This window comes from Mesoplodon densirostris, unplaced genomic scaffold, assembly GCF_025265405.1.
Source record: "Mesoplodon densirostris isolate mMesDen1 unplaced genomic scaffold, mMesDen1 primary haplotype scaffold_41, whole genome shotgun sequence".
NCBI classification, from domain to species: domain Eukaryota; kingdom Metazoa; phylum Chordata; class Mammalia; order Artiodactyla; family Ziphiidae; genus Mesoplodon; species Mesoplodon densirostris.
Window position 1 is genome coordinate 6,924,707 of NW_026778197.1, and position 144,179 is coordinate 7,068,885.

Here is a 144,179-nt window from a genome sequence, read left to right on the forward strand (position 1 = left end):
TATGGAGCATTGTGATGACAAGATTGTGGAGCATTGTAATGACAAGCGCATGGTGCATTGTGATGACAAGGGTCATAGAGCATTGTGCTGAGAAAGGCATAGAGTATTGTGATGACAAGGGTCAAGGACCATTGTGATGAAAAGTTCATGGAGCATTGTGGTTAAAAAGGTCACAGAGACTGTTGATGACGAGGGTATGAACCATTGTGGTGACTGGAATGATGGAGCATTGTGATGACAGAGGTCATGGAGCATTGTGTTAACAAGGGCATGGAGCATTTTGATGACAAGTGCATGGAACATTGGTCTAATAAGTTTCATGGATTATTGCGATGAGAGTTGGAATGGCGCATTGTGATGACAAGGGCATCGAACATCGTGATGAGCAGATCATGCAGTATTGTGAAGACAGGTGTCAGGGAGCATTGTGATGACATATATAATGGCCCATTATGATGACGATGGCTTGGAGCATTGTGATGCCAAGTGTCATGGAGGATTCTGATGACAAAAGTAATGGAGCATTGTGCTGACAAGTGCATGGAGAATTGTGATGACAAGGGTCATGGAGCATTCTGATGACAAGCTTATTGAGTATTTTGATGACAATGGCATGGAGCATTGTGATGAAAACGGCATGGGGCATTGTGATGAAAAAAGCATGGAGCCTTTTCGTGACAGGGTTCAAGGAACATTGTGATGACAAGTGTCAGGGAGCATTGTGAGGACAAGTGTATTGAGAATTGTGATGAGAAAGGTCATGGAGCTTTGTAATGAAAAGGGCATGGAGTATTGTGATGACAGGCATCATGGAGTGTTGTGATGACAAGTGTTATGGTACATTGTGATCAGAAGGGTTTGGAACATTGTGATGACAGAGGTCATGGATCATTTTGATTTCAAGGAGCATGGTGAATTGTGATGACAAGGGCATGAAGCAATGTGATCCCAAAGTTCATGGAGGATTGTGATGACAATGGAAATGGAGTATTGTGATGACAAGCGCATAGAGCACTGTCATGACAAGGTCATGTAGCATTTTGATGACAAAGGCATGCAGCATTGTGATGACATGTGTCATGGCCACAGTGATGACAATCGTTACCGTCCATTGTGAATACAGGGGTCATGGATCATTGGGATGACAAGGGCATGGACCTATGTGATGACAAGGGTCATGGAGCAGTGGGCTGAAAATGTTCATGGAGTGTTGTGATGACAGGAGTCATGGAGCATTGTGATGAATAGGGAATGGAGCACTGTGATGAAAAGAGTCCCGGATCATTGTGTTGTCAGGTGTCATGGAGTGCTGTGATTACAGTGGTCATGGAGCATTGTGATGATATTGGCCATGGAGCATTGTGATGAGAAAGTAGTGGAACATTGGGCTGAAAATGTTCATGGATTATTGTGATGACAGGGGTCATGGAGCATTGTGATGACAAGGGAATGGAGCATGGTGGTGACAAGGTCTTGGAGCATTGTGAAAAGAAGACCATGGAAAGTTGTGATGACAAGCCTCATGGAGCATTCTGAAGAAAAGGGGACTGGAGCATTGTGTTTACAGGGGTCTTAGAGCATTCTGATGACTAGGGCATGGAGCATTGTGATGAGAAAGCCATGGAGCATTCTGTTGACATGCGTCATGGAGTTTTGTGATGACAAGGGCATGGAGCATTGTGATTACAGGGATCTTGGAGTATTGAGATGAAAAAGTCATGGATCATTGTGATGAAAAAGGCATGGAGCCTTGTCATGACAGGGTTCAAGGAGCATACTGACGACAAGTGTCAGGGAGCATTGTGATGACAAGTGTATTGAGCATTGGGATGACAAAGATCATGGAGCATTGTTATGAGAAGACCATGGAAAATTGTGATGATGAGCATCATGGTGTGTTGTGATGATAAGTGTTATGCAACATTGTGATCACAAGGGTTTGGAGCATTATGATGACAGAGGTCATGGAAAATATTGATTTCATTGTGATGACAATAGCCTGAAGCATTATGATGATGTGCATGGTGCATTGTGATGACAGGGTTCATGGAGCATTGAGATGAAAAGGGGCATGGAGCATTGTAATTACAAGGGTTTTGGAGCATTGTGATGACAAGGACATGGAGCATTGTGATGAGGAGGCCATGGAACATTCTGATTACATGCGTCATGGAGCTTTGTGATGACAAGGGCATGGAGCATTGTGATTCCAGGGGTCTTGAGCATTGTGATGAGAATTGTCATGGAACCTTGTGATGACTAGGCCGTGGAACATTGTGATGGCAGCGGTCATGGTGCATTGTTATGACAGGGGTAATGGAGCCTTGTGATGAGAAGGGTATGGAACTTTGGTCTGAAATGTTTCATGGATTATTGTGATGAGAGTGGGCATGGAGCATTGTGATGACAAGGGCACGGAACACTGTGATACATGGGTCATGCAGGACTGTAATGACAAGGGCATGGAGCATTGTGATGAGAAGGGCATCGAGCATTGTGATGACAGGTGTCATGGAGCTTTGTGATGACAAGGGCATTGAGCAATGTTATGAGATTTTTCATGGAGCATTGTGATGACAATGACATTGAGCATTGTGATGCCAAGGGTCATGGAGCTTTGTGATGACAAGTCATGGAGCATTTTAATGACAAGGGCATGGTGCATTGTGATGAGAAGGGCAGGGAGCATTTTGATGACCGGGTCATGCAGCAATTTGATAAAATGTGTAATGGAATATTTTGATGGCAGGGGTTATAGAACATTGTGATGTCAGGGGTCATGGAACATTTTGATGATAAGGGGACGTAGCATTTTGATTACAGGGTCATGGATCATTGTGATTCCAGGGGTGAGGGAGTATTTTGACGACTAGTGATGGAACATTGTGATATCTCTGGTGAGAGAGCATTTTGATGAGAAGTGCATGGACCATTGTTATTACAAGGTTTATGGAGCATTGCAATGAAAACGTTGTGGACCGTTGTGATGAAATGCGTGTGGCACATTGTGATGACAATGGTCATGGAGCATTGTTCTGACAAAGATATGGAGCATTGTGATGACAAGGTTCACAGAGAATTGTGATGAAATGTTCATGGAGCATTGTGGTTACAAAGGTCACAGAGCCTTGTGATGATGCGGGCATGGATCATTGTGATGACAAACGTTATGAAGCATTGTGATGACTGGAGTCACGGAGCATTGTGATGACAGGTGTCTAGGAGCATTGTGATGACAAGGGCATGCAGTATTGTGATGACAGGCATCATGGAACGTTGTGATGACAAGTGTTATGGAACACTGTAATCACAAGGGTTTGGAGCATTGTGATGACAGAGGTCATGGATCATTTTGATTTCAAGGAGCATGGAGCATTGTGATGAAAAGAGCATGAAGCAATGTGATCCCAAAATTCATGGAGGATTGTGATGACAATGGAAATGGAGTATTGTGATGACAACGACATAGAGCATTGTAATGAAAAGGTCATGTAGCATTTTGCTGACAAAGGCATGGAGCATTGTGATGACATGTGTCATGGAGCACTGTGTTGACAAGCGTCACGGAGCATTGTGAATACAGGGTTCATGGAGCATTGGGATGACAAGGTCATGGATCATTGTGATGACAAGGGTCATGGAGCACTGGGATGAAAATATTCATGGATTGTTGTGATGACAGGGGTCATGGAGCATTGTGATGACTAGGGAATGGAGCATTCTGATGACAAGTGTCATGGAGCTTTTAGATGACAAGTGCATGGAGCATTGTGATTACAGGCATCTTGGAGCATTGTGATGAAAAGGGCATGGATTATTATGATGAAGAAGGCATGGAGCCTTGTCATGAAAGGGTTCAAGGAGCATACTGACCACCAGTGTCAGGGAGCATTGTGATGACAAGTGTATTGAGAATTGTGAAGACAAAGATCATGGAGCATTGTGAAGAGAAGACCATGTATAATTGTGATGATGAGCGTCATGGGGTGTTGTGATGATAAGTGTTATGGATTATGGTGATCACAAGGGTATGGAACATTGTTATGACAGAGGTCATGGAGCATTTTGATTTCATTGTGATGACAATAGCATGAAGCATTATGATGATGGGCATGGTGCATTGTGATGACATGGTTCATGGATCATTGAGATGAAAAGGGGCATAGAGAATTGTGATTACAGTGTTCTTAGAGCATTGTGATGAGAACGGTCATGGATTCTTGTGATGACAAGGCCATGGAACATCGTGATGGCAGGGGTCATGGAGCATTGTTATGACAGGGGTAATGGAGCATTGTCATGGCAAGGGCATGGAGCATTGTGATGAGAAGGCCATGGAGCATTCTGATGACATGTGTCATGGAGCTATGTGAAGACAAGGGCATGGAGCAATGTGATGACAATGACATGGAGCATTGTGATGCCAATGGTCATGGATCTTTGTGATGACAAAGGTCATGGAGCATTTTGATGGCAGGGGCGTGGTGCATTGTGATGAGAAGGGCAGGGAGCATTGTGATGACAGGGTCATGGAGCAATGTGATGACAATGACATGGAGCATTGTGATGCCAATGGTCATGGATCTTTGTGATGAGAAAGGTCATGGAGCATTTTGATGGCAGGGGCGTGGTGCATTGTGATGAGAAGGGCAGGGAGCATTGTGATGACAGGGTCATGGAGCAATTTGATGAAAAGTGTCATGGAACATTTTGATGACAGGTGTTATGGAACATTGTGATGTCAGGGGTCATCGATCATTGTGATGATAAGTGCATGTAGCATTGTGATGACAGGAGTCATGTAACATTGTGATGACAGGGGTGAGGGAGTGTTGTGACAAATAGTGATGTAGCATTGTGATATCAGTGCTGAGAGAGCATTTTGATGAGAAGTGCATGGAGCATTGTGATGACAAATTTTATGGAGCATTGTGATGACAAGATTGTGGAGCATTGTAATGACAAGCGCATGGTGCATTGTGATGACAAGGGTCATAGAGCATTGTGCTGAGAAAGGCATAGAGTATTGTTATGACAAGGGTCAAGGACCATTGTGATGAAAAGTTCATGGAGCATTGTGGTTAAAAAGGTCACAGAGACTGTTGATGACGAGGGTATGAACCATTGTGGTGACTGGAATGATGGAGCATTGTGATGACAGAGGTCATGGAGCATTGTGTTAACAAGGGCATGGAGCATTTTGATGACAAGTGCATGGAACATTGGTCTAATAAGTTTCATGGATTATTGCGATGAGAGTTGGAATGGCGCATTGTGATGACAAGGGCATCGAACATCGTGATGAGCAGATCATGCAGTATTGTGAAGACAGGTGTCAGGGAGCATTGTGATGACATATATAATGGCCCATTATGATGACGATGGCTTGGAGCATTGTGATGCCAAGTGTCATGGAGGATTCTGATGACAAAAGTAATGGAGCATTGTGCTGACAAGTGCATGGAGAATTGTGATGACAAGGGTCATGGAGCATTCTGATGACAAGCTTATTGAGTATTTTGATGACAATGGCATGGAGCATTGTGATGAAAACGGCATGGGGCATTGTGATGAAAAAAGCATGGAGCCTTTTCGTGACAGGGTTCAAGGAACATTGTGATGACAAGTGTCAGGGAGCATTGTGAGGACAAGTGTATTGAGAATTGTGATGAGAAAGGTCATGGAGCTTTGTAATGAAAAGGGCATGGAGTATTGTGATGACAGGCATCATGGAGTGTTGTGATGACAAGTGTTATGGTACATTGTGATCAGAAGGGTTTGGAACATTGTGATGACAGAGGTCATGGATCATTTTGATTTCAAGGAGCATGGTGAATTGTGATGACAAGGGCATGAAGCAATGTGATCCCAAAGTTCATGGAGGATTGTGATGACAATGGAAATGGAGTATTGTGATGACAAGCGCATAGAGCACTGTCATGACAAGGTCATGTAGCATTTTGATGACAAAGGCATGCAGCATTGTGATGACATGTGTCATGGCCACAGTGATGACAATCGTTACCGTCCATTGTGAATACAGGGGTCATGGATCATTGGGATGACAAGGGCATGGACCTATGTGATGACAAGGGTCATGGAGCATTGTTCTGACAAAGATATGGAGCATTGTGATGACAAGGTTCACAGAGAATTGTGATGAAATGTTCATGGAGCATTGTGGTTACAAAGGTCACAGAGCCTTGTGATGATGCGGGCATGGATCATTGTGATGACAAACGTCATGAAGCATTGTGATGACTGGAGTCACGGAGCATTGTGATGACAGGTGTCTAGGAGCATTGTGATGACAAGGGCATGGAGTATTGTGATGACAGGCATCATGGAACGTTGTGATGACAAGTGTTATGGAACACTGTAATCACAAGGGTTTGGAGCATTGTGATGACAGAGGTCATGGATCATTTTGATTTCAAGGAGCATGGAGCATTGTGATGAAAAGAGCATGAAGCAATGTGATCCCAAAATTCATGGAGGATTGTGATGACAATGGAAATGGAGTATTGTGATGACAACGACATAGAGCATTGTAATGAAAAGGTCATGTAGCATTTTGCTGACAAAGGCATGGAGCATTGTGATGACATGTGTCATGGAGCACTGTGTTGACAAGCGTCACGGAGCATTGTGAATACAGGGTTCATGGAGCATTGGGATGACAAGGTCATGGATCATTGTGATGACAAGGGTCATGGAGCACTGGGATGAAAATATTCATGGAGTGTTGTGATGACAGGGGTCATGGAGCATTGTGATGACTAGGGAATGGAGCATTCTGATGACAAGTGTCATGGAGCTTTTAGATGACAAGTGCATGGAGCATTGTGATTACAGGCATCTTGGAGCATTGTGATGAAAAGGGCATGGATTATTATGATGAAGAAGGCATGGAGCCTTGTCATGAAAGGGTTCAAGGAGCATACTGACCACCAGTGTCAGGGAGCATTGTGATGACAAGTGTATTGAGAATTGTGAAGACAAAGATCATGGAGCATTGTGAAGAGAAGACCATGTATAATTGTGATGATGAGCGTCATGGGGTGTTGTGATGATAAGTGTTATGGATTATGGTGATCACAAGGGTATGGAACATTGTTATGACAGAGGTCATGGAGCATTTTGATTTCATTGTGATGACAATAGCATGAAGCATTATGATGATGGGCATGGTGCATTGTGATGACATGGTTCATGGATCATTGAGATGAAAAGGGGCATAGAGAATTGTGATTACAGTGTTCTTAGAGCATTGTGATGAGAACGGTCATGGATTCTTGTGATGACAAGGCCATGGAACATCGTGATGGCAGGGGTCATGGAGCATTGTTATGACAGGGGTAATGGAGCATTGTCATGGCAAGGCCATGGAGCATTGTGATGAGAAGGCCATGGAGCATTCTGATGACATGTGTCATGGAGCTATGTGAAGACAAGGGCATGGAGCAATGTGATGACAATGACATGGAGCATTGTGATGCCAATGGTCATGGATCTTTGTGATGACAAAGGTCATGGAGCATTTTGATGGCAGGGGCGTGGTGCATTGTGATGAGAAGGGCAGGGAGCATTGTGATGACAGGGTCATGGAGCAATTTGATGAAAAGTGTCATGGAACATTTTGATGACAGGTGTTATGGAACATTGTGATGTCAGGGGTCATCGATCATTGTGATGATAAGTGCATGTAGCATTGTGATGACAGGAGTCATGTAACATTGTGATGACAGGGGTGAGGGAGTGTTGTGACAAATAGTGATGTAGCATTGTGATATCAGTGGTGAGAGAGCATTTTGATGAGAAGTGCATGGAGCATTGTGATGACAAATTTTATGGAGCATTGTGATGACAAGATTGTGGAGCATTGTAATGACAAGCGCATGGTGCATTGTGATGACAAGGGTCATAGAGCATTGTGCTGAGAAAGGCATAGAGTATTGTGATGACAAGGGTCAAGGACCATTGTGATGAAAAGTTCATGGAGCATTGTGGTTAAAAAGGTCACAGAGACTGTTGATGACGAGGGTATGAACCATTGTGGTGACTGGAATGATGGAGCATTGTGATGACAGAGGTCATGGAGCATTGTGTTAACAAGGGCATGGAGCATTTTGATGACAAGTGCATGGAACATTGGTCTAATAAGTTTCATGGATTATTGCGATGAGAGTTGGAATGGCGCATTGTGATGACAAGGGCATCGAACATCGTGATGAGCAGATCATGCAGTATTGTGAAGACAGGTGTCAGGGAGCATTGTGATGACATATGTAATGGCCCATTGTGATGACAATGGCATGGATTATTGTGATGCCAAGTGTCATGAGGGATTCTGATGACAAAGGTAATGGAGCATTGTGATGACAATGGCTTGGAGCATTTTGAGGAGAAGGGTCAGGGAGCATTGTGCTGACAAGTGCATGGAGAATTGTAATGACAAGGGTCACGGAGCATTGTGATGAAAACGGCATGGGGCATTGAGATGAAAAAGGCATGGAGACTTTTCGTGACAGGTTTCAAGGAGCATTCTGATGACAATTGCCAGGGAGCATTGTGATGACAAGTGTCTTGAGATTTTTGCTGACAAAGGTCATGGAGCATTGTGATGAAAACGGCATGGAGTATTGTGATGACAGGCATCATGGAGCGTTGTGATGACAAGTGTTATGCAACATTGTGATCACAAGGGTTTGGAGCATTGTGATGACAGAGGTCATGGATCATTTTGATTTCAAGGAGCATGGAGCATTGTGATGACAAGGGCATGAAGCAATGTGATCCCAAACTTCATGGAGGATAGTTATGACAATGGAAATGGAGTATTGTGATGAAAAGCGCATAGAGCATTGTCATGACAAGGTCATGGAGCATTTTGCTGAGAAAGACATGGAGCATTGTGATGACATGTGTCATGGAGCACTGTGATGACAAGCGTCACGGAGCTTTGTGAATTCAGGGGTCATGGAGCATTGGGATGACAACGGCATGGATCACTGTGATGACAAGTGTCATGGAGCACTGGGCTGAAAAAGTTCATGGAGTGTTGTGATGACAGGGGTCGTGGAGCATTGTGATGACTAGGGAATGGAGCATTGTGATGACAAGAGTCCCGGATCATTGTGTTGTCAGGTGTCATGGAGTGTTGTGATGACAGTGGTCATGGAGCATTGTGATGATATTGGCCATGGAGCATTGTGATGAGAAGGTCATGGAACATGGGGCTGAAAATGTTCATGGAGTGTTGTGATGACAGGTGTCATGGAGCATTGTGATGACAAGGGAATGGAGCATGGTGAGGACAAGGTCCTGGAGCATTGTGATGAGAAGTCCATAGCGACTTGTGATGACAAGTCTCATGGAGCATTCTGATGAAAAGGAGCATGGAGCATTGTGATTACAGGGGTTTTGGAGCATTGTGATGAAAAGGGCATGGAGCATTGTGATGAGAAGTCCATGGAACATTCTGATGACATGCGTCATTCAGCTTTTTGATGTGAAGGGCATGGAGCATTGTGATTACAGGGATCTTGGAGCATTGTGATGAAAAGGTCATGGATTATTGTGATGAAAAAGGCATTGAGCCTTCTCATGACAGGGTTCAAGGGGTATACTGACGACAAGTGTCAGGGAGCATTGTGATGACAAGTGTATTGAGCATTGTGATGACAAAGATCATGGAGCATTGTGATGAGAAGTCCATGGATAACTGTGATGATGAGCGTCATGGGATGTTGTGATGATAAGTGTTATGGAACATTGTGATCACAAGGTTTTGGAACATTATGATGAAAGAGGTCATGGAGAATATTGATTTCATTGTGATGACAATAGCCTGAAGCATTATGATGATGGGCATGGTGCATTGTGATGACAGGGTTCATGGAGCATTGAGATGAAAAGGGGCGTGGAGCATTATGTTTACAGGGGTCTTGGAGCATTGTGATGACTATGGCAAGGAGAATTGTGATGAGAAGGCCATGGAACTTTCTGATGACATGCGTCATAGAGCTTTGTGATAACAAGGGCATGGAGCATTGTGATTTCAGTGGTCTTCAGCATTGCGATGACAAGTTTCATGGAACATTTTGATGACTAGGCCGTGGAACATTGTGATGGCAGGGGTCATGGTACATTGTTATGACAGAGGTAATGGAGCATTGTGATGACAAGGGCACGGAACACTGTGATACATGGGTCATGCAGGACTGTAATGACAAGGGCATGGAGCATTGTGATGAGAAGGGCATCGAGCATTGTGATGACAAGTATCATGGAGCTTTGTGATGACAATGGCATTGAACAATGTTATGAGAGGGTTCATGGAGCATTGTGATGACAATGACATTGAGCATTGTGATGCCAAGGATCATGGAGATTTGTGATGACAAGTTATGGAGCATTTTGATGACAAGGGCATGGTGCATTGTGATGAGAAGGGCAGGGAGCATTTTGATGACCGGGTCATGCAGCAATTTGATAAAAAGTGTAATGGAACATTTAGATGGCAGGGGTTATAGAACACAGTGATGTCAGGGGTTTGGAGCTTTGGGATGGAAAGGGTCATGGAACATTTTGATGACAGGGGTTATGGAACATTGTGATGGCAGGGGTCATGGAACATTGTGATGATAAGTGGATGTAGCATTGTGATGACAGGGTCATGGATCATTGTGATTCCACGGGTGAGGGAGTATTGTGATGACTAATGATGGAACATTGTGATATCTCTGGTGAGAGAGCATTTTGATGAGAAGTGCATGGACCATTGTGATTACAAGTTTTATGGAGCATTGCAATGACAAGGTTGTGGACAGTTGTGGTGAGATGCGCGTGGCACATTGTGATGACAATGGTCATGGAGCATTGCTCTGAAAAAAACATGGAGCATTGTGATGACAAGTGTCACAGAGAATTGTGATGAAAAGTTCATGGAGCATTGTGGTTACAAAGGTCACAGAGACTTGTGATGACGCGCGCATGGACCATTGTAATGACAAACGTTATGAAGCATTGTGATGACTGGAGTCACAGAGCATTGTGATGACAGGGGTCATGAGCATTGTGATGACAAGGGCATGGTGCATTGTGATGACAGAGGCATGGAGCACTGGTCTGACATGTTTCATAGATTATTATGATGAGAGTGGGCATGGTGCATTGTGATGACAAGGGCATGGAATATTGGTCTAATAAGTTTCATGGATTATTGCGATGACAGTTGGAATGGCGCCTTTTGATGAAAAGGGCATGGAGCATCCTGATGACCAGGTCATGCAGTATTGTGAAGCCAGGTGTCATGGAGCATTGTGATGACATATGTAATGGCCCATTGTGATGACGATGGCATGGAGCATAGCGATGACAAGTGTCATGGAGGAATCTGATGACAAAGGTAATGGAGCATTGTGATGACAATGGCTTGGAGCATTGTGATGACAAGGGTCATGGAACATTCTGATGACAAGCTTGTGGAGTATTTTGATGACAATGGCATGGAGTATTGTGATGAAAATGGAATGGGGCATTGTGATGGTAAAGGCATGAAGCCTTTTCGTGACAGGGTTCAAGGAGCATTCTGATGACAAGTGTCAGGGAGCATTGTGATGACAAGTGTATTGAGAATTGTTATGACAAAGGTCATGGAGCTTTGTAATGAAAAGGGCATGGAGTATTGTGATGACAGGCATCATGGAGCGTTGTGATGACAAGTGTTATAGAACATTGTGATCACAAGTGTTTGGAGCATTGTGATGACAGAGGTTTGGATCATTTTGACTTCAAGGAGCATGGAGCATTGTGATGACAAGGGCATGAAGCAATGTGATCCCAAGGTTGATGGAGGATTGTGATGACAATAGAAATGGAGTATTGTGATGACCAGCGCATAGAGGACTGTAATGACAAGTTCTTGTAACATTTTGCTGACAAAGGCATGGAGCATTGTGATGACATGTGTCATGGAGCACTGTGATGACAAGCTTCACGGAGTATTGTGAATACAGGGGTCATGGAGCATTGGGATGACAAGGGCATGGATCATTGTGATGACAAGGGTCATGGAGCACTGGGCTGAAAATGTTCATGGAGTGTTGTGATGACAGGTGTCATGGAGCATTGTGATGACTAGGGAATGGAGCATTTTGATGAGAAGAGTCCCGGATCATTGTGTTGTCAGGTGTCATGGAGTGTTGTGATGACAGTGGTCATGGAGCATGGTGATGATATTGGCCATGGAGCATTGTGATGAGAAGGTAGTGGAGCATTGGGCTGAAAATATTCATGGATTATTGTGATGACAGGGGTCATGGAGCATTGTGATGACAAGAGAATGGAGCATGGTGATGACAAGGTCCTGGAGCATTGTGATGAGAAGACCATGGAGACTTGTGATGACAAGTCTCATGGAGCATTCTGATGAAAAGGGGCATGGAGCATTGTGATTACAGGGGTCTTGGAGCATTGTGATGACAAGGGCATGGATCATTGTGATGAGAAGGCCATGGAGCATTCTGATGACATGTGTCATGGAGTTTTGTGATGACAAGGGCATGGAGCATTGTGATTACAGGGATCTTGGAGGATTGTGATGAAAAGGTCATGGATCATTGTGATGAAAAAGGCATGGAGCCTTGTCATGACAGGGTGCAAGGAGCATACTGACGACAAGTGTCAGGGAGCACTGTGATGATAAGTGTATTAAGCATTGTGATGACAAAGATCATGGAGCATTGTGATGAGAAGACCATGGATAATTGTGATGATTAGCGTCATGGGGTGTTGTGATGATAAGTGTTATCAAACATTGTGATCACAAGGGTTTGGAGCATTATGATGACAGAGGTCATGGTGAATATTGATTTAATTGTGATGACAATAGCCTGAAGCATTATGATGATGGGCATGGTTCATTATGATGACAGTGTTCATGAAGCATTGAGATGAAAAGCGGCATGGAGCATTGGGATACAGGGGTCTTGGAGCATTGTGATGAAAAGGGTATGTAGCATTGTGATGAGAAGGCCATGGAACATTCTGATGACATGCGTCATGGAGGTTTGTGATGACAAGGGAATGTAACATTGTGATTTCAGGGGTCTTGAGCATTGTGATGAGAAGTGTCATAGAACCTTGTGATGACTAGGCCGTGGAACATTGTGATGGCAGGGGTAATGGTGCATTGTTATGACAGGAGTAATGGAGAATTGTGATGAGAAGGGTATGGAAGTTTGGTCTGAAATGTTTCATGGATTATTGTGATGAGAGTGGGCATGGAGCATTGTGATGACAAGGGCACGGAACACTCTGATACATGGGTCATGCAGGACTGTAATGACAAGGTCTTGTAGCATTTTGCTGACAAAGGCATGGAGCATTGTGATGACATGTGTCATGGATCACTGTGATGACAAGCTTCACGGAGCACTGTGAATACAGGGGTCATGGGGCATTGGGATGACAAGGGCATGGATCATTGTGATGACAAGGGTCATGGAGCACTGGGCTGAAAATGTTCATGGAGTGTTGTGATGACAGGTGTCATGGAGCATTGTGATGACTAGGGAATGGAGCATTTTGATGAGAAGAGTCCCGGATCATTGTGTTGTCAGGTGTCATGGAGTGTTGTGATGACAGTGGTCATGGAGCATGGTGATGATATTGGCCATGGAGCATTGTGATGAGAAGGTAGTGGAGCATTGGGCTGAAAATATTCATGGATTATTGTGATGACAGGGGTCATGGAGCATTGTGATGACAAGAGAATGGAGCATGGTGATGACAAGGTCCTGGAGCATTGTGATGAGAAGACCATGGAGACTTGTGATGACAAGTCTCATGGAGCATTCTGATGAAAAGGGGCATGGAGCATTGTGATTACAGGGGTCTTGGAGCATTGTGATGACAAGGGCATGGATCATTGTGATGAGAAGGCCATGGAGCATTCTGATGACATGTGTCATGGAGTTTTGTGATGACAAGGGCATGGAGCATTGTGATTACAGGGATCTTGGAGGATTGTGATGAAAAGGTCATGGATCATTGTGATGAAAAAGGCATGGAGCCTTGTCATGACAGGGTGCAAGGAGCATACTGATGACAAGTGTCAGGGAGCATTGTGATGATAAGTGTATTAAGCATTGTGATGACAAAGATCATGGAGCATTGTGATGAGAAGACCATGGATAATTGTGATGATTAGCGTCATGGGGTGTTGTGATGATAAGTGTTATCAAACATTGTGATCACAAGGGTTTGGAGCATTATGATGACAGAGGTCATGGAGAATATTGATTTAATTGTGATGACAATAGCCTGAAGCATTATGATGATGGGCATGGTTCATTATGATGACAGTGTTCATGAAGCATTGAGATGAAAAGCGGCATGGAGCATTGGGATACAGGGGTCTTGGAGCATTGTGATGAAAAGGGTATGGAGCATTGTGATGAGAAGGCCATGGAACATTCTGATGACATGCGTCATGGAGGTTTGTGATGACAAGGGAATGTAACATTGTGATTTCAGGGGTCTTGAGCATTGTGATGAGAAGTGTCATAGAACCTTGTGATGACTAGGCCGTGGAACATTGTGATGGCAGGGGTAATGGTGCATTGTTATGACAGGAGTAATGGAGAATTGTGATGAGAAGGGTATGGAAGTTTGGTCTGAAATGTTTCATGGATTATTGTGATGAGAGTGGGCATGGAGCATTGTGATGACAAGGGCACGGAACACTCTGATACATGGGTCATGCAGGACTGTAATGACAAGGTCTTGTAGCATTTTGCTGACAAAGGCATGGAGCATTGTGATGACATGTGTCATGGATCACTGTGATGACAAGCTTCACGGAGCACTGTGAATACAGGGGTCATGGGGCATTGGGATGACAAGGGCATGCATCATTGAGATGACAAGGGTCATGGAGAACTGGGCTGAAAATATTCATGGAGTGTTGTGATGACAGGGGTCATCGAGCATTGTGATGACTAGGGAATGGAGCATTGTGATGACAACTCTCCCGGATCATTGTGTTGTCAGCTGTCATGGAGTGTTGTGATGACAGTGGTCATGGAGCATTGTGATGATATTGGCCATGGAGCATTGTGATGAGAACGTCGTGGATCATTGGGCTGAAAATGTTCATGGATTATTGTGATGACAGTGGTCATGGAGCATTGTGATGACAAGGGAATGGAGCATGGTGATGACAAGGTCCTGGACCATTGTGATGAGAAGACCATGGAGACTTGTGATGACAAGTCTCATGGAGCATTCTGATGAAAAGGGGCATGGAGCATTGTGATTACAGGGGTCTTGGAGCATTGTGATGACAAGGGCATGGATCATTGTGATGAGAAGGCTATGGGGCATTCTGATGACATGCGTCATGGAGTTTTGTGATGACAGGGGCATGGAGCATTGTGATTACAGGGATCTTGGAGGATTGTGATGAAAAGGTCATGGATCATTGTGATGAAAAAGGCATGGAGCCTTGTCATGACATGGTTCAAGGAGCATACTGATGACAAGTGTCAGGGAGCATTGTGATGACAAGTGTATTGAGCATTGTGATGACAAAGATCATGGAGCATTGCGATGAGAAGACCATGGATAATTTTGATGATGAGCGTAATGGGGTGTTGTGATGATAAGTGTTATGCAACATTGTGATCACAAGGGTTTGGAGCATTATGATCACAGAGGTCATGGAGAATATTGATTTAATTGTGATGACAATAGCCTGAAGCATTATGATGATGTCCATGGTTCATTGTGATGACAGGGTTCATGATGCATTGAGATAAAAAGGGGCATGGAGCATTGTGATTACAGGGGTCGTGGAGCATTGTGATGACAAGGGTATGGAGCATTGTGATGAGAAGGCCTTGGAACATTCTGATGACATGCGTCATGGAGCTTTGTGATGACAAGGGAATGTATCATTGTGATTTCAGGGGTCTTGAGCATTGTAATGAGAAGTGTCATGGAACCTGGTGATGACTAGGCCGTAGAATATTGTGATGGCAGGGGTCATGGTGCATTGTTATGACAGGGGTAATGGAGAATTGTGATGAGAAGGGTATGGAACTTTGGTCTGAAATGTTTCATGGATTATTGTGATGAGAGTGGGCATGGAGCATTGTGATGACAAGCGCACAGAATACTGTGATACATGGGTCATGCAGGACTCTAATGACAAGGGCATGGAGCATTGTGATGAGAAGAGAATCGAGCATTGTGATGACAAGTGTCATGGAGCTTTGTGATGACAAGGGCACTGAGCAATATTATGAGAGGTTTCATGGAGCATTGTGATGACAATGACATGGAGCATTGTGATGCCAAGGGTCATGGAGCATTTTGATAACAAGTCATGGAGCTTTTTGATGACAAGGGCATTGTGCATTGTGATGGGAAGGGCAGGGAGCATTTTGATGAACGGTTCATGCAGCAATTTGATAAAAAGTGTAATAGAACATTTAGATGGCAGGTGTTATAGAACATCGTGATGGCAGGGGTCATGGAGCATTGTTATGACAGGGGTAATGGAGCATTGTGATGGCAAGGGCTTGGAGCATTATGATGAGAAGGCCATGGAGCGTACTAATGCCATGTGTCATGGAGCTATGTGAAGACAAGGGCATGGAGCAATGTGATGAGAGCGTTCATGGAACATTGTGATGACAATGACATGGAGCACTGTGATGCCAAGGGTCATGGATCTTTGTGATAACAAAGGTCATGGAGCATTTTGATGGCAAGGGCGTTGTGCATTGTGATGAGAAGGTCAGGGAGCATTGTGATGACTGGGTCATGGAGCAATTTGATGAAATGTGTCATGGAACATTTTGATGACAGGTGTTATGGAACATTGTGATGTCAGGGGTCATCGAACATTGTGATGATAAGTGCATGTAGCATTGTGATGACAGGAGTCATGGAACATTGTGATGACAGGGGTGAGGAAGTATTGTGACAAATAATGATGTAGCATTGTGATATCAGTGGTGAGAGAGCATTTTGATGAGAAGTGCATGGGGCATTGTGATGACAAATTTTATAGAGCATTGTGATGACAAGGTTGTGGAGCACTGTGATGACAAGCGCATGGTGCATTGTGATGACATGTGTCATGGAGCATTGTGCTGACAAGCACATGGAGCTTTGTGATGACAAGTGTCATGGAGCATTGTGCTGAGAAAGGCATAGAGCATTGTGATGACAAGGGTCAAAGAGTATTGTGATGAAAAGTTCATGGAGCATTGTGGTTAAAAAGGTCACAGAGACTGTTGATGACGAGGGCATGGACCATTGTGATGACAAAGGTAATGAATCACTGAGATGACTGGAGTCACGGAGCATTGTGATGACAGGTGTCATGGAGCATTGTGATAACAAGGGCATGGAGCATTGTGATGACAAGGGCATGGAACATTGGTCTAATACCTTTCATGGAGTATTGCGATGAGAGTTGGAATGGCACTCTGTGATGACAAGGGCATGGAGCATTGTGATGACCAGGTCATGTCGTATTGTGAAGACAGCTTTCAGAGAGCATTGTGATCACATATGTAATGGCCCATTGTGATGAGGATGGCATGGAGCATTGTGATGCCAAGTGTCAGGGAGGATTCTGATGACAAAGGTAATGGAGCATTGTGATGACTGGATTCACGGAGCATTCTGATGACAGGGGTCATGGAGCATTGTGATGACAAGGGCATGGAGCATTGTGATGACAGGTGCATGGAGCACTGGTCTGAGAAGTTTCATAGATTATTGTGATGACAGTGGACATGGTGCATTGTGATGACAAGGGCATGGAGCACTGTGATGACAAGGGCATTGAGTATTGTGAAGACAGGTGACAGGGAGCATTGTGATGACATATGTCATGGTCCATTGTGATGACAATGGCATGGAGCATTGTGATGCCAAATGTATTTGAGGATTGTGTTGACAAATATAAAGGAGCATTGTGATGATTAGGGCTTGGAGCATTATGATGACAAGGGCTATTGAGAATTTTCATGACAAGGTCCTGAAGCGTTGAGATGACAAGGACCAGGAGCACTGTGATGAGAAATCCATGGAGCCTTGTGATGACACGTCTCATGGAGCATACTGATGAAAAGGGGCATGGAGCATTGTGATGACCAGGTCATGCAGTATTGTGAAGAGAAGTGTCAGGGAGCATTGTGATGACATATGTAATGGCCCATTGTGATGACAATGGCATGGCTCATTGGGATGCCATGTGTCATGGAGGATTCTGATGACAAAGGGAATGGAGCATTGTGGTGACAATGGCTTGGAGCATTGTTATGAGAAGGGTCAGTGAGCACTGTGCTGACAAGTGCATGGAGAATTGTGATGACAAGGGTCATGGAGCATTCTGATGACAAGCTTGTGGAGTATTTTGATGACAATGGCATGGAGCATTGGGATGAAAACAGCATGGGGCTTTGTGATGAAAAAGGCATGGAGCCTTTTCGTGACAGGTTTCAAGGAGCATTCTGAGGACAAGTGTCAGGGAGCATTGTGATGACAAGTGTATTGAAAATTGTGATGACAAAGGTCATGGAGCATTGTGATGAAAAGGGCATGGAGTATTGTTATGGCAGGCATCATGGAGCGTTGTGATGACAAGTGTTATGGAACATTGTGATCACAAGGGTTTGGAGCATTGTGATGACAGAGGTCATGGATCATTTTGATTTCAAGGAGCATGGAGCATTTTGATGACATGCGCATGAAGCAATGTGATCCTAAGGTACATGGAGGATTGTGATGACAATGGTAATGGAGTATTGTGATGATAAGCACATAGAGCATTGTACTGACAAGGTCATGTAGCATATTGCTGACAAAGGCATGGAGCATTGTGATGACATGTGACATGGAGCACTGTGATGAAAAGCGTCACGGAGCAATGTGAATACAGGGGTCATGGAACATTGGGATGACAAGGGCATGGATCATTGTGATGACAAGTGTCATGGAGCATTGGGCTGAAAATGTACATGGAGTATTGTGATGACAGGGGACATGGAGCCCTGTGATGGCAGGGGTCTTGGAGCATTGTGATGACAAGAGTCCCGCATCATTGTGTTGTCAGGTGTCATGGAGTTTTGTGATGACAGTGGTCATGGAGCATTGTGATAATATTGGTCATGGAGCATTGTGATGAGAAAGTAATGGAGCATTGTGCTGAAAATATTCATGGAGTATTGTGATGAAAGGGGTCATGGAGCATTGTGATGAGAAGGGAATGGATCATTGTGATGAGATGACCATGGAGAATTGTGATGTCAAGTCTAATGGAGCATTCTGATGAAAAGGGGCATGGAGCATTGTGATTACGGGGGTCTTGGAGCATTGTGCTGACAAGGGCTTGGAGCATTGTGAGGAGAAGGCCATGGAACATTCTGATGACATGCGTCATGGAGCTTTTGATGACTAGGGCATGGAGCATTGTGATTACATGGGTCTTGGAGCATTGTGATGACAAGGGTCATGGAGCCTTGTGATGACAAGGCCCGGGAACATTGTGATGGCAGGGGTCATGGAGCTTGTTATGACAGAAGTAATGGAGCATTGTGATGAGAAGGGCATTGAGCTTTGGTCTGAAATGTTTCATGGATTATTGTGATGAGAGTGGACATGGCACATTGTGATGACAAGGGCATGGTACACTGTGATACATGGGTCATGGAGGATTGTAATGACAAGGGCATGGATTATTGTGATGAGAAGGGCAACGAGCAATGTGATGACAAGTGCCATGGAGCTTTGAGATGACAAGGGGATGAAGCAATGTGATGAGAGGGTTCATGGAGCATTGTGATGACAATGACATGTAGCATTGTGATGCCAAAGGTCATGGAGCTTTGTGATGACAAATGTCATGGAGCATTTTGATGACAGGGTCATGAAGCAATTTGATGAAAAATGTAATGGAACCTTTTGATGACAGGGGTTATAGAACATTGTGATGCCAGGGGTCATGGAGCTTTGGGATGAAAAGGGTCATAGAGCATTTTGATGACAGGGGTTATGGAACATTGTGATGTCAGGGGTCATGGAACATTGTGCTGATAAGGGGATGTAGCATTGTGATGACAGGGTTCATGGAATATTGTCATAACAGGGGTGAGGGAGGATTGTGATGACTACTGATGGAACATTGTGATATCTCATGTGAGAGAGCATTTGGATGAGAAGTGCATGGAGCATTGTGATTACAAGGTTTATGGAGCATAGCGATGACAAGTTTTTGGATCATTGTGATGAAAAGCGCATGGCACATTGTGATGACAAGGGTTATGGAGCATTGTTCTGACAAAGACATGGAGTATAGTGATGACAAAGGTCACAGAGCATTGTGATGAAAAGTTCAAGGAGCATTTTGTTTAAAAAGTCACAGAGCCTTGTGATGATGCGGACATGGACCGTTGTGATGACAAACGTTATGAAGCATTGTGATGACTGGAGTCACGGAGCATTGTGATGACAGGGGTCATGGAGCATTGTGATGAAAAGGGCATGGAACATTGTGATGACAGGGGCATGTAGCTTTGGTCTGACTAGTTTCAGAGATTACTGTGATGACAGAGGACATGGTGCATTGTGATGACAAGGGCATGGATCATTTTGATGACAAGGGCATGGAGTATTGTGAAGACAGGTGTCAGGGAGCATTGTGATGACATATGTCATGGTCCATTGTGATGACAATGGCAGGGAGCATTGTGATGTCAAATGTAATGGAGGATTGTGATGACAAATATAATGGAGCATTGTGATGACTAGGGCTTGGAGCATTATGATGACAAGGGCCATTGAGAATTTTCATGACAATGTCGTGAAGAATTGTGATGACAAGGTCCTGGAGCATTGTGATGAGAAAACCATGGAGCCTTGTGATGACAAGTCTCATGGAGCATACTGATGAAAAAGGGCATGGAGCATTCTGATTACAGGGGTCTTGGAACATTGTGATAACAAGTGCATGGAGCATTGTGATGACATGGGCATGCAGCATTGGTCTAATAAGTTTCATGGATTATTGTGATGAGAGTTGCAATGGCGCATTGTGATGACAAGGGCATGGAACTTTGTGATGACCAGGTCATGCAGTATTGTGAAGAGAGGTGTCAGGGAGCATTGTGATGACATATGTAATGGCCCATTGTGATGACAATGGCATGGAGCATTGTGATGCCAAGTGTCATGAGGGATTCTGATGAAAAAGGTAATGGAGCATTGTGATGACAATGGCTTGGAGCATTGTGATGACAAGGGTCAGGGAGCATTCTGATGACAAGCTTGTGGTGTATTTTGATGACAATGGCATGGAGCATTGGGATGAAAACGGCATGGGGCTTTGTGATGAAAAAGGCATGGAGCCTTTTCGTGCCAGGTTTCAAGGAGCATTATGACGACAAGTGTCAGGGAGCATTGTGAGGACAAGTTTATTGAGAATTGTGATGACAAAGTTCATGGAGCATTGTGATGAAAAGGGCATGGAGTATTGTGATGACAGGCATCATGGAGCGTTGTGAGGACAAGTGCTTTGGAACATTGTGATCACAAGGGATTGGAACATTGTGATGACAGAGGTCATGGATCATTTTGATTTCAAGGAGCATGGAGCACTGTGATGACAAGGGCATGAATCAATGTGATCCCAAGGTTCATGGAGGATTGTGATGACAATGGTAATGGAGTATTGTGATGACAAGCGCATAGAGCATTGTAATGACAAGGTCATGTAGCATTTTGCTGACAAAGGCATGGAGAATTGTGATGACAGGGGTCATGGAGCACTGGTCTGAGAAGTTTCATAGATTATTGTGATGACAGTGGACATGGTGCATTGTGATGACAAGGGCATGGAGCATTGTGATGACAAGGGCATTGAGTATTGTGAAGACAGGTGACAGGGAGCATTGTGATGACATATGTCATGGTCCATTGCGATGACAATGGCATGGAGCATTGTGATGCCAAGTGTATTTGAGGATTGTGTTGACAAATATAAAGGAGCATTGTGATGACTAGGGCTTGGAGCATTATGATGACAAGGGCTATTGAGAATTTTCATGACAAGGTCCTGAAGCGTTGAGATGACAAGGACCAGGAGCATTGTGATGAGAAATCCATGGAGCCTTGTGATGACACGTCTCATGGAGCATACTGATGAAAAGGGGCATGGAGCATTGTGATGACCAGGTCATGCAGTATTGTGAAGAGAAGTGTCAGGGAGCATTGTGATGACATATGTAATGGCCCATTGTGATGACAATGGCATGGCTCATTGTGATGCCAAGTGTCATGGAGGATTCTGATGACAAAGGGAATGGAGCATTGTGGTGACAATGGCTTGGAGCATTGTTATGAGAAGGGTCAGGGAGCATTGTGCTGACAAGTGCATGGAGAATTGTGATGACAAGGGTCATGGAGCATTCTGATGACAAGTTTTTGGAGTATTTTGATGACAATGGCATGGAGCATTGGGATGAAAACAGCATGGGGCTTTGTGATGAAAAAGGCATGGAGCCTTTTCGTGACAGGGTTCAAGGAGCATTCTGACGACAAGTGTCAGGGAGCATTGTGATGACAAGTGTATTGAGAATTGTGATGACAAAGGTCATGGAGCATTGTGATGAAAAGGGCATGGAGTATTGTGATGGCAGGCATCATGGAGCGTTGTGATGACAAGTGTTATGGAACATTGTGATCACAAGGGTTTGGAGCATTTTGATGACAGAGGTCATGGATCATTTTGATTTCAAGGAGCATGGAGCATTTTGATGACATGCGCATGAAGCAATGTGATCCTAAGGTACATGGAGGATTGTGATGACAATGGTAATGGAGTATTGTGATGATAAGCACATAGAGCATTGTACTGACAAGGTCATGTAGCATATTGCTGACAAAGGAATGGAGCATTGTGATGACATGTGACATGGAGCACTGTGATGAAAAGCGTCACGAAGCATTGTGAATACAGGGTTCATGGAACATTGGGATGACAAGGGCATGGATCATTGTGATGACAAGTGTCATGGAGCATTGGGCTGAAAATGTACATGGAGTATTGTGATGACAGGGGACATGGAGCACTGTGATTGCAGGGGTCTTGGAGCATTGTGATGACAAGAGTCCCGGATCATTGTGTTGTCAGGTGTCATGGAGTGTTGTGATGACAGTGGTCATGGAGCATTGTGATGATATTGGCAATGGAGCATTGTGATGAGAAGGTCGTGGAGCATTGGGCTGAAAATATTCATGGAGTATTGTGATGACAGGGGGCATGGAGCATTGTGATGACAAGGGAATGGAGCATGGTGATGACAAGGTCCTGGAGCATTGTGATGAGAAGACCATGCAGACTTGTGATGACAAGTCTCATGGAGCATTCTGATGAAAAGGGGCATGGAGCATTGTGATTACAGGGGTCTTGGAGCATTGTGATGACAAGGGCATGGATCATTGTGATGAGAAGGCCATGGAGCATTCTGATGACATGTGTCATGGAGTTTTGTGATGACAAGGGCATGGAGCATTGTGATTACAGGGATCTTGGAGGATTGTGATGAAAAGGTCATGGATCATTGTGATGAAAAAGGCATGGAGCCTTGTCATGACAGGGTGCAAGGAGCATACTGACGACAAGTGTCAGGGAGCACTGTGATGATAAGTGTATTAAGCATTGTGATGACAAAGATCATGGAGCATTGTGATGAGAAGACCATGGATAATTGTGATGATTAGCGTCATGGGGTGTTGTGATGATAAGTGTTATCAAACATTGTGATCACAAGGGTTTGGAGCATTATGATGACAGAGGTCATGGTGAATATTGATTTAATTGTGATGACAATAGCCTGAAGCATTATGATGATGGGCATGGTTCATTATGATGACAGTGTTCATGAAGCATTGAGATGAAAAGCGGCATGGAGCATTGGGATACAGGGGTCTTGGAGCATTGTGATGAAAAGGGTATGGAGCATTGTGATGAGAAGGCCATGGAACATTCTGATGACATGCGTCATGGAGGTTTGTGATGACAAGGGAATGTAACATTGTGATTTCAGGGGTCTTGAGCATTGTGATGAGAAGTGTCATAGAACCTTGTGATGACTAGGCCGTGGAACATTGTGATGGCAGGGGTAATGGTGCATTGTTATGACAGGAGTAATGGAGAATTGTGATGAGAAGGGTATGGAAGATTGGTCTGAAATGTTTCATGGATTATTGTGATGAGAGTGGGCATGGAGCATTGTGATGACAAGGGCACGGAACACTCTGATACATGGGTCATGCAGGACTGTAATGACAAGGTCTTGTAGCATTTTGCTGACAAAGGCATGGAGCATTGTGATGACATGTGTCATGGATCACTGTGATGACAAGCTTCACGGAGCACTGTGAATACAGGGGTCATGGGGCATTGGGATGACAAGGGCATGGATCATTGTGATGACAAGGGTCATGGAGCACTGGGCTGAAAATGTTCATGGAGTGTTGTGATGACAGGTGTCATGGAGCATTGTGATGACTAGGGAATGGAGCATTTTGATGAGAAGAGTCCCGGATCATTGTGTTGTCAGGTGTCATGGAGTGTTGTGATGACAGTGGTCATGGAGCATGGTGATGATATTGGCCATGGAGCATTGTGATGAGAAGGTAGTGGATCATTGGGCTGAAAATATTCATGGATTATTGTGATGACAGGGGTCATGGAGCATTGTGATGACAAGAGAATGGAGCATGGTGATGACAAGGTCCTGGAGCATTGTGATGAGAAGACCATGGAGACTTGTGATGACAAGTCTCATGGAGCATTCTGATGAAAAGGGGCATGGAGCATTGTGATTACAGGGGTCTTGGAGCATTGTGATGACAAGGGCATGGATCATTGTGATGAGAAGGCCATGGAGCATTCTGATGACATGTGTCATGGAGTTTTGTGATGACAAGGGCATGGAGCATTGTGATTACAGGGATCTTGGAGGATTGTGATGAAAAGGTCATGGATCATTGTGATGAAAAAGGCATGGAGCCTTGTCATGACAGGGTGCAAGGAGCATACTGACGACAAGTGTCAGGGAGCACTGTGATGATAAGTGTATTAAGCATTGTGATGACAAAGATCATGGAGCATTGTGATGAGAAGACCATGGATAATTGTGATGATTAGCGTCATGGGGTGTTGTGATGATAAGTGTTATCAAACATTGTGATCACAAGGGTTTGGAGCATTATGATGACAGAGGTCATGGAGAATATTGATTTAATTGTGATGACAATAGCCTGAAGCATTATGATGATGGGCATGGTTCATTATGATGACAGTGTTCATGAAGCATTGAGATGAAAAGCGGCATGGAGCATTGGGATACAGGGGTCTTGGAGCATTGTGATGAAAAGGGTATGGAGCATTGTGATGAGAAGGCCATGGAACATTCTGATGACATGCGTCATGGAGGTTTGTGATGACAAGGGAATGTAACATTGTGATTTCAGGGGTCTTGAGCATTGTGATGAGAAGTGTCATAGAACCTTGTGATGACTAGGCCGTGGAACATTGTGATGGCAGGGGTAATGGTGCATTGTTATGACAGGAGTAATGGAGAATTGTGATGAGAAGGGTATGGAAGTTTGGTCTGAAATGTTTCATGGATTATTGTGATGAGAGTGGGCATGGAGCATTGTGATGACAAGGGCACGGAACACTCTGATACATGGGTCATGCAGGACTGTAATGACAAGGTCTTGTAGCATTTTGCTGACAAAGGCATGGAGCATTGTGATGACATGTGTCATGGATCACTGTGATGACAAGCTTCACGGAGCACTGTGAATACAGGGGTCATGGGGCATTGGGATGACAAGGGCATGCATCATTGAGATGACAAGGGTCATGGAGAACTGGGCTGAAAATATTCATGGAGTGTTGTGATGACAGGGGTCATCGAGCATTGTGATGACTAGGGAATGGAGCATTGTGATGACAACTCTCCCGGATCATTGTGTTGTCAGCTGTCATGGAGTGTTGTGATGACAGTGGTCATGGAGCATTGTGATGATATTGGCCATGGAGCATTGTGATGAGAACGTCGTGGATCATTGGGCTGAAAATGTTCATGGATTATTGTGATGACAGTGGTCATGGAGCATTGTGATGACAAGGGAATGGAGCATGGTGATGACAAGGTCCTGGACCATTGTGATGAGAAGACCATGGAGACTTGTGATGACAAGTCTCATGGAGCATTCTGATGAAAAGGGGCATGGAGCATTGTGATTACAGGGGTCTTGGAGCATTGTGATGACAAGGGCATGGATCATTGTGATGAGAAGGCTATGGGGCATTCTGATGACATGCGTCATGGAGTTTTGTGATGACAGGGGCATGGAGCATTGTGATTACAGGGATCTTGGAGGATTGTGATGAAAAGGTCATGGATCATTGTGATGAAAAAGGCATGGAGCCTTGTCATGACATGGTTCAAGGAGCATACTGATGACAAGTGTCAGGGAGCATTGTGATGACAAGTGTATTGAGCATTGTGATGACAAAGATCATGGAGCATTGCGATGAGAAGACCATGGATAATTTTGATGATGAGCGTAATGGGGTGTTGTGATGATAAGTGTTATGCAACATTGTGATCACAAGGGTTTGGAGCATTATGATCACAGAGGTCATGGAGAATATTGATTTAATTGTGATGACAATAGCCTGAAGCATTATGATGATGTCCATGGTTCATTGTGATGACAGGGTTCATGATGCATTGAGATAAAAAGGGGCATGGAGCATTGTGATTACAGGGGTCGTGGAGCATTGTGATGACAAGGGTATGGAGCATTGTGATGAGAAGGCCTTGGAACATTCTGATGACATGCGTCATGGAGCTTTGTGATGACAAGGGAATGTATCATTGTGATTTCAGGGGTCTTGAGCATTGTAATGAGAAGTGTCATGGAACCTGGTGATGACTAGGCCGTAGAATATTGTGATGGCAGGGGTCATGGTGCATTGTTATGACAGGGGTAATGGAGAATTGTGATGAGAAGGGTATGGAACTTTGGTCTGAAATGTTTCATGGATTATTGTGATGAGAGTGGGCATGGAGCATTGTGATGACAAGCGCACAGAATACTGTGATACATGGGTCATGCAGGACTCTAATGACAAGGGCATGGAGCATTGTGATGAGAAGAGAATCGAGCATTGTGATGACAAGTGTCATGGAGCTTTGTGATGACAAGGGCACTGAGCAATATTATGAGAGGTTTCATGGAGCATTGTGATGACAATGACATGGAGCATTGTGATGCCAAGGGTCATGGAGCATTTTGATAACAAGTCATGGAGCTTTTTGATGACAAGGGCATTGTGCATTGTGATGGGAAGGGCAGGGAGCATTTTGATGAACGGTTCATGCAGCAATTTGATAAAAAGTGTAATAGAACATTTAGATGGCAGGTGTTATAGAACATCGTGATGGCAGGGGTCATGGAGCATTGTTATGACAGGGGTAATGGAGCATTGTGATGGCAAGGGCTTGGAGCATTATGATGAGAAGGCCATGGAGCGTACTAATGCCATGTGTCATGGAGCTATGTGAAGACAAGGGCATGGAGCAATGTGATGAGAGCGTTCATGGAACATTGTGATGACAATGACATGGAGCACTGTGATGCCAAGGGTCATGGATCTTTGTGATAACAAAGGTCATGGAGCATTTTGATGGCAAGGGCGTTGTGCATTGTGATGAGAAGGTCAGGGAGCATTGTGATGACTGGGTCATGGAGCAATTTGATGAAATGTGTCATGGAACATTTTGATGACAGGTGTTATGGAACATTGTGATGTCAGGGGTCATCGAACATTGTGATGATAAGTGCATGTAGCATTGTGATGACAGGAGTCATGGAACATTGTGATGACAGGGGTGAGGAAGTATTGTGACAAATAATGATGTAGCATTGTGATATCAGTGGTGAGAGAGCATTTTGATGAGAAGTGCATGGGGCATTGTGATGACAAATTTTATAGAGCATTGTGATGACAAGGTTGTGGAGCACTGTGATGACAAGCGCATGGTGCATTGTGATGACATGTGTCATGGAGCATTGTGCTGACAAGCACATGGAGCTTTGTGATGACAAGTGTCATGGAGCATTGTGCTGAGAAAGGCATAGAGCATTGTGATGACAAGGGTCAAAGAGTATTGTGATGAAAAGTTCATGGAGCATTGTGGTTAAAAAGGTCACAGAGACTGTTGATGACGAGGGCATGGACCATTGTGATGACAAAGGTAATGAATCACTGAGATGACTGGAGTCACGGAGCATTGTGATGACAGGTGTCATGGAGCATTGTGATAACAAGGGCATGGAGCATTGTGATGACAAGGGCATGGAACATTGGTCTAATACCTTTCATGGAGTATTGCGATGAGAGTTGGAATGGCACTCTGTGATGACAAGGGCATGGAGCATTGTGATGACCAGGTCATGTCGTATTGTGAAGACAGCTTTCAGAGAGCATTGTGATCACATATGTAATGGCCCATTGTGATGAGGATGGCATGGAGCATTGTGATGCCAAGTGTCAGGGAGGATTCTGATGACAAAGGTAATGGAGCATTGTGATGACTGGATTCACGGAGCATTCTGATGACAGGGGTCATGGAGCATTGTGATGACAAGGGCATGGAGCATTGTGATGACAGGTGCATGGAGCACTGGTCTGAGAAGTTTCATAGATTATTGTGATGACAGTGGACATGGTGCATTGTGATGACAAGGGCATGGAGCACTGTGATGACAAGGGCATTGAGTATTGTGAAGACAGGTGACAGGGAGCATTGTGATGACATATGTCATGGTCCATTGTGATGACAATGGCATGGAGCATTGTGATGCCAAATGTATTTGAGGATTGTGTTGACAAATATAAAGGAGCATTGTGATGATTAGGGCTTGGAGCATTATGATGACAAGGGCTATTGAGAATTTTCATGACAAGGTCCTGAAGCGTTGAGATGACAAGGACCAGGAGCACTGTGATGAGAAATCCATGGAGCCTTGTGATGACACGTCTCATGGAGCATACTGATGAAAAGGGGCATGGAGCATTGTGATGACCAGGTCATGCAGTATTGTGAAGAGAAGTGTCAGGGAGCATTGTGATGACATATGTAATGGCCCATTGTGATGACAATGGCATGGCTCATTGGGATGCCATGTGTCATGGAGGATTCTGATGACAAAGGGAATGGAGCATTGTGGTGACAATGGCTTGGAGCATTGTTATGAGAAGGGTCAGTGAGCACTGTGCTGACAAGTGCATGGAGAATTGTGATGACAAGGGTCATGGAGCATTCTGATGACAAGCTTGTGGAGTATTTTGATGACAATGGCATGGAGCATTGGGATGAAAACAGCATGGGGCTTTGTGATGAAAAAGGCATGGAGCCTTTTCGTGACAGGTTTCAAGGAGCATTCTGAGGACAAGTGTCAGGGAGCATTGTGATGACAAGTGTATTGAAAATTGTGATGACAAAGGTCATGGAGCATTGTGATGAAAAGGGCATGGAGTATTGTTATGGCAGGCATCATGGAGCGTTGTGATGACAAGTGTTATGGAACATTGTGATCACAAGGGTTTGGAGCATTGTGATGACAGAGGTCATGGATCATTTTGATTTCAAGGAGCATGGAGCATTTTGATGACATGCGCATGAAGCAATGTGATCCTAAGGTACATGGAGGATTGTGATGACAATGGTAATGGAGTATTGTGATGATAAGCACATAGAGCATTGTACTGACAAGGTCATGTAGCATATTGCTGACAAAGGCATGGAGCATTGTGATGACATGTGACATGGAGCACTGTGATGAAAAGCGTCACGGAGCAATGTGAATACAGGGGTCATGGAACATTGGGATGACAAGGGCATGGATCATTGTGATGACAAGTGTCATGGAGCATTGGGCTGAAAATGTACATGGAGTATTGTGATGACAGGGGACATGGAGCCCTGTGATGGCAGGGGTCTTGGAGCATTGTGATGACAAGAGTCCCGCATCATTGTGTTGTCAGGTGTCATGGAGTTTTGTGATGACAGTGGTCATGGAGCATTGTGATAATATTGGTCATGGAGCATTGTGATGAGAAAGTAATGGAGCATTGTGCTGAAAATATTCATGGAGTATTGTGATGAAAGGGGTCATGGAGCATTGTGATGAGAAGGGAATGGATCATTGTGATGAGATGACCATGGAGAATTGTGATGTCAAGTCTAATGGAGCATTCTGATGAAAAGGGGCATGGAGCATTGTGATTACGGGGGTCTTGGAGCATTGTGCTGACAAGGGCTTGGAGCATTGTGAGGAGAAGGCCATGGAACATTCTGATGACATGCGTCATGGAGCTTTTTTTTTTTTTTTTTTTTTTTTTTTTTTTTTTTTTTTTTTTGCGGTATGCGGGCCTCTCACTGTTGTGGCCTCCCCCGTTGTGGAGCACAGGCTCCGGACGCACAGGCTCCGGACGCGTAGGCTCAGCGGCCATGGCTCAAGGGCCCAGCCGCTCCGCGGCATATGGGATCCTCCCAGACCGGGGCACGAACCTGTATCCCCTGCATCGGCAGGCGGACTCCCAACCACTTGCGCCACCAGTGAGGCCCCGTCATGGAGCTTTTGATGACTAGGGCATGGAGCATTGTGATTACATGGGTCTTGGAGCATTGTGATGACAAGGGTCATGGAGCCTTGTGATGACAAGGCCCGGGAACATTGTGATGGCAGGGGTCATGGAGCTTGTTATGACAGAAGTAATGGAGCATTGTGATGAGAAGGGCATTGAGCTTTGGTCTGAAATGTTTCATGGATTATTGTGATGAGAGTGGACATGGCACATTGTGATGACAAGGGCATGGTACACTGTGATACATGGGTCATGGAGGATTGTAATGACAAGGGCATGGATTATTGTGATGAGAAGGGCAACGAGCAATGTGATGACAAGTGCCATGGAGCTTTGAGATGACAAGGGGATGAAGCAATGTGATGAGAGGGTTCATGGAGCATTGTGATGACAATGACATGTAGCATTGTGATGCCAAAGGTCATGGAGCTTTGTGATGACAAATGTCATGGAGCATTTTGATGACAGGGTCATGAAGCAATTTGATGAAAAATGTAATGGAACCTTTTGATGACAGGGATTATAGAACATTGTGATGCCAGGGGTCATGGAGCTTTGGGATGAAAAGGGTCATAGAGCATTTTGATGACAGGGGTTATGGAACATTGTGATGTCAGGGGTCATGGAACATTGTGCTGATAAGGGGATGTAGCATTGTGATGACAGGGGTCATGGAATATTGTGATAACAGGGGTGAGGGAGGATTGTGATGACTACTGATGGAACATTGTGATATCTCATGTGAGAGAGCATTTGGATGAGAAGTGCATGGAGCATTGTGATTACAAGGTTTATGGAGCATAGCGATGACAAGTTTTTGGATCATTGTGATGAAAAGCGCATGGCACATTGTGATGACAAGGGTTATGGAGCATTGTTCTGACAAAGACATGGAGTATAGTGATGACAAAGGTCACAGAGCATTGTGATGAAAAGTTCAAGGAGCATTTTGTTTAAAAAGTCACAGAGCCTTGTGATGATGCGGACATGGACCGTTGTGATGACAAACGTTATGAAGCATTGTGATGACTGGAGTCACGGAGCATTGTGATGACAGGGGTCATGGAGCATTGTGATGAAAAGGGCATGGAACATTGTGATGACAGGGGCATGTAGCTTTGGTCTGACTAGTTTCAGAGATTACTGTGATGACAGAGGACATGGTGCATTGTGATGACAAGGGCATGGATCATTTTGATGACAAGGGCATGGAGTATTGTGAAGACAGGTGTCAGGGAGCATTGTGATGACATATGTCATGGTCCATTGTGATGACAATGGCAGGGAGCATTGTGATGTCAAATGTAATGGAGGATTGTGATGACAAATATAATGGAGCATTGTGATGACTAGGGCTTGGAGCATTATGATGACAAGGGCCATTGAGAATTTTCATGACAATGTCGTGAAGAATTGTGATGACAAGGTCCTGGAGCATTGTGATGAGAAAACCATGGAGCCTTGTGATGACAAGTCTCATGGAGCATACTGATGAAAAAGGGCATGGAGCATTCTGATTACAGGGGTCTTGGAACATTGTGATAACAAGTGCATGGAGCATTGTGATGACATGGGCATGCAGCATTGGTCTAATAAGTTTCATGGATTATTGTGATGAGAGTTGCAATGGCGCATTGTGATGACAAGGGCATGGAACTTTGTGATGACCAGGTCATGCAGTATTGTGAAGAGAGGTGTCAGGGAGCATTGTGATGACATATGTAATGGCACATTGTGATGACAATGGCATGGAGCATTGTGATGCCAAGTGTCATGAGGGATTCTGATGAAAAAGGTAATGGAGCATTGTGATGACAATGGCTTGGAGCATTGTGATGACAAGGGTCAGGGAGCATTCTGATGACAAGCTTGTGGTGTATTTTGATGACAATGGCATGGAGCATTGGGATGAAAACGGCATGGGGCTTTGTGATGAAAAAGGCATGGAGCCTTTTCGTGCCAGGTTTCAAGGAGCATTATGACGACAAGTGTCAGGGAGCATTGTGAGGACAAGTTTATTGAGAATTGTGATGACAAAGTTCATGGAGCATTGTGATGAAAAGGGCATGGAGTATTGTGATGACAGGCATCATGGAGCGTTGTGAGGACAAGTGCTTTGGAACATTGTGATCACAAGGGATTGGAACATTGTGATGACAGAGGTCATGGATCATTTTGATTTCAAGGAGCATGGAGCACTGTGATGACAAGGGCATGAATCAATGTGATCCCAAGGTTCATGGAGGATTGTGATGACAATGGTAATGGAGTATTGTGATGACAAGCGCATAGAGCATTGTAATGACAAGGTCATGTAGCATTTTGCTGACAAAGGCATGGAGAATTGTGATGACAGGGGTCATGGAGCACTGGTCTGAGAAGTTTCATAGATTATTGTGATGACAGTGGACATGGTGCATTGTGATGACAAGGGCATTGAGTATTGTGAAGACAGGTGACAGGGAGCATTGTGATGACATATGTCATGGTCCATTGCGATGACAATGGCATGGAGCATTGTGATGCCAAGTGTATTTGAGGATTGTGTTGACAAATATAAAGGAGCATTGTGATGACTAGGGCTTGGAGCATTATGATGACAAGGGCTATTGAGAATTTTCATGACAAGGTCCTGAAGCGTTGAGATGACAAGGACCAGGAGCATTGTGATGAGAAATCCATGGAGCCTTGTGATGACACGTCTCATGGAGCATACTGATGAAAAGGGGCATGGAGCATTGTGATGACCAGGTCATGCAGTATTGTGAAGAGAAGTGTCAGGGAGCATTGTGATGACATATGTAATGGCCCATTGTGATGACAATGGCATGGCTCATTGTGATGCCAAGTGTCATGGAGGATTCTGATGACAAAGGGAATGGAGCATTGTGGTGACAATGGCTTGGAGCATTGTTATGAGAAGGGTCAGGGAGCATTGTGCTGACAAGTGCATGGAGAATTGTGATGACAAGGGTCATGGAGCATTCTGATGACAAGTTTTTGGAGTATTTTGATGACAATGGCATGGAGCATTGGGATGAAAACAGCATGGGGCTTTGTGATGAAAAAGGCATGGAGCCTTTTCGTGACAGGGTTCAAGGAGCATTCTGACGACAAGTGTCAGGGAGCATTGTGATGACAAGTGTATTGAGAATTGTGATGACAAAGGTCATGGAGCATTGTGATGAAAAGGGCATGGAGTATTGTGATGGCAGGCATCATGGAGCGTTGTGATGACAAGTGTTATGGAACATTGTGATCACAAGGGTTTGGAGCATTTTGATGACAGAGGTCATGGATCATTTTGATTTCAAGGAGCATGGAGCATTTTGATGACATGCGCATGAAGCAATGTGATCCTAAGGTACATGGAGGATTGTGATGACAATGGTAATGGAGTATTGTGATGATAAGCACATAGAGCATTGTACTGACAAGGTCATGTAGCATATTGCTGACAAAGGAATGGAGCATTGTGATGACATGTGACATGGAGCACTGTGATGAAAAGCGTCACGAAGCATTGTGAATACAGGGTTCATGGAACATTGGGATGACAAGGGCATGGATCATTGTGATGACAAGTGTCATGGAGCATTGGGCTGAAAATGTACATGGAGTATTGTGATGACAGGGGACATGGAGCACTGTGATTGCAGGGGTCTTGGAGCATTGTGATGACAAGAGTCCCGGATCATTGTGTTGTCAGGTGTCATGGAGTGTTGTGATGACAGTGGTCATGGAGCATTGTGATGATATTGGCAATGGAGCATTGTGATGAGAAGGTCGTGGAGCATTGGGCTGAAAATATTCATGGAGTATTGTGATGACAGGGGGCATGGAGCATTGTGATGACAAGGGAATGGAGCATTGTGATGAGATGACCATGGAGACTTGTGATGACAAGTCTAATGGAGCATTCTGATGAAAAGGGGCATGGAGCATTGTGATTACGGGGGTCTTGGAGCATTGTGCTGACAAGGGCTTGGAGCATTGTGAGGAGAAGGCCATGGAACATTCTGATGACATGCGTCATGGAGCTTCTGATGACTAGGGCATGGAGCATTGTGATTACATGGGTCTTGGAGCATTGTGATGACAAGGGTCATGGAGCCTTGTGATGACAAGGCCCGGGAACATTGTGATGGCAGGGGTCATGGAACTTGTTATGACAGAAGTAATGGAGCATTGTGATGAGAAGGGCATTGAGCTTTGGTCTGAAATGTTTCATGGATTATTGTGATGAGAGTGGACATGGCACATTGTGATGACAAGGGCATGGTACACTGTGATACATGGGTCATGGAGGATTGTAATGACAAGGGCATGGATTATTGTGATGAGAAGGGCATCGAGCAATGTGATGACAAGTGCCATGGAGCTTTGAGATGACAAGGGCATGAAGCAATGTGATGAGAGGGTTCATGGAGCATTGTGATGACAATGACATGTAGCATTGTGATGCCAAAGTTCATGGAGTTTTGTGATGACAAATGTCATGGAGCATTTTGATGACAGGGTCATGCAGCAATTTGATGGAAAGTGTAATGGAACCTTTTGATGACAGGGGTTATAGAACATTGTGATGCCAGGGTTCATGGAGCTTTGGGATGAAAAGGGTCATAGAGCATTTTGATGACAGGGGTAATGGAACATTGTGATGTCAGGGGTCATGGAACATTGTGCTGATAAGGGGATGTAGCATTGTGATGACAGGGTTCATGGAATATTGTCATAACAGGGGTGAGGGAGGATTGTGATGACTAGTGATGGAACATTGTGATATCTCATGTGAGGGAGCATTTGGATGAGAAGTGCATGGAGCATTGTGATTACAAGGTTTATGGAGCATAGCGATGACAAGTTTTTGGATCATTGTGATGAAAAGCGCATGGCACATTGTGATGACAAGGGTTATGGAGCATTGTTCTGACAAAGACATGGAGTATAGTGATGACAAAGGTCACAGAGCATTGTGATGAAAAGTTCAAGGAGCATTTTGTTTAAAAAGTCACAGAGCCTTGTGATGATGCGGACATGGACCGTTGTGATGACAAACGTTATGAAGCATTGTGATGATTGGAGTCACGGAGCATTGTGATGACAGGGGTCATGGAGCATTGTGATGAAAAGGGCATGGAACATTGTGATGACAGGGGCATGGAGCTTTGGTCTGACTAGTTTCAGAGATTACTGTGATGACAGAGGACATGGTGCATTGTGATGACAAGGGCATGGATCATTGTGAAGACAAGGGCATGGAGTATTGTGAAGACAGGTGTCAGGGAGCATTGTGATGACATATGTCATGGTCCATTGTGATGACAATGGCAGGGAGCATTGTGATGTCAAATGTAATGGAGGATTGTGATGACAAATATAATGGAGCATTGTGATGACTAGGGCTTGGAGCATTATGATGACAAGGGCCATTGAGAATTTTCATGACAATGTCGTGAAGAATTGTGATGACAAGGTCCTGGAGCACTGTGATGAGAAAACCATGGAGCCTTGTGATGACAAGTCTCATGGAGCATACTGATGAAAAAGGGCATGGAGCATTCTGATTACAGGGGTCTTGGAACATTGTGATAACAAGTGCATGGAGCATTGTGATGACATGGGCATGCAGCATTGGTCTAATAAGTTTCATGGATTATTGTGATGAGAGTTGCAATGGCGCATTGTGATGACAAGGGCATGGAACTTTGTGATGACCAGGTCATGCAGTATTGTGAAGAGAGGTATCAGGGAGCATTGTGATGACATAGGTAATGGCCCATTGTGATGACAATGGCATGGGGCATTGTGATGCCAAGTGTCATGAGGGATTCTGATGAAAAAGGTAATGGAGCATTGTGATGACAATGGCTTGGAGCATTGTGATGACAAGGGTCAGGGAGCATTCTGATGACAAGCTTGTGGTGTATTTTGATGACAATGGCATGGAGCATTGGGATGAAAACGGCATGGGGCTTTGTGATGAAAAAGGCATGGAGCCTTTTCGTGCCAGGTTTCAAGGAGCATTATGACGACAAGTGTCAGGGAGCATTGTGAGGACAAGTTTATTGAGAATTGTGATGACAAAGTTCATGGAGCATTGTGATGAAAAGGGCATGGAGTATTGTGATGACAGGCATCATGGAGCGTTGTGAGGACAAGTGCTTTGGAACATTGTGATCACAAGGGATTGGAACATTGTGATGACAGAGGTCATGGATCATTTTGATTTCAAGGAGCATGGAGCACTGTGATGACAAGGGCATGAATCAATGTGATCCCAAGGTTCATGGAGGATTGTGATGACAATGGTAATGGAGTATTGTGATGACAAGCGCATAGAGCATTGTAATGACAAGGTCATGTAGCATTTTGCTGACAAAGGCATGGAGCATTGTGATGACAGGGGTCATGGAGCACTGGACTGAGAAGTTTCATAGATTATTGTGATGACAGTGGACATGGTGCATTGTGATGACAAGGGCATGGAGCATTGTGATGACAAGGGCATTGAGTATTGTGAAGACAGGTGACAGGGAGCATTGTGATGACATATGTCATGGTCCATTGCGATGACAATGGCATGGAGCATTGTGATGCCAAATGTATTTGAGGATTGTGTTGACAAATATAAAGGAGCATTGTGATGACTAGGGCTTGGAGCATTATGATGACAAGGGCTATTGAGAATTTTCATGACTAGGTCCTGAAGCGTTGAGATGACAAGGACCAGGAGCATTGTGATGAGAAATCCATGGAGCCTTGTGATGACACGTCTCATGGAGCATACTGATGAAAAGGGGCATGGAGCATTGTGATGACCAGGTCATGCAGTATTGTGAAGAGAAGTGTCAGGGAGCATTGTGATGACATATGTAATGGCCCATTGTGATGACAATGGCATGGCTCATTGTGATGCCAAGTGTCATGGAGGATTCTGATGACAAAGGGAATGGAGCATTGTGGTGACAATGGCTTGGAGCATTGTTATGAGAAGGGTCAGGGAGCATTGTGCTGACAAGTGCATGGAGAATTGTGATGACAAGGGTCATGGAGCATTCTGATGACAATTTTTTGGAGTATTTTGATGACAATGGCATGGAGCATTGGGATGAAAACAGCATGGGGCTTTGTGATGAAAAAGGCATGGAGCCTTTTCGTGACAGGGTTCAAGGAGCATTCTGACGACAAGTGTCAGGGAGCATTGTGATGACAAGCATATTGAGAATTGTGATGACAAAGGTCATGGAGCATTGTGATGAAAAGGGCATGGAGTATTGTGATGGCAGGCATCATGGAGCGTTGTGATGACAAGTGTTATGGAACATTGTGATCACAAATGTTTGCAGCATTGTGATGACAGAGGTCATGGATCATTTTGATTTCAAGGAGCATGGAGCATTTTGATGACATGCGCATGAAGCAATGTGATCCTAAGGTACATGGAGGATTGTGATGACAATGGTAATGGAGTATTGTGATGATAAGCACATAGAGCATTGTACTGACAAGGTCATGTAGCATATTGCTGACAAAGGCATGGAGCATTGTGATGACATGTGACATGGAGCACTGTGATGAAAAGCGTCACGGAGCATTGTGAATACAGGGGTCATGGAACATTGGGATGACAAGGGCATGGATCATTGTGATGACAAGTGTCATGGAGCATTGGGCTGAAAATGTACATGGAGTATTGTGATGACAGGGGACATGGAGCACTGTGATTGCAGGGGTCTTGGAGCATTGTGATGACAAGAGTCCCGGATCATTGTGTTCTCAGGTGTCATGGAGTTTTGTGATGACAGTGGTCATGGAGCATTGTGATAATATTGGTCATGGAGCATTGTGATGAGAAAGTCATAGAGCATTGTGCTGAAAATATTCATGGAGTATTGTGATGACAGGGGTCATGGAGCATTGTGATGACAAGGGAATGGAGCATTGTGATGAGATGACCATGGAGACTTGTGATGACAAGTCTAATGGAGCATTCTGATGAAAAGGGGCATGGAGCATTGTGATTACGGGGGTCTTGGAGCATTGTGCTGACAAGGGCTTGGAGCATTGTGAGGAGAAGGCCATGGAACATTCTGATGACATGCGTCATGGAGCTTTTGATGACTAGGGCATGGAGCATTGTGATTACATGGGTCTTGGAGCATTGTGATGACAAGGGTCATGGAGCCTTGTGATGACAAGGCCCGGGAACACTGTGATGGCAGGGGTCATGGAGCTTGTTATGACAGAAGTAATGGAGCATTGTGATGAGAAGGGCATTGAGCTTTGGTCTGAAATGTTTCATGGATTATTGTGATGAGAGTGGACATGGCACATTGTGATGACAAGGGCACGGTACACTGTGATACATGGGTCATGGAGGATTGTAATGACAAGGGCATGGATTATTGTGATGAGAAGGGCATCGAGCAATGTGATGACAAGTGCCATGGAGCTTTGTGATGACAAGGGCATGAAGCAATGTGATGAGAGGGTTCATGGATCATTGTGATGACAATGACATGTAGCATTGTGATGCCAAAGGTCATGGAGCTTTGTGATGACAAAGGTCATGGAGCATTTTGATGACAGGGTCATGCAGCAATTTGATGAAAAGTGTAATGGAACCTTTTGATGACAGGGGTTATAGAACATTGTGATGCCAGGGCTCATGGAACTTTGGGATGAAAAGGGTCATAGAGCATTTTGATGACAGGGGTTATGGAACATTGTGATGTCAGGGGTCATGGAACATTGTGCTGATAAGGGGATGTAGCATTGTGATGACAGGGGTCATGGAATATTGTGATAACAGGGGTGAGGGAGGATTGTGATGACTAGTGATGGAACATTGTGATATCTCATGTGAGAGAGCATTTGGATGAGAAGTGCATGGAGCATTGTGATTACAAGGTTTATGGAGCATAGCGATGACAAGTTTTTGGATCATTGTGATGAAAAGCGCATGGCACATTGTGATGACAAGGGTTATGGAGCATTGTTCTGACAAAGACATGGAGTATACTGATGACAAAGGTCACAGAGCATTGTGATGAAAAGTTCAAGGACATTTTGTTTAAAAAGTCACAGAGCCTTGTGATGATGCGGACATGGACCGTTGTGATGACAAACGTTATGAAGCATTGTGATGACTGGAGTCACGGAGCATTGTGATGACAGGGGTCATGGAGCATTGTGATGAAAAGGGCATGGAACATTGTGATGACAGGGGCATGGAGCTTTGGTCTGACTAGTTTCAGAGATTATTGTGATGACAGAGGACATGGTGCATTGTGATGACAAGGGCATGGATCATTGTGATGACAAGGGCATGGAGTATTGTGAAGACAGGTGTCAGGGAGCATTGTGATGACATATGTCATGGTCCATTGCGATGACAATGGCAGGGAGCATTGTGATGCCAAATGTAATGGAGGATTGTGATGACAAATATAATGGAGCATTGTGATGACTAGGGCTTGGAGCATTATGATGACAAGGGCCATTGAGAATTTTCATGACAATGTCGTGAAGAATTGTGATGACAAGGTCCTGGAGCATTGTGATGAGAAAACCATGGAGCCTTGTGATGACAAGTCTCATGGAGCATACTGATGAAAAGGGGCATGGAGCATTCTGATTACAGGGGTCTTGGAACATTGTGATAACAAGTGCATGGAGCATTGTGATGACATGGGCATGCAGCATTGGTCTAATAAGTTTCATGGATTATTGTGATGAGAGTTGCAATGGCGCATTGTGATGACAAGGACATGGAACTTTGTGATGACCAGGTCATGCAGTATTGTGAAGAGAGGTGTCAGGGAGCATTGTGATGACATATGTAATGGCCCATTGTGATGACAATGGCATGGAGCATTGTGATGCCAAGTGTCATGAGGGATTCTGATGAAAAAGGTAATGGAGCATTGTGATGACAATGGCTTGGAGCATTGTGATGACAAGGGTCAGGGAGCATTCTGATGACAAGCTTGTGGAGTATTTTGATGATAATGGCATGGAGCATTGGAATGAAAACGGCATGGGGCTTTGTGATGAAAAAGGCATGGAGCCTTTTCGTGCCAGGCTTCAAGGAGCATTATGACGACAAGTGTCAGGGAGCATTGTGAGGACAAGTTTATTGAGAATTGTGATGACAAAGTTCATGAAGCATTGTGATGAAAAGGGCATGGAGTATTGTGATGACAAGGGTCAGGGAGCATTCTGATGACAAGCTTGTGGAGTATTTTGATGACAATGGCATGGAGCATTGGGATGAAAACGGCATGGGGCTTTGTGATGAAAAAGGCATGGAGCCTTTTCGTGCCAGGCTTCAAGGAGCATTATGACGACAAGTGTCAGGGAGCATTGTGAGGACAAGTTTATTGAGAATTGTGATGACAAAGTTCATGGAGCATTGTGATAAAAAGGGCATGGAGTATTGTGATGACAGGCATCATGGAGCGTTGTGAGGACAAGTGCTTTGGAACATTGTGATCACAAGGGATTGGAACATTGTGATGACAGAGGTCATGGATCATTTTGATTTCAAGGAGCATGGAGCACTGTGATGACAAGGGCATGAATCAATGTGATCCCAAGGTTCATGGAGGATTGTGATGACAATGGTAATAGAGTATTGTGATGACAAGCGCATAGAGCATTGTAATGACAAGGTCATGTAGCATTTTGCTGACAAAGGCATGGAGCATTGTGATGACAGGTGTCATGGAGCACTGTGATGACAAGCGTCACGGAGCATTGTGAATACAGGGCTCATGGAGCATTGGGATAACAAGGACATGGACCATTTTGATGACAAGGGTCATGGAGCATTGGGCTGAAAATGTTCATGAAGTATTTTGATGACAGGGGTCATGGAGCATTGTGATTACAGGGGTCTTGGAGCATTACGATGACAAGGGTCTCAGATCACTGTGTTGTCAGGTGTCATGGGGTGTTGTGATGACTGTGTTCATGGAGCATTGTGATGATATTTGTCATGGAGCATTGTGATGAGAATGTCATGGAGCACTGGGCTGAATATGTTCATGGAGTATTGTGATGACAGGGGTCATGGAGCATTGTGATGACAAGGGAATGGAGCATGGTGATGAAAAGGTCTTGGAGCACTGTGATGAGTTAAGCATGGAGACTTGTGATGACTAGTCTAATGGAGCATTCTGATGAAAAGGGGCATGGAGCATTATGATTACGGGGGTCTTGGAGCATTGTGATGACAAGGGCATGGAGCATTGTGAGGAGAAGGCAATGGAACATTCTGATGACATGCGTCATGGAGCTTTGTGATGACAAGGGCATGGAGCATTGTGATTACATGGGTCTTGGAGCATTGTGTTGACAGGGACATTGAGCACTGGTCTGACAAGTTTCATAGATTATTGTGATGACAGTGGATATGGTGCATTGTGATGACAAGGGCATGGAGCATTGTGATGAGAAGGTCATGGAGCATTGGGCTGAAAATGTTCATGGAGTATTGTGATGACAGGGGTCTTGGAGCATTGTGATGACAAGGGTCCCGGATTATTGTGTTGTCAGGTGTCATGCAGTGTTGTGATGAGAGTGGTCATGGAGTTTTGTGATGACAAGGGAATCGAGCATTGTGATTACAGGGACCTTGGAGCATTGTGATGAAATGGTCATGGATCATTGTGATGAAAAATGCATGGAAACTTGTCATGACAGCGTTCAAAGAGCATACTGACGACAAGGTTCAGGGAGCATTGTGAAGACAAGTGTATTGAGCATTGTGATGACAAAGATCATGGAGCATTGTGATGAGAAGACCATGGATAATTGTGATGATGAGCGTCATGGGGTGTTGTGATGATACGTGTTATGCAACATTGTGATCACAAGGGTTTGGAGCATTATGATGACAGAGGTCATGCAGAATATTGATTTCATTGTGATGACAATAGCCTGAAGCATTATGATGATGGGCATGGTGCACTGTGATGACAGGGTTCATGGAGCATTGAGATGAAAAGGGGCATGGAGCATTGTGATTACAAGGGTCTTGGAGCATTGTGATAACAGACTTCATGGAGCATTGAGATGAAATGGGGCATGGAGCATTGTGATGACAAAGGTCTTGGAGCATTGTGATGACAAGGGCATGGACCATTGTGATGAGAAGGCCATGGAACATTCTGATGACATGCGTCATGGAGCTTTGTGATGACAAGGGCATGGAACTTTGTGATGACCAGGTCATGCAGTATTGTGAAGAGACGTGTCAGGGAGCATTGTGATGCCAAGTGTAATGAGGGATTCTGATGAAAAAGGTAATGGAGCATTGTGATGACAATGGCTTGGAGCATTGTGATGACAAGGGTCAGGGAGCATTCTGATGACAAGCTTGTGGAGTATTTTGATGACAATGGCATGGAGCATTGGGATGAAAACGGCATGGGGCTTTGTGATGAAAAAGGCATGGAGCCTTTTCGTGCCAGGTTTCAAGGAGCATTATGACGACAAGTGTCAGGGAGCATTGTGAGGACAAGTTTATTGAGAATTGTGATGACAAAGTTCATGGAGCATTGTGATAAAAAGGGCATGGAGTATTGTGATGACAGGCATCATGGATCGTTGTGAGGACAAGTGCTTTGGAACATTGTGATCACAAGGGATTGGAACATTGTGATGACAGAGGTCATGGATCATTTTGATTTCAAGGAGCATGGAGCACTGTGATGACAAGGGCATGAATCAATGTGATCCTAAGGTTCATGGAGGATTGTGATGACAATGGTAATGGAGTATTGTGATGACAAGCGCATAGAGCATTGTAATGACAAGGTCATGTAGCATTTTGCTGACAAAGGCATGGAGCATTGTGATGACAGGTGTCATGGAGCACTGTGATGACAAGCGTCACGGAGCATTGTGAATACAGGGGTCATGGAGCATTGGGATAACAAGGACATGGACCATTTTGATGACAAGGGTCTTGGAGCACTGGGCTGAAAATGTTCATGGAGAGTTGTGATGACAGGTGTCACGTAGAATTGTGACGACAAGGGAATGGAGCATTGTGATGACAAGAGTCCTGGATCATTGTGTTGTCAGGTGTCATGGAGTTTTGTGATGACAGTGGTCATGGAGCATTGTGATGATATTGGCAATGGAGCATTGTGATGAGAAGGTCGTGGAGCATTGGGCCGAAAATATTCATGGATTATTGTGATGACAGGGGTCATGGAGCATTGTGATGACAAGTGAATGGATCATGGTGATGTCAACGTACTGGAACATTGTGATGAAAAGACCATGGAGACTTGTGATGGCAAGTCTCCTGGAGCATTCTGATGAAAACGGGCATGGAGCATTGTGATTACAGGGGTCTTGGAGCATTGTTATGACTAGGGCATAGAGCACTGTGATGTGAAGGCCAAGGAGCATTCTGATGACTTGCGTCATGGAGTTTTGTGATGACAAGGGCATGGAGCATTGTGATTACAGGGACCTTGGAGCATTGTGATGAAATGGTCATGGATCATTGTGATGAAAAATGCATGGAAACTTGTCATGACAGGGTTCAAGGAGCATACTGACGACAAGGGTCAGGGAGCATTGTGATGACAAGTGTATTGAGCATTGTGATGACAAAGATCATGGAGCATTGTGATGAGAAGACCATGGATAATTGTGATGATGAGCGTCATGGGGTTTTGTGATGATACGTGTTATGCAACATTGTGATCACAAGGGTTTGGAGCATTATGATGACAGAGGTCATGCAGAATATTGATTTCATTGTGATGACAATAGCCTGAAGCATTATGATGATGGGCATGGTGCATTGTGATGACAGGGTTCATGGAGCATTGAGATGAAAATTGGGATGGAGCATTGTGATTACAAGGGTCTTGGAGCATTGTGATAACAGACTTCATGGAGCATTGAGATGAAATGGGGCATGGAGCATTGTGATGACAAGAGTCTTGGAGCATTGTGATGACAAGGGCATGGAGCATTGTGATATCAGGGGTCTTGAGAATTGTGATGAGAATTATCATGGAACCTTGTGATGACTAGGCCGTGGATCATTGTGATGGCAGGTGTCATGGTGCATTGTTATGACAGGGTTAATGGAGCATTGTGATGAGAAGGGTATGGAACTTTGGTCTGAAATGTTTCATGGATTATTGTGATGAGAGTGGGCATGGAGCATTGTGATGACAAGGGCTCGGTACACTGTGATACATGGGTCATACAGGACTGTAATGACAAGGGCATGGAGCATTGTGATGAGAAGGGCATCGAGCATTGTGATGACAAGTGTCATGGAGCTGTGTGATGACAAGGGCATGGAGCAATGTGGTGAGAGGGTTCATGGAGCATTGTGATGACAATGACAGGGAGCATTGTGATGCCAAGGGTCTTTGAGCTTTGTGATGACAAGTCATCGAGCATTTTGATGAGAAGGGCCGGGAGCATTTTGATGACCGTGTCATGCAGCAATTTGATAAAAAGTGTAATGGAACATTTTGATGGCAGGGGTTATAGAACATTGTGATGGCAGGGGTCTTGGAGCTTTGGAATGGAAAGGGTCATGGAGCATTTTGATGACAGGGCTTATGGAACATTGTGATGGCAGGGGTCATGGAACATTGTGATGATAAGGGGATGTAGCATTGTGATGACAGTGTCATGGAACATTGTGATTACAAGGATGAGGGTGTATTGTGATGACTAGTGATGGAACATTTTGATATCTCTGGTGAGAGAGCATTTTGATGAGAAGTGCATGGACCATTGTTATTACAAGGTTTATGGAGCATTGCAATGACAAGGTTTGGAACGTTGTGATGAAATGCGCGTGGCACATTGTGATGACAATGGTCAGGGAGCATTGTTGTGACAAAGACATGGAGCATTGTGATGACAAGTTTCTCAGAGAATTGTGATGAAAAGTTCATGGAGCATTGTGGTTACAAAGGTCACAGAGCCTTGTGATTACGCGGGCATGGACCATTGTGATGACAAACGTTATGAAGCATTGTGATGACTGGAGTCACGGAGCATTGTGATGACAGGGGTCATGGAGCATTGTGATGACAAGGGCATGGAGCATTGTGATGACAGTTGCATGGAGCATTGGTCTGACAAGTTTCATAGATTATTGTGATGAGAGTGGGCATGGTGCATTGTGATGACAAGGGCATGGAGCATTGTGATGATAAGGTCATGGAGTATTGTGAAGACAGGTGTCAGGGAGCATTGTGATGACATATGTCATGGTCCATGGCGATGACAATGGCATGGAGTTTTGTGATACCAAATGTAATGGAGGATTGTGATGACAAATATAATGAAGCATTGTGATGATTAGGGTTTGGAGCATTATGATGACAAGGGCCATTGAAAATTTTGTTGACAAGGTCGTGAAGCATTGTGATGACAATGTCCTGGAGCATTGTGATGACAAAACCATGGAGTCTTGTGATGACAAGTCTCATGGTGCATACTGATGAAAAGGGGAATGGAGCACTGTGATTACAGGGGTCTTGGAACATTGTGAAGACAAGGGCATGGAGCATTGTGAGGAGAAGACCAAGGAGCATTCTGATGGCATGCGTCATTGAGCTTTGTGATGACAATGGCATGGACCATTGTGATTACATGGGACTTGGAGCACTGTGATGAAAAGGGCATGGAACATTGTGATGAAAAAGGCATGGAGCCTTGTCATGACAGGGTTCAAGGAGCATACAGACAACAAGTGTCAGGGAGCATGTTGATGACAAGTGTATTGAGCATTGTGATGACGAAGGTCATGGAGCATTGTGATGAGAAGACCATGGATAACTGTGATGACGAGCATCCTGAGGCATTGTGATGACAAGTGTTATGGAATATTGTGATCACAAGGGTTTGGAGCATTGTTATGACAGAGGTCATGGAACATTTTGATTTCGTTGTTATGACAATAGCATGAAGCATTATGATGATGGGCATGGTGCATTGTGATGACAGGGTTCATGGATCATTGAGATGAAAAGGGGCATAGAGGATTGTCATTTCAGTGTTCTTGGAGCATTGTGATGAGAAGGGTCATGGAGCCTTGTGATGACAAGGCCATGCAACATCGTGATGGCAGGGGTCATGGAGCATTGTTATGACAGGTGTAATGGAGCATTGTGATGGCAAGGGCATGGAGCATTGTGATGAGAAGGCCATGGAGCATTCTGATGACATGTGTCCTGGAGCTATGTGAAGACAAGGGCATGGAGCAATGTGATGAGAGCGTTCATGGAGCATGGTGATGACAATGACATGGAGCATTGTGATGCCAAGGGTCACGGATCTTTGTGATGACAATGGTCATGGAGCATTTTGATGGCAATGGCGTTGTGCATTGTGATGAGAAGGGCAGGGAGCATTCTGATGACAGGGTCATGGAGCAATTTGATGAAAAGCATCATGGAACATTTTGATGACAGGTGTTATGGAACATTGTGATTTCAGGGATCATCGAACATTGTGATGATAAGTGCATGTAGCATTGTGATGACAGGAGTCAAGGAACATTGTGATGACAGGGGTGAGGGAGTAATGTGACAAATAGTGATGTAGCATTGTGATATCAGTGGTGAGAGAGCATTTTGATGAGAAGTGCATGGAGCATTGTGATGACAAATTTTATGGAACATTGTGATGACAATGTTGTGGAGCACTGTGATGACAAGCGCATGGTGCATTGTGATGACATGTGTCATGGAGCATTGTGCTGACAAGGGTCTTGGAGCATTGTGATGACAAGGGTCATGGAGCATTGTGCTAAGAAAGGCATAGAGCATTGTGATGACAAGGGTCAAAGAGCATTGTGATGAAAAGTTCATGGAGCATTGAGGTTAAAAAGGTCACAGAGACTGTTGATGACGAGGGCATGGACCATTGTGATGACAAAGGTCATGAAGCATTGTGATGACTGGAGTCACGGAGCATTGTGATGACAGGGGTCATGGAGCATTGTGATAAGAAGGGCATGGAGCATTGTGATGGCCAGGGCATGGAACATTTGTCTAATAACTTTCATGGAGTATTACGATGAGCGTTGGAATGGCACACTGTGATGACAAGGGCATGGAGCATTGTGATGACCAGGTCATGCCGTATTGTGAAGACAGGTGTCAGGGAGCATTGTGATCATATATGTAATGGCCCATTGTGATGAGGATGGGATGGAGCATTGTGATGAGAAGACCATGGATAATTGTGATGATGAGCGTCATGGGGTGTTGTGATGATACGTGTTATGCAACATTGTGATCACAAGGGTTTGGAGCATTATGATGACAGAGGTCATGCAGAATATTGATTTCATTGTGATGACAATAGCCTGAAGCATTATGATAATGGGCATGGTGCATTGTGATGACAGGTTTCATGGAGCATTGAGATGAAAAGGGGCGTGGAGCATTGTGATGACAAGGGTCATGGAGCATTGTGATGACAAGGGCATGGAGCATTGTGATGACAGTGGCATGGAGCATTGGTCTGACTAGTTTCATAGATTATTGTGATGAGAGTGGGCATGGTGCATTGTGATGACAAGGGCATGGAGCATTGTGATGACAAGGGCATGGAGCATTGTGATGACAGTGGCATGGAGCATTGGTCTGACTAGTTTCATAGATTATTGTGATGAGAGTGGGCATGGTGCATTGTGATGACAAGGGCATGGAGCATTGTGATGATAAGGTCATGGAGTATTGTGAAGACAGGTGTCAGGGAGCATTGTGATGACATATGTCATGGTCCATGGCGATGACAATGGCATGGAGCTTTGTGATACCAAATGTAATGGAGGATTGTGATGACAAATATAATGGAGCATTGTGATGATTAGGGTTTGGAGCATTATGATGACAAGGGCCATTGAAAATTTTGATGACAAGGTCGTGAAGCTTTGTGATGACAAGGTCCTGGAGCATTGTGATGACAAAACCATGGAGCCTTGTGATGACAAGTCTCATGGAGCATACTGATTAAAAGGGGAATGGAGCATTGTGATTACAGGGGTCTTGGAACATTGTGAAGACAAGGGCATGGAGCATTGTAAGGAGAAGGCCAAGGAGCATTCTGATGGCATGCGTCATTGAGCTTTGTGGTGACAATGGCATGGACCATTGTGATTACATTGGACTTGGAGCATTGTGATGAAAAGAGCATGGATCATTGTGATGAAAAAGGCATGGAGCCTTGTCATGACAGGGTTCAAGGAGCATACAGACAACAAGTGTCAGGGAGCATGTTGATGACAAGTGTATTGAGCATTGTGATGACGAAGGTCATGGAGCATTGTGATGAGAAGTCCATGGATAACTGTGATGCCGAGCATCCTGGGGCATTGTGATGACAAGTGTTATGGAATATTGTGATCACAAGGGTGGGAGCATTGTTATGACAGAGGTCATGGAACATTTTGATTTCGTTTTTATGACAATAGCATGAAGCATTATGATGATGGGCATGGTGCATTTTGATGACAGGGTTCATGGATCATTGAGAGGAAAAGGGGCATAGAGCATTGTGATTACAGTGTTCTTGGAGCACTGTGATGAGAAGGGTCAAGGAGCCTTGTGATGACAAGGCCATGGAACATCGTGATGGCAGTGTTCATGGAGCATTGTTATGACAGGGGTAATGGAGCATTGTGATGGAAAGGGCATAGAGCATTGTGATGAGAAGGCCATGGAGCATTCTGATGACATGTGTCATGGAGATATGTGAAGACAAGGGCATGGAGCAATGTGTTGAGATCGTTCATGGAGCATGGTGATGACAATGACAGGTAGCATTGTGATGCCAAGGGTCACGGATCTTTGTGATGACAAAGGTCATGGAGCATTTTGATGGCAAGGGCGTTGTGCATTGTGATGAGAATGGCAGGGAGCATTCTGATGACAGGGTCATGGAGCAATTTGATGAAAAGCGTCATGGAACATTTTGATGACAGGTGTTATGGAACATTGTGATTTCAGGGATCATCGAACATTGTGATGATAAGTGCATGTAGCATTGTGATGACAGGAGTCATGGAACATTGTGATGACAGGGGTGAGGGAGTAATGTGACAAATAGTGATGTAGCATAGTGATATCAGTGGTGAGAGAGCATTTTGATGAGAAGTGCATGGAGCATTGTGATGACAAATTTTATGGAGCATTGTGATGACAATGTTGTGGAGCACTGTGATGACAAGCGCATGGTGCATTGTGATGACATGTGTCATGGAGCATTGTGCTGACAAGCACATGGAGCATTGTGATGACAAGGGTCATGGAGCATTGTGCTGAGAAAGGCATAGAGCATTGTGATGACAAGGGTCAAAGAGCATTGTGATGAAATTTCATGGAGCATTGTGGTTAAAAAGGTCACAGAGACTGTTGATGACGAGGGCATGGACCATTGTGATGACAAAGGTCATGAAGCATTGTGATGACTGGAGTCAGGGAGCATTGTGATGACAGGGTCATGGAGCATTGTGGTAACAAGGGCATGGAGCATTGTGATGGCAAGGGCATGGAACATTGGTCTAATAACTTTCATGGAGTATTGGGATGAGAGTTGGAATGGCACACTGTGATGACAAGGGCATGGAGCATTGTGATGACAATGGCTTGGAGCATTGTGATGACAACGGTCAGGGAGCATTGTGCTGACAAGTGCATGGAGAATTGTGATGACAAGGGTCATGGAGCATTCTGATGACAAGCTTGTGGAGTATTTTGATGACAATGGCATGGAGCATTGTGAAGAAAATGGCATGGGGCATTGTGATGAAAAAGGCATGGAGCCTTTTCGTGACAGTGTTCAAGGAGCATTCTGATGACAAGTGTCAGGGAGCATTGTGATGACAAGTGTATTGAGAATTGTGGTGACAAAGGTCATGGAGCATTGTGATGACAAGTGTATTGAGAATTGTGGTGACAAACGTCATGGAGCATTGTGATGAAAAGGGCATGGAGTATTGTGATGACAGGCATCATGGAGCGTTGTGATGACAAGTGTTATGGAACATTGTGATCACAAGGGTTTGGAGCATTGTGATGACAGAGGTCATGGATCATTTTGATTTCAAGGACCATGGAGCATTGTGATGACAAGGGCATGAAGCAATGTGATCCCAAAGTTCATGGAGGATTGTGATGACAATGGAAATGGAGTATTGTGATGACAAGCGCATAGAGCATTGTAATGACAAGGTCATGTGGCATTTTGCTGACAAAGGCATGGAGCATTGTGATGACATGTGTCATGGAGCACTGTGATGACAAGCGTCAAGGAGCATTGTGAATACAGGGGTCATGGAGCATTGGGATGACAAGGGCATGGATCATTGTGATGACAAGGGTCATGGAGCACTGGGCTGAAAATGTTCATGGAGAGTTGTGATGACAGGTGTCATGTAGCATTGTGACGACAAGGGAATGGGGCATTGTGATGACAAGAGTCCTGGATCATTGTGTTGTCAGGTGTCATGGAGTGTTGTGATGACAGTGGTCATGGAGCATTGTGATGATATTGGCAATGGAGCATTGTGATGAGAAGGTCGTGGAGCATTGGGCTGAAAATGTTCATGGATTATTGTGATGACAGGGGTCATGGAGCATTTTGATGACAAGGGAATGGATCAATGTGATGTCAAGGTCCTGGAACATTGTAATGAGAAGACCATGGAGACTTGTGATGGCAAGTCTCATGGAGCATTCTGATGAAAAGGGGCATGGAGCATTGTGATTACAGGGGTCTTGGAGCATTGTTATGACTAGGGCATAGAGAATTGTGATGAGAAGGCCATGGAGCATTCTGATGACATGCGTCATGGAGTTTTGGGATGACAAGGGCATGGAGCATTGTGATTACAGGGACCTTGGAGCATTGTGATGAAATGGTCATGGATCATTGTGATGAAAAATGCATGGAAACTTGTCATGACAGGGTTCAAGGAGCATACTGACGACAAGGGTCAGGGAGCATTGTGATGACAAGTGGATTGAGCATTGTGATGACAAAGATCATGGAGCATTGTGATGAGAAGACCATGGATAATTGTGATGATGAGCGTCATGGGGTGTTGTGATGATACGTGTTATGCAACATTGTGATCACAAGGGTTTGGAGCATTATGATGACAGAGGTCATGCAGAATATTGATTTCATTGTGATGACAATAGCCTGAAGCATTATGATGATGGGCATGGTGCATTGTGATGACAGGGTTCATGGAGCATTGAGATGAAAATTGGGATGGAGCATTGTGATTACAAGGGTCTTGGAGCATTGTGAAGACAGACTTCATGGAGCATTGAGATGAAATGGGGCATGGAGCATTGTGATGACAAGAGTCTTGGAGCATTGTGATGACAAGGGCATGGAGCATTGTGATATCAGGGGTCTTGAGAATTGTGATGAGAATTATCATGGAACCTTGTGATGACTAGGCCGTGGATCATTGTGATGGCAGGTGTCATGGTGCATTGTTATGACAGGGTTAATGGAGCATTGTGATGAGAAGGGTATGGAACTTTGGTCTGAAATGTTTCATGGATTATTGTGATGAGAGTGGGCATGGAGCATTGTGATGACAAGGGCTCGGTACACTGTGATACATGGGTCATACAGGACTGTAATGACAAGGGCATGGAGCATTGTGATGAGAAGGGCATCGAGCATTGTGATGACAAGTGTCATGGAGCTGTGTGATGACAAGGGCATGGAGCAATGTGGTGAGAGGGTTCATGGAGCATTGTGATGACAATGACAGGGAGCATTGTGATGCCAAGGGTCTTTGAGCTTTGTGATGACAAGTCATCGAGCATTTTGATGAGAAGGGCCGGGAGCATTTTGATGACCGTGTCATGCAGCAATTTGATAAAAAGTGTAATGGAACATTTTGATGGCAGGGGTTATAGAACATTGTGATGGCAGGGGTCTTGGAGCTTTGGAATGGAAAGGGTCATGGAGCATTTTGATGACAGGGCTTATGGAACATTGTGATGGCAGGGGTCATGGAACATTGTGATGATAAGGGGATGTAGCATTGTGATGACAGTGTCATGGAACATTGTGATTACAAGGATGAGGGTGTATTGTGATGACTAGTGATGGAACATTTTGATATCTCTGGTGAGAGAGCATTTTGATGAGAAGTGCATGGACCATTGTGATTACAAGGTTTATGGAGCATTGCAATGACAAGGTTTGGAACGTTGTGATGAAATGCGCGTGGCACATTGTGATGACAATGGTCAGGGAGCATTGTTGTGACAAAGACATGGAGCATTGTGATGACAAGTTTCTCAGAGAATTGTGATGAAAAGTTCATGGAGCATTGTGGTTACAAAGGTCACAGAGCCTTGTGATTACGCGGGCATGGACCATTGTGATGACAAACGTTATGAAGCATTGTGATGACTGGAGTCACGGAGCATTGTGATGACAGGGGTCATGGAGCATTGTGATGACAAGGGCATGGAGCATTGTGATGACAGTTGCATGGAGCATTGGTCTGACAAGTTTCATAGATTATTGTGATGAGAGTGGGCATGGTGCATTGTGATGACAAGGGCATGGAGCATTGTGATGATAAGGTCATGGAGTATTGTGAAGACAGGTGTCAGGGAGCATTGTGATGACATATGTCATGGTCCATGGCGATGACAATGGCATGGAGTTTTGTGATACCAAATGTAATGGAGGATTGTGATGACAAATATAATGAAGCATTGTGATGATTAGGGTTTGGAGCATTAGGATGACAAGGGCCATTGAAAATTTTATTGACAAGGTCGTGAAGCATTGTGATGACAATGTCCTGGAGCATTGTGATGACAAAACCATGGAGTCTTGTGATGACAAGTCTCATGGTGCATACTGATGAAAAGGGGAATGGAGCACTGTGATTACAGGGGTCTTGGAACATTGTGAAGACAAGGGCATGGAGCACTGTGAGGAGAAGACCAAGGAGCATTCTGATGGCATGCGTCATTGAGCTTTGTGATGACAATGGCATGGACCATTGTGATTACATGGGACTTGGAGCACTGTGATGAAAAGGGCATGGATCATTGTGATGAAAAAGGCATGGAGCCTTGTCATGACAGGTTTCAAGGAGCATACAGACAACAAGTGTCAGGGAGCATGTTGATGACAAGTGTATTGAGCATTGTGATGACGAAGGTCATGGAGCATTGTGATGAGAAGACCATGGATAACTGTGATGACGAGCATCCTGGGGCATTGTGATGACAAGTGTTATGGAATATTGTGATCACAAGGGTTTGGAGCATTGTTATGACAGAGGTCATGGAACATTTTGATTTCGTTGTTATGACAATAGCATGAAGCATTATGATGATGGGCATGGTGCATTGTGATGACAGGGTTCATGGATCATTGAGATGAAAAGGGGCATAGAGGATTGTCATTTCAGTGTTCTTGGAGCATTGTGATGAGAAGGGTCATGGAGCCTTGTGATGACAAGGCCATGCAACATCGTGATGGCAGGGGTCATGGAGCATTGTTATGACAGGTGTAATGGAGCATTGTGATGGCAAGGGCATGGAGCATTGTGATGAGAAGGCCATGGAGCATTCTGATGACATGTGTCCTGGAGCTATGTGAAGACAAGGGCATGGAGCAATGTGATGAGAGCGTTCATGGAGCATGGTGATGACAATGACATGGAGCATTGTGATGCCAAGGGTCACGGATCTTTGTGATGACAATGGTCATGGAGCATTTTGATGGCAATGGCGTTGTGCATTGTGATGAGAAGGGCAGGGAGCATTCTGATGACAGGGTCATGGAGCAATTTGATGAAAAGCATCATGGAACATTTTGATGACAGGTGTTATGGAACATTGTGATTTCAGGGATCATCGAACATTGTGATGATAAGTGCATGTAGCATTGTGATGACAGGAGTCAAGGAACATTGTGATGACAGGGGTGAGGGAGTAATGTGACAAATAGTGATGTAGCATTGTGATATCAGTGGTGAGAGAGCATTTTGATGAGAAGTGCATGGAGCATGGTGATGACAAATTTTATGGAGCATTGTGATGACAATGTTGTGGAGCACTGTGATGACAAGCGCATGGTGCATTGTGATGACATGTGTCATGGAGCATTGTGCTGACAAGGGTCTTGGAGCATTGTGATGACAAGGGTCATGGAGCATTGTGCTAAGAAAGGCATAGAGCATTGTGATGACAAGGGTCAAAGAGCATTGTGATGAAAAGTTCATGGAGCATTGAGGTTAAAAAGGTCACAGAGACTGTTGATGACGAGGGCATGGACCATTGTGATGACAAAGGTCATGAAGCATTGTGATGACTGGAGTCACGGAGCATTGTGATGACAGGGGTCATGGAGCATTGTGATAAGAAGGGCATGGAGCATTGTGATGGCCAGGGCATGGAACATTTGTCTAATAACTTTCATGGAGTATTACGATGAGCGTTGGAATGGCACACTGTGATGACAAGGGCATGGAGCATTGTGATGACCAGGTCATGCCGTATTGTGAAGACAGGTGTCAGGGAGCATTGTGATCACATATGTAATGGCCCATTGTGATGAGGATGGGATGGAGCATTGTGATGAGAAGACCATGGATAATTGTGATGATGAGCGTCATGGGGTGTTGTGATGATACGTGTTATGCAACATTGTGATCACAAGGGTTTGGAGCATTATGATGACAGAGGTCATGCAGAATATTGATTTCATTGTGATGACAATAGCCTGAAGCATTATGATGATGGGCATGGTGCATTGTGATGACAGGGTTCATGGAGCATTGAGATGAAAAGCGGCATGGAGCATTGTGATGACAAGGGTCTTGGAGCATTGTGATGACAAGGGCAAGGAGCATTGTGATGAGAAGGCCATGGAACATTCTGATGACGTGCGTCATGGAGCTTTGTGATGACCAGGGCATGGAGCATTGTGATATCAGGGGTCTTGAGCATTGTGATGAGAATTATCATGGAACCTTTTGATGACTAGGCCGTGGATCATTGTGATGGCAGGTGTCATGGTGCATTGTTATGACAGGGGTAATGGAGCATTGTGATGAGAAGGGTATGGAACTTTGGTCTGAAATATTTCATGGATTATTGTGATGAGAGTGGGCATGGAGCATTGTGATGACAAGAGCACAGAACACTTTGATACATGGGTCATGCAGGACTGTAATGACAAGGGCATGGAGCATTGTGATGAGAAAGGCATCGAGCATTGTGATGACAAGTGTCATGGAGCTTTGTGATTACAAGGGCATGGAGCAATGTGTTGAGATCGTTCATGGAGCATGGTGATGACAATGACAGGTAGCATTGTGATGCCAAGGGTCACGAATCTTTGTGATGACAAAGGTCATGGAGCATTTTAATGGCAAGGGCGTTGTGCATTGTGATGAGAATGGCAGGGAGCATTCTGATGACAGGGTCATGGAGCAATTTGATGAAAAGCGTCATGGAACATTTTGATGACAGGTGTTATGGAACATTGTGATTTCAGGGATCATCGAACATTGTGATGATAAGTGCATGTAGCATTGTGATGACAGGAGTCATGGAACATTGTGATGACAGGGGTGAGGGAGTAATGTGACAAATAGTGATGTAGCATAGTGATATCAGTGGTGAGAGAGCATTTTGATGAGAAGTGCATGGAGCATTGTGATGACAAATTTTATGGAGCATTGTGATGACAATGTTGTGGAGCACTGTGATGACAAGCGCATGGTGCATTGTGATGACATGTGTCATGGAGCATTGTGCTGACAAGCACATGGAGCATTGTGATGACAAGGGTCATGGAGCATTGTGCTGAGAAAGGCATAGAGCATTGTGATGACAAGGGTCAAAGAGCATTGTGATGAAATTTCATGGATCATTGTGGTTAAAAAGGTCACAGAGACTGTTGATGACGAGGGCATGGACCATTGTGATGACAAAGGTCATGAAGCATTGTGATGACTGGAGTCAGGGAGCATTGTGATGACAGGGTCATGGAGCATTGTGGTAACAAGGGCATGGAGCATTGTGATGGCAAGGGCATGGAACATTGGTCTAATAACTTTCATGGAGTATTGGGATGAGAGTTGGAATGGCACACTGTGATGACAAGGGCATGGAGCATTGTGATGACAATGGCTTGGAGCATTGTGATGACAACGGTCAGGGAGCATTGTGCTGACAAGTGCATGGAGAATTGTGATGACAAGGGTCATGGAGCATTCTGATGACAAGCTTGTGGAGTATTTTGATGACAATGGCATGGAGCATTGTGAAGAAAATGGCATGGGGCATTGTGATGAAAAAGGCATGGAGCCTTTTCGTGACAGTGTTCAAGGAGCATTCTGATGACAAGTGTCAGGGAGCATTGTGATGACAAGTGTATTGAGAATTGTGGTGACAAAGGTCATGGAGCATTGTGATGACAAGTGTATTGAGAATTGTGGTGACAAACGTCATGGAGCATTGTGATGAAAAGGGCATGGAGTATTGTGATGACAGGCATCATGGAGCGTTGTGATGACAAGTGTTATGGAACATTGTGATCACAAGGGTTTGGAGCATTGTGATGACAGAGGTCATGGATCATTTTGATTTCAAGGACCATGGAGCATTGTGATGACAAGGGCATGAAGCAATGTGATCCCAAAGTTCATGGAGGATTGTGATGACAATGGAAATGGAGTATTGTGATGACAAGCGCATAGAGCATTGTAATGACAAGGTCATGTGGCATTTTGCTGACAAAGGCATGGAGCATTGTGATGACATGTGTCATGGAGCACTGTGATGACAAGCGTCAAGGAGCATTGTGAATACAGGGGTCATGGAGCATTGGGATGACAAGGGCATGGATCATTGTGATGACAAGGGTCATGGAGCACTGGGCTGAAAATGTTCATGGAGAGTTGTGATGACAGGTGTCATGTAGCATTGTGACGACAAGGGAATGGGGCATTGTGATGACAAGAGTCCTGGATCATTGTGTTGTCAGGTGTCATGGAGTGTTGTGATGACAGTGGTCATGGAGCATTGTGATGATATTGGCAATGGAGCATTGTGATGAGAAGGTCGTGGAGCATTGGGCTGAAAATGTTCATGGATTATTGTGATGACAGGGGTCATGGAGCATTTTGATGACAAGGGAATGGATCAATGTGATGTCAAGGTCCTGGAACATTGTAATGAGAAGACCATGGAGACTTGTGATGGCAAGTCTCATGGAGCATTCTGATGAAAAGGGGCATGGAGCATTGTGATTACAGGGGTCTTGGAGCATTGTTATGACTAGGGCATAGAGAATTGTGATGAGAAGGCCATGGAGCATTCTGATGACATGCGTCATGGAGTTTTGGGATGACAAGGGCATGGAGCATTGTGATTACAGGGACCTTGGAGCATTGTGATGAAATGGTCATGGATCATTGTGATGAAAAATGCATGGAAACTTGTCATGACAGGGTTCAAGGAGCATACTGACGACAAGGGTCAGGGAGCATTGTGATGACAAGTGGATTGAGCATTGTGATGACAAAGATCATGGAGCATTGTGATGAGAAGACCATGGATAATTGTGATGATGAGCGTCATGGGGTGTTGTGATGATACGTGTTATGCAACATTGTGATCACAAGGGTTTGGAGCATTATGATGACAGAGGTCATGCAGAATATTGATTTCATTGTGATGACAATAGCCTGAAGCATTATGATGATGGGCATGGTGCATTGTGATGACAGGGTTCATGGAGCATTGAGATGAAAATTGGGATGGAGCATTGTGATTACAAGGGTCTTGGAGCATTGTGAAGACAGACTTCATGGAGCATTGAGATGAAATGGGGCATGGAGCATTGTGATGACAAGAGTCTTGGAGCATTGTGATGACAAGGGCATGGAGCATTGTGATATCAGGGGTCTTGAGAATTGTGATGAGAATTATCATGGAACCTTGTGATGACTAGGCCGTGGATCATTGTGATGGCAGGTGTCATGGTGCATTGTTATGACAGGGTTAATGGAGCATTGTGATGAGAAGGGTATGGAACATTGGTCTGAAATGTTTCATGGATTATTGTGATGAGAGTGGGCATGGAGCATTGTGATGACAAGGGCTCGGTACACTGTGATACATGGGTCATACAGGACTGTAATGACAAGGGCATGGAGCATTGTGATGAGAAGGGCATCGAGCATTGTGATGACAAGTGTCATGGAGCTGTGTGATGACAAGGGCATGGAGCAATGTGGTGAGAGGGTTCATGGAGCATTGTGATGACAATGACAGGGAGCATTGTGATGCCAAGGGTCTTTGAGCTTTGTGATGACAAGTCATCGAGCATGTTGATGAGAAGGGCCGGGAGCATTTTGATGACCGTGTCATGCAGCAATTTGATAAAAAGTGTAATGGAACATTTTGATGGCAGGGGTTATAGAACATTGTGATGGCAGGGGTCTTGGAGCTTTGGAATGGAAAGGGTCATGGAGCATTTTGATGACAGGGCTTATGGAACATTGTGATGGCAGGGGTCATGGAACATTGTGATGATAAGGGGATGTAGCATTGTGATGACAGTGTCATGGAACATTGTGATTACAAGGATGAGGGTCTATTGTGATGACTAGTGATGGAACATTTTGATATCTCTGGTGAGAGAGCATTTTGATGAGAAGTGCATGGACCATTGTGATTACAAGGTTTATGGAGCATTGCAATGACAAGGTTTGGAACGTTGTGATGAAATGCGCGTGGCACATTGTGATGACAATGGTCAGGGAGCATTGTTGTGACAAAGACATGGAGCATTGTGATGACAAGTTTCTCAGAGAATTGTGATGAAAAGTTCATGGAGCATTGTGGTTACAAAGGTCACAGAGCCTTGTGATTACGCGGGCATGGACCATTGTGATGACAAACGTTATGAAGCATTGTGATGACTGGAGTCACGGAGCATTGTGATGACAGGGGTCATGGAGCATTGTGATGACAAGGGCATGGAGCATTGTGATGACAGTTGCATGGAGCATTGGTCTGACAAGTTTCATAGATTATTGTGATGAGAGTGGGCATGGTGCATTGTGATGACAAGGGCATGGAGCATTGTGATGATAAGGTCATGGAGTATTGTGAAGACAGGTGTCAGGGAGCATTGTGATGACATATGTCATGGTCCATGGCGATGACAATGGCATGGAGTTTTGTGATACCAAATGTAATGGAGGATTGTGATGACAAATATAATGAAGCATTGTGATGATTAGGGTTTGGAGCATTATGATGACAAGGGCCATTGAAAATTTTGTTGACAAGGTCGTGAAGCATTGTGATGACAAGGTCCTGGAGCATTGTGATGACAAAACCATGGAGTCTTGTGATGACAAGTCTCATGGTGCATACTGATGAAAAGGGGAATGGAGCACTGTGATTACAGGGGTCTTGGAACATTGTGAAGACAAGGGCATGGAGCATTGTGAGGAGAAGACCAAGGAGCATTCTGATGGCATGCGTCATTGAGCTTTGTGATGACAATGGCATGGACCATTGTGATTACATGGGACTTGGAGCACTGTGATGAAAAGGGCATGGATCATTGTGATGAAAAAGGCATGGAGCCTTGTCATGACAGGGTTCAAGGAGCATACAGACAACAAGTGTCAGGGAGCATGTTGATGACAAGTGTATTGAGCATTGTGATGACGAAGGTCATGGAGCATTGTGATGAGAAGACCATGGATAACTGTGATGACGAGCATCCTGGGGCATTGTGATGACAAGTGTTATGGAATATTGTGATCACAAGGGTTTGGAGCATTGTTATGACAGAGGTCATGGAACATTTTGATTTCGTTGTTATGACAATAGCATGAAGCATTATGATGATGGGCATGGTGCATTGTGATGACAGGGTTCATGGATCATTGAGATGAAAAGGGGCATAGAGGATTGTCATTTCAGTGTTCTTGGAGCATTGTGATGAGAAGGGTCATGGAGCCTTGTGATGACAAGGCCATGCAACATCGTGATGGCAGGGGTCATGGAGCATTGTTATGACAGGTGTAATGGAGCATTGTGATGGCAAGGGCATGGAGCATTGTGATGAGAAGGCCATGGAGCATTCTGATGACATGTGTCCTGGAGCTATGTGAAGACAAGGGCATGGAGCAATGTGATGAGAGCGTTCATGGAGCATGGTGATGACAATGACATGGAGCATTGTGATGCCAAGGGTCACGGATCTTTGTGATGACAATGGTCATGGAGCATTTTGATGGCAATGGCGTTGTGCATTGTGATGAGAAGGGCAGGGAGCATTCTGATGACAGGGTCATGGAGCAATTTGATGAAAAGCATCATGGATCATTTTGATGACAGGTGTTATGGAACATTGTGATTTCAGGGATCATCGAACATTGTGATGATAAGTGCATGTAGCATTGTGATGACAGGAGTCAAGGAACATTGTGATGACAGGGGTGAGGGAGTAATGTGACAAATAGTGATGTAGCATTGTGATATCAGTGGTGAGAGAGCATTTTGATGAGAAGTGCATGGAGCATGGTGATGACAAATTTTATGGAGCATTGTGATGACAATGTTGTGGAGCACTGTGATGACAAGCGCATGGTGCATTGTGATGACATGTGTCATGGAGCATTGTGCTGACAAGGGTCTTGGAGCATTGTGATGACAAGGGTCATGGAGCATTGTGCTAAGAAAGGCATAGAGCATTGTGATGACAAGGGTCAAAGAGCATTGTGATGAAAAGTTCATGGAGCATTGAGGTTAAAAAGGTCACAGAGACTGTTGATGACGAGGGCATGGACCATTGTGATGACAAAGGTCATGAAGCATTGTGATGACTGGAGTCACGGAGCATTGTGATGACAGGGGTCATGGAGCATTGTGATAAGAAGGGCATGGAGCATTGTGATGGCCAGGGCATGGAACATTTGTCTAATAACTTTCATGGAGTATTACGATGAGCGTTGGAATGGCACACTGTGATGACAAGGGCATGGAGCATTGTGATGACCAGGTCATGCCGTATTGTGAAGACAGGTGTCAGGGAGCATTGTGATCACATATGTAATGGCCCATTGTGATGAGGATGGGATGGAGCATTGTGATGAGAAGACCATGGATAATTGTGATGATGAGCGTCATGGGGTGTTGTGATGATACGTGTTATGCAACATTGTGATCACAAGGGTTTGGAGCATTATGATGACAGAGGTCATGCAGAATATTGATTTCATTGTGATGACAATAGCCTGAAGCATTATGATGATGGGCATGGTGCATTGTGATGACAGGGTTCATGGAGCATTGAGATGAAAAGCGGCATGGAGCATTGTGATGACAAGGGTCTTGGAGCATTGTGATGACAAGGGCAAGGAGCATTGTGATGAGAAGGCCATGGAACATTCTGATGACGTGCGTCATGGAGCTTTGTGATGACCAGGGCATGGAGCATTGTGATATCAGGGGTCTTGAGCATTGTGATGAGAATTATCATGGAACCTTTTGATGACTAGGCCGTGGATCATTGTGATGGCAGGTGTCATGGTGCATTGTTATGACAGGGGTAATGGAGCATTGTGATGAGAAGGGTATGGAACTTTGGTCTGAAATGTTTCATGGATTATTGTGATGAGAGTGGGCATGGAGCATTGTGATGACAAGAGCACAGAACACTTTGATACATGGGTCATGCAGGACTGTAATGACAAGGGCATGGAGCATTGTGATGAGAAAGGCATCGAGCATTGTGATGACAAGTGTCATGGAGCTTTGTGATTACAAGGGCATGGAGCAATGTGATGAGAGGGTTCATGGAGCATTGTGATGACAATGACATGGAGCATTGTGATGCCAAGGGTCTTGGAGCTTTGTGATGACAAGTCATGGAGCATTTTGATGAGAAGGGCAGGGAGCATTTTGATGACCGGGTCATGCAGCAATTTGATAAAAAGTGTAATGGAACATTGTGATGGCAGGGGTCTTGGAGCTTTGGGATGGAAAGGGTCATGGAGCATTTTGATGACAGGGCTTATGGAACATTGTGATGGCAGGGGTCATGGAACATTGTGATGATAAGGGGATGTAGCATTGTGATGACAGTGTCATGGAACATTGTGATTACAAGGATGAGGGTGTATTGTGATGACTAATGATGGAACATTGTGATATCTCTGGTGAGAGAGCATTTTGATGTGAAGTGCATGGACCATTGTGATTACAAGGTTTATGGAGCATTGCAATGACAAGGTATGGAACGTTGTGATGAAATGCGCGTGGCACATTGTGATGACAATGTTCATGGAGCACTGTTCTGACAAAGACATGGAGCATTGTGATGACAAGTTTCTCAGAGAATTGTGATGAAAAGTTCATGGATCATTGTGGTTACAAAGGTCACAGAGCCTTGTGATGACACGGGCATGGACCATTGTGATGACAAACGTTATGAAGCATTGTGATGACTGGAGTCACGGAGCATTGTGATGACAGGGGTCATGGAGCATTGTGATGACAAGGGCATGGAGAATTGTGATGACAGTGGCATGGAGCATTGGTCTGACAAGTTTCATAGATTATTGTGATGAGAGTGGGCATGGTGCATTGTGATGACAAGGGCATGGAGCATTGTGATGATAAGGTCATGGAGTATTGTGAAGACAGGTTTCAGGGAGCATTGTGATGACATATGTCATGGTCCATGGCAATGACAATGGCATGGAGCTTTGTGATACCAAATGTAATGGAGGATTGTGATGACAAATATAATGGATCATTGTGATGATTAGGTTTTCGAGCATTATGATTACAAAGGCCATTGAAAATTTTGATGACAAGGTCGTGAAGCATTGTGATGACAAGGTCCTGGAGCATTGTGATGACAAACCATGGAGCCTTGTGATGACAAGTCTCATGGAGCATACTGATTAAAAGGGGAATTGAGCATTGTGATTACAGGGGTCTAGGAACATTGTGAAGATAAGGGCAGGTAGCATTGTGAAGAATAGACCAAGGAGCATTCTGATGGCATGCGTCATTGAGCTTTGTGATGACAATGGCATGGACCATTGTGATTACATGGGACTTGGAGCATTGTGATGAAAAAGGCATGGATCATTGTGATGAAAAAGGCATGCAGCCTTGTCATGACAGGGTTCAAGGAGCATACAGACAACAAGTGTCAGGGAGCATGTTGATGACAAATGTATTGAGCATTTTGATGACGAAGGTCATGGAGCATTGTGATGAGAAGACCATGGATAATTGTGATGACGAGCATCCTGGGGCATTGTGATGACAAGTGTTATGGAATATTGTGATCACAAGGGTTTGGAACATTGTTATGACAGAGGTCATGGAACATTCTGATTTCGTTGTTATGACAATAGCATGAAGCATTATGATGATGGGCATAGTGCATTGTGATGACAGAGTTCATGGATCATTGAGATGAAAAGGGGCATAGAGCATTGTGATTACAGTGTTCTTGGAGCATTGTGATGAGAAGCGTCATGGAGCCTTGTGATGACAAGGCAATGGAACATCGTGATGGCAGGGGACATGGAGCATTGTTATGACAGGGGTAATGGAGCATTGTGATGGCAAGGGCTTGGAGCATTGTGATGAGAAGGCCATGGAGCATTCTGATGACATGTGTCATGGAGCTATGTGAAGACAAGAGCATGGAGCAATGTGATGAGAGCGTTCATGGAGCACTGTGATGACAATGACATGGAGCATTGTGATGCCAAGGGTCATAGATCTTTGTGATGACAAAGGTCAAGGAGCATTTTGATGGCAAGGGCGTTGTGCATTGTGATGACATGTGTCATGGAGCATTGTACTGCCAAGCGCATGGAGCATTGTGATGACAAGGGTCATGGAGCATTGTGCTGAGAAAGGCATAGAGCATTGTGATGACAAGGGTCAAAGAGCATTGTGATGAAAAGTTCATGGAGCATTGTGGTTAAAAAGGTCACAGAGACTGTTGATGACGAGGGCATGGACCATTGTGATGACAAAGGTCATGAAGCATTGTGATGACTGGAGTCACGGAGCATTGTGATGACAGGGTCATGGAACATTGTGATAACAATGGCATGGAGCATTGTGATGGCAAGGCCATGGAACATTGGTCTAATAACTTTCATGGAGTATTGGGATGAGAGTTGGAATGGCACACTGTGATGACAAGGGCATGGAGCATTGTGATGAACAGGTCATGCCGTATTGTGAAGACAGGTGTCAGGGAGCATTGTGATCACATATGTAATGGCCCATTGTGATGAGGATGGCATGGAGCATTGTGATGCCAAGTGTCAGGGAGGATTCTGATGACAAAGGTAATGGAGCATTGTGATGACAATGGCTTGGAGCATTGTGATGACAAGGGTCAGGGAGCATTGTGCTGACAAGTGCATGGAGAATTGTGATGACAAGGGTCATGGAGCATTCTGATGACAAGCTTGTGGAGTATTTTGATGACAATGGCATGGAGCATTGTGAAGAAAATGGCATGGGGCATTGTGATGAAAAAGGCATGGAGCCTTTTCGTGACAGTGTTCAAGGAGCATTCTGATGACAAGTGTCAGGGAGCATTGTGATGACAAGTGTATTGAGAATTGTGGTGACAAAGGTCATGGAGCATTGTGATGACAAGTGTATTGAGAATTGTGGTGACAAACGTCATGGAGCATTGTGATGAAAAGGGCATGGAGTATTGTGATGACAGACATCATGGAGCGTTGTGATCACAAGTGTTATGGAACATTGTGATCACAAGGGTTTGGAGCATTGTGATGACAGAGGTCATGGATCATTTTGATTTCAAGGAGCATGGAGCATTGTGATGACAAGGGCATGAAGCAATGTGATCCCAAAGTTCATGGAGGATTGTGATGACAATGGAAATGGAGTATTGTGATGACAAGCGCATAGAGAATTATAATGACAAGGTCATGTAGCATTTTGCTGACAAAGGCATGGAGCATTGTGATGACAGGTGTCATGGAGCACTGTGATGACAAGCGTCAAGGAGCATTGTGAATACAGGGGTCATGGAGCATTGGGATGACAAGGGCATGGATCATTTTGATGACAAGGGTCATGGAGCACTGGGCTGAAAATGTTCATGGAGAGTTGTGATGACAGGTGTCATGTAGCATTGTGACGACAAGGGAATGGGGCCTTGTGATGACAAGAGTCCTGGATCATTGTGTTGTCAGGTGTCATGGAGTGTTGTGATGACAGTGGTCATGGAGCATTGTGATGATATTGGCAATGGAGCATTGTGATGAGAAGGTCGTGGAGCATTGGGCTGAAAATGTTCATGGATTATTGTGATGACAGGGGTCATGGAGCATTGTGATGACAAGGGAATGGATCATTGTGATGTCAAGGTCCTGGATCATTGTGATGAGAAGACCATGGAGACTTGTGATGGCAAGTCTCATGGAGCATTCTGATGAAAAGGGGCATGGAGCATTGTGATTACAGGGGTCTTGGAGCATTGTTATGACTACGGCATAGAGAATTGTGATGAGAAGGCCATGGAGCATTCTGATGACATGCGTCATGGAGTTTTGTGATGACAACGGCATGGAGCATTGTGATTACAGGGAACTTGGAGCATTGTGATGAAATGGTCATGGATCATTGTGATGAGAAATGCATGGAAACTTGTCATGACAGGGTTCAAGGAGCATACTGACGACAAGGGTCAGGGAGCATTGTGATGACAAGTGTATTGAGCATTGTGATGACAAAGATCATGGAGCATTGTGATGAGAAGACCATGGATAATTGTGATGATGAGCGTCATGGGGTGTTGTGATGATACGTGTTATGCAACATTGTGATCACAATGGTTTGGAGCATTATGATGACAGAGGTCATGCAGAATATTGATTTCATTGTGATGACAATAGCCTGAAGCATTATGATGATGGGCATGGTGCATTGTGATGACAGGGTTCATGGAGCATTGAGATGAAAAGCGGCATGGAGCATTGTGATGACAAGGGTCTTGGAGCATTGTGATGACAAGGGCAAGGAGCATTGTGATGAGAAGGCCATGGAACATTCTGATGACGTGCGTCATGGAGCTTTGTGATGACCAGGGCATGGAGCATTGTGATATCAGGGGTCTTGAGCATTGTGATGAGAATTATCATGGAACCTTTTGATGACTAGGCCGTGGATCATTGTGATGGCAGGTGTCATGGTGCATTGTTATGACAGGGGTAATGGAGCATTGTGATGAGAAGGGTATGGAACTTTGGTCTGAAATGTTTCATGGATTATTGTGATGAGAGTGGGCATGGAGCATTGTGATGACAAGGGCACGGAACACTGTGATACATGGGTCATGCAGGAGTGTAATGACAAGGGCATGGAGCATTGTGATGAGAAGGGCATCGAGCATTGTGATGACAAGTGTCATGGAGCTTTGTGATTACAAGGGCATGGAGCAATGTGATGAGAGGGTTCATGGAGCATTGTGATGACAATGACATGGAGCATTGTGATGCCAAGGGTCTTGGAGCTTTGTGATGACAAGTCATGGAGCATTTTGATGAGAAGGGCAGGGAGCATTTTGATGAACGTGTCATGCTGCAATTTGATAAAAAGTGTAATGGAACATTTTGATCGCAGGGGTTATAGAACATTGTGATGGCAGGGGTCTTGGAGCTTTGGGATGGAAAGGGTCATGGAGCATTTTGATGACAGGGCTTATGGAACATTGTGATGGCAGGGGTCATGGAACACTGTGATGATAAGGGGATGTAGCATTGTGATGACAGTGTCATGGAACATTGTGATTACAAGGATGAGGGTGTATTGTGATGACTAATGATGGAACATTGTGATATCTCTGGTGAGAGAGCATTTTGATGAGAAGTGCATGGACCATTGTGATTACAAGGTTTATGGAGCATTGCAATGACAAAGTTTGGAACGTTGTGATGAAATGCGCGTGGCACATTGTGATGACAATGTTCATGGAGCACTGTTCTGACAAAGACATGGAGCATTGTGATGACAAGTTTCTCAGAGAATTGTGATGAAAAGTTCATGGAGCATTGTGGTTACAAAGGTCACAGAGCCTTGTGATGACGCGGGCATGGACCATTGTGATGACAAATGTTATGAAGCATTGTGATGACTGGAGTCACGGAGCATTGTGATGACAGGGGTCATGGAGCATTGTGATGACAAGGGCATGGAGAATTGTGATGACAGTGGCATGGAGCATTGGTCTGACAAGTTTCATAGATTATTGTGATGAGAGTGGGCATGGTGCATTGTGATGACAAGGGCATGGAGCATTGTGATGATAAGGTCATGGAGTATTGTGAAGACAGGTTTCAGGGAGCATTGTGATGACATATGTCATGGTCCATGGCGATGACAATGGCATGGAGCTTTGTGATACCAAATGTATTGGAGGATTGTGATGACAAATATAATGGATCATTGTGATGATTAGCGTTTGGAGCATTATGATTACAAAGGCCATTGAAAATTTTGATGACAAGGTCGTGAAGCATTGTGATGACAAGGTCCTGGAGCATTGTGATGACAAAACCATGGAGCCTTGTGATGACAAGTCTCATGGAGCATACTGATTAAAAGCGGAATGGAGCATTGTGATTACAGGGGTCTTGGAACATTGTGAAGATAAGTGCAGGGAGCATTGTGAAGAATAGACCAAGGAGCATTCTGATGGCATGCGTCATTGAGCTTTGTGATGACAATGGCATGGACCATTGTGATTACATGGGACTTGGAGCATTGTGATGAAAAGGGCATGGATCATTGTGATGAAAAAGGCATGGAGCCTTGTCATGACAGGGTTCAAGAAGCACACAGACAACAAGTGTCAGGGAGCATGTTGATGACAAATGTATTGAGCATTTTGATGACGAAGGTCATGGAGCATTGTGATGAGAAGACCATGGATAATTGTGATGACGAGCATCCTGGGGCATTGTGATGACAAGTGTTATGGAACATTGTGATCACAAGGGTTTGGAGCATTGTGATGACAGAGGTCATGGATCATTTTGATTTCAAGGAGCATGGAGCATTGTGATGACAAGGGCATGAAGCAATGTGATCCCAAGGTTCATGGAGGATTGTGATGACAATGGAAATGGAGTATTGTGATGACAAGCGCATAGAGAATTATAATGACAAGGTCATGTAGCATTTTTCTGACAAAGGCATGGAGCATTGTGATGACAGGTGTCATGGAGCACTGTGATGACAAGCGTCAAGGAGCATTGTGAATACAGGGGTCATGGAGCATTGGGATGACAAGGGCATGGATCATTTTGATGACAAGGGTCATGGAGCACTGGGCTGAAAATGTTCATGGAGAGTTGTGATGACAGGTGTCATGTAGCATTGTGACGACAAGGGAATGGGGCATTGTGATGACAAGAGTAATGGATCATTGTGTTGTCAGGTGTCATGGAGTGTTGTGATGACAGTGGTCATGGAGCATTGTGATGATATTGGCAATGGAGCATTGTGATGAGAAGGTCGTGGAGCATTGGGCTGAAAATGTTCATGGATTATTGTGATGACAGGGGTCATGGAGCATTGTGATGACAAGGGAATGGATCATTGTGATGTCAAGGTACTGGATCATTGTGATGAGAAGACCATGGAGACTTGTGATGGCAAGTCTCATGGAGCATTCTGATGAAAAGGGGCATGGAGCATTGTGATTACAGGGGTCTTGGAGCATTGTTATGACTAGGGCATAGAGAATTGTGATGAGAACGCCATGGAGCATTCTGATGACATGCGTCATGGAGTTTTGTGATGACAAGGGCATGGAGCATTGTGATTACAGGGACCTTGGAGCATTGTGATGAAATGGTCATGGATCATTGTGATGAAAAATGCATGGAAACTTGTCATGACAGGGTTCAAGGAGCATACTGACGACAAGGGTCAGGGAGCATTGTGATGACAAGTGTATTGAGCATTGTGATGACAAAGATCATGGAGCATTGTGATGAGAAGACCATGGATAATTGTGATGATGAGCGTCATGGGGTGTTGTGATGATACGTGTTATGCAACATTGTGATCACAAGGGTTTGGAGCATTATGATGACAGAGGTCATGCAGAATATTGATTTCATTGTGATGACAATAGCCTGAAGCATTATGATGATGGGCATGGTGCATTGTGATGACAGGGTTCATGGAGCATTGAGATGAAAAGCGGCATGGAGCATTGTGATGACAAGGGTCTTGGAGCATTGTGATGACAAGGGCAAGGAGCATTGTGATGAGAAGGCCATGGAACATTCTGATGACGTGCGTCATGGAGCTTTGTGATGACCAGGGCATGGAGCATTGTGATATCAGGGGTCTTGAGCATTGTGATGAGAATTATCATGGAACCTTTTGATGACGAGGCCGTGGATCATTGTGATGGCAGGTGTCATGGTGCATTGTTATGACAGGGGTAATGGAGCATTGTGATGAGAAGGGTATGGAACTTTGGTCTGAAATGTTTCATGGATTATTGTGATGAGAGTGGGCATGGAGCATTGTGATGACAAGAGCACAGAACACTTTGATACATGGGTCATGCAGGACTGTAATGACAAGGGCATGGAACATTGTGATGAGAAGGGCATCGAGCATTGTGATGACAAGTGTCATGGAGCTTTGTGATTACAAGGGCATGGAGCAATGTGATGAGAGGGTTCATGGAGCATTGTGATGACAATGACATGGAGCATTGTGATGCCAAGGGTCTTGGAGCTTTGTGATGACAAGTCATGGAGCATTTTGATGAGAAGGGCAGGGAGCATTTTGATGACCGGGTCATGCAGCAATTTGATAAAAAGTGTAATGGAACATTTTGATGGCAGGGGTTATAGAACATTGTGATGGCAGGGGTCTTGGAGCTTTGGGATGGAAAGGGTCATGGAGCATTTTGATGACAGGGCTTATGGAACATTGTGATGGCAGGGGTCATGGAACACTGTGATGATAAGGGGATGTAGCATTGTGATGACAGTGTCATGGAACATTGTGATTACAAGGATGAGGGTGTATTGTGATGACTAATGATGGAACATTGTGATATCTCTGGTGAGAGAGCATTTTGATGAGAAGTGCATGGACCATTGTGATTACAAGGTTTATGGAGCATTGCAATGACAAAGTTTGGAACGTTGTGATGAAATGCGCGTGGCACATTGTGATGACAATGTTCATGGAGCACTGTTCTGACAAAGACATGGAGCATTGTGATGACAAGTTTCTCAGAGAATTGTGATGAAAAGTTCATGGAGCATTGTGGTTACAAAGGTCACAGAGCCTTGTGATGACGCGGGCATGGACCATTGTGATGACAAACGTTATGAAGCATTGTGATGACTGGAGTCACGGAGCATTGTGATGACAGGGGTCATGGAGCATTGTGATGACAAGGGCATGGAGAATTGTGATGACAGTGGCATGGAGCATTGGTCTGACAAGTTTCATAGATTATTGTGATGAGAGTGGGCATGGTGCATTGTGATGACAAGGGCATGGAGCATTGTGATGATAAGGTCATGGAGTATTGTGAAGACAGGTTTCAGGGAGCATTGTGATGACATATGTCATGGTCCATGGCGATGACAATGGCATGGAGCTTTGTGATACCAAATGTAATGGAGGATTGTGATGACAAATATAATGGATCATTGTGATGATTAGGGTTTGGAGCATTATGATTACAAAGGCCAGTGAAAATTTTGATGACAAGGTCGTGAAGCATTGTGATGACAAGGTCCTGGAGCATTGTGATGACAAAACCATGGAGCCTTGTGATGACAAGTCTCATGGAGCATACTGATGAAAAGGGGAATGGAGCATTGTGATTACAGGGGTCTTGGAACATTGTGAAGACAAGGGCAGGGATCATTGTGAAGAATAGACCAAGGGGCATTCTGATGACATGCGTCATTGAGCTTTGTGATGAAAATGGCATGGACCATTGTGATTACATGGGACTTGGAGCATTGTGATGAAAAGGGCATGGATCATTGTGATGAAAAAGGCATGGAGCCTTGTCATGACAGGGTTCAAGGAGCATACAGACAACAAGTGTCAGGGAGCATGTTGATGACAAGTGTATTGAGCTTTTTGATGACGAAGGTCATGGAGCATTGTGATGAGAAGACCATGGATAATTTTGATGACGAGCATACTGGGGCATTGTGATGACAAGTGTTATGGAATATTGTGATCACAAGGGTTTGGAACATTGTTATGACAGATGTCATGGAACATTCTGATTTCGTTGTTATGACAATAGCATGAAGCATTATGATGATGGGCATAGTGCATTGTGATGACAGGGTTCATGGATCATTGAGATGAAAAGGGGCATAGAGCATTGTGATTACAGTGTTCTTGGAGCATTGTGATGAGAAGGGTCATGGAGCCTTGTGATGACAAGGCCATGGAACATCGTGATGGCAGGGGTCATGGAGCATTGTTATGACAGGGGTAATGGAGCATTGTGATGGCCAGGGCTTGGGGCATTGTGATGAGAAGGCCATGGAGCATTCTGATGACATGTGTCATGGAGCTATGTGAAGACAAGGGCATGGAGCAATGTGATGAGAGCGTTCATGGAGCATTGTGATGACAATGACATGGAGCATTGTGATGCCAAGTGTCATGGATCTTTGTGATGACAAAGGTCATGGAGCATTTTGATGGCAAGGGCGTTGTGCACTGTGATGAGAAGGGCAGGGAGCATTCTGATGACAGGGTCATGGAGCAATTTGATGAAAAGTGTCATGGAACATTTTGATGACAGGTGTTATGGAACATTGTGATTTCAGGGGTCATCGAACATTGTGATGATAATTGCATGGAGCATTGTGATGACAGGAGTCATGGAACATTGTGATGACAGGGGTGAGGGAGTATTGTGACAAATAGTGATGTAGCATTGTGATACCAGTGGTGAGAGAGCATTTTGATGAGAAGTGCATGGAGCATTGTGATGACAAATTTTATGGAGCATTGTGATGACAATGTTGTGGAGCACTGTGATGACAAGCGCATGGTGCATTGTGATGAAAAGGGTCAAAGAGCATTGTGATGAAAAGTTCATGGAGCATTGTGGTTAAAAAGGTTACAGAGACTGTTGATGACGAGGGCATGGACCATTGTGATGACAAAGGTCATGAGGCATTTTGATGACTGGAGTCACGGAGCATTGTGATGACAGGGGTCATGGAGCATTGTGATAACAAGTGTATGGAGCATTGTGATGACAAGGACATGGAACATTGGTCTAACAACTTTCATGGAGTATTGCGATGAGAATTGGAATGGCACACTGTGATGACAAGGGCATGGAGAATTGTGATGACCAGGTCATGCCGTATTGTGAAAACAGGTGTCAGGGAGCATTGTGATCACATATGTAATGGCCCATTGTGATGAGGATGGCATGGAGCATTGTGAGGCCAAGTGTCAGGGAGGATTCTGATGACAAAGGTAATGGAGCATTGTGATGACAATGGCTTGGAGCATTGTGATGACAAGGGTCAGGGAGCATTGTGCTGACAAGTGCATGGAGAATTGTGATGACAAGGGTCATGGAGCATTCTGATGACAAGCTTGTGTAGTATTTTGATGACAATGGCATGGAGCATTGTGATGAAAATGGCATGGAGCCATTTCATGACAGCGTTCAAGGATCATTCTGATGACAAGTGTCAGGGAGCATTGTGATGACAAGTGTATTGAGAATTGTGGTGACAAAGGTCATCGAGCATTGTGATGAAAGGGGCATGGAATATTGTGATGACAGGCATCATGGAGCATTGTGATGACAAGTGTTATGGAACATTGTGATCACAAGGGTTTGGAGCATTGTGATGACAGAGGTCATGGATCATTTTGATTTCAAGGAGCATGGAGCATTGTGATGACAAGGGCATGAAGCAATGTGATCCCAAAGTTCATGGAGGATTGTGATGACTATGGAAATGGAGTATTGTGATGACAAGCGCATAGAGCATTGTAATGACAAGGTCATGTAGCATTTTGCTGACAAAGGCATGGAGCATTGTGATGACATGTGTCATGGAGCACTGTGATGACAAGCCTCAAGGAGCATTGTGAATACAGGCGTCATGGAGCATTGGGATGACAAGGGCATGGATCATTGTGATGACAAGGGTCATGGAGCACTGGGCTGAAAATGTTCATGGAGAGTTGTGCTGACAGGTGTCATGTAGCATTGTGACGACAAGGGAATGGAGCATTGTGATGACAAGTGTCCTGGATCATTGTGTTGTCAGGTGTCATGAAGTGTTGTGGTGACAGTGGTCATGGAGCATTGTGATGATATTGACAATGGAGCATTGTGATGAGAAGGTCGTGGAACATTGGGCTGAAAATGTTCATGGATTATTTTGATGACAGGGGTCATGGAGCATTTTGATGACAAGGGAATGGATCATGATGATGTCAAGGTCCTGGAACATTGTGATGAGAAGACCATGGAGACATGTGATGGCAAGTCTCATGGAGCATTCTGATGAAAAGGGGCATGGAGCATTGTGATTACAGGGGTCTTGGAGCATTGTTATGACTAGGGCATAGAGCATTGTGATGAGAAGGCCATGGAGAATTCTGATGACATGCGTCTTGGAGTTTTGTGATGACAAGGGCATGGAGCATTGTGATTACAGGGACCTTGGAGCATTGTGATGAAATGGTCATGGATCATTGTGATATAAAATGCATGGAAACTTGTCATGACAGGGTTCAAGGAGCATACTGACGCCAAGGGTCAGGGAGCATTGTGATGACAAGTGTATTGAGCATTGTGATGACAAAGATCATGGAGCATTGTGATGAGAAGACCATGGATAATTGTGATGATGAGCGTCATGGGGTGTTGTGATTATACGTGTTATGCAACATTGTGATCACAAGGGTTTGGAGCATTATGATGACAGAGGTCATGCAGAATATTGATTTCATTGTGATGACAATAGCCTGAAGCATTATGATGATGGGCATGGTGCATTGTGATGACAGGGTTCATGGAGCATTGAGATGAAAAGCGGCATGGAGCATTGTGATTACAAGGGTCTTGGAGCATTGTGATGACAGATTTCATGGAGCATTGAGATGAAATGCGGCATGGAGCATTGTGATGACAAGGGTCTTGGAGCATTGTGATGACAAGGGCATGGAGCATTGTGATGAGAAGGCCATGGAACATTCTGATGACATGCGTCATGGAGCTTTGTGATGACAAGGGCATGGAGCATTGTGATATCAGGGGTCTGGAGCATTGTGATGACAAGGGCATGGAGAATTGTGATGACAGTGGCATGGAGCATTGGTCTGACAAGTTTCATAGATTATTGTGATGAGAGTGGGCATGGTGCATTGTGATGACAAGGGCATGGAGCATTGTGATGATAAGGTCATGGAGTATTGTGAAGACAGGTTTCAGGGAGCATTGTGATGACATATGTCATGGTCCATGGCGATGACAATGGCATGGAGCTTTGTGATACCAAATGTATTGGAGGATTGTGATGACAAATATAATGGATCATTGTGATGATTAGCGTTTGGAGCATTATGATTACAAAGGCCATTGAAAATTTTGATGACAAGGTCGTGAAGCATTGTGATGACAAGGTCCTGGAGCATTGTGATGACAAAACCATGGAGCCTTGTGATGACAAGTCTCATGGAGCATACTGATTAAAAGCGGAATGGAGCATTGTGATTACAGGGGTCTTGGAACATTGTGAAGATAAGTGCAGGGAGCATTGTGAAGAATAGACCAAGGAGCATTCTGATGGCATGCGTCATTGAGCTTTGTGATGACAATGGCATGGACCATTGTGATTACATGGGACTTGGAGCATTGTGATGAAAAGGGCATGGATCATTGTGATGAAAAAGGCATGGAGCCTTGTCATGACAGGGTTCAAGAAGCACACAGACAACAAGTGTCAGGGAGCATGTTGATGACAAATGTATTGAGCATTTTGATGACGAAGGTCATGGAGCATTGTGATGAGAAGACCATGGATAATTGTGATGACGAGCATCCTGGGGCATTGTGATGACAAGTGTTATGGAACATTGTGATCACAAGGGTTTGGAGCATTGTGATGACAGAGGTCATGGATCATTTTGATTTCAAGGAGCATGGAGCATTGTGATGACAAGGGCATGAAGCAATGTGATCCCAAGGTTCATGGAGGATTGTGATGACAATGGAAATGGAGTATTGTGATGACAAGCGCATAGAGAATTATAATGACAAGGTCATGTAGCATTTTTCTGACAAAGGCATGGAGCATTGTGATGACAGGTGTCATGGAGCACTGTGATGACAAGCGTCAAGGAGCATTGTGAATACAGGGGTCATGGAGCATTGGGATGACAAGGGCATGGATCATTTTGATGACAAGGGTCATGGAGCACTGGGCTGAAAATGTTCATGGAGAGTTGTGATGACAGGTGTCATGTAGCATTGTGACGACAAGGGAATGGGGCATTGTGATGACAAGAGTAATGGATCATTGTGTTGTCAGGTGTCATGGAGTGTTGTGATGACAGTGGTCATGGAGCATTGTGATGATATTGGCAATGGAGCATTGTGATGAGAAGGTCGTGGAGCATTGGGCTGAAAATGTTCATGGATTATTGTGATGACAGGGGTCATGGAGCATTGTGATGACAAGGGAATGGATCATTGTGATGTCAAGGTACTGGATCATTGTGATGAGAAGACCATGGAGACTTGTGATGGCAAGTCTCATGGAGCATTCTGATGAAAAGGGGCATGGAGCATTGTGATTACAGGGGTCTTGGAGCATTGTTATGACTAGGGCATAGAGAATTGTGATGAGAACGCCATGGAGCATTCTGATGACATGCGTCATGGAGTTTTGTGATGACAAGGGCATGGAGCATTGTGATTACAGGGACCTTGGAGCATTGTGATGAAATGGTCATGGATCATTGTGATGAAAAATGCATGGAAACTTGTCATGACAGGGTTCAAGGAGCATACTGACGACAAGGGTCAGGGAGCATTGTGATGACAAGTGTATTGAGCATTGTGATGACAAAGATCATGGAGCATTGTGATGAGAAGACCATGGATAATTGTGATGATGAGCGTCATGGGGTGTTGTGATGATACGTGTTATGCAACATTGTGATCACAAGGGTTTGGAGCATTATGATGACAGAGGTCATGCAGAATATTGATTTCATTGTGATGACAATAGCCTGAAGCATTATGATGATGGGCATGGTGCATTGTGATGACAGGGTTCATGGAGCATTGAGATGAAAAGCGGCATGGAGCATTGTGATGACAAGGGTCTTGGAGCATTGTGATGACAAGGGCAAGGAGCATTGTGATGAGAAGGCCATGGAACATTCTGATGACGTGCGTCATGGAGCTTTGTGATGACCAGGGCATGGAGCATTGTGATATCAGGGGTCTTGAGCATTGTGATGAGAATTATCATGGAACCTTTTGATGACGAGGCCGTGGATCATTGTGATGGCAGGTGTCATGGTGCATTGTTATGACAGGGGTAATGGAGCATTGTGATGAGAAGGGTATGGAACTTTGGTCTGAAATGTTTCATGGATTATTGTGATGAGAGTGGGCATGGAGCATTGTGATGACAAGAGCACAGAACACTTTGATACATGGGTCATGCAGGACTGTAATGACAAGGGCATGGAACATTGTGATGAGAAGGGCATCGAGCATTGTGATGACAAGTGTCATGGAGCTTTGTGATTACAAGGGCATGGAGCAATGTGATGAGAGGGTTCATGGAGCATTGTGATGACAATGACATGGAGCATTGTGATGCCAAGGGTCTTGGAGCTTTGTGATGACAAGTCATGGAGCATTTTGATGAGAAGGGCAGGGAGCATTTTGATGACCGGGTCATGCAGCAATTTGATAAAAAGTGTAATGGAACATTTTGATGGCAGGGGTTATAGAACATTGTGATGGCAGGGGTCTTGGAGCTTTGGGATGGAAAGGGTCATGGAGCATTTTGATGACAGGGCTTATGGAACATTGTGATGGCAGGGGTCATGGAACACTGTGATGATAAGGGGATGTAGCATTGTGATGACAGTGTCATGGAACATTGTGATTACAAGGATGAGGGTGTATTGTGATGACTAATGATGGAACATTGTGATATCTCTGGTGAGAGAGCATTTTGATGAGAAGTGCATGGACCATTGTGATTACAAGGTTTATGGAGCATTGCAATGACAAAGTTTGGAACGTTGTGATGAAATGCGCGTGGCACATTGTGATGACAATGTTCATGGAGCACTGTTCTGACAAAGACATGGAGCATTGTGATGACAAGTTTCTCAGAGAATTGTGATGAAAAGTTCATGGAGCATTGTGGTTACAAAGGTCACAGAGCCTTGTGATGATGCGGGCATGGACCATTGTGATGACAAACGTTATGAAGCATTGTGATGACTGGAGTCACGGAGCATTGTGATGACAGGGGTCATGGAGCATTGTGATGACAAGGGCATGGAGAATTGTGATGACAGTGGCATGGAGCATTGGTCTGACAAGTTTCATAGATTATTGTGATGAGAGTGGGCATGGTGCATTGTGATGACAAGGGCATGGAGCATTGTGATGATAAGGTCATGGAGTATTGTGAAGACAGGTTTCAGGGAGCATTGTGATGACATATGTCATGGTCCATGGCGATGACAATGGCATGGAGCTTTGTGATACCAAATGTAATGGAGGATTGTGATGACAAATATAATGGATCATTGTGATGATTAGGGTTTGGAGCATTATGATTACAAAGGCCAGTGAAAATTTTGATGACAAGGTCGTGAAGCATTGTGATGACAAGGTCCTGGAGCATTGTGATGACAAAACCATGGAGCCTTGTGATGACAAGTCTCATGGAGCATACTGATGAAAAGGGGAATGGAGCATTGTGATTACAGGGGTCTTGGAACATTGTGAAGACAAGGGCAGGGATCATTGTGAAGAATAGACCAAGGGGCATTCTGATGACATGCGTCATTGAGCTTTGTGATGAAAATGGCATGGACCATTGTGATTACATGGGACTTGGAGCATTGTGATGAAAAGGGCATGGATCATTGTGATGAAAAAGGCATGGAGCCTTGTCATGACAGGGTTCAAGGAGCATACAGACAACAAGTGTCAGGGAGCATGTTGATGACAAGTGTATTGAGCTTTTTGATGACGAAGGTCATGGAGCATTGTGATGAGAAGACCATGGATAATTTTGATGACGAGCATACTGGGGCATTGTGATGACAAGTGTTATGGAATATTGTGATCACAAGGGTTTGGAACATTGTTATGACAGATGTCATGGAACATTCTGATTTCGTTGTTATGACAATAGCATGAAGCATTATGATGATGGGCATAGTGCATTGTGATGACAGGGTTCATGGATCATTGAGATGAAAAGGGGCATAGAGCATTGTGATTACAGTGTTCTTGGAGCATTGTGATGAGAAGGGTCATGGAGCCTTGTGATGACAAGGCCATGGAACATCGTGATGGCAGGGGTCATGGAGCATTGTTATGACAGGGGTAATGGAGCATTGTGATGGCCAGGGCTTGGGGCATTGTGATGAGAAGGCCATGGAGCATTCTGATGACATGTGTCATGGAGCTATGTGAAGACAAGGGCATGGAGCAATGTGATGAGAGCGTTCATGGAGCATTGTGATGACAATGACATGGAGCATTGTGATGCCAAGTGTCATGGATCTTTGTGATGACAAAGGTCATGGAGCATTTTGATGGCAAGGGCGTTGTGCACTGTGATGAGAAGGGCAGGGAGCATTCTGATGACAGGGTCATGGAGCAATTTGATGAAAAGTGTCATGGAACATTTTGATGACAGGTGTTATGGAACATTGTGATTTCAGGGGTCATCGAACATTGTGATGATAATTGCATGGAGCATTGTGATGACAGGAGTCATGGAACATTGTGATGACAGGGGTGAGGGAGTATTGTGACAAATAGTGATGTAGCATTGTGATACCAGTGGTGAGAGAGCATTTTGATGAGAAGTGCATGGAGCATTGTGATGACAAATTTTATGGAGCATTGTGATGACAATGTTGTGGAGCACTGTGATGACAAGCGCATGGTGCATTGTGATGAAAAGGGTCAAAGAGCATTGTGATGAAAAGTTCATGGAGCATTGTGGTTAAAAAGGTTACAGAGACTGTTGATGACGAGGGCATGGACCATTGTGATGACAAAGGTCATGAGGCATTTTGATGACTGGAGTCACGGAGCATTGTGATGACAGGGGTCATGGAGCATTGTGATAACAAGTGTATGGAGCATTGTGATGACAAGGACATGGAACATTGGTCTAACAACTTTCATGGAGTATTGCGATGAGAATTGGAATGGCACACTGTGATGACAAGGGCATGGAGAATTGTGATGACCAGGTCATGCCGTATTGTGAAAACAGGTGTCAGGGAGCATTGTGATCACATATGTAATGGCCCATTGTGATGAGGATGGCATGGAGCATTGTGAGGCCAAGTGTCAGGGAGGATTCTGATGACAAAGGTAATGGAGCATTGTGATGACAATGGCTTGGAGCATTGTGATGACAAGGGTCAGGGAGCATTGTGCTGACAAGTGCATGGAGAATTGTGATGACAAGGGTCATGGAGCATTCTGATGACAAGCTTGTGTAGTATTTTGATGACAATGGCATGGAGCATTGTGATGAAAATGGCATGGAGCCATTTCATGACAGCGTTCAAGGATCATTCTGATGACAAGTGTCAGGGAGCATTGTGATGACAAGTGTATTGAGAATTGTGGTGACAAAGGTCATCGAGCATTGTGATGAAAGGGGCATGGAATATTGTGATGACAGGCATCATGGAGCATTGTGATGACAAGTGTTATGGAACATTGTGATCACAAGGGTTTGGAGCATTGTGATGACAGAGGTCATGGATCATTTTGATTTCAAGGAGCATGGAGCATTGTGATGACAAGGGCATGAAGCAATGTGATCCCAAAGTTCATGGAGGATTGTGATGACTATGGAAATGGAGTATTGTGATGACAAGCGCATAGAGCATTGTAATGACAAGGTCATGTAGCATTTTGCTGACAAAGGCATGGAGCATTGTGATGACATGTGTCATGGAGCACTGTGATGACAAGCCTCAAGGAGCATTGTGAATACAGGCGTCATGGAGCATTGGGATGACAAGGGCATGGATCATTGTGATGACAAGGGTCATGGAGCACTGGGCTGAAAATGTTCATGGAGAGTTGTGCTGACAGGTGTCATGTAGCATTGTGACGACAAGGGAATGGAGCATTGTGATGACAAGTGTCCTGGATCATTGTGTTGTCAGGTGTCATGAAGTGTTGTGGTGACAGTGGTCATGGAGCATTGTGATGATATTGACAATGGAGCATTGTGATGAGAAGGTCGTGGAACATTGGGCTGAAAATGTTCATGGATTATTTTGATGACAGGGGTCATGGAGCATTTTGATGACAAGGGAATGGATCATGATGATGTCAAGGTCCTGGAACATTGTGATGAGAAGACCATGGAGACATGTGATGGCAAGTCTCATGGAGCATTCTGATGAAAAGGGGCATGGAGCATTGTGATTACAGGGGTCTTGGAGCATTGTTATGACTAGGGCATAGAGCATTGTGATGAGAAGGCCATGGAGAATTCTGATGACATGCGTCTTGGAGTTTTGTGATGACAAGGGCATGGAGCATTGTGATTACAGGGACCTTGGAGCATTGTGATGAAATGGTCATGGATCATTGTGATATAAAATGCATGGAAACTTGTCATGACAGGGTTCAAGTAGCATACTGACGCCAAGGGTCAGGGAGCATTGTGATGACAAGTGTATTGAGCATTGTGATGACAAAGATCATGGAGCATTGTGATGAGAAGACCATGGATAATTGTGATGATGAGCGTCATGGGGTGTTGTGATTATACGTGTTATGCAACATTGTGATCACAAGGGTTTGGAGCATTATGATGACAGAGGTCATGCAGAATATTGATTTCATTGTGATGACAATAGCCTGAAGCATTATGATGATGGGCATGGTGCATTGTGATGACAGGGTTCATGGAGCATTGAGATGAAAAGCGGCATGGAGCATTGTGATTACAAGGGTCTTGGAGCATTGTGATGACAGATTTCATGGAGCATTGAGATGAAATGCGGCATGGAGCATTGTGATGACAAGGGTCTTGGAGCATTGTGATGACAAGGGCATGGAGCATTGTGATGAGAAGGCCATGGAACATTCTGATGACATGCGTCATGGAGCTTTGTGATGACAAGGGCATGGAGCATTGTGATATCAGGGGTCTGGAGCATTGTGATGAGAATTATCATGGAACCTTGTGATCACTAGGCCGTGGATCATTGTGATGGCAGGTGTCATGGTGCATTGTTATGACAGGGGTAATGGAGCATTGTGATGAGAAGGGTATGGAAATTTGGTCTGAAATATTTCATGGATTATTGTGATGAGTGTGGGCATGGAGCATTGTGATGACAAGGGCACGGAACACTCTGATACATGGGTCATGTAGGACTGTAATGACAAAGGCATGGAGCATTGTGATGAGAAGGGCATCGAGCATTGTGATGACAAGTGTCATGGAGCTGTGTGATGACAAGGGCATGGAGCAATGTGATGAGAGGGTTCATGGAGCATTGTGATGACAATGACATGGAGCATTGTGATGCCAAGGGTCTTGGATCATTGTGATGACAAATGTCATGGAGCATTTTGATGGCAAGGGTGTTGTGCATTGTGATGAGAAGGGCAGGGAGCATTCTGATGACAGGGTCATGGAGCAATTTGATGAAAAGTGTCATGGAATATTTTGATGACAGGTGTTATGGAACATTGTGATTGCAGGGGTCATCGAACATTGTGATGATAAGTGCATGTAGCATTGTGATGACAGGAGTCATGGAACATTGTGATGACAGGGGTGAGGGAGTATTGTGACAAATAGTGATGTAGCATTGTTATATCAGTGGTGAGAGCCCATTTTGATGAGAAGTGCATGGAGCATTGTGATGACAAATTTTATGGAGCATTGTGATGACAATGTTGTGGAGCACTGTGATGACAAGCGCATGGTGCATTGTGATGACATGTGTCATGGAGCATTGTGCTGAAAAGCGCATGGAGTAATGTGATGACAAGGGTCATGGAGCATTGTGCTGAAAATGTTCATGGAGCATTGTGGTTAAAAAGGTCACAGAGACGGTTGATGACGAGGGCATGGACCATTGTGATGACAAAAGTCATGAAGCATTGTGATGACTGGAGTCACGGAGCATTGTGATGACAGGGATCATGGAGAATTGTGATAACATGGGCATGGAGCATTGTGATGACAAGGGCATGGAACATTGTGAAGACAAGGGCATGGAGCATTGTGAGGAGAAGACCAAGGAGCATTCTGATGGCATGCGTCATTGAGCTTTGTGATGACAATGGCATGTACCATTGTGATTACATGGGACTTGGAGCATTGTGATTAAAAGGGCATGGATCATTGTGATGAAAAAGGCATGGAGCCTTGTCATGACAGGTTTCAAGGAGCATACAGACAACAAGTGTCAGGGAGAATGTTGATGACAAGTGTATTGAGCATTGTGATGACGAAGGTCATGGAGCATTGTGATGAGAAGACCATGGATAATTGTGATGACGAACATCCTGGGGCATTGTGATGACAAGTGTTATGGAATATTGTGATCACAAGGGTTTGGAGAATTGTTATGACAGAGGTCATAGAACATTTTGATTTCGTTGTGATGACAATTGCATGAAGCATTATGATGATGGGCATGGTGCATTGTGATGACAGGGTTCATGGATCATTGAGATGAAAAGGGGCATAGAGCATTGTGATTACAGTGTTCTTGGAGCATTGTGATAAGAAGGGTCATGGAGCCTTGTGATGACAAGGCCATGGAACATCGTGATGGCAGGGGTCATGGGTCATGGTTATGACAGGGGTAATGGAGCATTGTGATGGCAAGGGCTTGGAGCATTGTGATGAGAAGGCCATGGAGCATTCTGATGACATGTGTCATGGAGCTATGTGAAGACAAGGGCATAGAGCAATGTGATGAGAGCGTTCATGGAGCACTGTGATGACAATGACATGGAGCATTGTGATGCCAAGGGTCATGGATCTTTGTGATGACAAAGGTCATGGAGCATTTTGATGGCAAGGGCGTTGTGCACTGTGATGAGAAGGGCAGGGAGCATTCTGATGACAGGGTCATGGAGCAATTTGATGAAAAGTGTCAAGGAATATTTTGATGACAGGTGTTATGGAACATTGTGATTTCAGGGGTCATCGAACATTGTGATGATAAGTGCATGTAGCATTGTGATGACAGGAGTCATGGAACATTGTGATGACAGGGGTGAGGGAGTATTGTGACAAATAGTGATGTAGCATTGTGATATCAGTGGTGAGAGAGCATTTTGATGAGAAGTGCATGGAGCATTGTGATGACAAATTTTATGGAGCATTGTGATGACAATGTTGTGGAGCACTGTGATGACAAGCGCATGGTGCATTGTGATGACAAGGGTCATTGAGCATTGTGCTGAGAAAGTCATAGAGCATTGTGATGACAAGGGTCAAAGAGCATTGTGATGAAAAGTTCATGGAGCATCGTGGTTAAAATGGTCACAGAGACTGTTGATGACGAGGGCATGGACCATTGTGATGACAAAGGTCATGAAGCATTGTGATGACTGGAGTCACGGAGCACTGTGATGACAGGGGTCATGGAGCATTGTGGTAAAAAAGGCATGGAGCATTGTGATGACAAGGACATGGAACATTGGTCTAATAACTTTCATGGAGTATTGCGATGAGAGTTGGTATGGCACACTGTGATGACAAGGGCATGGAGCATTGTGATGACCAGGTCATGCCGTATTGTGAAGACAGGTGTCAGGGAGCATTGTGATCACATATGTAATGGCCCATTGTGATGAGGATGGCATGGAGCACTGTGAGTCCAAGTGTCAGGGAGGATCCTGATGACAAATGTAATGGAGCCTTGTTATGACAATGGCTTGGAGCATTGTGAAGACAAGGGCCAGGGAGCATTGTGCTGAAAAGTGCATGGAGAATTGTGATGACAAGGGTCATGGAGCATTCTGATGACAAGCTTGTGGAGTATTTTGATGACAATGGCATGGAGCATTCTGATGAAAATGGCATGGGGCATTGTGATGAAAAAGGCATGGAGCCTTTTCGTGACAGTGTTCAAGGAGCATTCTGATGACAAGTGTCAGGGAGGATTGTGATGACAAGTGTATTGAGAATTGTGGTGACAAAGGTCATGGAGCATTGTGATGAAAAGGGCATGGAGTATTGTGATGACAGGCATCATGGAGCGTTGTGATGACAAGTGTTATGGAACATTGTGATCACAAGGGTTTGGAGCATTGTGATGACAGAGGTAATGGATCATTTTGATTTCAAGGAGCATGGAGCATTGTGATGACAAGGGAATGAAGCAATGTGATCCCAAAGTTCATGGAGGATTGTGATGACAATGGAAATGGAGTATTGTGATGACAAGCGCATAGAGCATTGTAATGACAAGTTCATGTAGCATTTTGCTGACAAAGGCATGGAGCATTGTGATGACATGTGTCATGGAGCACTGTGATGACAAGCGTCAAGGAGCATTGTGAATACAGTGGTCATGGAGCATTGGGATGACAAGGGCATGGATCATTTTGATGACAAGGGTCATGGAGCACTGGGCTGAAAATGTTCATGGAGAGTTGTGATGATAGGTGTCATGTAGCATTGTGACGACAAAGGAATGGAGCATTGTGATGACAAGAGTCCTGGATCATTGTGTTGTCTGGTGTCATGGAGTGTTGTGATGACAGTGGTCATGGAGCATTGTGATGATATTGGCAATGGAGCATTGTGATGAGAAGGTCGTGGAGCATTGGGCTGAAAATGTTCATGGATTATTGTGATGACAGGGGTCATGGAGCATTGTGATGACAAGGGCATGGATCCTGGTGATGTCAAGGTCCTGGATCATTGTGATGAGAAGACCATGGAGACTTGTGATGGCAAGTCTCATGGAGCATTCTGATGAAAAGGGGCATGGAGCATTGTGATTACAGGTGTCTTGGAGCATTGTTATGACTAGGGCATAGAGCATTGTGATGAGAAGGCCATGGAGAATTCTGATGACATGCGTCATGGAGTTTTGTGATGACAAGGGCATGGAGCATTGTGATTACAGGGACCTTGGAGCATTGTGATGAAATGGTCATGGATCATTGTGATGAAAAATGCATGGAAACTTGTCATGACAGGGTTCAAGGAGCATACTGACGACAAGGGTCAGGGAGCATTGTGATGACAAGTGGATTGAGCATTGTGATGACAAAGATCATGGAGCATTGTGATGAGAAGACCATAGATAATTGTGATGATGAGCGTCATGGGGTGTTGTGATGATACGTGTTATGCAACATTGTGATCACAAAGATTTGGAGCATTTTGATTACAGAGGTCATGCAGAATATTGATTTCATTGTGATGACAATAGCCTGAAGCATTATGATAATGGGCATTGTGCATTGTGATGACAGGGTTCATGGAGCATTGAGATGAAAAGGGGCATGGAGCATTGTGATTACAAGGGTCTTGGAGCATTGTGATGACAGATTTCATGGAGAACTGAGATGAAATGGGGCATGGAGCATTGTGATTACAAGGGTCTTGGAGCATTTTGATGACAAGGACATGGAGCACTGTGATGAGAAGGCCATGGAACATTCTGATGACATGCGTCATGGAGATTTGTGATGACAAGGGCATGGAGCATTGTGATATCAGGGGACTTGAGCATTGTGATGAGAATTATCATGGAACCTTGTGATGACTAGGCCGTGGATCATTGTGATGGCAGGTGTCATGGTGCATTGTTATGACAGGGGTAATGGAGCATTGTGATGAGGAGGGTATGGAACTTCGGTCTGAAATGTTTCATGGATTATTGTGATGAGAGTGTGCATGGAGCATTGTGATGACAAGGGCAAGGAACACTGTGATACATGGGTCATGCTGGACTGTAATGACAAGGGCATGGAGCATTGTGATGAGAAGGGCATCGAGCATTGTGATGACAAGTGTCATGGAGCTGTGTGACGACAAGGGCATGGAGCAATGTGATGAGATGGTTCATGGAGCATTGTGATGACAGTGACATGGAGCATTGTGATGCCAAGGGTCTTGGAGTTTTGTGATGACAAATCATGGAGCATTTTGATGAGAAGGGCAGGGAGCATTTTGATGACCGCGTCATGCAGCAATTTGATAAAAAGTATAATTGAACATTTTGATGGCAGTGGTTACAGAACATTGTGATGACAGGGGTCTTGGAGCTTTGTGATGGAAAGGGTCATGGAGCATTTTGATGACAGGGCTTATGGAACATTGTGATGGCAGGGGTCATGGAACATTGTGATGATAAGAGGATGTAGCATTGTGATGACAGTGTCATGGAACATTGTGATTACAAGGATGAGGGTGTATTGTGATGACTAGTGATGGAACATTGTGATATCTCTGGTGAGAGAGCATTTTGATGAGAAGTGCATGGACCATTGTGATTACAAGTTTTATGGAGCATTGCAATGACAAGGTTTGGAACGTTGTGATGAAATGCACGTGGCACATTGTGATGACAATTGTCATGGAGCATTGTTCTTACAAAGACATGGAGCATTGTGATGACAAGTTTCTCAGAGAATTGTGATGAAAAGTTCATGGAGCATTGTGGTTACAAAGGTCACAGTGCCTTGTGATGACGCGGGCATGGACCATTGTGATGACAAACGTTATGAAGCATTATGATGACTGGAGTCATGTAGCATTGTGATGACAGGGGTCATGGAGCATTGTGATGACAAGGGCATGGAGCATTGTGATGACAGAGGCATGGAGCATTTGTCTGACAAGTTTCATAGATTATTGTGATGAGAGTGGGCATGGTGCATTGTGATGACAAGGGCATGGAGCATTGTGATGATAAGGTCATGGAGTATTGTGAAGACAGGTGTCAGGGATCATTGTGATGACATATGTCATGGTCCATGGCGATGTCAATGGCATGGAGCTTTGTGATACCAAATGTAATGGAGGATTGTGATGACAAAGAAAATGGAGCATTGTGATGATTAGGGTTTGGAGCATTATGATGACAAGGGCCATTGAAAATTTTGATGACAAGGTCATGAAGCACTGTGATGACAAGGTCCTAGAGCATTGTGATGACAAAACCATGGAGCCTTGTGATGACAAGTCTCATGGAGCATACTGATTAAAAGGGGAATGGAGCATTGTGATTACAGGGGTCCTGGAACATTGTGAAGACCAGGGCATGGAGGATTGTGAGGAGAAGTCCAAGGAGCATCCTGATGGCATGCGTCATTGAGCTTTCTGATGACAATGGCATGCACCATTGTGATTACATGGGACTTGGAGCATTGTGATGAAAAGGGCATGGATCATTGTGATGAAAAAGGCATGGAGCCTTGTCATGACAGGGCTCAAGGAGCATACAGACAACATGTGTCAGGGAGCATGTTGATGACAAGTGTATTGAGCCTTGTGATGACGAAGTTCATGGAGCATTGTGATGAGAAGACCATGGATAATTGTGATGACGAGCATCCTGGGGCATTGTGATGACAAGTGTTATGGAATATTGTGATAACAAGGGTTTGGAACATTGTTATGACAGAGGTCATGGAACATTTTGATTTCGTTGTTATGACAATTGCATGAAGCATTATGATGATGGGCATGGTGCATTGTGATGACAGGGTTCATGGATCATTGAGATGAAAAGGGGCATAGAACATTGTGATTACAGTGTTCTTGGAGCATTGTGATGAGAAGGGTCATGGAGCCTTGTGGTGACAAGGCCATGGAACATCGTGATGGCAAGGGTCATGGAGCATTGTTATGACAGGGGTAATGGAGCATTGTGATGGCAAGGGCATGGAGCATTGTGATGAGAAAGTCGTGGAGCATTGGGCTGAAAATGTTCATGGATTATTGTGATGACAGGGGTAATGGAGCATTGTGATGACAAGTGAATGGATCATGGTGATGTCAATGTCCTGGAACATTGTGATGAGAAGACCATGGAGACTTGTGATGGCAAGTCTCATGGAGCATTCTGATGAAAAGGGACATGGAGCATTGTGATTACAGCGGTCTTGGAGCATTGTTATAACTAGGGCATAGAGCACTGTGATGAGAAGCCCATGGAGCATTCTGATGACATGCGTCATGGAGTTTTGTGATGACAAGGGCATGGAGCATTGCGATTACAGGGACCTTGGAGCATTGTGATGAAACGGTCATGGATCATTGTGATGAAAAATGCATGGAAACTTGTCATGACAGGGTTCAAGGAGCATACTGATGACAAGGGTCAGGGAGCATTGTGACGACAAGTGTCATGGAGCACTGTGATGAGAAGCGTCAAGGAGCATTGTGAATACAGGGGTCATGGAGCTTTGGGTTGACAAGGGTCATGGAGCACTTGGCTGAAAATGTTCATGGAGTGTTTTGATAACAGGGGTCATAAAGCATTGCGATGACTAGGGTATGGAGCATTGTGATGACAAGAGTCCCGGATCATTGTGTTGTCAGGTGTCATGGAGTGTTGTGATGACAGTGGTCATGGAGCATAGTGATGATACTGGCTATTGAGCATTGTGATGAGAAGGTCGTGGAGCATTGGGCTGAAAATGTTCATGGATTATTGTGATGACAGGGGTCATGGAGCATTGTGATGACAATGGCTTGGAGCATTGTGATGACAAGGGTCAGGGAGCCTTGTGCTGACAAGTGCATGGAGAATTGTGATGACAAGAGTCAGGGAGCATTCTGATAAAAACCTTGTGGAGTATTTTGATGAAAATGGCATGGAGCAATGTGATGAAAACGGCATGGGGCATCGCGATGAAAAAGGCATGGAGCCTTTTCGTGACGGGGTTCAAGGAGCATTCTGATGACAAGTGTCAGGGAGCATTGTGATCACAAGTGTATTGAGAATTTTGATGACAATGGTCATGGAGCATTGTGATGAAAAGGGCATGGAGTATTGTAATGACAGGCATCATGGAACGCTGTGATGACAAGTGTTATGGAACAATGTGATCACAAGGGTTTGGAACATTGTGATGACAGAGGTCATGGATCATTTTGATTTCAAGGAGCATGGAGCATTGTGATGACAAGGGCATGAAGCAATGTGATCCAAGGTTGATGGAGGATTGTGATGACAATGGAAATGGAGTATTGTGATGACAAGCGCATAGAGGATTGTAATGACAAGGTCATGTAGCATTTTGCTGACAAAGACATGGAGCATTGTGATGACAATGGCATGGAGCATTGTGATGCCAAGTGTCAAGGAGGATTCTGATGACAAATGTAATGGAGCATTGTGATGAAAATGGCTTGGAGCATTGTGATGACAAGGGTCAGGGAGCATTGTGCTGACAAGTGCATGGAGAATTGTGATGACAGGGGTCATGGAGCATTCTGATGACAAGCTTGTGGAGTATTTTGATGACAATGGCATGCAGCATTGGGATGAAAAAGGCATGGGTCTTTGTGATGAAAAAGACAGGGAGCCTTTTTGTGACAGGTTTCAAGGAGCATTCTGACGACAAGTGTCAGCTAGCATTGTGATGACAAGTGTATTGAGAATTTTGATGACAAATTTCATGGAGCCTTGTGATGAGAAGACCATGGATAATTGTGATGATGAGCGTCATGGGGTGTTGTGATGATAAGTGTTATGCAACATTGTTATCACCAGGATTTTGAGCATTGTGATGACAGAGGTCATGGAGCATTTTGATTTGATTTTGATGACAATAGCCTGAAGCATTATGATGATGGGCATTGTTCATTGTGATGACAGGGTTCATGGAGCATTGAGATGAAAAGGGGCATGGGGCATTGTGATTACAGGGGTCTTAGAGCATTGTGATGACAAGAGCAGGGAGCATTTTGATGAGAAGTCCATGGAACATTCTGATGACATGCGTCATGAAGCTTTGGATGGCAAGAGCATGGAGCATTGTGATTCCAGGGGTCTTGGAGCATTGTGATGAAAAGGGCATGCATCATTGTGATGAAAAAGGCATGGAGCCTTTTCATGACAGGTTTCATGGAGCATACTGACGACAAGTGTCAGGGAGCATTGTGATGACAAGTGTATTGAGAATTGTGATGACAAAGGTCATGGAGCATTGTGATGAAAAGTGTATGGAGTATTGTGATGACAGGCATCATGGAGCATTGTGAGGACAAGTGTTATGGAACATTGTGATCACAAGGGTTGGAGCATTGTGATGACAGAGGTCATGGATCATTTTGATTTCAAGGAGCATGGAGCATTGTGAGGACAAGGGCATGAAGCAATGTGATCCCAAGGTTCATGGAGGATTGTGATGACAATGGTAATCGAGTATTTTGATGACAAGTGCATAGAGCATTGTAATGAAAAGGTCATGTAGCATTTTGCTGACAAAGGCATGGAGCATTATGAAGACAGGTGTCATGGAGCACTGTGATGACAAGCGTCATGGAGCACTGTGAATACAGGGGTCATGGAACATTGGGATGACAAGGGCATGGATCATTGTGATGACAAGGGTCATGGAGCATTGTTCTGAAAAAGGCATGGAGCATTGTGATGACAAGGGTCACGGAGCATTGTGATGAAAATTTCATGGAGCATTGTGGTTACAAATGTCACAGAGCCTTGCGATGACACAGCCATGGACCGTGGTGATGAGAAACGTTATGAAGCATTGTGATGACTGGAGTCACGGAGCATTGTGATGACAAGGGCCATGGAGTATTGTGATGACAAAGGCATGGAACATTGTGATGACAGGGGCATGGAGCATTGGTCTGACAAGTTTAATAGATTATTGTGATGACATTGGACATGGTGCATTGTGATGACAAGGGCATGGAGCATTGTGATGACAAGGGCATGGAGTATTGTGAAGACAGGTGTAAGGGGGCATTGTGATAACATATGTCATGGTCAATTTCAAAGACAATGGCATGGAGCATTGTGATGCCAAATGTCATGGTCCATTGCGATGACAGGGGCATGAAGCATTGTGATTACATGGGTCTTTGAGCATTGTGATGACAAAGGTCATGGAGCATTGTGAAGAGAAATCCATGGAGCCTTCTGATGACATGTCTCATGGAGCATTCTGATGAAAAGGGGCATGGAGCATTCTGATTACATGGGTCATGGAACATTGTGATAACAAGGGCAAGGAGCATTGGTCTAATAAGTTTCATGGATTATTGTGATGAGAGTTGTAATGGCACATTGTGATGACAAGGGCGTGGAGCATTGTGATGACCAGGTCATGCAGTATTGTGAAGATAGGTGTCAGGGAGCATTGTGATGACATATGTAATGGCCCATTGTGATGACAATGACATGGAGCATTGTGATGCCAAGTGTCATGGAGGATTCTGATGACAAAGGTAATGGAGCATTGTCATGACAATAGCTTGGAGCATCGTGATGATAAGGGTCAGGGAGCATTGTGCTGACAAGTGCATGGAGAATTGTGATGACAAGGGTCATGGAGCATTCTGATGACAAGCTTGTGGAGTATTTTGATGACAATGGCATGGACCATTGGGATGAAAATGGCATGGGGCATTGTGATGAAAAAAGCATGGAGCCTTTTCGTGACAGGTTTCAAGGAGCATTCTGATGACAAGTGTCAGGGAGCATTGTGATCACAAGTGTATTGAGAATTTTGATGACAATGGTCATGGAGCATTGTGATGAAAAGGGCATGGAGTATTGTGATGACAGGCATCATGGAGCGTTGTGAGGACAAGTTTTATGGAACACTGTGATCACAAGTGTTTGGAGCATTGTGATGACAGAGGTCACGGATCATTTTGATTTCAAGGAGCATGGAGCATTTTGATGACAAGGGCCTGAAGCAATGTGATCCCAAGGTTCCTGGAGGATTGTGATGACAATTGTAAGGGAGTATTGTGATGACAAGCGCATAGAGCATTGTAATGACCAGGTCATGTAACATTTTGCTGACAAAGGCATGGAGCATTGTGATGACAGATGTCATGGAGCACTGTGATTACAAGCGTCATGGAACATTGGGATGACAAGGGCATGGATCATTGTGATGACAAGGGTCATGAGCACTGGGCTGAAAATGTTCATGGAGTATTGTGATGACAGGGGTCTTGGAGCATTGTGATGACAAGAGTCCCGGATCATTGTGTTGTCAGGTGTTATGGAGTGTTGTGATGACAGTGGTCATGGAGCATTGTGATGTCAGGGGTCATGGAACATTGTGCTGATAAGGGGATGTAGCATTGTGATGAGAGTTGTCATGGAACATTGGGATAACAATGGTGAGGGAGGATTGTGATGACTAGTGATGGAACATTGTGATATCTCATGTGAGAGAGCATTTGGATGAGAAGTGCATGGAGCATTCTGATTACAAGGTTGATGGAGCAGAGTGATGACAAGGTTGTGGATCATTGTGATGAAAATCATATGGCACATTGTGATGACAAGGGTCATGGAGCATTGTTCTGACAAAGGCATGGAGCATTGTGATAACAAGCCTCACGGAGCATTGTGATGAAATGTTCATGGAGCATTGTGGTTAAAAAGGTCACAGAGCCTTGTGATGACGCGGGCATGGACCGTTGTATTGACAAACGTTATGAGGCATTGTGATGACTGGAGTCACGGAGCATTGTGTTGACAGGGTTCATGGAGCATTGTGATGACAAGGGCATGGAGCATTGTGATGAGTAGGCCATCGAGCATTGTGAAGACAAGTGTCCAGGAGCTGTGTGATGACAAGGGCATGGAGCAATGTGATTAGAGGGTTCATGGAGCATTGTGATGACAATGACATGGAGCATTGTGATGTCAACGGTCATGGAGCTTAGTGATGACAATGGTCATGGAGCATTTTGATGACAAGTGTGTGGTGCATTGTGATGTGAAGGGCAGGGAGCATTGTGATGACAAGGGCATGGAATATTGTGAAGACAGGTGTCAGGGGGCATTGTGATGAAATATGTCATGGTCCATTGCGATGACAATAGCATGGAGCATAGTGATGCCAAATGCAAGGGAGGATTGTGATGACAAATATAATGGAGCACTGTGATGACTAGGGCTTGGAGCATTATGAAGACAAGGGCCATTGAGAATTGTCATGACAATGTCATGAACCATTGTGATGACAAGGTCCTGGAGCACTGTGATGAGAAAACCATGGAGCCTTGCGATGACAAGTCTCATGGAGCATACTGATGAAAAGGGGCAAGGGGCATTCTGATTACAGGGGTCTTGGAACATTGTGATAACAAGAGCATGGAGCAATGTGATGACAAGGGCATGGAGCATTGGTCTAATAAGTTTCATGGATTATTGTGATGACAGTTGGAATGGCGCATTGTGAAGACAAGAGCATGGAGCATTGTGATGACCAGGTCATGCAGTATTGTGAAGACAGTTGTCAGGGAGCATTGTGATTACATATGTAATGGCCCATTGTGATGACAATGGCTTGGAGCATTGTGATGCCAAGTGTCATGGAGGATTATAATGACAAAGGTAATGGAGCATTGTGATGACAATGGCTTGGATCATTGTGATGACAAGGGTCAGGGAGCATTGTTCTGACAAGTGCATGGAGAATAGTGATGACAAGGGTCATGGAGCATTCTGATGACAAGCTTGTGGAGTATTTTGATGACAATGGCATGGAGCATTGGGATGAAAACAGCATGGGGCTTTGTGATGAAAAAGGCATGGAGCCTCTTCATGACAGGGTTCAAGGAGCATTCTGACGACAAGTGTCAGGGAGCATTGTGATGACAAGTGTATTGAGAATTGTGATGACAAAGTCATGGTGCATTTTGATTAGAAGACCATGGATAATTGTGATGAAGAGCGTCATGGGGTTTTGTGACGATAAGTGTTTTGCAACATTGTGATCACCAGGGTTTGGAGCATTGTGATGACAGAGGTCATGGAGCATTTTGATTTCACTGTGATGACAATAGACTGAAGCATTATGATGATGGACATGGTGCATTATTATGACAGTGTTCATGGAGCATTGAGATGAAAAGGGGCATGGAGCATTGTGATTACATGTGTCTTGGAGCATTGTGATGACAAGGGCATGGAGCATTGTGATGAGAAGTGCATGGAACATTCTGATGATATGCATCATGGAGCTTTGTGATGACAAGGGCAAGGAGCATTATGATTACAGGGGTCTTGGAGCACTGTGATGTAAAGCGTATGGATCAATTTGATGAAAATGGCATGGAGCCTTGTCATGAAAGAGTTCATGGAGCATACTGACGACAAGTGTCAGGGAGTATTGTGATGAAAAGAGTATTGAGAATTGTGATGACAAAGTCATGGAGCCTTGTGATGAGAAGACCATGGATAATAGTGATGATTAGCATCATGGGGTTTTGTGATGATAAGTGTTATGCAACATTGTGATCACCATGGTTTGGAGCATTGTCATGACAGAGGTCATGGAGCATTTTGATTTCATTGTGATGACAATAGCCTGAAGAATTATGATGATGGGCATGGTTCATTGTGATGAAAGGGATCGTGGAGCATTGTGATGAAAAGGGGCATGGAGCATTGTGATTACAGGGGTCTTGGAGCATTTTGATGAGATGTGTCATGGAGACTTGTGATGACAGGGGTTATGGAGCATTGTGATGACCAGGGAATGGAGCATGGTGATGACAAGGTCTTGGAGCATTGTGATGAGATGACCATGGAGACTTGTGATGACAAGTCTCCTGGAGCATTCTGATGAAAAGGGGCATGGAGCATTGTGATTACGAGGGTATGGAGCATTGTGATGACAAGGGCATGGAGCATTGTGAGGAGAAGGCCATGGAACATTCTGATGACATGTGTCATGGAGCTTTGTGATGACAATGGCATGGAGCATTGCGATTACATGGGTCTTGGAGCATTGTGATGACAATGGTCATGGAGCCTTGTGATCACAAGGCCGTGGAACATTGTGATGGCAGGGGGCATGGAGCATTGTTGATAGAGGTAATGGAGCATTGTGATGAGAAGGGCATTGAGCATTGGTCTGAAATGTTTCATGGATTACTGTGATGAGAGTGGCCATGGAGCATTGTGATGACAAGGGCACGGTACACTGTGATACATGGGTCATGGAGGAGTGTAATGACAAGGACATGGAGCATTATGATGAGAAGGGCAACGAGCACTGTGATGACAAGTGTCACGGAGCTGTGTGATGACAAGGGCATGGAGCATTGTGATGACATGTGTCATGGAGCACAGTGATGACAACCGTCACAGCGCATTGTGAATACATGGATCATGGAGCATTGGGATGACAAGGGCATGGATCATTGTGATGACATGGGTCATGGAGCACTTGGCTGAAATTGTTCAAAAAGTGTTGTGATGACTGGGGTCATGGAGCATTGTGATGACTAGGAAATGGAGCATTGTGATGACAAGAGTCCAGGATCATTGTGTTGTCAGCTGTCATGGAGTGTTGTGATGACAGTGGTCATGGGGCATTGTGATGATATTGGCCATGGAGCATTGTGATGAGAAAGTCGTGGAGCATTGGGCTGAAAATATTCATGTATTATTGTGATGACAGGGGCCATGGAGCATTGTGACGACAACGGAACGGAGCATGGTGATGACAAGGTCGTGGAGCATTGTGATGAGAAGACCATGGAGACGTGTGATGACAAGTCTCATGGAGCATTCTGATGAAAAGGGGCATGGAGCATTGTGATTACAGGGGTCTTGGAGCATTATGATGACAAGGCCTTGGAGCATTGTGATTACAGGTATCTTGGAGCATTGTGATGAAAAGGGCATGGATTATTGTGATGAAAAAGGCATGGATCCTTGTCATGACAGGGTTCAAGGAGCATACTGACGACAAGTGTCAGGGAGCATTGTGATGACAAGTGTATTGAGCATTGTGATGACAAAGATCATGCAGCATTGTGATGAGAAGGCCTTGGATAATTGTGATGATGTGCGTTATGGGGTGTTGTGATGATACGTGTTATGGAACATTGTGATCACAAGGATTTGGAGAATTATGATGACACAGGTCATGGAGAATATTGATTTTATTGTGATGACAATAGCCTGAAGCATTATGATGATGGGAATGGTGCATTGTGATGACAGGGTTCATGGAGCATTGAGATGAAAAGGTGCATGGAGCATTGTGTTTACAGGGGTCTTAGAGCATTATGATGACTAAGGTATGGAGCATTGTGATGTGAAGGCCATGGAACATTCTGATCACATGCGTAATGGAGCTTTGTGATGACAAGGGCATGGAGCATTGTGATGACAGGGTCATGGAGCATTCGTCTGAAAAGTTTCATAGATTATTGTGATGACAGTGGACATGGTGCATTGTGATGACAAGGGCATGGAGCATTGTGATTTCAGGGGTCTTGAGCATTGTGATGAGATGTATCATGGAACCTTGTGATGACTAGGCCGTGGAACATTGTGGTGGCAGAGGTCATGGTGCATTGTTATGACAGGGGTAATGGAGCATTGTGATGAAAAGGGTATGGAACTTTGGGCTGAAATGTTTCATGGATTATTGTGATGAGAGAGGGCAGGGAAAATTGTGATGACCAAGGCACGGAACACTGTGATACATGGGTCATGCAGGACTGTAATAACAAGGGCATGGAGCATTGTGATGAGAAGGGCATCGAGCATTGTGATGACAAGTGTCATGGAGCTTTGTGATGACAAAGGCATGGAGCAATGTGATGAGAGGGATCATGGAGCATTGTGATGACAATGACATGGAGCATTGTGATTCCAAGTGTCTTGGAGCTTTGTGATGACAAATGTCATGGAGCATTTTGATGACAAGGGCATGGTGCATTGTGATGAGAAGGCCAGGGAGCATTTTGATGACCGGGTCATGCAGCAATTTGATAAAAAGTGTAATGTAATATTTTGATGGCAGGGGTTATAGAACATTGTGATGTCAGGGGTCTTGGAGCTTTGGGATGGAATGGGTCATGGAGCATTTTGTTGACAGGGGTTATGGAACATTGTGATGGCAGGGGTCATGGAACATTGTGATTATAAGGGGATGTAGCATTGTGATGACAGCGTCATGGAATATTGTGATTACAAGGGTGAGGGAGTATTGTGATGACTAGTGATGGAACATTGTGATATCTCTGGTGAGAGAGCATTTTGATGAGAAGTGCATGGACCATTGTGATTACAAGGTTTATGGGGCATTGCAATTACAAGGTTGTGGATCGTTGTGATGAAATGCGCATGGCACATTGTGATGACAGTGGTCATGGAGCATTGTTCTGACAAAGACATGGAGCATTGTGATGACAAGTTTCACAGAGAATTCTGATGTAAAGTTCATGGAGTATTGTGGTTACAAAGGTCACAGAGCCTTGTGATGATGCGGGATGGACCATTGTGATGAAAAACGTTATGAAGCATTGTGATGACTGGAGTCATGGAGCATTGTGATGACAGGGGTCATGGAGCATTGTGATGACAAGGGAATGGAACATTGTGATGAGAGTGGCATGGAGCATTGGTCTGACAAGTTTCATAGATTATTGTGATGAGAGTGGAAATGGTGCATTGTAATGACAAGGGCATGGAGCATTGTGATAATAAGGTCATGGAGTATTGTGAAGACAGGTGTCAGGGAGCATTCTGATGAAATATGTCATTGTCCATTGCGAAAACAATGGCATGGAGCATTGTGATACCAAATGTAATGGAGGATTGTGATGACAAATATAATGGAGCATTGTAATGATTAGGGCTTGGAGCATTATGATGACAAGGGCCATTGAAAATTTTGATGACAAGGCCGTGAAGCATTGTGATGACAAGGGCCTGGAGCATTGTGATGACAAAACCTTGGAGCCTTGTGATGACAAGTCTCATGGAGCATACTGATGAATAGGGGCATGGAGCATTGTGATTACAGGGGTCTTGGAACATTGTGATGACAAGGGCATGGAGCATTGTGAGGAGAAGACCAAGGAGCATTCTGATGGCATGCGTCATTGAGATTTGTGATGACAAGGGCATGGAGCATTGTGATTACATGGGTCTTGGAGCATTGTGATGAAAAGGGCATGGATCATTGTGATGAAAACGGCATGGAGACTTGTCATGACAGGGTTCAAGGAGCATACAGACAACAAGTGTCAGGGAGCATTTTTTTTTTCTTTTTTTTGCGGTACACGGGCCTCTCACTGTTGTCGCCTCTCCCATTGAGGAGCACAGGCTCCGGACGCGCAGGCTCAGCGGCCATGGCTCACAGGCCCAGCCGCTCCAGGGCATGTGGGCTCCTCCCAGACCGGGGCACGAACCCGTATCCCCTGCATCGGCAGGCGGACTCTCAACCACTGCGGCACAAAGGAAGACCCTGTCATGGAGCATTCTGATGACGTGTCATGGAGCTATGTGAAGACAAGGGCATGGAGCAATGTGATGAGAGCGTTCATGGAGCATTGTGATGACAATGACATGGAGCATTGTGATGCCAAGGGTCATGGATCTTTGTGATGACAAAGGTCATGGAGCATTGTGATGGCAATGGCTTTGTGCATTGTGATGAGAAGGGCAGGGCGCATTCTGATGACAGGGTCATGGAGCAATTTGATGAAAAGTGTCATGGAACATTTTAATGACAGGAACATTGTGATTTCAGGGGTCATCGAACATTGTGATGATAAGTGCATGTAGCATTGTGATGACAGGAGCCATGGAACATTGTGATGACAGGGGTGAGGGAGTATTGTGACAAATAGTGATGTAGCATTGTGATATCAGTGGTGAGAGAGCATTTTGATGAGAAGTGCATGGAGCATTGTGATGACAAATTTTATGGAGCATTGTGATGACAATGTTGTGGAGCACTGTGATGACAAGCGCATGGTGCATTGTGATGACATGTGTCATGGAGCATTGGGCTGACAAGTGCATGGAGCATTGTGATGACAAGGGTCATGGAGCATTGTGCTGAGAAAGGCATAGAGCATTGTGATGACAAGGGTCAAAGAGCATTGTGATAAAAAGTTCATGGAGAATTGTGGTTAAAAAGGTCACAGAGACTGTTGATGACGAGGGCATGGATCATTGTGATGACAAAGGTCATGAAGCATTGTGATGACTGGAGTCACGGAGCACTGTGATGACAGGGGTCATGGAGCATTGTGATAACAAGGGCATGGAGCATTGTGATGACAAGGGCATGGATCATTTGTCTAATAATTTTCATGGATTATTGCAATGACATTTGGAATGGCGCCTTGTGTTGACAAGTTTCACAGAGAATTGTGATGAAGAGTTCATGGAGCATTGTGGTTACAAACGTCACAGAGCCTTGTGATGACGTGGGAATGGACCATTGTGATGACAAACGTTATGAAGCATTGTGATGAGTGGAGTCATGTAGCATTGTGATGACCTGGGTCATGGAGCATTGTGATGACAAGGGCATGGAACATTGGGATGACAGTGGCATGGAGCATTGGTCTGACAATTTTCATAGATTATTGTGATGAGAGTGGGAATGGTGCATTGTAATGACAAGGGCATGGAGTATTTTGATAATAAGGTCATGGAGTTTTGTGAAGACAGTTGTCAGGGAGCATTGTGATGAAATATGTCATGGTCCATTGCGAAGACAATGGCATGGAGCATTGTGATACCAAATGTAATGGAGGATTGTGATAACAAATATAATGGAGCATTGTGAGGATTAGGGCTTGGAGCATTATGATGACAAGGGCCATTGAAAATTTTCAGGAAAAGGTAGGGAAGCATTGTGATGACAATGTGCTGGAGCATTGTGATGACAAAACAATGGAGCCTTGTGATGACAAATCTCATGGAGCATACTGATGAACAGGAACATGGAGCATTGTGATTACAGGGGTCTTGGAACATTGTGATGAAAAGGGTATGGAGCATTGTAATGAAAATGGCATGGAGCCTTGTCATGACAGGGTTCAAGGAGCATACAGACATCAAGTGTCAGGGAGCAGTTTGATGACAAGTGTATTGAGCATTGTGATGACGAAGGTCATGGAGCATTGTGATGAGAAGGCCATGGATAATTGTGATGACGAGCGTCATGGGGCATTTTGATGACAAGTGTTATGGAATATTGTGATCACAAGGGTTTGGAGCATTGTTATGACAGACGTCATGGAACATTTTGATTTCATTGTTATGACAATAGCATGAAGCATTACAATGATGGGCATGGTGCATTGTGATGACAGGGTTCATGGTTCATTGAGATGAAAAGGGGCATAGAGCATTATGATTACAGTGTTCTTGGAGCATTGTGATAAGCAAGGTCATGGATCCTTGTGATGACAAGGCCATGGAACATCGTGATGGCAGGGGTCATGGAGCATTGTTATGACAGGTGTAATGGAGCATTGTGATGGCAAGGGCATGGAGCATTGTGATGAGAAGACCATGGAGCATTCTGATGACATGTGTCATGGAGCTATGTGAAGACAAGGGCATGGAGCAATGTGATGAGAGCGTTCATAGAGCATTGTGATCACAATGACATGGAGCATTGTGATGCCAAGGGTCATGGATCTTTGTGATGACAAGTCATGAAGCATTGTGATGACAAGGGCATTGAGCATTGTGATATCAGGGGTCTTGAGCATTGTGATGAGAAGTATCATGGAACCTTGTGATGACTAGGCCGTGGAATATTGTAATGGCAGGTGTCATGGTGCATTGTTATGACAGGGGTAATGGAGCATTGTGATGAGAAGGGTATGGAACTTTGGTCTGAAATGTTTCATGGATTATTGTGATGAGACTGGGCATGGAGCATTGTGATGACAAGGGCACGGAACACTGTGAAACATGTGTCATGCAGGACTGTAATGACAAGGGCATGGAGCATTGTGATGAGAAGGGCATCGAGCATTGTGATGACATGTGTCATGGAGCACTGTGATGAAAAGCTTCACGGAGCATTGTAAATACAAGGGTCATGGAGCATTGGGATGACAAGGGCATGGATCATTTTGATGACAAGTGTCATGGAGCACTGGGCTGAAAATGTTCATGGAGTGTTGTGATGACAGGGGTCATGGAGCATTGTGATGAATAGGGAATGGAGCATTGTGATGAGAAGACTCCCGGATCATTGTGTTGTCAGGTGTCATGGAGTGTTGTGATGACAGTGGTCATGGAGCATTGTGATGATATTGGCCATGGGGCATTGTGATGAGAACGTCGTGGAGCATTGGGCTGAAAATGTTCATGGATTATTGTGATGACAGGGGTCATGGAGCATTGTGATGACAAGGGAAGGGAGCATGGTGATGACAAGGTCCTGGAGCATTGTGATGAGATGACCATGGAGACTTGTCATGACAAGTCTCATGGAGCATTCTGAAGAAAAGGGGCATAGAGCATTGTGATTACAGGGGTCTTGGAGCATTGTGATGACATGGGCATGGGACATTGTGATGAGAATGCCATGGAGCATTCTGATGACATGCGTCATGGAGTTTTGTGATGACAAGGGCATGGAACATTGTGATTACAGGGATCTTGGAGGATTGCGATGAAAAGGTCATGGATCATTGTGATGAAAAAGGCATGGAGCCTTGTCATGACAGGGTTCAAGGAGCATACTGATGACAAGGTTCAGGGAGCATTGTGATGACAAGTGTATTGAGCATTGTGATTACAAAGTTCATGGAGCATTGTGTAGAGAAGACCATGGATAATTGAGATGATGAGCGTCATGGGGTGTTGTGATGATAAGTGTTATGCAACATTGTGATCACAAGGGTTTGGAGCATTATGATCACAGAGGTCATGGAGAATATTGATTTAATTGTTGTGACAATAGCCTGAAGCTTTATGATGATGGGCATGGTTCATTGTGATGACTAGGTTCATGAAGCATTGAGATGAAAAGGGGCATGGAGCATTGTGATTACAGTGGTCTTGGAGCATTGTGATGAGAAAGCCATGGAACATTCTGATGACATGCGTCATGGAGCTTTGTTATGACAAGGGCATGGAGCATTGTGATTTCAGGGGTCTTGAGCATTGTGATGAGAAGTGTCATGGAACCTTGTGATGACTAGGCCGTGGAACATTGTGATGGCAGGGGTCATGGTGCATTGTTATGACAGGGGTAATGGAGCATTGTGCTGAGAAAGGTAGGAACTTTGGTCTGAAATGTTTCTTGGATTATTGTGATGAGAGTGGGCATGGAGCATTGTGATGACAAGGGCTCGGAGCACTGTGATACATGGGTCATGCAGGACTGTAATGACAAGGGCATGGAGCATTGTGATTAGAAGGGCATCGAGCATTGTGATGACAAGTGTCATAGAGCTTTGTGATGATAAGTGTTATGCAACATTGTGATCACAAGGGTTTGTAGCATTATGATCACAGAGGTCATGGAGAATATTGATTTAATTGTGATGACAATAGCCTGAAGCATTATGATGATGGGCATGCTTCATTGTGATGACAGGTTTCATGAAGCATTGAGATGAAAAGGGGCATGGAGCATTTTGATTACAGGGGTCTTGGAGCATTGTGATGACAACGGTATGGAGCATTGTGATGAGAAGGCCATGGAACATTCTGATGACATGCGTCATGGAGCTTTGTGATGACAAGGGAATGTAGCATTGTGATTTCAGGGGTCTTGAGCATTGTGATGAGAAGTGTCATGGAACCTTGTGATGACTAGGCCGTGGAATATTGTGATGGCAGGGGTCATGGTGCATTGTTATGACCGGGGTAATCGAGAATTGTGATGAGAAGGGTATGGAACTTTGGTCTGAAATGTTTCATGGATTATTGTGATGAGAGTGGGTATGGAGCATTGTGATGACAAGGGCACAGAACACTGTGACACATGGGTCATGCAGGATTGTAATGACAAGGGCATGGAACATTGTGATTAGAAGGTCATGGAGCATTGTGATGACAAGTGTCATGGAGCTTTGTGATGACAAGGGCATTGAGCAATGTTATGAGAGGGTACATGGAGCATTGTGATGCCAATGACATGGAGCATTGTGATGCCAAGAGTCATTGAGCTTTGTGATGACAAGTCATGGAGCATTTTGATGAAAAGGGCATGGTGCATTGTGATGAGAAGGGCAGGGAGCATTTTGATGACCGGTTCATGCAGCAATTTGACAAAAATTGTAATGGAACATTTAGATGACAGGGGTTATAGAACATTCTGATGTCAGGGGTCTTGGAGCTTTAGGATGGAAAGGGTCATGGAGCATTTTGATGACAGGGCTTATGGAACATTGTGATGGCAGGGGTCATGGAACATTGTGATGATAAGTGGATGTAACATTGTGATGACAGGGTCATGGATCATTGTGATTCCAGGGGTGAGGGAGTATTGTGATAACTAGTGATGGAACACTGTGATATCTCTGGTGAGAGTGCATTTTGATGAGAAGTGCATGGACCATTGTGATTACAAGGTTTATGGAGCATTGCAATTACAAGGTTGTGGACAGTTGTGATGAAATGTGCATGGCACATTGTGATGACAATGGTCATGGAGCATTATTCTGACAAAGACATGGAGCATTGTGATGACAAGGGTCACTGAGAATTGTGATGAAAAGTTCATGGAACATTTTGGTTACAAAGGTCACAGAGCTTTGTGATGATGCAGGCATGGACCATTGTGATGAAAAACGATATGAAGAATTGTGATGACTGGAGTCAAGGAGCATTGTGATGACACGGGTCATGGAGCACTGTGATGACAAGGGCATGGTGCATTGTGATGACAGGGGCATGGAGCATTGGCCTGACAAGTTTCATAGATTATTGTGCTGAGAGTGGGCATGGTGCATTGTGATGACAAGGGCATGGAGCATTGTGATGATAAGGTCATGGAGTATTGTGAAGACAGGTGTCTGGGAGCATTGTGATGATATATGTCATGGTACATTGCGATGACAATGGCATGGAGCATTGTGATGCCAAATGTAATGGAGGATTGTGATGACAAATATAATGGAGCATTGTGATGATTAGGGTTTGGAGCATTATGATGACAAGGGCCATTGAAAATTTTCATGAGAAGGTCGTGAAGCATTGTGATGACAATGTCCTGGAGCATTGTGATGACAAAACCATGGAGCCTTTTGAAGACAAGTCTCATGGAGCATACTGATGAAAAGGGGCATGGAGAATTGTGATTACAGGGGTCTTGGAACATTGTGATGAATAGGGCATAGAGCATAGTGAGGAGAAGACCAAGGAGCATTCTGATTGCATGCGTCATTGAGCTTTGTGATGAGACGGGCATGGAGCATTGTGATTACATGGGTCTTGGAGCATTGTGATGAAATGGCATGGAGCACAGTGAAGAAAAGGGCATGGATCATTGTGATGAAAAAGGCATGGAGCCTTGTCATAACAGGGTTCAAGGAGCATACAGACAACAAGTGTCAGGGAGCATTTTGATGACAAGTGTATTGAGCATTGTGATGACGAATGTCATGGAGCATTGTGATGAGAAGACCATGGATAATTGTGATGTCGAGCGTCATGGGGTTTGTGATGACAAGTGTTATGGAATATTGTGATCACAAGGGTTTGGAGCATTGTTATGTCAGTGGTCATGGAGTATTTTGATTTCTTTGTGATGACAATAGCATGAAGCATTATGATGATGGGCATGGTGCATTGTGATGACAGGGTTCATGGATCATTGAGATGAAAAGGGGCATAGAGCATTGTGATTACCGTGTTCCTGGAGCATTGTGATGAGAAGGGTCATGGAGCCTTGTGAAGACATGGCCATGGAACATCGTGATGGCAGGGGTCATGGTGCATTGTTATGACAGGTGTAATCGAGCATTGTGATGGCAAGGGCATGGAGCATTGTGATGAGAAGGCCATGGAGCATTCTGATGACATGTGTCATGGAGCTATGTGAAGACAAGGGCATGGAGCAATGTGATGAGAGTGTTCATGGAGCACTGTGATGACAATGACATGGAGCACTGTGATGCCAAGCGTCATGGATATTTGTGACGACAAATGTCATGGAGCATTTTGATCGCAAGGGCGTTGTTCACTGTGATGAGAAGGGCATGGAGCATTGTGATGACAGGGTCATGGAGCAAGTTGATGAAAAGTGTCATGGAACATTTTGATGACAGGTGTTATGGAACATTGTGATGTCATGGGTCATCGAACATTTTGATGATAAGTGCATGTAGCATTGTGATGACAGGAGTCATGGAACATTGTGATGACAGGGGTGACGGAGTATTGTGACAAAGCTGATGTAGCATTGTGATATCAGTGGTGAGAGAGCATTTTGATGAGAAGTGCATGGAGCATTGTGATGACAAATTTTATGGGGAATTGTGATGACAAGATTGTGGAGCACTGTGATGACAAGCGCATGGTGCATTGTGATGACATGTGTCAAGGAGCATTGTGCTGAAAAGCGCATGGAGCATTGTGATGACAAGTGTCATGGAGCATTGTGCTGAGAAAGGCATAGAGCATTGTGATGACAAGTGTATTGAGAATTGTGATGACAAAGGTCATGGAGCTTTGTAATGAAAAGGGCATGGAGTATTGTGATGACAGGCATCATGGAGCGTTGTGATGACAAGTGTTATGGAACATTGTGATCACAAGTGTTTGGAGCATTGTGATGACAGAGGTTTGGATCATATTGACTTCAAGGAGCATGGAGCATTGTGATGACAAGGGCATGAAGCAATGTGATCCCAAGGTTCATGGAAGATTGTGATGACAATGGAAATGGAGTATTGTGATGACAAGCGCATAGAGGACTGTAATGACAAGGTCTTGTAGCATTTTCCTGACAAAGTCATGGAGCACTGTGATGACATGTGTCATGGAGAACTGTGAGGACAAGCTTCACGGAGTATTGTGAATACAGGGGTCATGGAGCATTGGGATGACAAGGGCATGGATCATTGTGATGACAAGGGTCATGGAGCACTGGGGTGAAAATGTTCATGGAGTGTTGTGATGACAGGGGTCATGGAGCATTGTGATGACTAGGGAATGGAGCATTGTGATGAGAAGAGTCCCGGATCATTGTGTTGTCAGGTGTCATGGAGTGTTGTGATGACAGTGGTCATGGAGCATTGTGATGATATTCGCCATGGAGCATTGTGATGAGAAGGTCGTGGATCATTGGGCTAAAAATGTTCATGGATTATTGTGATGACAGGGGTCATGGAGAATTGTGATGACAAGGGAATGGAGCATGGTGATGACAAGGTCCTGGAGCATTGTGATGAGAAGACCTTGGAGACTTGTGAAGACAAGTCTCATGGAGCATTCTGATTAAAAGGGGCATGGAGCATTGTGATTACAGGGGTCTTGGAGCATTGTGATGACAGAGGTCATGGAGCATTTTAATTTTGTTGTGATGACAATAGCATGAAGCATTATGATGATGGGCATGGTGAATTGTGATGACAGGGTTCATGGATCATTGAGATGAAAAGCGGCATAGAGCATTGTGATTACAGGGTTCTTGGAGCATTGTGATGAGAAGGGTCATGGAGCTTTGTGATGACAAGGCCATGGAACATTGTGATGGCAGGGGTCATGGAGCATTGTTATTACTGTTGTAATTGAGCATTGTGATTGCAAGGACATGGAGCATTGTGATGAGAACGCCATGGAGCATTCTGATGACATGTGTCATGGAGCTTTGTGAACACATAGGCATGGATCAATGTGATGAGAGCATTCTTGGAGCACTGTGATGACAATGACTTGGAGCAATGTGATGCCAAGTGTCATTGATCTTTGTGATGACAAAGGTCAGGAGCATTTTGATGGCAAGGGCGTTGTGCATTGTGATGAGAAGGGCAGGGAGCATCCTGATGACAGGGTCATGCAGCAATTTAATGAAAAGTTTTATGGAAAATTTTGATGACAGGTGTTATGAAACATTGTAATGTCAGGGGGCATGGAGCATTTTGATGACCAGGTCATGCAGTATTGTTAAGAGAGGTGTCAGGGAGCATTTTGATGACATTTGTAATGGCCCATTGTGATGACAATGGCATGGAGCATTGTGATGCCAAGTGTCATGGAGGATACTGATGACAAAGGTAATGGAGCATTGTGATGACAATGGCTTGGAGCATTGTGATGACAAGGTTCAGGGAGCATTGTGCTGACAAGTGCATGGAGAATTGTGATGACAAGGGTCATGGAGCATTCTGATGACAAGCTTGTGGAGTATTTTGATGACAATGGCATGCAGCATTGTGATGAAAATGGCATGGGGCTTTGTGATGTAAAAGGCATGGAGCCTTTTCGTGACAGGGTTCAAGGAGCATTCTGACGACAAGTGTCAGGGAGCATTGTGATGACAAGTGTATTGAGAATTGTGATCACAAAGGTCATGGACCATTATGATGAAAAGGGTATGGTGTATTGTGATGACAGGCATCATGGAGCGTTGTGAGGACAAGTGTTATGGAACATTGTGATCACAAGGGTTTGGAGCATTGTGATGACAGAGGTCATGGATCATTTTGATTTCAAGGAGCATGGAGCATTGTGATGACAAGGGCATGAAGCAATGTGATCCCAAAGTTCATGGAGGATTGTGATGACAATGGAAATGGAGTATTGTGATGACAAGCGCATAGAGCATTGTAATGACAAGGTCATGTAGCATTTTGCTGACAAAGGCATGGAGCATTGTGATGACATGTGTCATGGAGCACTGTGATGACAAGCGTCACGGAGCATAGTGAATACAGGGGTCATGGAGCATTGGGATGACAAGGGAATGGATCATTTTGATGACAAGGGTCATGGAGCACTGAGCTGAACATGTTCATGGAGTGTTCTGATTACCGGGGTCATGGAGCATTGTGAGGACTACGGAATGGAGCATTGTGATGATAAGAGTCCAGGATCATTGCGTTGTCAGGTGTCATGGAGTGTTGTGATGACAGTGGTCATGAAGCATTGTGATTATATTGGCCATGGAGGATTGTGATGAGTAGGTCGTGGAGCATTGGGCTGAAAATCATCATGGATTATCGTGATGACAGGGGTCATGGAGCACTGTGTTGACAAGGGAATGGAGTATGGTGATAACAAGGTCCTGGAGCATTGTGATGAGAAGACCAGGAGACTTGTGATGACAAGTCTCATGGAGCATTCTGATGAAAAGGGGCATGGAGCATTGTGATTACAGGGGTCTTGGAGCATTGTGATGACTAGGGCATGGAGCATTCTGATGACATGCGTCATGGAGTTTTTTGATGACAAGGGCATGAAGCATTGTGATTACCGGGGTCTTGTAACATTGTGATGACTACGGCATGGAGCATTGTGAGGAGAAGAACAAGGAGCATTCTGATGGCATGCGTCATTGAGCTTTGTGATGACAAGGGCATGGAGCATTGAAATTACATGGGTCTCGGAGCATTGTGATGAAAATGGCATGGATCATTGTTATGAAAAAGGCATGGAGCCTTGTCATGACAGGGTTCAAGGAGCAAACAGACAACAAGTGCCAGGGAGCATTTTGATGACAAGTGTGTTGAGCATTGTGATGACAAACGTCATGGAGCATTGTGATGAGAAGTCCATGGATAATTGTGATGACGAGCCACATGGGGCATTGTGATGACAAGTGTTATGGAATATTGTGTTCACAAGGGTTTGGAGCATTGTTATTTCAGAGGTCATGGAACATTTTGATTTCATTGTGATGACAATAGCCTGAAACATTAGGACGATGGGCATGGTGCATTGTGATGACAGGATTCATGGATCATTGTGATGAAAAAGGGCATAGAGCATTGTGATTACAGGGTTCTTGGAGCACTGTGATGAGAAGGGTCATCGAGCTATGTGATGACAAGCCATGGAACATCGTGATGGCAGGGGTCATGGAGCATTGTTATGACTGGGGTAATGGAGCATTGTCATGGCAAGGGCATGGAACATTGTGATGAGAAGGCCATGGAGCATTCTGATGACATTTGTCATGGAGCTTTGTGAAGAGAAGGGCATGGAGCAATGTGATGAGAGCGTTCATGGAGCATTGTGATTACAAGGGTCATGGAGCATTGTGCTGATAAAGGCATAGAGCATTGTGATGACAAGTGTCAAAGAGCATTGTTATGAATAGTTCATGGAGCATTGTGGTTAAAAAGGTCACAGAGACTGTTGATGACGAGGGCATGGACAATTGTGATGACATAGGTCATGAAGCATTGTGATGACTGGAGTCAAAGAGCACTGTGATGACAGGGGTCATGGAGCACTGTGATAACAAGGGAATGGAGCATTGTGATGACAAGGGCATAGAGCATTGGTCTAATAAGTTTCAAGAATTATTGCGATGACAGTTGGAATGGCGCATTGTGATGAAAAGGGCGTGGAGCATAGTGATGACCAGGTCATGTAGTATTGTGAAGACAGGTGTCAGGGAGCATTGTGATGACATATATAATGGCACATTGTGATGACAATGGCATGGAGCATTGTGATGCAAAGTGTCATGGAGGATTCTGACGACAAAGGTAATGGAGCATTGTGATGACAATGGCTTGGAGCATTGTGATGACAAGTGTCAAGGAGCATTGTTCTGACAAGTGCAAGGAGAATTGTGATGACAAGGGTCATGGATCATTCTGATGACAAGCTTGTGGAGTATTTTGATGACAATGTCATGGAGCATTGTGATTAAAAGGGCATGGAGTATTGTGATGACAGGCATCATGGAGCGTTGTGATGACAAGTGTTATGGAACATTGTGATCACAAGGGATTGGAGCATTGTGATGACAGAGGTCATGGCTCATTTGATTTCAAGGAGCATGGAGCATTGTGATGACAACGGCATGAAGCAATGTGATCCCAAAGTTCATGGAGGATTGTGATGGCATTGGTAATGGAGTATTTGGATGACAATCACATAGAGCATTGTAATGACAAGGTAATGTAGCATTTTGCTGAAAAAGGCTTGGAGCATTGTTATGACAGGTGTCATGGAGCACTTTGATGACAAGCGTCACAGAGCATTGTGAATACAGGGGTCATGGAGCATTGGGATGAAAAGGGCATGCATCATTGTGATGAGAAGTGTCATGGCACATTGGGCTGAAAATGTTCATGGAGTATTGTGATGACTGGAGTCATGGAGCATTGTGATGACAAGCGAATGGAGCACTGTGATGAAAAGGTCCTGGAGCACTGTGATGTGAAGACCATGGTACCTTGTGATGACATATCTCATGGAGCATTCTGATGAAAAGACGCAGGGATCATTGTGATTACAGGGGTCTTGGAGCATTGTGATGATAAGGGCATGGAACATTATGATGAGAATGTCATGGAGCATTCTGATGACATGCGTCATGGAGATTTGTGATGACAAGTGCAAGGAACATTGTGATCATAGGGGTCTTGGAGCATTGTGATGAAAAAGGCATGGAGCCTTGTCATGAAAGATTTCAATGTGCATACTGACGGCAATAGTCAGAGAGCATTGTGATGACAAGTGTATTGAGCATTGTGATGACAAAAGTCATGGTGCACTGTGATGAGAAGACCATGGATAATTGTGCTGACCAGCGTCATGTGGCATTGTGATGACAAGTGTTATGGAACATTGTGATCACAAGGGTTTGGAGCATTGTGTTGACAGAGGTCATGGAGCATTTTGATTTAATTGTGATGACAATAGCATGAAGCATTATGATGATGGGCCTGGTGCATTGTGATGACAGCGTTCATGGAGCATTGAGATGAAAAGTGGCATGGAGCATTAGTCTGACAAGTTTCATGGATTATTGTGATAAGAGTGGACATGGCACATTGTGATGACAAGGGCATGGTGCACTGTGATAACAAGGTCGTAGATTATGGTGAAGAAAGTTGTCAGGGAGCATTGTGATGAAATATGTCATGTTCCAGTTTGATGACAATATCATGGAGCATTGTGATGCCAAGTGTCATGGAGGATTGTTGTGACAAAATAAAGGAGCATTGTGATGACAAGGGCATGGAGAATTGTGATATCAAGGGCCATTGATAATTTTAATGTCCAGGTCATGAAACATTGTGATGACAATCGCTTGGAGCTTCCTATGACAGGGGTCATGGAGCAATGCTGTGACAAGTGCATGGAGTATTGTGATGACAAGAGCATATAACATTGTTATGTGAAGTGCCGTGGAGCATTGTAATGACAAGGACATGGATAATTTTGAGGACAAGGGACATTGAGCTTTGAGATGACAAGGCATGGAGCATGGTGATGGCAAAACCTTGGAGCATTGTGATGAGAAGACCTTGGGTAATTGTGATGTCGAGCATCATGGAGCACTGTAATGACAAGGGGCATGAAGCATTGTGATGACAGGTTTCAGGGAGCATTGTGATGACAGGGTTCATGGAGCATTGTGATGACAAGTGCATGGAGCATTGTGATGACAAGTGCATGGAGCATTGCAATGTCAAGTGCATGGAGAATTGTGATGACAAGAGCATGAAACGTTGTGATGAGAAGTGTCATGTAGCATTGTGATGTCAAGGACGTGGAGAATTGTGATGACAAGGGACATGGAGCATTGTGATAACCAGGGCATGGAGCATTGTGATGACAGGGGTCATGGAGCATTATTATGACAAGAGCCATAGTGCATTCTGACATAAGATATCACTTATGAAGGGAATGTAAACATGGCTACATATGAAATGAATTAGGGAAGAGAACAGAGTCTCAGATTTAGAAAACACTCTAACGCTTGCTTAAGGGGAAAGAGAGGTGGGGAGATGCACAAAACAGAAGTTTGATATTAGCTCAGGTAATGTTCCATAATCCAAAAACAGAAGAGACAAGCCCTACTCCTTCCTCAGTGAATGGAACTCAACATCCCTATTCCCCGCAGAGAAATATATCTGACTAGTAAGAATTTTAACACCTATGTATTGATATGTCTCCATAAGGGAACGAAGTGTGTCTAGAACGACATAAACATGGCAGTGAAAATCAACTCAAACCCACTATAAAAATGAATTTCAAAACAAAAGATAAAAACAGTAAAATTCTTACACAATACCTTTAGGGGTTCTGATGAAACCTGGAATGACCCTATCTACAATGACAGCTGGATGTGGCATAAGGCTGGTCACTTGGGACTGAGAGGATTGGTGAGATTGGGTGAAAAAATGCCGACCCTTTAAAGCAATAATGCCTGCCACCCATTCCATGGTTCCCATCTCTCCAGGTAGAAGGGAATATCACTACAGTTATAACATGTATGGGAACCTAGAGAATGGAAACCGACTTATGGTGAAAGGTTTTTAAAACTCTACTACTTTTTTTCTCTCCTTGTGCTCCAGTTTGACATTCCAACTGCTTTACTATCACTCTCACAACTTGGAGAGTCAGCCCCTATAACCTCATGGTTCACACAGTTGGCAAATTCAGCAGAGGATATAAGGGAAGAGAGAGAACCAAAGAGAGAGTAGCTGTAGGCATTTGGATGGCCACATGTCACTCTAATTTCCCGTCACGTAGAGGAATTAACCAAAGTCTCAGCCTTCCCCCCCAGAACCAGGATAGTTCCAGAAGCAAAACTGTGGATCTGTGGTCAGCTAACAAAAACGCAAGTTGAAAAATGGAGCTCAGGGCCAAAGCAATTCACTAACCTGCAGAGTTATAAAGGAGTACTCTCTTCCAAAAATCTGTTGACGGAAAGCCACGAGGCGGAGGCGAAAATGAGGCAGAATGGCATGTAACAGATTTCAAGAGGTACATTGGAATCGCCTTTAAACACAGGAAAAGCATCACAACTTCGAAAATTATGGAAATGGCCAAAAAGGGCATATGGGATTTCACGTGAATATATTCAGGAGAAAACGCTTATGACCTTTTCAGACAAGTAAGCAAGCGGGCAATGCAAATCTGCACTACAATGAAGTATCACTTCCCACCGGTCAAACAGGACATCCACAAAATGTGTAAAAACCAGAAAGGCAAGACAGGCCCTGGAGAACAGGGAGCCCTGTTAGGCTGATGGGCGGGATGTAAATTGCCAACTGCCTCTCTGGAGGAGTGCATTGTGTTCCCTAAAACAAGTAAACAACAAAGCTACGGAGCCAAGAGCACTTCCAATCTAGGGAATATACCTTGGGAAAACTGAAATCAATAAGACAGATCCACACAAAAATTCAGGGCTGCACTGCTTACAAAAACCTCAACTTGGGTACACCTTAAATATCCCAGGAAAGAAAAAAATGGTTCAGGAAATTGTGGTACTTACGTATGATGGAATATCCCTGAGCCATAAAATCAATGTCATAAGTCCAGTAGCAGCAAAATGAGTGGATACAGGTACGATGATTCTAAGTGAAATAAGTCACACAGAAAAAGAAACTTATCATAAAATATCACTTATGAAGATCCTGTAAACATGGCTACACATGAACTGAGTTAGGAAAGAAAAGAGAGTCTCACATTTAGAAAACACCCTTTTGCCTTCTTAAGGGGGAAGGAGAGGTGGGGTGATGCATAAAACCAGAGTTTGATATTAGTACAGGTACCGTTCCAAAAACCAAATATGGAATAGACAAGACCTACTCCTTCCTCAGTGAAAGGGACTCAACACCTCATATTCACCGCAGAGTAATATATCTTACTAGTAAGAATCTTAATACCTATGTATTGATATGTCTCCATAAGGGAAACAAGTGTGTCTAGACTGGCATAAACATGGCAGTGAGAATCAGCTCAAACCCAATATATAAAGCAATTTCAAAAACAAAACAAAAAAACAGGGAAATTTCTTACAATTCCTTCAGGGTATCTGATGAAACCGGGAATGACCCTATCTACAATGACAGCTGGATGTGGCATATGGCTGGACACTTGGGACTGAGAGGATTGGTGAGATTGGGTGAGCAAATGCAGACCCTATAAATCAATAATGAGTGGCACCCATTCCATTTGTCCCAACTCTGCTGGTTGAAGGGAATATTACTACAGGTATAACATGTACGGGAAACCTAGAGAATGGACACACTGTCAATACGAAAGGTTTCTAAAACTCAACGAATAGTCCCTCTCCTAGTGCTCGGGTTTGAATTTCCAACTGCATTACTATCAATCTCCCAACTTAGAGAGACTGCCGCTTTCACTTCCTGCTTCTCACAGGTTGCCAAATTGGCAGAGGATGAAAGGGAAGAGGGAGAACCAATGAGAGAGTAGCTGTTAGGCATTTGGACGGGCACATGTCACTCTAATTTCCCGGCTGGAAGCAGAATTAACCAAAGTCTCAGCCACGCACAATGTACCAGCATAGGTCGTGAAGCAATATTTTGGACTTGCGTTCAGCTCACAAAAAAACGAGTTGAAAACTGGACCACAGGGGCACAGCAATTCACAAACTGGCAGAGTATAAAGGATAACTATCGTCCACAAATCTGTTGAGGAAAGGCACCGAGGCGGACTTGAATGCAAGGCCGAATAGCAGGAAACAGATTTCAAGAGTTACGTAGGAATCACCTATAAAGCACAGGAAGAGGGGCAAAACTTCGACAATGATGCACTTGGCCAAAAAGGGCGTATGCGTTTTCTCCTGAATATATTCAGGAGAAAACGCATACGCCCTTTTTGACAACAAAGCAAGCGGGCAATGCAAATCTGCACTACAAAGTAGTATCACTTCCCACCAGTCAAAAGGGATATCTGCAAAATGTGTAAAATCCAGAAAGGCAAGACAGGCCATGGAGAACAGGGAGTCTTGTTATGCTGATGGGCGGGATGTAAATTGCCAACTGCCTCACTGGAGGAGTGCATTGTGTGCCCTAAAACAAGTAAACAACAGAGCTACAGAGCCAAGGCCACTTCCACTCTAGGGAATATACCTTGGGAAAACTGAAAATCAATGAGACAGAGCCAACCCAAATTTAGGGCTGGACTGCTTACAAGAACCTCAACTTGTGTACACCTTAAATATCCCAGGAAATATAAAAATGGTTCAAAAAATTGTGGTACTTATGTACAATGCAATATCCCTCAGCCATGAAGTCAATGTCATAAGACCAGTAGCAGCAAAGTGAGTGGTTCAGGTACGATGATTCTAAGTGAAATAAGTCACACAGAAAAATAAACTTATCATAAGATATCACTTATGAAGTTCCTGTAAAAATGGCTACACATGAACTGAGTTAGGAAAGAGAAGAGAGTCTCACATTTAGAAAACACTCTTATGCCTGCTTAAGGGCGAAAGAGAGGTGGGGTGATGCATAAAACCAGAGTTTGATATAAGCACAGGTACCGTTCCAAAAACCAACTATGAAATAGACAAGAACTACACCTTCCTCAGTGAAAGGGACTCAAAACCCCATATTTCCCACAGAGGAATAGATCTGACTAGTAAGAATCTTAAAACCTATGTATTGATATGTCTCCGTAAGGGAATCAAGTGTGTCTAGACTGGCATAAATATGGCAGCGAGAATCAGCTCAAACCCACTATAAAAAGGAATTTCAAAAACAAAACATAAAAACAGCATAATTCTTTACAAATCTTTCAGGGTCTCTGATGAAACCTGGAATGACCCAATCTACAATGACAGCTGGGTGTGGCATAAGGCTTGACACTTGGGACTGAGAGGACTGGTGAGATTGGGTGAGAAATTGCAGACAGTATAAAGCCATAATGCATGGCCCCCATTCCATGTTTCCCAACTCTCCAGGTTAAAGGGAATATTACTACAACTATAACATGTACGGGAAACCTAGAGAATGCACACACTGTGAATATGAAAGTTTTTAAATACTCAACGAATAGTCCCTCTACTGGTGCTCCAGTTTGACATTCCAACTGCTTTACGATCAATCTCCTAACTTGGAGAGACAGGCCCTTTAACCTCCTGGTTTGCACAGGTTGCCAATTTGGCAGAGGATGGAAGGGAAGAGGGAGAACCAATGAGAGAGTAGCTGTTAGGCATTTGGACGGGCACATGTCACTCTAATTTCCCGGCAGGAAGAAGAATTAACCAAAGACTCAGCCACCCATCGGGAACCAGTATAGGTCCAAAAACCAAAATTTTGGACTTGCATTCAGGTCACAAAAAATGAGTTGAAAAATGGAGCTCAGGGGCACAGTAATTCACAAACAGGCAGAGTAATAAAGGACAACTATCGTCCAAAATTCTGTTGAGGGAAGGCAACGAGGCCTACTTGAAAGTGAGGCAGAAAGCAGGAAACAGATTTCAAGAGGTAGGTAGGAATCGCCTGTAAAGCACAGGAAGAGGGGCACAACTTCGACAATGATTCACTTGGCTGAAATGGGCGTATGTGTTTTCTCCTGAATATATTCAGGAGAAAACACATACGCCCTTTTTGGCCAAGCAAGCAAGCGGGCAATGCAAATGTTCACCAGACAGAAGTATTGCTTCCCACCGGTCCAAAAGGAAATTCACAAAATGTGTAAAAACCAGAAAGGCAAGACAGGCCCTGGAGAACTGGGAGCCTTGTTATGCTGATGGGCGGGATGTAAATTGCCAACTGCCTCACTGGAGGAGTGCATTGTGTTCCCTAAAACAAGTAAACAACAGAGCTACAGAGCCAAGGCCACTTCCACTCTAGGGAATATACCTTGGGAAAACTGAAAATCAATGAGACAGAGCCAGCCCCAAATTTAGGGCTGCACTGCTTAAAAGAACCTCAACTTGTGTACAGCTTAAATATCCCAGGAAATATAAAAATGGTTCAAAAAATTGTGGTACTTATGTACAATGCAATATCCCTCAGGAATGAAATCAATGTCATAAGACCAGTAGCAGCAAAGTGAGTGGTTCAGGTACGATGATTCTAAGTGAAATAAGTCACACAGAAAAAGAAACTTAGCATAAGATATCACTTATGAAGATCCTGTAAACATGGCTACACATGAACTGAGTTAGGAAAGAGAACAGAGTCTCACATTTAGAAAACACTCTTATGCCTGCTTAAGGGGGAAGGAGAGGTGGGGGGATGCATAAAACCAGAGTTTGATATAAGCACAGGTACGGTTCCGAAAACCAACTATGGAATAGAAAAGACCTACACCTTCCTCAGTGAAAGGGACTCAAAACCCCATATTTCCCGCAGAGGAATAGATCTGACTAGTAAGAATCTTAAAACCTATGTATTGATAGGTCTCCGTTAGGGAAACAAGTGTGTCTAGACTGGCATAAACATGGCAGCAGAATCAGCTCAAACCCACTATAAAAATGAATTTCAAAAACAAAACAAAAAAAAAGGGAAATTCTTTACAATTCCTTCAGGGTCTCTGATGAAACGTGGAATGACCCTATGTACAATGACAGCTGGATGTGGCATAAGGCTGGACACTTGGGACTGAGAGGATTGTTGAAATTGGGTGAGAAATTGCAGACACTATAAAGCAATAACGCATGGCCCCCATTCCATGTTTCCCAACTCTCCAGGTTAAAGGGAATATTACTACAGCTCTAACATGTACGGGAAACCTAGAGAATGGACACACTGTGAATACGAAAGGTTTCTAAAACTCAAAGAATATTCCCTCTCCTTTTTTTCCGATTTGACTTTCCAACTGCTTTACTATCAATCTCCCAACTTGGAGAGACAGTCCCTTTAACCTCCTGGTTCGCACAGGTTGCCAATTTGGCAGAGGATGGAAGGGAAGAGGGAGAACCAATGAGAGAGTAGCTGTTATGCATTTGGACAGGCACATGTCACCCTAATTTCCCGGCTGGAAGAAAAATTAAACAAAGTCTCAGCCACCCACCGGGAACCAGTATATCTCCTGAACCTAAATTTTGGACTTGCGTTCTGCTCACAAAAAACGAGTTGAAAAATGGAGCTCAGGGGCACAGCAATTCACAAACAGGCAGAGTAATAAAGGACAACTATCGTCCAAAAATCTGTTGAGGGAAGGCAACGAGGCCGACTTGAAAGCGAGGCAGAATAGCAGGTAACAGATTTCAAGAGGTACGTAGGAATCACCTGTAAAGAACAGGAAGAGGGGCACAACTTCGACAATGATGCACTTGGCCAAAAATGGCATATGCGTTTTCTCCTGAATATATAAAGGAGAAAACGTATATGCATGTCCTTTTTGGCCAAGCAAGCAACTGGGCAATGCAAATCTGCACTACAAAGAAGTATCACTTCCCACAGGTCAAAAGAAACAACCACAATATGTGTAAAAACAAGAAAGGTCAGAGAGGCCCTGGAGAACAGGCAGCCTTGTTATAATGATGGGCGGGATGTAAATTGCCAACTGCCTCACTGGAGGAGTGCATTGTGTTCCCTAAAACAAGTAAACAACAGAGCTACAGAGCCAAGGCCACTTCCAGTCTAGGGAATATTCCTTGGGTAAACTGTAAATCAATAAGATAGAGCCACCCCCAAATTTAGGGGTGCACTGCTTACAAGAACCTCAACTTGGGTACACCTTAAATATCCCAGGAAATATAAAAATGGTTTAAAAATTTTTGGTACTTACATACGATGGAATATCGCTCAGCCATGAAATCAATGTCATAAGACCAGTAGCAACAAAGTGAGTGGATTCAGGTACGATGATTCTAAGTGAAATAAGTCACACAGAAAAAGAAACTTAGCATAAGATATCACTTATGAAGATCCTGTAAACATGGCTATACATGATCTGAGTTAGGAAAGAGAACAGAGTCTCACATTTAGAAAACACTCTTATGCCTGCTTAAGGGGGAAGGAGAGGTGGGGTTATGCATAAAATCAGAGTTTGATATAAGCACAGGTACCGTTCCAAAAACCAACTATGTAATAGACAAGACCCACACCTTCCTCAGTGAAAGGGACTCAAAACCCCATATTTCCCGCAGAGGAATAGATCTGATAGTAAGAATCTTAAAACCTATGTATTGATATGTCTCCATAAGGGAATAAAGTGTGCCCAGACTGGCATAAACATGGCAGCGAGAATCAGCTCAAACCCACTATAAAAAGGAATTTCAAAAAAAAAAAAAAAACAGGGAAATTCTTTACAATTCCTTCAGGGTCTCTGATGAAACCTGTAATGACCCTATTTACAATGACAGCTGGATGTGGCATAAGGCTGGACACTTGGGACTGAGAGTATTGATGGGGTTGGGTGAGCAAATACAGACCATTTAAAGCAATAATGCATGGCCCACATTCCTTGGGTCCCAACTCTCATGGTTGAAGGGAATATTACTACAGCTATAACATGTACGGGAAACCTAGAGAATGGACACACTGCGAATACGAAAGGTTTCTAAAACTCAACGAATAGTCCCTCTCCTGGTGCTCCGGTTTGACATTCCAACTGCTTTACTATCAATCTCCCAACGTGGAGAGACAACCCCTTTAACCTCATGGTTCACACAGGTTGTCAATTTTGCAGAGGATGTAAGGGATTAGGGAGAACCCATGAGAGAGTAGCTGTTAGGCATTTGGACGGGCACATGTCACTCTAATTTCCCGGCAGGAAGAAGAATTAACCAAAGTCTCAGCCACCCATCGGGAACCAGTATAGGTCCTCAACCAAAATTTTGGACTTGTGTTCAGCTCACAGAAAACGAGTTGAAAAATGGAGCTCAGGGGCATAGCAATTCACAAACTGGCAGAGTAATAAAGGACAACTATCGTCCAAAAATCTGTTGATGGAAGGCAATGAGGCCGACGTGAAAACGATGCAGAATAGCAGGAAACAGATTTCAAGAGGTACGTAGGAATCGCCTGTAAAGCACAGGAAGAGGGGCACAACTTCGACAATGATGCACTTGGCCAAAAAGGGCGTATGCGTTTTCTCCTGAATATATTCAGGAGAAAACGCATACGCCCTTTTTGGCCAAGCAAGCAAGCAGGCAATGCAAATCTGCACTACAAAGAAGTATCCCTTCCCACCGGTCCAAAGGGACATCCACAAAATGTGTAAAAACCAGAAAGGCAAGACAGGCCCTGGAGAATAAGTTGCCTTGTTATGCTGATGTGCGGGATGTAAATTGCCAACTGCCTCACTGGAGGAGTGCACTGTGTTCCATAAAACAAGTTAACAACAGAGCTACAGAGCCAAGGGCACTTCCAGTCTAGGGAATATACCTTGGGAAACCTGAATATCAATAAGATAGAGCCAGCCCCAAATTTAGTGCTGCACTGCTTACAAGAACCTCAACTTGGGTACACCTTAAATATCCCAGGAAATATTAAAATTGATCAAAAAATTGTGGTACTTACGTACGATGGAATACCCCTCAGCCATGAAGTCAATGTCATAAGACCAGTAGCAGCAAAGAGATTGGATTCAGGTACGATGATTCTAAGTGAAATATGTCACACACAAAAAGAAACTTATCATAAGATATAACTTATGAAGATCCTGTAAACATGGCTACACATGAACTGAGTTGGGAAAGAGAACAGAGTCTCACATTTAGAAAACACTCTTATGCCTGCTTAAGGGGGAAGGAGTGGTGGGGTGATGCATAAAACCAGAGTTTGATATAAGCACAGGTACCGTTCCAAAAACCAACTATGGAATAGACAAGACCTACACCTTCCTCAGTGAAAGGGACTCAAAACCCCATATTTCCCACAGAGGAATAGATCTGACTAGTAAGAAACTTAAAACCTCTGTATTGATATGTCTCCATAAGGGAATCAAGTGTGCCTAGACTGGCATAAACATGGCAGTGAGAATCATCTCAAACCCACTATAAAAAAAGAATTTCAAAAACAAACAAAAAAAACAGGGAAATTCTTTACAATTCTTTCAGGGTCTCTGACGAAACCTGGAATGACCGTATCGACAATGACAGCTGGATGTGGCATAAGTTTGGACACTTTGGACTGAGAGGATTGATGAGGTTGGGTTAGCAAATGCAGACCCTTTAAAGCAATAATGCATGGCCCCCATTCCATGGGTCCCAACTCTCCAGGTTGAAGGGAATATTACTACAGCTATAACATGTACGGGAAACCTAGAGAATGGACACACTGTGAATACGAAAGGTTTCTAAAACTCAACGAATAGTCCCTCTCCTGGTGCTCCGGTTTAACTTTCCCACAGCTTTACTATCAATCTCCCAACATGGAGAGACAATCCCTTTAAACTCCTGGTTCGCACAGGTGGCCAATTTGGCGAAGGATGGAAGGGAAGAGGGAGAACCAATGAGAGAGTAGCTGTTAGGCATTTGGACGGGCACATGTCACTCTAATTTCCCGGCAGGAAGAAGAATTAACCAAAGTCTCAGCCACCCATCGGGAACCAGTATAGGTCCTGAAACAAAATTTTGGACTTGCATTCAGCTCACAAAAAACGAGTTGAAAAATGGAGCTCAGGGGCACAACAATTCACAAACTGGCAGAGTAATAAAGGACCACTATCGTCCAAAAATCTGTTGATGGAAGGCAATGAGGCCGACGTGAAAGCGATGCAGAATAGCAGGAAATAGATTTCAAGAGTTACGTAGGAATTGCCTGTAAAGCACAGGAAGAGGGGCAGAACTTCAACAATGATGCACTTGGGCAAACAGGGCGTATGCATTTTCTCGTGAATATATTCAGGAGAAAACGCATACGCCCTTTTTGGCCAAGCCAGCAAGCGGGCAATGCAAATCTGCACTACAAAGATGTATCACTTCGCACCGGCCCAAAGGGACATCCAAAAAATGTGTAAAAACCAGAAAGGCAAGACAGGAGCTGGAGAACTGGGAGCCTCGTTATGCAGATGGGCGGGATGTAAATTGCCAACTGCATCTCTGGAGGAGTGCATTGTGTTCCCTAAAACAAGTAAATAAAAGAGCTACAGAGCCAAGGGCACTTCACGTCTAGGTATTATACCTTGGGAAAACTGAAAATCAATAAGACAGAGCCACCCCAAAGTTTAGGGCTACACTGCTTACAAGAACCTCAACTTGGCTACACCTTTAATATACAAGGAAAGACAAAAATGGTTTTAAAATTTTGGTACTTATGTACGATGGAATACCCGTCAGCCATGAAATCAATGTCATAAGGCCAGTAGCAGCAAAATGAGTGGATTCAGGTATGATGATTCTAAGTGAAATAAGTCACAATGTATAAGAAACTTATACTAAGATATCATTATGAAGGTCCTGTAAACAAGGCTACACAGGAACTGAGTTAGGAAAGAGAACAGACTCTCACATTTAGAAAACACTCTTATGCCTTCTTAAGGGGGAAGCAGAGGTGGGTTGATGCGTAAAACCAGAGTTTGATAGTAGTACAGGTACTATTCCAAAAACCAAATATGGAATAGGCAAGACCTACACATTCATCAGTGAAAGGGACTCAACCTCCCATACTTCCCGCAGAGGTATATATCTGACTAGTAATAACCTTAAAACCTATGTATTGATATGTCTCCGTAAGGGAATCAAGTGTGTCTCAACTGGCTTAAACATGTCAGTGAGAATCAGCTACAACCCACTATAAAAAGGAATTTCAAACACAAAACAAAAAAACAAGGAATTTCTTTACAATTCATTCAGGGTCTCTGATGAAAACTGGAATGAACATATTTACAACGACAGCTGGATGTGGCATAAGGCTGGACATTTGGCTCTGAGAAGATTGGTGAGATTGGGTGAGCAAATGCAGACCTTTTAAAGCAAAAATGTGTGGCCACCATTCCATGGGTCCCAAATCTCCAAGTTGAAGTGAATATTACTACAGCTTTAACATATACGGGAAACGTAGAGAATGGAAACACTGTGAATACGAAAGGTTTCTAAAACCTAACTAATAATCCCTCTCCTTGTGCTGCAGTTTCCCTTTCCAACTGCTTTACTATCAATCTCCCAACTTGCAGAGACAGCCCCTTTAACCTCCTGGTTCCCACAGGTTGGCAATTTGGCAGAGAATTGAAGGGAAGAGGGAGAACCAATGAGAGATTAGCTGTTAGGCATTTGGACTGGCACATGTCACTCTAATTGCACGGGAGGAAGAATTAACCAAGACTCATCCCCCTGCCGGGAAACGGTATAGGTCCTGCAACGAAATTTTGGACTTGCGGTCAGCTTACAAATAACGAGTTGAAAAATGGAGCTCAGGGGCACAGCAATTCACAAACTGGCAGAGTAATAAAGGAAAACTCTCATCCAAAAATCTGTTGATGGAAGGCAACGAGGCCGACCTGAAAGCGAGACAGCATAGCAGGAAACAGATTTCAAGAGGTACTTTGGAATCGCCTGTAAAGCACAGGAAGAGGGACACAACATTAACAATGATGCACTTGGCCAGAAAGGGTGTATGTGTTTTCTCCTGAATATATTTAGGAGAAAACGCATACACCCTTTTTGGCCAAGCAATGAAGCGGGCAATGCAAATCTGCACTACAACGAAGTATCACTTCCCACCGGTCAAAAGGGACATCCACAAAATGTGTGAAAACCAGAAAGGCAAGACAGGCCCTTGAGAACAGGGAGCATTGTTATGCTGATGGGCGGGATGTAAATTGCCAACTGCCTCTCTGGAAGAGTGCATTGTGTTCCCTAAAACAAGTAAACAACAGAGCTACAGAGCCAAGGGCACTTCCAGTCTAGGGAATATACTTTGGGAAAACTGAAAATCAATAAGCCTGAGCCACCACAATATTTAGGGCTACACTGCTTACAAGAACCTCATCTTGGGTACACCTTAAATATCCTAGGAAAGACAAAAATGGTTCAAGAAATTGTGGTACTTACATACGATGGAATATCCCACAGCCATGAAATCAATGTCATAAGGCCAGTAGCAGCAAAATGAGTGGATTCAGGTACGATGATTCTAATTGAAATAATTCACACAGAAAAAGAAACTTATCATAAGATATCACTTATAAAGGTCCTGTAAACATGGCTACATATGAACTGAGTTAGGAAAGATAACAATGTAACTAATCTTATCATAACATATCACTCATATCGGGAATGTACACATGACTACACATGAACTGAATTACAAACACAACAGTGTCACACATTTAGAAAACATCTCCAGCCTCCTTAAGGGGAAACCCGAGGTGGGGTGATGCATAAAACCACAGTTTTAAATTAGCACAGATACCATTATATAAACCATGTATGTAATACACAACACCTACCTCTGGCACAGTGAACTGGACCCAACACCCCTTATTCATTGCAGAGGAATATGTCTGACTCTAAGTATTTTAAAACATATGTATTCTCATGTCTCCATAAAGGAATCCTGTCTATGTATAACCGCATGAACACAGCACTGAAATTCAGTTAAACACACTTATAAAAATAAATTTCAAAAGCAAATTGCAAAAACAGTGAAACAGTGAGAAAGTTTTAAAAATTACTTTCAGGGCCTGTGATGCAACCTGGATTGACCATCTTTACACCCACAGCTGGATGAGACGTAAGACTGGACACTTGGGGCTGACAAGATTGCTGAGGTTGTGTGAGCAAAAGAACACCACTTAGAGCAATACTGTGTGCCACCCATTCTAGTGGTCCCAACTCTCCATTTTTAAGGCAATCTTCCTACAGTTAAAACATGCATGGGAAAACCAGTGGATGGTACACTGTGTAATTGGGAACGTTTTCTAAAAGGTACCTCATTTTTCCTTTTGTCGTGCTCGGCTTCACCATTCCATCTGAATTACTAAAAATATCCCCACTTGGAGTGTCAGCACCTTTACCCTCCTGTTATGCACAGTTTGCAAACTGTGCAGAGGATGAACAGGAAGAGGGGGAATAAATGAGAGATTAGCTGTAGGTGTTTGCATGGGCACATGTCACTCTAGTTTCCCATCAGGAAGAAGAATTAACCAAAGGCTCAGCCTGAAGCCCTGGAACCAGACTAGGGCCTAAAGCCATCCTGCAGTATTGCAGCCAGCTCACAAATAGGCGAGTTGAAAAATGGAAATCAGGGGCACAGCAATTCACAAACTTGCAGAGTTATAAAGGACAACTATCATCCATATATATATTGAGGTAAGACAGTGAAGATGATTTGAATGCAAGGCAGAATTGAAAGAAACAGATTTCAAGAGGTAGATTGGAGTCGTCTTTAAAGCACATGAAAAGCGAAAGAACTTCGACAATGTTGCCCTTAGCTGAAAAGGGAGTATGTGTATTTTCTTGAATATATTCGGGAAAAAATGCATATGCCCTTTTTGGCTAAGCAAGCCATCAGGCATTGCAATTCCACACTACAGAGAAGTATGCCTTACCTCCAATCAAAAGGGCCATCCGCGGGCCTCCCTGGTGGCGCAAGTGGTTGAGAGTCCGCCTGCCGATGCAGGGGATACGGGTTCGTGCCCCGGTCTGGGAGGATCCCATATGCCGCGGAGCGGCTGGGCCCGTGAGCCATGGCCGCTGAGCCTACGCGTCCGGAGCCTGTGCGTCCGGAGCCTGTGCTCCGCGACGGGGGAGGCCACAACAGTGAGAGGCCCGCATACCGCAAAAAAAAAAAAAAAAAAAAAAAAAGGGCCATCCGCAAATAGTGTAAAAACCACAAATGCAGGACAGGCCATGGAGAAAAGGGAGCCTGGTTACGCCGATGGACAGGATGTAAATTGCCAACAGCCCCTCTGGAGAACTGTATGTTGTTTTCCAAAACAGAGCTACAGAGCATAGCACACTTCCACTCATGGGCGTGTATTTTGGGAAAACTAAAAATCCACAACACACAGCCAGCCCAAAGTTTAGGGCTGCTCTGTTTACAAGAACCTCGACTTCGGTACACTTTAAATATCCCAGGAAAGGAAAACAAAATGGATTTAGATGTTGTGGTACTTATATACAATGGAATGTCACTCAGACATAAAATCAATGTCATAAGGCCAATAGCAGCTTAATGAGTGGCTTTAGGTATGATGATGCTAAGTGAAATGAGCCACAAAGAGAAAGAAACTTATTGTTATATATCACTTATAGAGGGAATGTAAACATGGCTACACATGAACTGAATTTCAAAAGAGAACAGAGTTATACATTTAGAAAACACACTTATGCCTCCTTAAGGGGAAAGGTGACGTGGGGTGATGTGTAAAAGCAGAGTTTGAAATTAGCACAGATCCCATTCCATATACCAAATATATAATAGATAAGACCTACTCCTTTCTCAATGAACTGGACACAAAACACCCTATTCACTGAAGAGGAATACATCTGACTGGTAATAACCTTGAAACCTATGTATTTATATGTCTCCATAATGGAATCAAGTGTATGTAGACTGGCATAAACACAGATCAATGGAACAGGACAGAAAGCCCAGAGATAAACCTACATACCTATGGCTATCTCATCTATGACAAAGGAGCTAAGGATATACAATGGAGAAAAGACAGTCTCTTCAGTAATTGGTGCTGGGAAAACTGGACCCCTACACATATAAGAATGAAATTAGAACACTCCATAACACCATACACAAAAATAAACTCTAAGTTGATTAGAGATCTAAATATAAGACCAGACATTATAAAACACTTAGAGGAAACCATAGGCAGAACACTCTATGACATAAATCACAGCAAGTTCCTTTTTGACCCACCTCCTAGAGAAATGGAAATAAAAACAGAAATCAACAAATGGGACCTAATGAAACTTAAAAGCTTTTACACAGTACAGGAAAACATAAACAAGATGCAAAAACAACCCTCAGAATGGGAGAAAATATTTTCAAATGAAGCAATTGACAAAGGATTAATCTCCAAACTTTACAAGCACCACATGTAGCTCAATATCACAAAAACAAACAACCCAATCCAAAAAAGGGCAGAAGACCTAAATAGACATTTCTCCAAAGAAGATATACAGATTACCAAGAAACACATGAAAGGATGCTGAACATCATTAATCATTAGAGAAATGCAAATCAAAACTACCATGAGGTATCACCTCACAGCAGTCAGAGTGGCAATCATCAAAAAAATCTACAAAACAATAAATGCTGGAGAGGCCTTTATTGGAGAAAAGGGAACAAATTTGCACTGTGGGTGGGAATTTAAATTGATATGGGCACTAGGGAGAACTGTACGGAGGTTCCTTTAAATAACTAACAATAGAAGTACCATACGACACAACAATCCAACTACTGGGCATTTGCCTTGCGAAAACCATAATTCAAAGAGTTATGTACAAAAATGTTCATTGCAGCTCTATTTGCATTAGCCAGGACATGGAAGCAACGTAAGTGTCCATCGACAGATGAATGGATAAAGAAGATCTGGCACATATATACAATGGAATATTACTCAGCCATAAAAAGAAGCAAAACTGAGTTATTTGTACTGAGTTGGATGGACTTAGAATCTGTCCTACACAGTGAAGTAAGTCAGAAAGGGAAAAACAAATACTGTATGTTAACAGAGATATACGGAATCTAATGAAGAAAAAAAAAAGATTTTGAAGAACCTAGTGGCAGGACAGGATTAAGGACACAGACATAGAGAAAGGACTTGAGGACACCGGAAGGGGGATGGGTAAGCTGGGACGAAGTGAGAGAGTGGCATGGACATAAATACATTACCAAATGTAACACCGATAGCTACTGGGAAGCAGCCACATAGAACAGGGAGATCAGCTCGGTGCTTTGTGACCACATAAAGGGGTGGGATATGGAGTGTGGGAGGGAGATGCAAGAGGGAGGGGATCTGGTGATATCTGTATATGTATAGCTGATTCACTTTGTTATAAAGCAGAAACGAACACTCCATTGTAAAGCAATTATACTCCAATAAACGTGTAAAAGGAAAAAAAAAAAAGAAAGCCCAAGGATAAACCTACACACCTATGGTCAACTAATCTATGACAAAGGAGGCAAGACTATACAATGGAGATAAGACAGTCTCTTCAATCATTGGTGCTGGGAAATATGGACAGCTACATGTAAAAGAATGAAGTTAGAACACTCCCCAACACCATACATAAAAATATATTCAAAATGGATTAGAGACCTTAATGTAAGACCGGACAGTATAAAACTCTGAGAGGAAAACTTACGAAGGATACTCTGAGATAAATCACAGCAAGATCTTTTTTGATCCACCTCCTATAGTAATGAAATAAAAAAGAAAACTAAACAGATGGGACCTAATGAAACGTAAAAGCTTTTGCAAAGCAAAGGAAACTTCAAACAAGACAAAAAGACAACCCTCAGAATGGCAGAAAATATTTGCAAACGAATCAATGGACAAATGATTAATCTCCAATATATATAAACAGCTCATGCAGCTCAATATTAATAAACCAAACAACCCGATACAAAAATGGAAGATCTAAATAGACATTTCTTCCAAGAAGACATAGAGATGGCCAGTACGCACATGAAAATCTGCTCAACATCACTAATTATTAGAGAAATGGAAATCGAAAGTACAATGAGGTATCACGTCACATCATCAGAAAATCTACAAACAACAAATGCTGGAGAGGGTGTGGAGAAAAGGAACCTTCTTCCACTATTGTTGGGAATGTAAATCGATACAGTCTCTATGGAGAACAGTATGGAGGTTCCTTAAAAAACTAAAAATAGAATTACCATATAATCCAGCAATCCCACTACTGGGCATATACCCAGAGAAAACCATAAATCAAAAAGACACATTCAACACAGTGTTCATTGCAGCACTATTTACAATAGCCAGGTAATGAAAGCAACCTAAGTGCCCACAGACAGACGAATGGATAAAGATGTGGTACTTATATACAATGGAATATTACACAGCCATACATAGGAATGAAATTGGGTCATTTGTAGAGACCTTGATGGATCTAGAGACTGTCATACGGAGTGAAGTAAGTCAGAAAGAGAAAAACAAATATTGTATATTAATGCATATATGTGGAACCTAGAAAAATGATACAGATGAACCGGTTTGCAGGGCAGAGATAGAGACACAGATGTAGAGAACAAACATATGGACACCAAGGGGGGAACACCATGTGAGGGTGGTGGTGGGATGAATTGGGAGACTGGGATTCACATGTGCACACTTATATGTATAAAATAGATATCCAATAAGAACCTGCTGTATAAAAGAAATACATAATTTTTTAAAAATTAAAAATATATAAATAACATTTAATAAAATAAAACAGAATAAAAGTTTTCCCTTCACATAGATGTCTTTATATTAATGCATTATTTCCATGTTTATATCTCCAAATTTAAAAAAAGAGGAATAAATAAAATCTACCTTGAACAAAAAAGAAAAAAAAAAAAAACAGAACCCACCAGTTATACAGAGGAAAATCGTATCAGGGCACTAGCTCCAGTGGTAAAAAATTCTTAAGTTGGTCAGAGGTGGGAAATCGTCTCCCATGCAGTCAGCAGCGCTCCCCCCCACAAGGAGCATCCTCATTGCAAAGCTGGGGAACTGTGTCGAGGCGTCTGTGAGTAAATGTGAGCTGAGCCCGAGTCCTGCTGCAGCTGAACTCTTCCCACCCTTTCCAGGTAAAACACCTGAATATGTACAAGCACTTTCAAGCCTAGAGGAAGGGCTGTGGAGCCACACCAGCGACAGCACGTAGGCCGACTTGGTGCCTGCTGGCCAGTTAGGATGGTCCTGGCCCCAGATGCTCTTCTGGAAGCTTTCCATTTCCCTGCCTGAGATTCCTCTCCTGCCACGGCCCCCACTGTTTTTTACTTCCTCACCTCTGCCTGGGGAGAAAGTCCAGCGGCAGGTATGGGTGACACATCCTCTTCTTTAGCAGGTGGCAGCCTGGCAACTCCTGCTTAAAGTCCAGCAGAGCCCCACTCACACTGGGCCACCCACAAAGCCACGGCCCCTCACTCCCTCCCACCACCCCAGCCCCGACACTGCTGACGGGGCAGAGAATATGGCGTCAGGCACAGCTACAGGGGCTCTTAATGACTGGAGAGGTGTTTATATTGACCTCAACCCAGGCACACCTGGAGAGGGCTGGCAGGCAGTGTCAGGCTGCCAAATCAGCCAATCCTCACCCCTCAGGGGCTCACAGTTGCAGAAACTGAATTTTGCTAAACGGGCCAGGCCCAAGGAACAGGTGTGGGCCCTTGAGAGTCAGGCTAGACAAGGGGCTGCAGCTGCGGCTTGTTTTCTTATCATTTTATCTGGTCCATGAGTGGAAAACAACTTCAAGAAGACCCTATCCTTATGAGAGGAACCCAGGAGTCAGGGAGAGGAGTGATGGTGGGTGGAGACAGAGGCCTGGTGCCCTGGCTGCACTGGAAGTGTCTGGAAGACCAGGCAGAGAGAGGCTGCACAGAGTGATAACCAGGGTCACAGACCTGTCAGAGCTGCTGTTTGTTAGTTCAAGTCCTGCTCTGAGGTGTTCTGTGTCAGCTGTGAGCGACAGGTGAGCTGGGGATTCTCTGCAAGGTGGGCTATGTGCACAGTTCCTGTATGTCCAGCCCTGCTGGGGTACCTGCCCAGGGGAGCTCTGTATCCTGGTAAGGGCCTGACTATGAGAGCCCAATGGGCTGCTGGGTAGCTGCACAGGTGAGCTCCATACCCTGGGAGGGACTTGACCACGAGAGCCCCGTAGGCTGTGGGGTGGGGGGTGCAGCCCAGGTGAGCTCCATATCCTGGGATTGGCCTGACGACGAGAGCCCCATGGGCTGCTGGAGACCTGGTAAAGGATATCAGGACAGTCAGTGAAGCCACCGAGGATATACATCCAGTAGCTCCTATTTCCTACACCCTGCTGCTCATTCTACCATCCAGCAGGCCATGGCATTCTGTATTAGACTTCAATGATGCCTTCTTCTGTATTCCATTCATCTCAGAGTCACAAGAATTTTCGGCTTGTGAGTGGCAGGAAACAACATGCAACACAAGCAATAATGCTGGGCCGTCCTGCCCCAATGGTTCAAAAATCCCCACACCATCATTGGGGAAATGTCCTCTAAAGACCTAAACGTTCTACCTCTGTAAAAGGGAACCCTCTTTCAATATGCAGATGACATTCTGATCCCCAGGCCTACTAAAGACGCCTCTGAACTACCTAGCCAAGAAAGGATAAAAGGTGTCCAAGAAAAAGGCTCAAATATCCCAGGCTAAGGTGACATGTCTGGGCTTCATTCTCACAGATATTCGGAGAAACGCATCCCAGGATAGGGAAGAAGCCATTTGCAGCCTTACCTCTTCTAAAACTAGAAGACAGCTTAGGGGTTCCTGCAGAGGCCAAGGTTTTCTGCATCTGGATCCCTAACTACAGTCTAATAGCTGGGCCTCTACATGAAACACTGACACAGAAAGATGATGATCCTTTTGTACAGAATCCAGAAGCAGCCTTTCAAGAATGGAAAGAGCAGTCAATTCAGACCCTTGCCAAGGAACTCCCTAATTTAGCTAAACCTTTTGACCTTTACATACCCGGTCAAAGGTTAATCGTCCTTGGAGCCTTAGTGCAAAAACTGGGACCACTTGAAATGGAGCAACACAAGAATGCCCTTCAGGTATGATAAACTATGGTCACCAAGGGCTTTGCCCACCGACTCATCAGGCCAGGATACTGGGTTATCTAAAAAGCTGGAAATCAGCAGCCCGCAAGGCCAGCTCCCTCCTAAGGGAAAAGGACCCCACGTGGTGATCCTAACCACCCATCATGCCCTGAAGTTGCAGGGGTCACTCTTTGGGCACACTGACCTCGAGTGAGGAGGCCCTCCAACTCCAACCTCCAGAGAGACAAACGGGAGCAACGGGCCACCAAGATGACTCGTGTGACCATCACTTGACATGGAGTTTCTCTCAGAAAACAACAAGGCTGTGCCCCGAAAGAGCAGACTACTGCTTGCAGGACTTCCTGCACCCAGAGGGGAGCTAATAAGCTTGGCGGGGGAAACGTATATCACGCTTTCACCATAGAAAACCCTACAGACACCGCGGTGATGGTGGCCAATATGACCGGCTGGACTGCTGGCTACTTCTAAAGGCCGTTGACTCAGTGGACGTCATGGTCCTGGATCACAACTGACCCTGGACTGTCTGGGAGTTGCGCGGCCAGGGTTCTGACACATGGTGCTGTTTGTACATTAATTCAGGGACCTAATTAAAGAAAGCACAGACTACTGGTCAGAGCATCTAGGCTGGCAAAAACGGTTAGCCTAAGGTCGCCAAACAAATGTGGGGTGGGGTGAAACCTGCCACTGCTGCATCTCTGCTCATCTCTTTCCTGGACCATTAAAGGTCATTAGAATCTGTAACATTTCCAGTGCTGGTGCTCAGGCAGACGAGAAGTTGGGCAGGAGGCCTTGGGACAATCAACCTCACCTGGCGGCTGGTGGGGAGATGTTTTGCCCCTCCCCCCATGTATCAGGGCTCCCACCACAGCATGAAGCACTTACAAAAGAGGGGTCTGCACAGTCAACACCCCAAGAATGAGGAACGGAACAAAAAGCAGAGGAAGTGTTCGTCTCCGGCAACATTCATTAAAAATTCCTGGGAGATAAAAAGAGAATCTGGGCAATAAAATAAAGTCTAACCTGTTTTTTCTTTGTGCTTTGTCTAATTTCACGTGCTCCTAGGGTTCCGCATGCAGAGGTCCCACACCTGGCACTTCAGACCCGATTTCCTAGTGCAGAATGGCTGGGTCGACACCTCAGCTAGCGGGTTCCCATGCAGACTCCATGGCATAGAGCCTGAGCTGCAGCCAACCCAGCCCTCGAGAGCTCCATCCCCTCCCACCCAAGGATGCTGCCGGGATCCCTACACAGCATCCCATCCCACAGCCCTTGGGGGAGTGCACGCTCTCACCCCTCCATTCTGTTTTAAAAATAATGTTTCCTTTGCTTCTGAACCAAACTCAGTCTTGATCTGTTGGTTCCAATGACACTGGGCATGGGGACTCCTGTTGGGGTCCACTCTGGAGGATCAGTAACAGAAATTGAGAACATTGTAACTTCAATGAACAGATGTGTGAGCCAAACTGTAGTTTACATAGAGCAGTGTATAATGCTAGGGTAAAATAAGATGTTTCTAAGACTTACCTTTGATATTTCCATCACTTTACTATAAGCAAGTTCAGTGAAGACGTCTGTCTTATTTGTCAGGTCAACATTAGAGAAATGAAGTGATTGATTTCCATGGATGTACATCGAATACTCTTGGCTGAAGCTTCAATTTGTTTTGAATGCTTTTCCATTGAAAAGGATACCTCTCTTTCAGCTCCCCCGTTTCTGAGAAGTATAAAATCTTATAATTTATTATTACCAAAGGGGAAAGGTAGGAGAAGGGATATATTAACAGTTTGGGATTAACACATACACACTGCTATGTATAAAATAGATCATCAACAAGGAACTACTGTATAGCACAGGGAACTACACAGAATATTTTGCAATAACCTATAAGGGGAAATAATCTGAAAAAGAATCGATATTTTTATTGACATCATCTATCAATGACAGATAAAATGTAACCTAAGCAAGGCCGATGGTGAACACTTCTGACCCTGAAGATTTCAATCATCTAAAGTTTGGGCTCTGCCTATTTCCCAAGGCCCTTAATGGACATACGTGTAGCCGTAGCTTAAAAATTCCCCAATTTGGGGTTCGGGGAGACACTGATTTGGAAAAATCCCTGGTGTTCTCCTTACATGCACGGGACCCTTCCTACAGCTAAAACATGCCTGTCACACCTAGAGGATGGTACACCGTTTGATCGGAAAGAGTTTGGAAAAGGCACCTCATCTCCTCATCGCCTGGTGCTCGGGTTCACCCCTCCAGCATCTTTCCTAACAATCTCCTCACTTGGGGATATCAGCACCGTCAACATCCTGTTGCACACAGTTTGGAATTTGTCCAGAGGATGAAGCGGAAGGATGAGAAAAAATTAGAGGCAAGTCTTAGTTGTTCGGACAGGCACATGCCACTCTAATTTCCAATCCGGAAGACAAATTCATCAAAGGCTAGAATTGCCCACGGAAACAGAATAGGGCTAGAGGAAATCCTGCTGTTTTGTGTCCAGTTTCCAAAAACACAAGTTGAATAATGGAACTCAGGGGCACTAAAATTCATGAAACTGCAGAGTTGAAAATATCTATTGTCGAAAAATATCTTGAGGTAAGTCACAGAAAAGGACTTGTAAGCAAGGGAGAGTGGCAGGAAACAGATTTGAAGAGGTAGAAAGGACTCCCCATTAAAGCACAAGAAAAGGGGCTGAACATCGCCAATGATGCAGTTTGCCCAAAAGGGCGTATGCATTTTTTTTCTGAATATATTCAAGTAAAGGCCATACACACTTTTTATCCAACCAAACAGGTGGGCACTGGAAATCAATACTACAAAATGTATCACTTCACATCAGTCAGAAGGGCCATCCACATAAAGTGTAAACACCAGAAATGCAGGACAGGTTGAGGAGAAAAGGAAGCCCTGTGAGGCTGATAGTGGAAATGTAATTTGCCAACGGCTACTCTGGAGAAGTGTATTGTGTTTGCTAAAACATCTAAAAGATGAGCTACAGAGCATAGGGCACTTGCACTCATGGGCGTATACTTTGGGAAAAACAAAAATGGACAGAAAACAGGCACGCCAACATTTACCACCTCTCTGTTAAAAAGGGCCTCCACTTGGATATAACCTAAATGTCCCTGGAAGGATAAAATGGATAAAAGAGATGGGGTACTTATGTAGAGTGGAATATTACTCATCCAGAAATCCATGAAATAAGGCCAGTTGTAACAACTCTGGAGGAGTTACATACGATCATTCTAAGTGACATATGTCAGAAAGAAAAAGACACATATCATAAGATGTCACTTAAAGGTGGAATCAAAAATGGCTACACATGAAATAAACTACAAAACAGAAACATAGTCAAATATGTAGAAAATAGACATAAGGCTGCTAAATGGGAAAGGTGGGGAATGGTGAGGTATTATCCAGGAGGTTGAAATAAGCAAAGATACCATTCCAAGTACCGAATTGAATAACTGACAAGGCCTACACAGTACCTCAAAGAACTGCACTCAGCCCACTCAAGTCAGTGGACAATAATACATATGACTCGTAAGCATCTGAAAAATAATTTATTGTTGTCTCTCAGTACATGAATCAAGTGGATGTACAGCAGCAAAAAACAGAGCTTTGAAAATCAGCTGTAACCAATATAAAAATAAATTTTAAAATATTTATAAAAACAGTGAGACAGACAAAAATTCTTACAACAGTTGTTGAAGGGCTACAATGTAACAGGGATTGAACACATGTAGACCCACAGCAGGATGATATATAAGGCTGGAAGCTATACAGGCTAAGAGATGTTAGAGAGGCTGTGTGAGGAAATGCAGACCTTTTAAATTAATACTGCCTGGTACCCATTCCATGGGTCCCAAATCGGCAGGTTCAAGGGAATCTTCTGACAGCAAAAACATGCCTGGGAAACCGAGATGAATGTACACCGTGTGCTCAGGAAAGGTGTCTAAAATGCACCTCATTTTTGATCTCCTGGTGCTGGGGTTCGCCATTCCAGTCACATTACTAACAATCTCCCCACTTGGAGAATAAGCATCTTTAACCTCCTGTTTCACACAGTTTGCAATTTGTGCAGAGGATAAATGGGAAGGGGGGAACCAATGAGAGATTAGCTGTAGGAGTTTTGACAGGCACATGTCACTCTAATTTCCCATTAGGAAGAAGAATTAACCAAAGGCTCAGCCTGCCTCCTCAGAACCAGAATAGGGCCAGAAGCAATCCAAAGGTTTGGCGGCCAGCTCACAAAAACAACGAGTTGCAAAATGGAGCTCAGGGGCAGACAATTCAAAGACGTGCAAAGATATAAATGATAACCAACGTCCAAAAATATATTCAGGTAAGGCAACGAAGAGGATCTGAATGAGAGGCAGAATTGCAGGAAACAGATTTCAAAAGGTAGATTGTACTCACATTTAAAGCATATGGAAAGCAGCAGAATTTCTCAAATGATGCAGTTGGGCAAAAGGGTGTATGCGTTTTTTTCGTGAATATCTTTAGGAAAAAAACGCATACAGTGTTTTTGGCCAACCAAGCAAGCGGTAAATGCAAATCCGCACAACAAAGAAGTCTCAATGTCCACTGATCAGAAAGGCCATCCGAAAAATGTGTACAAACCAGAAATGCTGGAGTGGTCATGGAGAACAGGGAGCCTAGTCACGCTGATGGGTGGGGTATAAATATCCAAGAGCCACTCTGAAGAAGTGTATGCTGTTTCCTAAAACATTTAAATACAAAGCCCAGGAGGAAAGGGGACTTCAACTCATGGGCATATAACTTGGGAAGACTAAATATTGACAAGACACAGGCACCCCAAAATTTAGGGCTGCTCTGCATACAAGAACCTCAACTTCAGTACACCTTAAATATCCCAGGAAAAAGAGAAATGCATAAATAACTTGTGGTAATTTTGTACAATGGAATATCACTCAGACGTGAAATCAATGTCATAAGGCCAGTAGCAGCATAAAGAGTGGATTTAGGTATGATGATTCTAAGTGAAATTAGTCACACAGAAAAAGAATCTTATCATAAGATATCACTTACAGAGGGAATGTCAACATCACAACACATGAACTGAATTAAGAAAGAGAACAGAGTCTCACATTTAGAAAACACTCTTATGCCTGTTTAATGGGAAAGGAGAGGTGGGGTGATGCATAAAACCAGAGTTTGATATTAGCACAGGTACCATTCCATAAACCAAATACAGAATAGACGAGACCTACCCCTTCCTCAGTGAACGGGACTCAAAACCCCTATTCCCTGCAGAGGAATATATCTGACTAGTAAGAATCTTAAAACCTATGTATTGATATGTCTCCGTAAGGGAATCAAGTGTGTCTAGACCGGCATAAATACGTCAGTGAAAATCAGCTCAACCCCATTATAAAAATGAATTTCAAAAACACACACACAAAAAAAGCGAAATTCTTACACAATTCCTTCAGGGGTTCTGATGAAACCGGGAATGACCCTCTCTGCAAAGACAGCTGGATGAGACATAAGGCTGGACACTTGGGACTGAGAGGACTGGAGATTGGGAGAGAAAATGCAGACCCTTTAAAGTAGTAATGCATGCCACCATTCCATGGATCCCAAATCTCCAGGTAGAAGGGAATATCACTACAGTTATAACGTGTATGGGAAACCTAGAGCATGGACACCCTGTGATGGCGAAAGGTTTCTAAAAGTCTCCTAATTTTTCCACTCCTTGTGCTCCAGTTTGGCATTGCAACTGCTTTACTATCAATCTCCCAACTTAGGACAGCCAGCCCCTATAACCTCCTGGTTCGCACAGTTTGCTAATTGTGCAAAGGATGAAAGGGAAGAGGGAGAACAAATCAGAGAGTAGACGTAGGCATTTCGACGGGCACATGTCACTCTAAATTCCCGTCAGGAAGAAGAATTAACCAAAGCCTCAGCCACCCACAGGGAACAGTATAGCCAGCCCTGGTACAAGTATAGGTCCTGAAGCAAAATTGTGGATTTGCGGTCAGCTCCCAAAAATGGGATTTGAAAATTGGAGCTCACGGGCACAGCAATTCACAAAACTACAGAGTTATAAAGGACTACTCTCTTCCAAAAATCTGTTTAGGGAAGGCAACGAAGCTGACTTGAAAATGAGGCAGAATTGCACAAAACATATTTCAAGAGGTAAATTGGAATCGCCTTTAAAGCACAGGAAAATAATCACAACTTTGACAATGATGCACTTGGCCAAAAAGGGCGTATGCCTTTTCTCCTGAATATATTCAGGAGAAAACGCATACGCCCTTTTTGGTCAATCTAGCAAGAGTGCAATGCAAATCCACACTACAAAGAATTGTCACTTCCCACGGGTCAAAAGGGACATCTGAAAATCTGTAAAAACCAGAACGGCAAGAGGGAGATGACAAGGGCATGAAGCAATGTGATCCCAAGGGTCATGAAGGATTGTGATGACAAGCGCATGGAACATTTTGAAGAAAAGATTATGTAGCATATTGCTGACAAAGGCATGGAGCATTGTGATGACAAGGTTCATGGAGCACTGTGATGACAAGTGTCATGGAGCATTGTGATTACAGGGGTCATGGAGCATTGGGATGACAAGGGCATGGAGGATTTTGATGACAAGAGTCCCGGATCATTTTGTTGTCAGGGTTCATGGATCGTTGTGATGACAGGGGTCATGGAGCATTGAGATCACAGGGGTCATGGAGCATTGTGATGAGAAGGTCAAGGAGCATTGGGCTGAAAATGTTCATGGAGTATTGTGATGACAGGGATCCTGGAGGATTGTGATGACAAGGTACTGGAGCATTGTGATGAGAAGACCATGGAAACTTGTGATGACAAGTCTCATGGAATATTCTGATGAAAAGGAGCATGGAGCATTGTGATTACAGGAGTCGTGGAGCATTCTGATGACAAGGGCATCGAGCATTGGGATGAGATGGCCATGGAGCGTTCTGATGACATGCATCATGGAGCTTTGTGATTACAAGGGCATGGAACATTGTGATGAAAAAGGCATGGAACCTTGTCATGACAGGGTTCAAGGAGCATACTGACGACAAGTGTCAAGGAGCATTGTGATGACAAGTGTATTGAGCATTGTGATGACAAAGGTCATGGAGCATTGTGATGAGAAGACCATGGATAATTGTGATGACGAGTGTCATGGGGTGTTGTGATGATAAGTGTTATGGAACATCGTGATCACAATGGTTTGGAGCATTATGATGACAGAGGTCATGGAGAATTCTGATTTCATTGTGATGACAATAGCATGAAGCATTATGATGATGGGCATGGTGCATTGTGATGACAGGGTTCATGGATCATTGAAATGAAAAGGGGCATGGATCATTGTGATTACAGGGGTCTTGGAGCATTGTGATGAGAATCGTCATGGAACATTGTGATGACAAGTCCATGGAACATCGTGATGGCAGGGGTCATGGAGCATTGTTATGATAGGGCTAATGGAGCTTTGTGATGGCAAGGGCATGGAACATTGTGATGAGAAGGCCATGGAGCATTCTGATGACATGCATCATGGAGCTTTGTGATGACAAGTTCATGGAGCAATGTGATGAGAGCGTTCATGGAGAATTGTGATGACAATGACATGGAGCATTGTGATGAAAAGTTCATGGAGCATTGTGGTGACAAATTTCACAGAGCCTTGTGATGATGAGGGCATTGACCATTGTGATGACACAGGTCATGAAGCCTTGTGATGATGGGACACACGGAGCATTTTGATGAATGGTGTCATGTAGCATTGTGATGACAGGGGCATGGAGCATTGGTCTGACAAGTTTCATGGATAATTGTGTTTACAGTGGGCATAGCACTTTGTGATGACAAGGGCATGGAGCATTGTGATGACAAGGTCATGGAGTATTGTGAAGACAGGTGTCAGGGAGCATTGTGATAGCATATTTCATGTTCCATTGTGATGACAATTGCATGGAGCATTGTGATGCCAAGTGTTATGGAGGATTGTGATGACAAAGGTAATGGTGCATTGTGATGATAAGGGCTTGGAGCATTGTGATGACAAGGGTCATGGAGCATTGTGATGACAAGGGCATGGAGCATTGTGATGACAACGGCCATTGAGAATTTTGATGAAAAAGTAGTGAAGCTTTGTGATGACAAAGGCATGGAGATTGCTATGACACTGGTCATGGGGCATTACAATGACAAGTGCATGGAGAATTGTGATGACAATAGCATGTAACATTGTGATGAGAAATGTCATGGAGCATTGTGATGAAAAGGACCTGGAAAATTGTGATGACAAGGGACATGGAGCATTGAGATGACCAGGGCATGGAGCATTGTGATGGCAAGAACGTGGAGCACTGTGATGAGAAGACCATGGATAATTCTGGGGACGAACATCATGGAGCACTGTAATGACAAGGGGCATGGCACATTGTGATGATATGTCTCATAGAGCATTGTGATGACAGGGGTCATGGATCATTGTGATGACAAGGGTCATGGAGTATTCTGATGACAACCTTGAGGAGTATTGTGATGACAAAGCATTTAACACTGTGATGGGAAGTGTCATGGAACATAGTGATGCCAAGAACGTGGAGAATTGTGATGATAGGGAACATGGAGCATTGTGATGACCAGGGCATGGAGCATTGTGATGGCAAGACCGTGGAGCATTGTGATGAGAAGACCATGGATAATTGTGATGACGAGCATCATGGAGCGCTATAATGACAAGGGGTATGGAGCATTGTGATGAGAGTGGCCATGGAGCATTGAGATGACAAGTGTCATGGAGCATGTAGATGACAAGGGCGTGGAGCATTGTGATGAGAAGACCATGGATAATTGTGAATGACGAGCGTCATGGAGCACTGTAATGACAAGGGGTATGGAGCATTGTGATGACAGTGCATATAGAGCATTGTGATGACAAGTGTCACGGAGCATTCTGATGACAAGCTTATGGATTATTGTGATGACAATGGCATGGAGCATTGTGATGAAAAGGGCATGGAGCATTGTGATGACAGGGGTCATGGAGCATTGTGATGTCAGTGGACATGGAACGTTTTGATGAATAGGGTCATGGAGCATTTTGATGACAGGGGTTATGGAACAATGTGATGTCAAGGGTCATCGAACATTGTGATGATAAGTGCATGTAGCATTGTGATGACAGGAGTCATAGAACATTGTGATGACAGGGCTGAGGGAGTATTGTGATGAATAGTGATGAAACATTTTGATATCAGTTGGAGAGAGCATTTTGTTGAGAAGTGCATGGAGCATTGTGATGACAAGGTTTATGGAGCATTGTGATGACAAGATTGTGGAGCACTTGATGACAAGGGCATGGCAAATTGTGATGATATGTGTCATGGAGCATTGTGCTGACAAGCACATGGAGCATTGTAATAACAACGGTCTTGGAGCATTGTGCTGAGAAAGGCATACAGTATTGTGATGACAAGGGTCAAAGAGCATTGTGATGAAAAGTTCATGGAGCATTATGGTTAAAAAGGTCACAGAGACTGTTGATGACGAGGGCATGGACCACTGTGATGACAAAGGTCATGAAGCACTGTGATGACTGGAGTCACGGAGCATTGTGATGACAGGGGTCATGGAGCATTGTGATGACAAGGGCATGGAGCATTGTGATGACAAGGGCATGGATCATTGGTCTAATATGTTTCATGGATTATTGCAATGACAGTTGGAATGGCGCATTGTGATGACAAGGGGATGGAGCATTGTGAAGACCAGGTCATACAGTATTGGAAGACAGGTGTCAGGGAGCATTGTGAGGACATATGTAATGACCCATTGTGATTACAATGGCATGGAGCATTGTGATGCAAGTGTCATGGAGGATTCTGATGACAAATGTAATGGAACATTGTGATGACAATGGCTTGGAGCATTGTGATGAAAAGGGTCAGGGAGCATAGTGCTGGCAAGTGCATGGAGAATTGTGATGACAAGGGTCATGGAGCATTCTGATGACAAGCTTGTGGAGTATTTGGATGACAATGGCATGGAGCATTGTGATGAAAACTGCATGTGGCATTGTGATGAAAAAGGCATGGAGCCTTTTTGTGACAGGGTTCATGGAGCATTCTGATGACAAGTGTCAGGGAGCATTGTGATGACAAGTGTATTGTGAATTGTTATGACAAAGGTCATGGAGCATTGTGATGAAAAGGGCATGGAGTATTTTGATGACAGGCATCATGGAGCGTTGTCATGACAAGTGTTATGGAACATTGTGATCACAAGTGTTTGGAGCATTGTGATGAAACCGGTCATGAATCATTTTGATTTCAAGGATCATGGAGCACTGTGATGACAAGGGCATGAAACAATGTTATCCCAAGGTTCATGGAGGATTTTGAAGACAATGGTAATGGAGTATTGTGATGACAAGCACATAGAACATTGTAATGACAATGTCATGTAGCATTTTGCTGACAAAGGCATGGAGCATTGTGATGACAGGTGTCATGGACCACTGTGATGACATGCGTCACACAGCATTGTGAATACAGGGGTCATGGAGCATTGGGATGACAAGGGCATGGATCATTGTGATGACAAGTGTCATGGAACATTGGGCTGAAAATGTTCATGGAGTATTGTGATGACAGGTGTCATGGAGCATTGTGATGACAAGAGTCCCTGAATACTGTGTTGTCAGGGGTAATGGAGTGTTGTGATGACAGAGGTCCTGGAGCATTGTGATGATATTGATCATGGAGCATTGTGATGAGAAGGTCATGGTGCATTAGGCTGAAAATGATCATGGAGTACTGTGATGACAGGGGTCATGGAACATTGTGATGACAAGGTAATGGAGCATGGTGATGACAAAGTCCTGGAGCACTGTGATGAGAAGACCATGGAGACTTGTGATGACAAGTCTCATGGAGTATTCTGATGAAAAGGGGCATGGAGCATTGTGATGACAGGTGTCTTTGAGCATTGTTATGACAAGGGCATGGAGCATTTTGAAGAGCAGGACATGGAGCATTCTGATGAATGTGTCATGGAGCACTGTGATGAGAATTTTATGGAACAATGTGATTATAGGTGTCTTGGAGCATTTTGATGTAAAGGGCATGGATCATTGTGATGAAAAACGCATGGACCCTTGTCATGACAGTGTTCAAGGAGCATACTGACAACAAGCGTCAGGGAGCATTGTGATGACAAGTGTATTGAGCATGGTGATGACAAAGGTTATGGAGCATAGTGATGAGAAGACCATGGATAATTGTGATTATGAGCGTCATGGGGTGTTGTGATGATAAGTGTTATGGAATATTGTGATCACAACGATGTGGAGCATTGTGATGACAGAGGTTATGTAGCATTTTGATTTCATTTTGATGACAATTGCCTTAAGCATTATGATTATGGGCATGATGCATTGTGATGACAGGGTTCAAGGAGCATTGAGATGAAAAGGGGCATGTAGCATTGTGATTACAGCGGTCATTA